The 106164-nt window shown below is 49.9% G+C and overlaps 1 protein-coding gene across 6 annotated transcripts; it reads right to left on the bottom strand.

Annotated features, from left to right (window-relative positions):
* Positions 1-216: 216 nt before the first annotated feature.
* On the bottom strand, positions 217-79502 carry BCORL1 (BCL6 corepressor like 1). 6 transcript variants are annotated; one of them, XM_030934465.1, is made up of 15 exons: positions 79475-79502; positions 78112-78191; positions 54323-54452; positions 46890-46980; positions 43343-46606; positions 38092-38257; positions 35871-35951; positions 33473-33862; positions 29998-30224; positions 24202-24423; positions 21309-21475; positions 19066-19211; positions 7148-7225; positions 5927-6083; positions 217-2013 (listed from the first exon to the last, which is right to left on the bottom strand). In XM_030934465.1, the coding sequence occupies exons 3-15, from the start codon at positions 54406-54408 to the stop codon at positions 1731-1733; spliced, it is 5358 nt and encodes a 1785-aa protein (XP_030790325.1). In that variant the 5' UTR covers positions 54409-54452; positions 78112-78191; positions 79475-79502; the 3' UTR covers positions 217-1730. The 6 variants fall into 6 exon arrangements, with proteins under 6 accessions (XP_030790325.1, XP_030790328.1, XP_030790327.1 ...); XM_030934468.1 differs by lacking the exons at positions 78112-78191; positions 79475-79502 and adding exons at positions 48901-49056; positions 77107-77273; XM_030934467.1 differs by lacking the exons at positions 78112-78191; positions 79475-79502 and adding an exon at positions 77107-77275 and having other exon boundaries at positions 30004-30224.
* Positions 79503-106164: the final 26662 nt, after the last annotated feature.

The raw sequence follows: 106164 nt of genomic DNA, 5'->3' as shown, positions 1-106164 counted from the left end.
GGGCAGTACGGTGGGGGTGGGGAGCAGTCCTAGAGAAGGGGCTGAGAACTTCTCCCCCAGGAACAAAGAACAAACACAATACAAAGAAAATAGCCACCAATGCTCCCGCACAGCTCAGGAGCCTCTAGAGAACAGATTGTCCCATCCTCAAACTGGCTTTTTTTTTCCTTTTTTTTTTAATCTTTTTTTTTTTTCCATTTTCTTTTTTGTTGTTGTTGTTTTAGCACCTGTACAATAAAACTGTACCATTTCCAACCAGAGCCGGCCACGGCGAGGCCCTCCTGCCTTTGGATGGTACATACTCTACAAGGATTGTTCGGAAAAATAGCAATTGGTAGAAAAATAAGAAGAGTGGGAGGGACAACGCCACAGAGGGGTTGGGGACAGGGAAGCAACCCAAGCTCCTCTCTCTCTCTCACTCGACAAACCCAGCGCTGGAGGCCCGGAGGCCAGGGGGAGGCCCGGAGGCCAGGGGGAAGCCAGGGGGAGGCCAGGGGGAGGCCGGGCGGGGCCACCACTCAGCCCCAGGCCCCCAGGCAGGAGTGGAACAAGGGCTGGAGACCACTTTCCTGCCCTTGCCTAGGAAACAGCTGACACCTGGATTTCACATCTGGCAGTCAGTCCCAGAGCCCTCTGCAGATTCCCAAGGAGAATGGGGGGCTGAGGGAGGAGGAAGGAGGAGAGGAAGGAAACGGGTGCTATGAGTCTGAAAAGGGGCAGGGATGGGGGTGCTGAGGGCTGGGAGGTGAGAGGCTCAGTATCTTGAGACAGGGAGGCCAGAACGGGGTGGGGGAGTGGAGGCAGGAACAAACTCGTATTGTGCACTCTGGGGGGGAGGCAGTGAAGAAGGCATGAGGAGGGGGCACCCTCACCCCTCAGATCCCTTCTCCACGCTCCTTTATTAGAGTAATTTATTAACCCCGCACCTCACAATCCTCCCCTCCCCGTCAACACTAATCTCAAGATAGCAGGGCTGCTGCGAAAGGCGGGAGGGGGCGGGTGGGGGAGCACCAAAGCCTCAGGATTTACCCCCAAGCCCCCAGCCCTGGGCCAGCAGCAGCCAGCTTCCTTAATCACAAGTCCATGTCCCCCCACCCCATTCCACCCCACCCCCTCCCCAGTGGGGGAAAAAAACACCTGGGAACAGCTTTGTCAGAGCTCATCCACAAAGAAAAAGAAAAGGAGGTACAGAAAGTCCCTCAATACAACAAGTTGTCTCAAATCGTCACAGTGATACAGACTTATCAGAAACCAATGAAACAATACAAATTAAATACTAATAAAATAAATACTACAGAAGACAGAAGAACACAGGGGAATGGAGTTGGGGGGCGCTCAGAGATCTGGGATTTTCTCATTTCTCCTCAGGACAGGCCAAGGCCACCCAGGGCCCAGGTTTGGTCTTGGTCATAAACAAGGAGGCCAGTCCAAGGGACCCCAGCGCCACCTCCCACCACCCCTGGGACCTCTTGTCCTCAGACGTGGAGTTCAACTTTCCACCCCCATCACCAACCACGATAACAATGACGACGACAGGGAGATGAGAACTAATTGTAACCAAAAAAACAAAAACAGTCCAGTCGCTAATGCTGGCATTGATAAGGCGGCTTCTTGTTGGTCCATATTATTGCCTCATTCTGCAGTCTGGTGCTCGGTGGGGGAAAGACAAGGAGGTGGGGGAAGGGCGAACTCGGAAGGAGAAAGAAGAAGAGGAGGGGCTGTTTTCCCGGTCAACTGTTGCAAGACTGGAATTCCACCTCGGACCCTAGGAGCCGAAGTAGGTCTGGCTCGTACCGCACCAGCTCCACAGTCTCAGAGGAGCCTGGGGGGCATCTGTCGTCCAAGCCTCCAGGCCTCTCAGCAGGGGTCAGCAGCTGACTGGAGGCCACCTGCCTGTAGAACTCAGCCTTGGGCATGGTGGTGATTTCAAAGTGCGGGAACCGGGCCTGAAAGATCCTCGAGGAAAGCTTCAGCCTCTTCAAGACATCGGAAAAGAGGAACCAGTTGCAGGGCCTGCAAAGGCAAGGATGGGAGTTATGGAAGGAGCTGGAGGAAGCGGTGGGGGCACTGACCCGGAACACTCTGCAAAGTCCACGAAGGCTGTGTGACCACCAGTGTTCCCCATTATAACTCACTGCCAGTCTGGCTCCCCTGTCTCCTGCTAAACCACAGGCTCCTTTGGTATAGCTGAGGCAAATGTCTTCTGTCCCCTGCAGTGCCTGGACCAGCTTTCAGCTAAATGGCGAGCACGCAGTTGGTGACCACCTCTTCCAAAATAACACAAGCAGGAGGGAAAGGGGCCTTTTAGAACCTAAAACTCTTAGCAGGCTTCTTGGGGACTTAGCCTGTACCCCTGTGACCTGGCATTTGCCATCTATTGGGACCAGTCTTTCTCCCAACTCCCGCCCCTGCCAACCCTGGCTGGCTTCCCTCTCCTGTTCTCACTCTAGCTTCCCTGGCCTCCTTGCTCTCCAAGATCTTCCCCAGCAGAGGGGGAGCCGTGGAGAAAGGCCTAAACTGCGGGTAATCCAAAAGGCATTTCTCTTTGGCTCTGGAATGCATTAGACAAGTTTTTTCTCCGGCAGCAGCACCATCGTTTCTGCAGGGCCAGAGCTCACATTACAGAGAGTCGGAGTCTGACTTTGCTGAGCACACCCGACTGGGTGGCAGCCTAGGGACAGCTGGGAGGGGTGCTGGAGACGCTGATCCCGGGCCAAATGCTCACATTGACTAATGCGGGAAGAAGTGCTACCTCCCCACATGAGTGGTCCCGCTTCACAGGGTTTTCCCTCCTCACTATTCCACTATCCCAGTTCCAGCCTTTGCCACTTCTGGCCTGGGCTCGGTCTTGTCAGCCTCCCAACCAGTTTCCCTTTGCCAAGAGTCACTCTTCTGCACTGCCATCCACCCTCATTGGATCTTCTGTTACCATTACGGTTTTCTTTTTTTTTTTTTTTTTTTTTCCCAAGACACAGTCTCTAGGCTGGAGTGCAGTGGGGTAATCTCGGCTCACTGCAACCTCCATCTCCCAGGTTCAAGCGATTCTCCTGCCTCAGCCTCCTGAGTAGCTGGGATTACAGGTGCACACCACCACGCCTGGCTAATTTTTGTATTTTCAGTAGAGACGGGGTTTCACCATATTGGCCAGGTTGGTCTCAAACTCCTGACGTCCAGTGATCCACCCGCCTCAGCCTCCCAAAGTGCTGGGATTACAGGCATGAGCCACCATGCCCAGCCACTAGCATATTATATAAGACCTTCTAACCTCTTCAGCCCAATGTCTACCCAATCTCTCTCTTTCTCTGTCTCTCTTTCTCTCTCTCTCACTCACACACACACATACACACCACATGGTATCCCCCACCCCACCAAGCATCAGCCACATGATAAAGGACTCCCCCTACTTTCTGAACTTGTATGTTTCAGTGCCTTGCTCTCCATCCTTCTCTCCTTCCGGCCCAGCTCAGGTAGATACTGTATCACCTGTGAAAACTTCCCCTGGTGTAACTCATTGTTCCTCCATCTCCCATGGTCTCCTGGCATTTGATTCACATCCCTATTGTAATATTACTAACAAAGCCCATTTCTGAAAGGATTGCAAAAGAACCTTAAACTGTGGTTCACTCTGCAGCATAGCAATGGGGGTTCAGGGTGGACTGGAACTTTTTGCATTTGGCACCCTTCTGAAACTACTGGAGGTTTTTTTGTTTGTTTTTTTGTTTACAATAAATCTGCTTAGGATATTTTGTCTTTTATTAGAGTTAATTATATACTTGTCTGTCTACTGCACTAGATGGTGGATTCTTTGAAGGCCAGAGCTGAGTTCTGGTCCCCAGGGTTTGACCTGGTGCAGCTGTTTAAGACATGTTTATAGAATCAAATGTTCTGTTCCAGTGCCTTAAACATCTAACCAGACCCACAGTCCTCATCCCTAAAATGGAACATTTCTCCCAAATGACAGCAGGCTCTTATCTCACATGATTAGGAAATGGAGTGCTCTGGGTTAAGAAAAGGAGACTACAGATATCATACACTTGGACCATCACTTCCAAAGAATGAGAAAAAAGCCCTGAGAACATTCACACTAGTGATGAGAATTCAGTCTTGCTTTCGTGATTCAGAAGGCCCTTCTGCACCTCATAGGGCCTCAGAGGCATCATTCTACACTAGCACCCCCACCCTCAACTTCTTGAAGAACAGACATTTTCACAGTGTGCTGCAGCTTTGGGGAAAGGCAGCTCTAGAGTGAGCGTTAGAGGATGTCACATCAGGAAAACCAGCTTTGCTGGTACCGGGCTCTGGGCTAACCACATGCCTGCCACTCGGCTCGCTGAGGGGCACACAGCCCTCTGTGGCCCGTGTTCTGTCCGCACCTAATGCAGACTACCCTGGTCCTTTTACTGCCTGAAGCCCAAGATCCTGTTTCAGAGAGGGAGGTGCTGAATACATCGGAGGAATTAATTAACCGTGCAATACTATATCCCAGAGGCCCCGCCCTGCCCTCAGGGATCAGCTTATGTCCAGAAGAATAAGGACCAAAAGCCCCTGAAACTTGATCCCTACTAGTGCCATCATATATGCTATTTTTATTCTGATCAGGCCATGTGTGTGGGGCAGTGGGGGGGTGGGGGGAGGGCAGGGGATGCAAAGAAACTGTGGTCTAATGATTAGAGCCCTAAACAGAGGCTCTCACTTAAAGACCTCCTCATCCATCGTCTACCCAGCTCCCTATCCTGTGTACATCATGCTGGTTCACTGGCTTATTTTATTATTTTATTTTGTTTTGAGATGGAGTCTCACTCTGTCGCCCAGGCTGGAGTGCAGTGGGCAATCTCAGCTCACTGCAAGCCCCGCCTCACAGGTTCAGGCGATTCTCCTGCCTCAGCTTCCGATATAACTGGGATGACAGGTGCCCGCCACCACGTCCGGCTCATTTTTATATGTTTAGTAGAAACGAGGTTTCACCATGTTGGCCAGACTGGTCTCAAACTCCTGGCCTCAAGTGATCCAGCTGCCTTGGCCTCCCAAACTGCTGGAATTACACCGGCCATGCCCGGCCACTGGTTCACAGGTTTTTAACACAGAGTTGACATTTAAAAAATAGATATCAAAGAAAAATTATCCTTACAATTGTTTGGAAAGGTATTTGAAATACATGAAGACACCAATCAGAGGGAAAAAAATCATGGAGACTAAGAACAAAAGGGCAGTTGAGCCTGCATTCTCCTTCTCTCAACCAGCACTTCCACACACTGACATGTGGGGAAACCCAACAAGAACCATGGCCCTGCCGGCTGTCGAACTCCCTCCAGAACCATCAAATAAATATTAAATTGGGTTCAGTCTAATGTTATGTGTCAGGCATATTCTATATTCTAGTCTCCTTAAATAAATGGGTGATCCCCAACATAATATGCACAGTCATCTAGGCTGACAATGTTGGCACCACCGCGCTACTAACATTATGGCATTGAGAAACTAGTAATCTACAGATTACTGAAGGACCCCAGTGGCCCCATGGCTATGGCAACCACATGTCCTGGCTTTTCCAACAATCTCAATTTCAAATATTCTATCTGTTTACCCCCAGAAACTACAAAAATGTTCCAAAGATTCTAGCAGTTCATCGGCCCAAGTTATCTCTCAGATTATCTTTTATACCCAGTAACAGTGCAAAAAAGCCTTCCGAGAGAGAATTTAGATTAAGGTTCAGGAAATGCAGATAGTCAATGTCCATGGAGCCTGTAGCCTCTAGTTTGAACATGACTACTCTGGGCTAAAAGGGCAGGTTAGCCTTTGTCATGTGTAATGACACTTGTTGGCCAGGTCTTCACTTCCTCCTGGAGAACTCCACTTTCCCAGTGACGTGGTCCACTGTTGCCAGGATCCTGGCACTCAGTCGCCATTGGATCTCTCAGACACTTACCCACGGGACACTGACACTTGGAGGTTGTAGCAAGGGAGAAGAGGCTTGTCTGAGAGTTCGAACATGAAATCATCCTCCTCTATCGGATCATCTCCTTCTTGATCAGAGCTCCCAGGAGGATTATGTAGGAGGTCACAGGCAAACCCGTCTTTTTCCTCTGTAAGGGGAGCATATAGGGGATTAGGACTCAGATACATGTACAAAACCGAAGAAAAGAAATGAGCCAAGCAGATAAAGGGGCATGGGGGGTAGTAGTTGGGAGGTAAATGACAAGGCCACAGGCCCCTAGTCAGGGACGAGGTTTGCCGGTCCCATGGCTCACATCCTTCAGAGGGCACATGAAAGTTCTAGTCCTGAAAGAAATCATTGTGTGGCCAGAGATTTATTATATTCTTCCCCCCTCCAACCGGCAAAAGCAAGGTGACATCAAGGATGAGCTGCCCAGCTGTTGGGAGATGGAAGCCTGAAGATACTATCAGCAGACAAGGGCAAGGTAAAAACACCTGTCCTTCTCTAGCTGCAGCTTTCCCAAGCCATCTCACTGCCTGCAGGGCTCCCACGAAGCCCAGAGGGGGCTCGGCGGGTTCCTTTCCCCAGCCCACATTCTGGGTGTGGCCGGTTGCATTCCATCCTGACTTTCTCCCCTCCAGCTTCCCCCAAGGGTAGGAGTGGGCGTTTCCTTTCATCTTCAGCCCCTAGCCCAAAGGACAAATGCTAGATGACCACCATGGATAAAGACGTGCTAGTCTTCCAAGAGAAGAAAGCTGCGGCCAGAAGGCTAAGGGCTTCCGAAGACAGTAGCTATTTCGAAAACTGCATGTGCATCATGGGGGCAGGGTAGGGAGGGAATGGTAGCTGTCAGGTGATGGGTGGGGTCCCTCTTGAGTGTCAGCAATACTGGAATAGGTGACAATGCTCATAGGGGCTTCTGGCAGGGTTAAGACAAAGCCAGGGAGAAGAAAGGGACCTCAGAAGAAAGATAATTTTTTAAATGCCCCGGGTGGGGAGTGGTAGAGGGCTAGTGAGGGATGGCTGTGTCCAAATCAGTGCTGCATTTCCTGGTTTCGACAAATGACTTCTGAGTCTGCAGGGAAGGATGGGTTCGGGTTTGGGTTCGGTCTGAAAGGGTCTGTAAGCCACTAAAAGGTGAAGAAGGGATACCACCACACGGCTACTCCTGTCCTTGAGAAGAGGGTGGGAAGAATCCCACTTAAAACTTACCCAACACAGAACTGCTGTAAAAATCCCAGGATACACCGGGATCACCCTCTGCCCGGCCCTGAAGATCCGAGAGGTGATCTGATGAAAGAAGAGCAGGCAGTGAGACAAGGAGGTTAGGCTGGGGAAGGAATGTCCAAGTGAAGTCCATGCATATGGGGCTAAGGGAATGGGAAAAGGGAAGGAAGGACCACAAGAGAGGCCAGGAGTGATGAGAGAGACACACACTTCCTGTTCTCAGTCAGAGACTGCAAACAAGGGGACAGCAGACCAATCTAACCCACTGACTGCCTGGTGTTTGACCCAGTACTTTAAAAGAAAAGGAAAAAAAATCCCAATTTGCTTCCAACATTTTAATTTTTTTTTTTTTTTTAAGAGTCAGGGTCTTGCTCTGCCACCCAGACTGGAGTGCAGTGGCATGATCATAGCTCACGGCACCTTGAACGCCTAGGCTCAAGTGATCCTCCCACCTCAGCCTCCCGAGTAACTGAGATTGCAGGTATGCACCACCACACCTGGCTAATACTTTTTTTACATTTTTTGTAGAGGATGGGGTTTCCCCATGTTGCCCAGGTTGATCACAAACCCCCGAGCTCAAGCGATCCTCCCACCTCGGCCTCCCAAAGTGCTGGGATTACAGGCATAAGCCACCCCGCCTGGCCCCACTTCCAACATTTTTTAATTGGGCATTTTCACTTAAAAATCCAGATTTCCCAATATTTCTGTGAAAAAAAAAAAATCTGATCTGGCAACATTGTGTCCAAATTCCTGCATGTCAACAGCTGGCTGGAGGGAATAGCAACAGATGCGGGCTCCAATTCGCCACTCCCCACCCAGCCTGCTTCTCCCTTTTAAGCCCGAAGGCATTCAGGTTTGGGACCTCCACTTTACATGGTGTAGAGCTTTAACCCTGCAAGCAGAATCTTAGACCTATCCCAGGATTTTAATTCCCTGCTGGTCACAATGTTCATTTATCGAATCACAATCTCTCCAATTTATAGTAATATAAATAAGCATAAGTCCTTCTGGTTCATCTTTGAAGAACATGGGGAAATGTCCAGGTTTATCCTCATAAAATCCTTTTGCTTCCACTCCTAGGTATATATATCCTGAAGAACTGAAATCAGGTGTTCAAACAAAAACTTACACATGAAGCAGGGCACAGTGGCACACGCCTGTAATCCCAACACCCTGGGAGGCTGAGGTGGGTGGATCATCTGAGGTCAGGAGGTTGAGACCAGCCATGGCCAACATGGCAAAACCCAGTCTCTACTAAAAATATAAAAATTAGCCAGGCGTGGTGGCACACACCTGTAGTCCCAGCTACTCAGGAGGCTGAGGCACAAGAATCCCTTGAACCTGGGAGGCGGAGGGTGCAGTGAGCCAAGATCATGCCATTGTACTCCAGCCTGGGCAACAGAGCAAGACTCTGTCTCAAAACAAACAAACAAGGATGTGGAGAAATAGGAACACTTTTACACTGTTGGTGGGATTGTAAACTAGTTCAACCATATGGAAAACAGTATGGCAATTCCTCAAGGATCTAGAACTAAATGTACCATATGACCCAGCCATCCCACTACTGGGTATATACCCAAAGGATTATAAATTATTCTACTACAAAGACACATGCACACGTATGTTTATTGCGGCACTATTCACAATAGCAAAGACTTGGAATCAACCCAAATGTCCATCTGTGATAGACTGGATTAAGAAAATGTGGCACATATACACCATGGAATACTATGCGGCCATAAAAAAGGATGAGTTTGCGTCCTTTGTAGGGACATGGATGCAGCTGGAAACCATCATTCTTAGCAAACTATCACAAGAAGAGAAAACCAAACACTGCATGTTCTCACTCATAGGTGGGAACTGAACAATGAGATCACTTGGACTCGGGAAGGGGAACATCACACACTGGGGCCTATCATGGGGAGGGGGGAGGAGGGAGGGATTGCACTGGGGAGTTATACATGATATAAATGATGAATTGATGGGTGCTGACGAGTTGATGGGTGCAGCACACCAACATGGCATAAGTATACATATGTAACAAACCTGCACGTTATGCACATGTACCCTAGAACTTAAAGTATAATTAAAAAATTTAAAAAAAAAAAACAAAAAAAAAAACACAAACCCTTACACATGAATGTTCACAGCAACTCCACTTACAAAAACCAAAAGGTGGAAACAATCCAAATGCCCATCAACTGATGAAATTTGTGATGGAAATATACAATGGTTCAGCTGCTGTGGAAAAGTTTGGTCATTCCTCAAAAGGTAAAACACGGCATTACCATATGACCTAGCAATTCCACTCCCAAAAGAACTAAAAACAGGTTGTCAGACAAGTACCTGCCTGTGTGCATGTTCATAGCAATTCTATTCATGGCAGCCAAAAGGTGGACACAGTCCAAACATCCATGAATGGATGAATGGATAAACAGACAAAAATGTGGTATATCCATACAGTAGAATATTATTCAGCCTTTAAGAGGAGATTCTGACACATGCTACCCACATGGATGCTATGTGACAGAAGCCAGACACCAAAGGTCCCATATGTATAATTCCACTGAGATGAAATGTCCAGAAGAGGCAAACCCATAGAGACAGAAGAAAGCAGATTGGTGGTTGCCAGGGCCTGGGGGGTGGGGGGAGAGGGAGGGAATGCTTAATGGGGACGAGATTTTCCTTTAAAATTATGGCAAAGTTTCAAAACTAGATACTGGTGGCAGTTGCACAACATTGTGAATGTACTTACTATCACTTAATTGTACACTTTAAAATGGTTAAAATAGTAAACTTTGGGTTCTACGTATTTGACCACAATAAAAGTTTTAACAATCTTTTGCTTACTTGCTCTACAGACAAGGCAAGACAAATGAGGAGGCTAAGGCCACCCCTTAGCCTCCTCATTTCCTAGCTAGGCACTATCTAGTGGAATTGTTTCACCTCTTAGTCCTACCTGGACAAAAAGCAGGTCCATTGGCTTTCACGACAAACCCAACTGTATCATCTCTGGGTACGTGGCTCAGCCAATATGCCACACCCTGTACAACTGGCAAGCTGACTTAGTTGTGTATGACTGCCACCAGCCCTCAGGTGACACCTGGGCAACCAGACAGGAGACAGTCCAAAGGGCACAGGTGAGGTGAGGGTGCCCCCCGAAAAGCAAATCCCAGGAGGAAGTTGGCAGCCAACTTAAAGAAGCAGAGCTGGTTTCCCCCAATGGGAAGCACCACCATGACCCAATATCCTTTTGGGATCATCCTATCAACATGAACACCTATGAGCATTGTGAGCTACTGAAATGATTCATTTCTTTAGCAACCTTCTAGGTGATGCAGGGTTTCCCCAGTAGGAAAAGACAGCCAGAGAGAAGCTTTCAGAGTCATGGCTGAGCAACCAGAGTGGGACACCTCTAGTCATGCACATTAGATCTTCTGTGCACTCCCTGTAAAACAACTGCAGTCCCTCTGTCGGCTCAGGTGCTCCTCTGTGCCCCATGTCACTTGAGGGTTGGAAGTAGTTTCTTCCAGAAACATTTGTCAGTTAAGTAGGTGTCTCTTCTGTGCTAGCCCTGTGTAAGGCGTCATGGGAGATTATGGAGTGAGAGCATAAGTTCTAAAAAGACAGCGACCATGCCTGTCCTGTTCACCATTGTCTCTGCCATACCTAAGCCCAGTGCCTGGCACATAGTAAGAGCTTAATAAATATATGGAGAGGAAAGGAGGGAGGAATTCCTACAAGGCGAGACTAGAAAGTGCTTGCTTAACCAACATGCCAAAACATATGCATTCAAATGACTGCTGTCCCCCTCCCCCACAAGAGGTCACACAAGGATTCCATCAGAGCAGCCCTAGCTCACCACATTCCTGGGGCTCCTCTCTGGGAACTTCCTTCAAAGCCTCCGGCACATTCCTCTAATTCTCTTCACTGACTACCAATCTTTGTCATTTGCAGGTGAATTTGCCTTTTTGAGACAGCCAAAAGTTAACTGGCATGAGCAAAGATGCTAAAGCTCAAACAGGCCCATGAGTGGCACACAGGAGGAGCTCCAAGATTTGGTCAGTGGTGCGGCTTCCATTCCCATTTCCTCATGGACGTTCACATACAGTCCAGATGAAGAGGGACCTTCCTTTCCCTTGATTCCCCCCACCCCAGCCACGCTTCCAGCCCTTTTCTCTTATCCCTTCCTTGAAAAAGTACCCTAAGTCCAGTAATTCCACTCCTAGGTATATGCCCAAAAGAACTGAAAATGGATACTCAAACAAGTATTTGTACATGCATGCTCACAGCAGCACCATTCAAAGCAGCCAAAAGGGGAACACAGCCCAAATGTCCATCAATGGTGTATATATCCACGTAAGAGAATATTAGTCAGCCATAAAAAGGAATGAAGAATTGAAACCTGCTAACACACGGCTAGACCTTGAAAACAGTATTCTACCTGAAAGAAACCAGACACAAAAGGCCCCATACTGTATGATTCCATTGATATGAAATGTCTAGAATAGGGAAATCCATAGAGACAGAAGGATTAGTGGCTGGGCGGGGGGCAGGGAGGAAGGGGGAATGGGGAGCAGCTGCTTAATGGGTGTCGGGTTTTATTTTGGGGCGATGAAAATGTTTGGGAGGCTGGGTGCGGTGGCTCAAGCCTGTAATCCCAGCACTTTGGGAGGCTGAAGCAGGCAGATCACGAGGTCAGGAGATCGAGACCATCCTGGCTAACACGGTGAAACCCCATCTCTACTAAAAATACAAAAAATTAGCCGGGCGTGGTGGTGGGCACCTGTAGTCCCAGCTACTCGGGAGGCTGAGGGAGGAGAATGGTGTGGCGTGAACCCGGGAGGTGGAGGCTGCAGTGAGCCGAGATCGCGCCACTGCACTCCAGCCTGGGCAACAAAGCGAGGCTCCATCTCAAAAAAAAAAAAAAAAAAAAAAATTAGCTGGGCATGGTGGTGCACGTCTATAATCCCAGCTACTCAGGAGGCTGAGGCACGAGAATCGCTTAAATCTAGGAGGCGGAGGCGGAGGTGTCAGTGAGCCAAGATCGCGCCACTGCACCACTCCAGCCTGGGTGACAGAGTGAGACTCTGTCTCAAAAAGAAAAAAAAAAAGAAAATGTTTTGGAACTAGATAGAGGTGGTTGCACAAGGTACTGAATATACTAAATGTCACTGAATTGTTTGCTTTATTTTTTTGAGACAGGGTCTTGCTCTGTCACCTAGGCTGGAGTGCAGTGGCATGAATACGACTCACTGAACCTCGACCTCCTGGGCTCAAGCGATCCTCTTGCCTCAGTCTCCCAAGTATTGGGGACCACAGGTATGTGCCAATATGCCCAGCTAATTTTTGTTGTTGTTGTTGTTGTAAAGATGAGGAATCACTTTGTTGCCCATGATGGTCTCGAACTCCTGGGCTCAAGTGATCTACCTGCCTCGGCCTCCCAAAGTGCTGGGATTATAGGTGTGAGCCAGTGTGACCAGACTAATTATTTCCTTTTAAATTGTTAATTTCATGTTGCATGAATTTCATCTCGATAAATTCTTTTTTAAAAAAGCACCCGTAGGAGCTGGGTGCAATGGCTCACACTTGTAATCCTAGTGCTTTGGGAGGCCAGGGCAGGCAGATCCCCTGAGCCCAGGAGTTCAAAACCAGCCTGGGTAACATGGTGAAACCCGCCTCTACAAAAAATGCAAAAATTATTTTGGTGTGGTAATGTGTGCCTGTAATCCCAGCTATTCGGGAGGCTGAGGCAGGAGGATTGCTTGAACCTGGGAGGTCGAGGCTTCAGTGAGCCCAGATTGTGCCACTGCACTCCAGCCTGGGTAACAAAATGAGACCCTGTCTATAAATAAATAAGTAAATAAATAAATTTAAAAAATAAAAATCATCCTAAGGCCTCATGGTAAGAATAGAGCCTCTCACCTCAATTCAAGAGGCTACGCCAGCACTTTGTCTATTTCTCAGGGTCTGATCATACCCCTCCCCATCTCCTCTAACTAACTTATCAGCTGAGGGACATGAAAGGCTAGAAAAACAAAAAACAAGTAGTCTTCAACATAGGGTCATATGGCAGAGAAAAACAATAACCTGTGATTCAGTGACCTCGAGTGGTAAACTGCTAACCCTTTCATAGGTGGAAGGCAGAGTGTCCTGATACTTCCAAACCAAATCAACTCCGGGTAAGCCCTACATTCTTTCCGACAGATGAGGAAAAACAAGTCTATTTTCCTTCAGCCAGCTTGGATATTGCTCTTTTCTTCAAAGGGACAAAGGTAAATCAGTCACATACCTCCCTGTAATTTGGCCAGAGGGGGAGGCCTTCCAGAGGCCTCTCAGGGAGTTTGGATGGTGTGGCACTCCAAGCCCAAGCATGAGATAGAAAGGGTTCACTGTCTGGCCTCCTGTACTCAGGACAGCACCTGAAATCTAATAGGTGCTCACTAAATGGACAGATGAATGAATGAATAAAGGAGTGCCACTCCATCCTTCATGATCTCAGGAGAAATGGGCCTCACTTTAAGCCAATCCAATATAAGAAAATCTACATTTACAACCCAGATGAATTATCTACCTTCTGCTTTACAAAAGGACTCACTTCAGGATACCGGAACATAGTGATATTTCTTTGTACTTAGAAAAGGATTTACTGCCGGGCGCGGTGGCTCATGACTGTAATCCCAGCACTTTGGGAGGCCAAGGCGGGTGGATCACCTGAGGTCAGGAGTTCGAGACCAGCCTGACCAACACTGTGAAACCCCATCTCTACTGAAAAAAACAAGATTAGCCGTGCATGGTGGTGGGCGTCTGTACTCCCAGCTACTTGGGAGACTGAGACAGGAGAATCGCTTGAACCCAGGAGGTGGAGGTTGCAGTGAGCCAAGATCGCGCCATTGCACTCCAGCCTGGGCAACAAGATTGAGACTCCATCTCAAAAAAAAAAAAAAAAAAAAGAAAAGAAAAAATGAAAAGATTTGATTCCCCCGACAACTTTTCCAGAACAGGGGCCTTTGCACACAGCCAGGGAAGTGCTATATGAGGCATAACCCTGACGCTAATGCTCACCTTTTCCTCCTACCAAAAATGGAGCCCTGTGCACCCTAAGGGATTCTTCTTCATTTTCTGCCCAGTTGGACTCCACTAGGGGAGAATGAAGACAATTAATCGACAGAGGGTCTAGTCAAGCAAATGCTTGGGGACAAAAAGCCAAAAGCATTTTAAATACCTCGGCCAGACAGCAAAGTAAAAAAATTAAAATCAGGCAGGGCATGGTGGCTCACGCCTGTAATCCCAGCACTTTGGGAGGCTGAGGCGGGTATATCACGAGGGTCAAGAGATCAAGACCATCCTGGCCAACATGGTGAAACCCCGTCTCTACTAAAAATACAACAGATTAGCTGGGCATGATGGTGGGCGCCTATAATCCCAGCTAGTTGGGAGGCCGAGGCAGGAGAATCACTTGAACCTAGGAGGCGGAGGTTGCAGTGAGCCAAGATTGTGCCATTTCACTCCAGCCTGGCGACAGAGCAAGACTCCATCTCAGAAATAAATAAATATATACATACATACATCAGAAGTCCATGTAAATGTATCTAGGTGTAGGGGCTGAGGAGGTAGAACAGTGGAGGAAAAAGTTTCCCCAGCCTCCAGTCTCCATGCTCAGGTGCTCCCTGCAGCCACTCTACCAGCCTACCCAGTGGTTCCTGGAGATTTGGCAGGGAGGCACACAGGCATGAGAAATGAGAGCCAAACACTCAGTTTAAGGCGTCCAAACAGCCCCTGAGGTTGGCTGCACAACATTAGGAATGTACTAAATGGGCCGGGAGCTGTAGCTCACGCCTGTAATCCCAGCACTTTGGGAGGTCAAGGCGGATGAATCACTTGAGGTCAGGAGTTGGAGACCAGCCTGGCCAATACAGTGAAACCTACCTCTACTAAAAATATAAAATTAGCCAGGCATGGTGGCGTACACCTATAGTCATAGCTACTCAGGAGGTTGAGGCAGGAGAATCACTTGAACCTGGGAGGCAGAGGTTGTAGTGAGCTGAGATCATACCACCGCACTCCAGCCTGGGTAACAGTGAGATTTATCTCAGAAAAAAAAAAAAAAAAGTACTAAATCCCACTGAATTGTTCACTTTATTTTTTTTTAATTAATTAAGTTTTTTTTGAGACGGAGTCTCGCTCTGTCACCCAGGCTGGAGTGCAGTGGTGTGATCTCGGCTCACTGCAAACTCTACCTCCTGGGTTCAAGCAATTCTCCTGCCTCAGCCTCCCAAGTAGCTGGGATTACAGGCGTGCACCACCACGGTCCAGCCAACTTTTGTATTTTTAGTAGAGACGGGGTTTCACCATGTTGGTCAGGCTGGTCTCCAATTCCTGACCTCAAGTGATCCACCCGCCTTGGCCTCCCAAAGTGCTGGGATTACAGGCATGAACCACCACACTCGGCCTGAATTGTTCACTTTAAAATGATTATGCTAGGTAAATTTTATCTCAATTTTTAAAAAAGTCCCTGAGTGTTGTCCTCTCACACAACCTACAAACAGCCTTTGGGCCTAAGTGCCCCTGCTTCTTGAGAGCCTGCTGACTCCTGCCAGTGCCTGCCTCCCTGGGGTGGTAGGCCAAGGTCCCAGGCTGCCTTTGCATGGAAAAGAGCTGGTGCACTTTATAGCAACCCATTGGCTCCTGATTCCCATTATTAAGCCAGTTCCATGCCCATAAATTGAGTAAAAAGTCTAAATGAAGACTGGGCGTGGTGGCTCACACTTGTAATCCCAGCACTTTGGGAGGCCAAGGCGGGAGGGAGGATGGCTTGAGCCCAGGAGTTCCAGACCAGCCTGGGCAACATAGCAACACCCCGTATCTCGACAAAAAGATAAAATACAAAATTAGCTGGGACCGGTGGCACACACCTGTTGGTCCTAGCCACTTGGGAGGCTGAGGCAGGAGGATTGCTTGAGCCCAGGAGTTTGAAACTGCACTGAGCTATGATCATACCACTGCACTCCAGCCTGGGTGATACAGCGAGACCCTGTCTCTAGTAATTTTTAACAGATCTAAATAAAGGTGCTCAGCCAGGATAAGTTAGGAAGTGCTGGAGTCTCTAGCCTTGGCAACACAGCAAGACTCTGTCTCAAATATATATAGACACATGTACATACATACACACACACACATCACACATATCTGAAATACTAGAGTTAAGGAAAGTCTTCTCTGGGGCTGGGCGCGGTGGCTCACGCCTATAATCCCAGTACTTTGGGAGGCCGAGGTGGGCAGATCACGAGGTCAGGAGATCGAGATCATCCTGGCTAACATGGTGAAACCCCGTCTCTATTAAAAATACAAAAAAATTAGCCAGGCGTGGTGGCGGGCACCTGTAGTCCCAGGTACTTGGGAGGCTGAGGTAGCAGAATGGCGTGAACCCAGAAGGCGGAGGTTGCAGTGAGCTGAGATTGCGTCACTGCACTCCAGCCTGGGCAACACAGGCAGACTCCATCTCAAAAAAAAAAAAAAAAACAAAAAAAAGTCTTCTCTGAATTCTGCAACATAGACTGGCATTCAAGTTAGTTTCAGGAGGTGTCAAAAAGCTGGCTAGCAGAAGTTCAAGACGAGCCTGGCCAACATGGCAAAACCCTGTCTCTACTAAAAATTCAAAAATTAGCCGGGCGTGGTGGCGAATGCCTGTAATCCCAGCTACTCAGGAGGCTAAGGAATGAGAATCGCTTAACCCAGGAGGTGGAGGTTGCAGTGAGCCAAGATCACGCCACTGCATTCCAGCCTGGGAGACAGAGTAAGACTCCATCTCCAAAAACAAAACAAAACCAAAAGATAGCTAGTAGTTGGGATGAGGAGACAGAAAGATAAGAGAAACATGTTTATTTCTCTCTCTCTCTTTTTTTTTTTTTTTTTTTTGGAGACACTGTCTCACTCTGTTGCCCAGGCTGGAGTGCAGTCACCATACCTGGCTAATTTTTTAATTTCTTTTTTGTAGAGACAAGGTCTCCGTATGTTGCCCAGGCTGGTCTCAAACTCCTGGCCTCAAGCAATTCTCCCACCTCAGCCTCCCAAAGTGCTGGGACCACAGGCATAAGCCACTGCACCCGGCCTATTTCTCATTTTTTAACTGCTTAAAATGTTCTCCACATTCCAACTCCTTTGGGGTTTTGGAGAAGGGATTGGGGAAGCAAAGAGTTCATCTGCTTACTAAGGTGGTCAGAGTGTTATTTAGATCTAGGAGCCCCGAGAACCTCAGGACAGCAGTTTCTAGCCTCAGGAGGCCTTGGGACTAGACCAGTTTCTCAAAGACAGAGTTGCGTGTGGTGCCTTTGTCATATCAAGATGCTCTGGATGCTTGCTGGTCTCAGATTTTCCTGGGAATCTAGTGGAGTGCAGATAGCACGTGTATGTGTCTAAGAGAGAGTGCATGTGTACACAGTATGTGGGAGGGAGCCACCAATGGTGGCTTGCCCCGAGCCCTGCACCCCTAGGGATGGTTCAGCTAAGGGGAGCAACAGTCACCACTGGCCCAGGACAAATGACTGAATGAACATTCCAAGGCTGCTCTGCCTCTCAAGGACAGGGGCTTGGGAACCCAGAGCTGGAGGGAGGGAAAACAGAAAAGGCAGCCATCCTGTCCCCGGCCTGGGAGAGGCTAGTCAGGCTGTACAGGCCTGAGGCCTGTGCTCCAAGGTTCAGTCAGCTCAACTGAGACCTGGGTGGAGGCTGGCTGAGCAGAAGTCAAGATCTCCCGCAACAGCCTCCCATTAGTCCCCCTCACCCCCATCTAGTCCTCGCCTTCCATAAGAGCCTTTAGTTAGGTCCTCTTTGTTTCTTCCTCCATCATCAACTACTTAACCTTTGTTGGATAAACAAATGAGCCCCTGGTTGGGAGCCTGGAACCATATATCTGGGGGTGTAGTGGTTCGGGACTAACTAGCGCCAAAGCCTGGGTGAGAAGAGGGAGCAGCCTTGGGCCAATCCTTAGTCCTGTTGGCTCCTGGCCAGAGAGGGGTTCTAACCATAATACAAACACTGCAGCCTCCAAGGAGGTTCAGAGATAAACTCCCAGCTGCTCTGCAGCTCAGGCAGTCTGAAGAAGTCACTGCTAGAGCAAGGGCCAAACTGTGATGTCAATAAGAGGCGGGGTTCCTTTATTCAGAGGTCAAGTCTGAGGAGATTCCTACTGAGCATGCCCAAGCTAGTCTCCCCTCCTTCCCTCCTCCCCCTGCCCAACTCAGTAGAGCTATCTAACTGCAGACAAACAGCTGCTATCCACTAATAAGAAAATAAATGCATGTTGGCTTGTGGTCCTTGCCATGGGCCTCAACACCAGACACTTTCCAGAAGGGGCAGGTGAGGGAGGAAAAGAAAGGAATGGAAGAAAGGGGGACCCTGGGATGCAGAGGGAACACCACAGTTCCCACAGGCAAGGGCTGTAAAGAATGAAGCTTCGGGAAGCGTCCCAGGGGTTCTACTTTGATCACAAGCAAGAAATTGCAAACACATAAGCAAAATGCTAAGTATCACTTCGTTGCAACTGACATCCCATTCAAAGCACAGGTCAACACATTCTGTCCCCCAGCTAGGTCTGCTAGTGGGGCTGCTGCCCCCACACAGAGGCCCACCCTAGATCCCTATCTACGAAATAGTTCCCTGTGGGCTCCCAGGGCCCTGAAGAGGACGCACACACTTGCAGTAAGGGGATAAGGGGAAGTAGCCTTTGGACTTTTTCCAGCAAACTGAGATTCTTGAGATCTTTGAAGGAAAGCAGGTGAAGAGTGCAGATGGCCCTCATGGGAGCTGTTCAAGGTGGAAGGAGATGAAGAGGATGTCCTCACAAGTTCAGGAATCAGAGGCTGGCCCCGAGGACAACAGTGTCAAGTCTGGACCACACTTACCACTGAGAAAGCGCTTCATGGTGTCGCTGCTGGCCAGCTTCATGGCTGTCTGACCCGAGTAGGTAGCCAGTGTGGGATCGGCCCCATAGGACAGCAGGAGCCAGATGGTCTCCAGGTTGTCGTTGACCACCGCGTCATGAACTGGCCTGTGGAGGTGATACAGGATGAGGATAACAGGGCCCAAGTGGGAACTGGGGTGTCTAGACTTAAGGCTACCGCACCAGGGGAAAAAACTGAGCTGATCCCAGGTAACCTTGGCGTAATATGGTTTAAGACTTAGGACAGGGGAACCGCCTTGCCACTCTCCACTACCATCTCCCCAACTCCTCCTCTCTCTGCACCCCCTTTTCCTCCCTGCCATTACTCTCTCTCTGACGTTCCCCCGACATCTTGGGACAGTTCCCATGGCACAGTGGAGCTCTATTGGTAGTTGTGGAGTTCACTAGAGAATGGGTCCTTGACCTATAATAGAGTTCAGGCAGCTGCAGGGAGCCGGGCGCGGTGGCTCACGCCTGTCATCCCAGCACTTCGGGAGGCCGAAGCGGGTGGATCACTTGAGGTCAAGAGTTTGAGACCAGCCTGGCCAAAATGGTGAAACCCCATTTCTACTAAAAATACAAAAATTAGCCGGGCGTCATGGTGGGCACCCATAGTCCCAGCTACTTGGAAGGCTGAGGCAGGAGAATCCCTTGAACCCGGGAGGCAGAGGTTACAGTGAGCCAAGAGTGTGCCACTGCATACCAGCCGGGGCAACAGAGCGAGACTCCATCTCAAAAAAAAAAAAAAAAAAAAAAAAACGGTGGGGGGCAGCTGTAGAGGAATACGAACTGAAGGCCCTGGGTGACTCCCTGAGAGCAGAGATGAGCAGAATGGTTCCACACGCCAGGCAGAACCCAAGTGGAGCCCCCTCCTGCATCTGCAGCTCCTGTCTCTAAGTTGCCCAGGAAGTAGGCTCTCTGGTAGAACAGAGGAGAATGGGTACAATTTCTCCAAGACACAGCAGGTATATTTTTCTTATAGTGTCTAGAGATCAAATTTTAAAAATCAAATCTGGATATTACCCTCAAGTCAACCTCCCAGATCCTATTCTGCCTGAGACAGGTCCCCCACCAGGATGAGTTGAGGGAAGGCCGAGTGGTCTTCCTGGTGACAGCTGCACATGATGGGATGATCCCTAGACAACCGCAGCCTCCCCTTAGTAACTGATGTGGTCTGGCCATCTGGGAACTAACTCATTGGCTCCTGCCCTAAACTGGTTCCCTCTTGAGCCTATAGAAGTCTTTCTGGGCCGGGCGCGGTGGCTCAAGCCTGTAATCCCAGCACTTTGGGAGGCCGAGATGGGCGGATCACGAGGTCAGGAGATAGAGACCATCCTGGCTAACACGGTGAAACCTCGTCTCTACTAAAAAATACAAAAAAACTAGCCAGGCGAGGTGGCGGGCGCCTGTAGTCCCAGCTACTCCGGAGGCTGAGGCAGGAGAATGGCGTGAACCCGGGAGGCGGAGCTTGCAGTGAGCTGAGATCCGGCCACTGCACTCCAGCCTGGGCGACAGAGCAAGACTCCGTCTCAAAAAAAAAAAAAAAAAAAAAAACTGGCAGGGCGAGGTGGCGGGCGCCTGTAGTCCCAGCTACTCGGGAGGCTGAGGCAGGAGAATGGCATAAACCCGGGAGGCGGAGCTTGCAGTGAGCTGAGATCCGGCCACTGCACTCCAGCCTGGGCGACAGAGCGAGACTCCCGTCTCAAAAAAAAAAAAAAAAAAAAAGAAGAAGTCTTTCCAAAACTCCTCCTGTCAAGACCTCTCTGCAACTTGCAGTCTGGTGTGCTACGAAGGTTCAGGTTGAGGCAAGGTCTTTATTTTTTTTATTTTTTTATTTTTTATTTTTTGAGACGGAGTCTCACTCTGTCACCTAGGCTGGAGTGCAATGGTGTGGTCTTGGCTCACTGCAACCTCCGCCTACTGGGTTCAAGCAATTCTCCTGCCTCAGCCTCCTGAGTAGCTGGGACTACAGGCGCGTGCCACCACACCCAACTAATTTTTGTATTTTTAGTAAAGATGGGATTTCATTATGTTGGCCAGGCTGGTCTCGAACTGCAGACCTCATGATCCGCCCGCCTTGGCCTCCCAAAGTGCTGGGATTACAGGCGTGAGCCACCATGCCCTGACAGCAACAGGCAAGGTCTTTTGAGCGAGAGGCTGAGCTGGGAGTGAGGGCGGGACTCGGGGGAGATGTAGCCCTCTTGCCTCGTGCCGTCTTGCGCGCTGCAGTTCACGTTGGCCCCGTGCTCCAGCAGGATGTTCAGGATGTCAGTCCAACCCCGGGAACAAGCCTCATGCAGGGCTGTGTAGCCAGCATTGTCACGGTGATTCACGTCCTCACTGTCTTTCTGGAGGCAGTAGAGAACAACATCCTGTGGGGACAGGGACAACTCCATGAGCAAAGAGAGGGCTAATTCTTGAACTTATATAACCCTGAGACTCAAAGCTCCCCAAATATCTGAGGAGTCTCAGAGCCTGCTCTTTATAGCAGGGACACACTTCAAAATCTTTCATTAACAACATCAGTCCTGAGCCAACATTGCCAGCACCCCAGTTCTGGGCTGTTTCCTTGGCAGCAGAGAGACTTCTTTTTTTTTTTTTTTTTTTTTTTTTTCCGAGACACAGTCTCACTCTGTTGCCCAGGCTGGAGTGCAGTGGTACGATCTCTGCTCACTGCAGACTCTGCCTCCCGGGTTTGAGTGATTCTCTTGCCTCAGCCTCCCAAGTAGCTGGGACTACAGGTGCACACCACCATGCCTGGCTAATTTTTGTATTTTTAATAGAGATGGGGTTTTACTATGTTGGCCAGGCTGGTCTCGAGCTCCTGACCTCAGACGATCCACCCACCTTGGCCTCCCAAAGTGCTAGGATTACAGGCGTGAGCCACCGTGCCTGGCCTGGAAAGACATTTTTTTATGGCCAAGGACACTCATCTGGGTGGTGGTATTTGAGGTGAGGTCCTCAGAGAGGCTGACCTACCCACCCAGAGCTCAAGCACTCAGATCTCGACTCCTTGAGCTTGGCAAGCCAGCCCCAGACCAGGGAAATGAGATGCGGTGGACAGCACAGTTTCTGGTGGCAATTCAAGAATAAGGAAGACAATTGTTTTAAGGACTATCCCTGGGTGTGGGTCTCGGCAGGACCAGTGTTCAAGCCAGGACAGTCAGTTCTAGCCCTCCCCTCAAATCAGGGTAATCCAATAGGCCAGGTGCAGTGGCTCATGCCTGTAATCCCAGCACTTTGGGAGGCCGAGGCGGGCAGATCACCTGAGGTCAGGAGTTTGAGACCAGCCTAGCTAACATGGCGAAACCCCCTCTCTACTAAAAATACAAAAACTAGCCCGGTGTGATGGCAGGTGCCTGTAATCCCAACTACTCAGGAGGCTGAGGCAGGAGAATCCCTTGAATCCAGGAGGCGGAGGTTGCAGTGAGCTGAGATCGCGCCATTGCACTCTAGCCTAGGCGACAGAGCAAGACTCCATCTCAGAAAAAAAAAAAAAAAAAAAAAAAAAAAGGATAATCCAATACTGCCATTCACCCACACTTTAATGACTGCCTTCCTTGGGTTGAGATGATGACAGGACTACAAGTGGGACCCCAGGGACTTGCAGCACCCTAGCTAGCATGGGCTGAAGCTGGGTGAATGAGGTGAGGAGGGGAGAGGCCGGCAGCATTAATGGCTGCCTGGCTTTCCAAACAACGGACCCCACAGCTACACCATTGTCAGTCCTCTCTGGGGCACTGGGGAGATGGGCCACTCCACCTTTCTGCCTGACAGCTTACAGGCTAGCTGGCTAGAGTGACTGTGTGTGCAGCCTGTGTCGGGGGTGCTGCTGCCTGTATATAGAAACTGTCAAGCTCCTTTACCTGGGAGAAAGTGTAAGGCTTCCCACCCTCCTCACCAGTGCAGATGTTTGCCTTTTCCCCAAGGCCTAAGAGGGCTCCTTCCACCCTCCCTGACAGGCTGCCTTAGTGCTCCAGCCCTGTCCCATTGGCCCCTCCGATGGTTTCCTGTTTGCTGGTTTTGCCCAGGGTACAAGACAATTAAATTAACCTTGACGGCAGGGATTGGTCTTCATTTTTGTTTTAGGTCTCCCTTGGCAGCTATCCAGGCACCCACACTAGGTGCTTATGAAAGATGGGCTGCTTGCCAGTGAGACACTGTCACGTCAGCTCCCCAGGGCTGACCAGTCTGGCTGGGAGTGTGGCTGGTGTGAAACAAGTCAGGTATAGGGATGGAAAGCCTTAAAACCAAAGGCACACTCTGTAACTAACCCAGCAACTCCACTGCTAGGAGCAAACCCTGAGGAAAAATCCATATGGGAGGCAAAGATACACACTCAACAAAAAGTGGGGAACAATGGAAACGTCCAAGGTGTAACTGAATTATGGTGAATGAGTCAGTCTTCCACCTACCCTGGCACTTGGGAATCAAAAGACCTTGGTTTGAATTCAGACTCATATACGTAGTAGTTGAGTGATCTTGGACATATCATTGAACGCTGCAAAGCCTTGCTTTTCTCACCTATAAAATGGGGATAATAAATCTACTCTCTCGGCTTACTGTGAAGATTAAATAATATAAAGTAATCAGGCTCTTAACATGACAAAAGAAGTGCTCAATAAATGCCAGCTTCCTTTCTTGCCTTCTTTCTAATCTATAGGGAAGTAGTATAAGGTGGGGTTAGCTCAGCCTCACCCCTCAGACATGATCCTGGCCCCTCTGAGAGGCAGAAATGAGGGGAAGCTGGAGGAGGAGATGAAGACTGAGCAATAAATCACCCCTTGTTCCTTTCTGAGTTGGGAAACCACCATACAGAGAAATTCAAGACAACGTGGATATCCAAAAATTGCGTTCCTGGTCTAGGAATATACTGCATGATACTGTTTCAATTGCATTTATCCCAAATTGACATTCAAACAAGTTTGCATTCTCACACACTGAGATCCGAGTGATGAGGGGTAAGGCAGTCCCAGGGCAATCTGGGGTGTAGACGAAGGACAGCCTGGGTTCAAGCACCAGAAGAGCCCATGGAGAAAAGCTTCTTCATAGATGCTCAGACCAACGGCGCCCTGTGGTCGGTCAAGAATTCCCTTACCTTATAGCCAAGACGTGCCGCCCTCTGCAGGAGGGTCTCACCAGCATTTTTGTTCACTATGAGCCGACGTGCCTCTGGGGGGATCTGCCGGGCTGTAGGTGACTCCGAGGCCTCCTCTGAGCTGGCACTTCGGGACTTAGAGGGTGTACATGGTTCTGTGGGTTTCACTGGGGTGGGAGATTTGGGAGATCGTGTCTTCTGCTGGTTCCAACGACCTTTGCCCTGGAAAGCAGAGATACAGTCCTAGGTCAGGTCAGGCCAGGCAGCTTATCCATCCACCAGGGTCATCACTGCCTTCAGCGGCCAAGGCCATCTCACCTTATCTGTGTCCATGCTGTACTTTGCTTACACTAACCCAAATGGCCGAGACTACTGTCAGGTTTGAGGCCAGAGGCTGGGCCAGGCGCTAACCATGTGAAGTCTCTCCAGGATCAACACAGGTTCCCGTGAGTTTCTAGCCGGTGGGGAGATATGAAGAGGCTCAAATGCTCAACCCCATAAACCAAGGAATGCCACGGGGATTGTAAATCAGAGATTGAGGGGATATCCCAGCTTCTCTCAAGACTCTGCATGCCTTCTTTACCTGCCTCAATCACCATTTATTGAGGCTTTTACAAGTCCTGTCTGTAAATAGGCAGAAGCAAACTCTGAGAGTAAAGAGAAATGAGACAGCTATCTTTTTTTTTTTTTTTTTTGAGACCGAGTCTCACGTTGTCACTGAGGCTGGAGTGCAGTGGTATGATCTCTGTTCACTGTAACCTCTGCCTCCCAGGTTCAAGGGATTCTCCTCCCTCAGCCTCCTGAGTAGCTGGGATTACAGGCATGTGCCACCACGCCCAGCTAATTTTTGCATTTTTAGTAGAGACGGGGTTTCGCCATATTGGCCAGGCTGGTCTCGAACTCCTGACTGCAAGTGATCCGCCTGTCTTGGCCTCCCAAAGTGCTGGGATTACAGGCATGAGCCACCATGCCAGGCCAGCTATCTTTGACTAGTCACAGCTGCTAAAGCTTCATGCTTATAGCAAAAACCTTCCTTCCACATCCAGCCCTCACAGAATGTTCCCATCTTCCATCACACTGTGTCCCCATATCATACTCAGACCCCCCTGGGGTGGCAGAAAGATCTAAGGCAGACCTAGGTTTGAACCTTGTCTCTGCCATCCCCTAGCTACAAGATCTGGGGTAAGGCCCTCCCTCTCTGAGCCCCATTTTCTTCCTTGCAGGGTCTTTGAGATAATGAACAGTGAACAGGGTAGGTGCTCACAAAACACTAGGAGAGGCTGGGAGTGGTGGCTCATGCCTGTAATCCCAGCAGTTTGGGAGGCTAAGGCAGGCAGATCAGTTGAGGACAGGAGTTCAAGACCAGCCTGGCCAACACAGTGAAACTCAGTCTCTACTAAAAATACAAAAAATGAGCTGGGCGTGGTGGTGCACGCCTGTAGTCCCAGCTACTCGGGAGGCTGAAACATGAGAATCGCTTCAGCCCGGGAGGGAGAGGTTGCAGTAAGCCAAGATTGCAGCACTGCACTCCAGCCTGGGTGACGGAGTGAGACTCTGTTTCAAAAAAAAAAAAGAAAGAAAAGAAAAGAAAGAAAGAAAAAAATGCCAGGCATGGTGGCTCACACCTGTAATCCCAGCAATTTGGGAGGTTGAAGCGGGTGGATAACCTGATGTCAGGAGTTCGAGTCTAGCCTGGCCAACATGGTGAAACCCCATCTCTACTAAAAGTACAAAAAATTAGTCGGGAGTGGTGGCAGGTACCTGTAATCCCAGCTATTCCGGAGACTAAGGCAGGAGAATTACTTGAACCTGGGAGGCGGAGGTTGCAGTGAGCCCAGATAGAGCCATTACATTCCAGCCTGGGCAACAAGAGTGAAACTCCATCTCAAAAAATAATAATAAATAAATAAATAAAAGAGATTCTCAACCTGGAGTTGATGCTATAATTGGATGAAGCTTTGGGGGGCACTGGGAGAGGTGGCATACTTTGCATGTGGGAGAGACAGGAATCACTGGGGAAGGCCAGAGGGTAGACTGTGGGAGTCAGCCTCTAAGATGGCCCCAATGATCCCCTGATCTTCATGCTCTTATGTACCCTCCTCCTACAGTAAGTAGGGCTGACCCGTGTAACCAACAGGAGACTGCAGAAATGACAGTAGGTGCCTTCTGAGGCTAGGGTCTAAAAGACACTGTGGTTTCTGCCTTGCTGTCTTTTGGATCACTCGCTGTGGGGAAAGCCAGCTGCTGTGTCCTGGGGACCCTTGAGCAGCCCATTGGAGAGATCCATGGGGCAGGGAGAGGAGGCCTCCTGCCAACAACCAGCATCAATATGCCAGCCATTCGAGCAAGCTACCCCAGCAGTAGATCCTCCAGTCATGCCCTCAGAGGAATACTGCCCTGGCTGACACCTGACTGCAACCTCACGAGAGATCCCAAGCCAGGTCTAGCTAAGCCCCTGAATCCCTGACCCCAAGAAACTGTGTGAGATAACATATGCTTATTGTTGTGTAAAGCTGCTAAGTTGTGTAGTCATTTGTTATACCCCAATAGATAACTAGTATTTCCGACTTATCCAAACCCCTCAGAACATCAAGGTCTCACTTCAATCCTCTGTCTTCTACCATATTCCACAACACTCTAGGCCCTCTTCCTTTGTGTAGCCAGAATACCAAGTCTAAACCACGTAATCTGATGCCTCACTTTCTTCTTTCCATCCAGTTTCATGCATAAGTCTCACCTCTCCTGCTAGATTTTAAGCTCCTTGGGGATAGGGTTCATATTGTCATCATTTTTCTGTTCCTTACAGCACTTAACTCAGGGCTGGACACATTATTATTATTATTTTATTTATTTATTTTTTGAGACAGAGTCTCGCTCTGTCACCCGGGCTGGAGTGTAATGGCGCAATCTCGGCTCACTGCCTTCAAGCAATTCTCCTGCCTCAGCCTCCCAAGTAGCTGGGACTAAAGGCACCCACCACCACGCCCGGTTAATTTTTGTACTTTTAGTAGAGACGAGGTTTCACCATGTTGCCCAGGCTGCTCTCAAACTCCTGATCTCAAGTGATCCACCTGCTTCAGCCTCCCAAAGTGCTGGGATTATAGGCATGAGCCACCACACCTGGCCACATTATTACAACAAATATTTGTTGACCTGTTTCAAGCCAGCTGTATACAGAGCCCTGGATGGCCAGAACAGTTGCCTAAAAAGATATCGAGTCAGGGAAGGAGCAGTAGAGAAGAGAAGATGAGGGCTCGGGGCATTTGTTTCCTCTGGTCAATCCCAAGACAGCGAGAAGCCATGATCAGTCCCCATCCTGAAAGGGCAGAGAGGTACAAGCCCTAGCAGGAAGGTACTAGCTATGAGGGTACAATGCTGCTTTATCTCCAGGAGGATAGAGTGTACAATGGCAGGACTGGAGGATGCTGGGTAAAGTACCAGGGTTTCGCTAAGCCAAGCCAGGAACCAAAGGGTGACTCTCCTTTCTGGGGGCCAAAGTTACCAGAGAGCAGCAGCGAGGCAAGTTGCCTGGGAAGGGGAGGAGCAAGAACAAGTGGGGGGACCCCTCCCCCCCTCTCCTTCCCCCTGGCTCTGAGCCCCTGTGGGAAGAAGCCCTTGGCCAATGCCCCGCTTTTAGTGTTGCAGGAGCGTTCCCCACCCTCCCCCACCCTTGCTTCCTGCTACAAAGCCCCATGCCATGGGGGCAACCGGAGCAGGTGGTGGTGGCTGGGAGAGAAAGGAAGGTGGGAGGGGGAAAGGAAGGTCATGGGGAGGGGCAACAACCTCTCCAGGAGAACACTGCAGCAGACACACTGCCAGGCAGAATAACCAGACAGAAGCATGTGAGTGTGCTGCTGAATCTTGGGCACTGGTTACCTTTGTGTGGGCTGGGGCCATCCATCTGAGTGTCTGGGGAGGAACGGGGAAAGGGGAGGGGAAGCAGGAGCCTGTGACGCCCACCTTTTCCCAGTGCTGTTTGTGGTGGTGGCATTTTCTGTCCAACTGCCCCCCTCCCCCAGTGTCTCCCGGATACAAACAGAAGCCACCCATTCAGAGCCTGAGAGACATATGGAACGAGCCAGGGCTCCAGAGGCAGACAGGCCTATTTCACATCCCAACTGCATCACTCAGGACCACCCAGTAACCTCGCACCAGTCCCTTAACCTCCTTGAGCCTCAGTTTCCTCACTACAAAATGAGTATAATAAAGGTGCCTACCTCCCAAGTGCCACTGTGGGAATTAAGAGCGATAATGTGAATGAACTGCTTGGCACAGACCAGAGTTCCCTGCTCTTTCCCTGGGCCCCTGTCCTCCCACTCTGGGGGGTCAAGGGAATGAACACTGCTACCCTGCCATGCCATGCTTCTATTCCCTCATTCTTGCTTCCGCCCGAAGCACAATGATGCACAGCAACCCTTGGAGAGTACTTTATGGTTATCAAAGCCTGTCACAGACATTGCTTCCTTTGTTCCCCCAAGCACCCTTGTGAGACAGAAAGGGCAAGAAGCAGCAGCTCCATTCTTCAAGATGAGGAAATAAGCTTGAGTCTTGTCTGAGCTGGAAAGAGGTTCTGGGAGGGGGAAGGGGAAAGGAGGGGAGACGAGCACCTGGGGCTCCCATCTCTTGCCAGTGCCATTCAGGGATCCCAGTAAGAATCATGACCACCAAAGCACTAGGCGTGATGGCTCACAGCTGTAATTCCAGCACTTTGGGAGGCCAAGTCAGGCGGATTACTCGAGCTCAGGAGTTCGAGATCAGCCTGGCCAAAATGGTGATTTTTTGTATTTTTGTCCTAAAAATACAAAAAATAGCCGGGCGTGGTGGCGGGCGCCTGTAATCCCAGCTACTCACAAGGCTGAGGCACAAGAATCGCTTGAACCCGGGAGGTGCAGGTTGCAGTGAGCCGAGATCGTGCCACTGCACTCCAACCTGGGTGACATCGCATGACTCTCTCTCAAAAAAGAGTGAGAGAGAGAAAAAAAAAAGAAGGATCACGACCACCAAAACAAGCTGAAGATGGGCTTTTGTTTTTGGCTGTGAATGACAAATACATATTTGTATACATTTGAGTATACAATTTGAGTATACATTTGAACCTGGACCCTCACTTCTCTCAAATGTAAAGTTCACCCAGGTTGAGGACTGACTTTTTCTAAGGTTACAACATGCATCCTAACACCAATGGCATGAACATCAGACCCAAAAGAGATGTTCATTTGGGATGAGGGTTTTAGGAATGCTTGCCTGGCTGTTGACTGGTAACTGCCCACTCACTGGCTCCTATGCTTCCATGAGAAGCTAACGAACTGGGGAGCAGGGGAGGGGAGGAGTAGCTAGAACCTGGGCCCCAGTGGAATTCCTTCAGCCTCACCCTCAATCAACCTTTGTCTGGACCTTACAATCCTTCCTCCTACAACTTGTTTTCTACCTTGATTGACTCAGAATGTCCCATGATTGGTTTCCAGTAAGTTAAACCCAGACAAAAGCTTCTTGATTGGATGTTAACAAGCTACTCACGCTAACATCCTGCCATATTCTTTAATTCTTCCTTAACTCAAAGAAGATCTAAAGATTGTAGAGGAAAAGCCATCATGGGCCAGAAATTATAGTTAACTATAACTTTAGTTCCCATTCTTCAAAACCACCCCCAACCCTTCGATAACTAGTTTGAGAATGCCTTACTAAATATGGGTTAATTTGATCCTCCCCAAAGCCCCCCATCCCTCCCTCCCTCCTGCCTCCTCTGCCCACCTCCCACACACACACCTTATACAATACCCCTTGATGGCTACGCACCTTTACCTCTTCTGAGACGGTTGCCATGTGCTTGGTCTTGCACTTTCGTTTTCCCGATGGCTTTTCTGAATTTTCAAGGCAGGCTGGCTCCTCCAGGTTATTTGGGAGGAAACCATTTGGTGAATCCGAGATCCCCTGGGCTTTGCTGGGCAAGAGAAGGTTCCTGTTCCTGAGGCGGTGCTCCAAACTTTGGGAGGAGGAAGCCTTCTGCTTACGGGCCTTTAAATCTGAAGGCAAGAAACAGGAAAAGAACGGACGTCAAAGAAATGGAACACAGAAAAGCAACGCCTTCCTCTAAGATGAATCAGAGGACTTTGGGGATTAGAACTGCAGTGCAAAGTTGTATAACTATCAGCTATCGATATCTAGTGCAGTGCTGACTATTCCACTAAATGCTTCTTGAATGAACACACCATACCTCAACATCAAAGTCCCTCCTCTACAAGCAGGAGACAGCTCCCAGCCCTACCAGCAAGGGGCGGCCCATCTGGCTAGCCCTAAGATGAGGGTAATTTTAACAGGATTTTACCCAGAGCAAATCAGAATTTCTTTTCACTTTTTTCCCCATTCCCTTTGTCTCTTTCTCCAGTTCCATATGAAAGCAAATCTGGCGGTCCTGCTGACATTAAGTATCAAGTACATGGGGAACAGGGAGGAAAAGGTAGAAGGCTGCCTTCATGGCCTCAGCTCTACTCACCTGACTGCCCCATTTGTCACTCTCCGAGGACACAAAAATCAAAGCTACAGGAACTCCCTGAAACTAGAAGGCACCATGAGCCTACTTAGCTGGCAGTCAAGGGCAGAAACCTGCTGCCCTTTCTGGGTGAAAATCAAGTCACTGGTGTCACTAGAACACACCAGTAACATCTCTAATTTAGCCACAGCTTGCTGAACAAAGCACATTCTAATTTCAAAAAGGCCTGCCGGGAACTCCATTATCAAGAGCTTCATCCCACAGGGTCTGTCCTAACCCTGTGTGTAGGGGCGACTGATTGTGTGTTTAGCCTCGTCTCTCAAGATTAGTGCTGCTTGGCTTGGCCGTCAATTGCGTGATTGGCTGGGCTCAAGTCCTAATTGCTCTGAGCCTCAGTTGCCATATCTGTAAAATGGGGAGAATATAATCTACATCACAAGAGTGGTATGAGAATGAAATAAGGTAATACATGCAAAATCCCTTTCAAAAAGTGTTACAACAAGTAAGGCATCATTATTCTGTTATTTAAGCACAAGCTCTTGAGGTGGACCCATGCCCGTGTGTTTTCCTCCCCACAAAATGAACACCATGCCTAGCAATTGGTGAAATGAAGGGACTGAGATTGAAGAGTTCTCAACTCTCCTCCCCCAACCCTGACATGGGCTCTCACATGTGACACTGCCAAAGGCAGATCCAGATGTGGGAGCCATCATTCCAGCATAAGGAGTTGGCTGCAGCTTATGCACAGTTCCTAGAAGGCCAGCTGTCATGCCAGCCCTTTCTCCCAACTAGCCTCAGCCCACTAGTGGGGCCTCATAGCCTGTCCAGGAATTGCTGTACTACACAGTCTCTAATAGCACTTCCAATCAGAATGTTCTAAACTCGGGCTTTTGATGCAACACATGTGGGCTGAGGCAAAAGAGGAAGGAATAGAACCATGCCTTGTGAGGACTCCAGGAAATATGAAGAAGTCATATTACAGTGTTCAATGCTACAGGCAAAGAAACAGCCCACCTTGTTTATCCAGGGCAGGGCAGGCTCGGGTGTTTATTCAATTGCAGAGAAGTGAAGGCTTTATAGTAGCCTACAAAGGACCAGAGAGCGGAGGTGGCAGGTGTGTGAGTGGAAGCGGCTCTGCCTACCTGCTCCGCAGGTCAAGACGGGACATAACCAAAATCAGGATGAAAAGAAAGTCAGGAGGCTCAGACAGAAGTGTATCCTGCCTCATTTTGGCCTTTGCCAAATTCCTGCACGAAGATGCCATCATCAGATCTGGAGGAAAGTGACCAGACCACGTGCCAAATCCAGCTGTCTCAATGCAAAACCCTTAGACACATCCATGGAGGAAGAATGACCTACTTTCCAACAACTGGAGCTCCCCCCAAATCAAGTAGGATGCCTTCATTGGTGGTGTTCTCTGCATTACTGGAGGTGTGTTCATGAAAAGGCTGGCTGGCTACCTGTCAAGAATGCTGTGGAGATCTCTATCTCTGCATTGGGTGGCAAACTGGACCAGGCAACCTTGAAGGTCCTTCTGGTTCCAAGTGCCAATATGTTCCACAGGAAGCTTCCATGCTAGGAAACCAGGTGCCATTAGAGAAGATTAGGTGATACACAAAAGCTCCTCTTCATCCTAACACAAGTGGCTGAGGCCAACAGCTTGACAACTTATTCCTGACCAATCTATTATTGCTCTAGCAGAAGAAAGAGAAAATTGTTCCCACTCTGTCACATAGTTGATGAAAATTAACTCAATTACTCTCTTGAATGTAGAGATGGGTATCATATATATCTCCACTTAAACAGAGCCGGAAATGAGGTTAAGCCGTCTTTGCATTATAGCAAACCTGGAATCTACTACCCACTCAATATGAGGTTATTCAGTTTTAGCTAAAAAGGAGACAGCGGATGTTTACTGTCAGCTCAGGATGAATACATTGTAGGAGGCAATCAATTGCTGCTTCCAGGGTAGAGGTCAGAGAACGAGAGTGAGAGACAGAGGTGTTCTTATAAAACCCAGAGATGTGCTTTTTGCTCATTTAGAAATCCACTATAGGAATGGGCCTGAACAGTACTCAGTGGAACATACTGATACTAGTGTCTTGTGACAGTCTGTGCCTCCAGGATGGTATATCACAGCATTTGATGTGATCAGAGAAAGCCTGGTTTTCTCTTTGGGCTGCCTGCCTTCTTAACTCAGGTCCAACAAAAATGATGCCACTTTGGGTCACCTAAAAGCTTCACTCCGTCTCTGAATAATCACTGTGGCTTTAACGGATAAAGCAATGCTGTGCCCGTTTCTACTTGAAGTTCTTCTGTTGGTTTGAAGAACCCACTGGACTTCTTTTTAGCTTAGAGGCTGCAAGTATCCCAGGAAAGGCAGCCGATGCCCTCTGTCTTCTTGAACCCAAGATTCTAGGAGAGAGAACCCGTCCTCCCAAAAGACTCGACTCCCTCAAGCCAACCAGAGAACTCCCTGGTATCCAGTTGTCCCATGCCAAGGATGTCACCGCAGCCTTGCCCACAGGTTCAGACTTCTATAAGAAACTGGAGGGCTTGGGCCTTCATGTCCTCCGCTCACCTGCAGGCCAATCCGAACTCATTCAATGTCAACCCAAAGCCAAAGGCTGGGAGCTGGAGTTGAGTGACCCCCTCTGGCAGCTGGAGATCATAGCACCGGGTTTCTCTGGGTCCCGAAGCCTTTGGCTGGCGTAGAGATGCCCGAGGGTTCCCAGAAGCCAAACAGGCTGCGGCGACAGCAGAGCCCCTGGCCAGCCTTACCTGCTCTCCCTTTCCGCCGCTGCTCATCTTCTTGCTCCGTCAGGTACTCCCCAGTCTGATATTTTCGGCTCTTCTGCCGTCTTCGTTTCTTCCTCTTCAGCAGGCCCTCCTCCTCCTCTTCCTCCTCCTCCTCATTGGTGTCCCACATTTGCCGGGCAGCCTCTGTCCTCCAGGGCATTTCTCGGGCTCGCCACAGGTGCCTTCGACCCTGGCTCAGCAGAGACTTGTCCTGGGCATGATGGCTGCGATACTGGGTGTCCCGTTGGGTCTTTCTCACCTTTCGACGCTTAGCTGGGGTGGGGGTTACCTCTTCTTCTTCTTCTGTGGGGAAGACTTCCTGGCTTCCCATGTCACTGTCTGCCATGCCAGCAAAGGAGCTACAGATGCTTCCTGTGGACGGGATGTACAGAGGATGGTCAGGTACTTCTTCAAAGGACAAAGCATGGTGTCGAAGTGAATGCCCTGGACTAGGAGTTTGAAGGTCTGGGTTCAAGTTCAGGCTCTGCCAGTAATAAGCTGTACCCTTCGGGAAAGTTCCTTCAGTGCAGTCTCCTCATCTATAAAATGGGGATACTGTTCTCCCCTTACTGACCTCACAGGGCTGTTTTGAGGCTCAAATAAGATCTTTCACGCATATGTGCTTTACAGAGTCCAATATACCAGACAACATCAAGTATTAAAAACACACGCCTTTACTCATCCACGTTACAGTGTTACCTGAATTCACACCCAAAACGCTTGCTTAGCTCTTATAAGGTGCCAAGTATTTTGTGAAGGGCAGGAGAGGGCCACGGGTCCCTGGGAAATCAGGGGCTAGGAGAGGGCAATTGGGGTCTCAGACAGGGCAAGGGAAGACATACTCCTTTTGTGGCACCGCCAATCTTGGGGACAGAGCCACCTAGGCCAAGCAGAATCATCACAAGAGAAGAGTCTCAAGAAAAGCAAAGCAAGAAGGAGTCCCTTTCCTGTGATCTGTGAGAGTCTGGTTGGGTCACACCCAAATGCACCCAGGCACGCCCACTTCCCTTAAATTGACCCCACCTCCTCCTGACTTGCCAAGAGTTCAGGGGTGGAGCTTCCTCCCAGGCGCCTCCCTCCACCGGGTTGTAGCTGTTCCTCACTGCTGGGCAAGCGCTTCCCCCTCCTCCTCCACCACCCCAGGATGGATGATACCTTTCCTGCCTTCCTCAGCCACCTTGCCAAGAGGCCATTTTCTCTCTCCACTCTTTCCTTCAACTCTGCTAACAACAAAAGTACATCCTAAATTGGCCTGGTTTCACACTACAAGAGATTTGACACCTTCCTCCTCGGAAGCAGCTGTGAGATACCACCATCTTTCTCCCAAGGCCCAGCTATTAACTCAACAGTCCCCAGACCCAAGCAAGGTAAGCAGAAGAAAGAAATGGTTTGAGGTAAATAGAGTAAGTAGCCCTTGACCAAAGCTTCAAGTTAGTCAGACTGCTAAAAGACAGCAAATAACAGCACACTTTCCGTTATATAGGCCAGGCAAAACAAAGTGTTCTGGTTAATCTAATATTCTGGTTAATACAGAATCATCATAGAGATCACAAAGGAATCACCAATTTCCAAAGAATCAAATACAGTACAATGTGTTTAACACTAAAATGGAACTGGCTGTAATGTAATCGCTCTTTGATAATTCAGAGGACACTTCAGGATTTTGCAAGGCCTCCAGGCCATCATTATGAGCCCCAATTACCACCTCACTTGCCATGTGCTAAGGTGCTAGTTAATAGAATGTCAGATAACTGAGTTTACACTATACCTTGCTTCTCCATTCTATCCAATTTGCATGGAAATTGGGTGAACGGGGCAACCATCTCCAGCCCTGGATACCAGTGTGGAGGCTAGCAGAAGGTAGTGGTGGCTAGAAAGGGCTAGCTTCTTTTAGTCCCTGGAGGTTGACCAATACAAATTCAGGGAGCCAAATGTGATTCTGCCAGCCCTGACAATTCAATGACTTTTCCAATTTTGAGGATGCCTGTCACACAGGGCATTAAGACCAAGGTCAAAAGTTAAAAGTCTGTGCCTGAGATTGGCCCCAGTAATGACGAGGTGCCAAAGCTTGGAGTTGAACAGGCTTTCCTGAGTGGCACAGGCCTTACCTCTTTCCACCATCAGCTCCCAACAAGAGATGTCAAATTCCTGCTCTGAAAAGTTGAACAAATAGTCCTCAAACAGTGGGCAATATTTGAGGACTATTTGTCCCCTGCCCCCACCCAGGGCTCTCTTATCTCTGCAAGGAGCTGGGCATTGTGGCACAGCGAATCAAATTCCCAACTCGACACCTGGGCCCATGGTCAAACTGCTCAACCAGATTTCGATCTCTCTTTTCACAGAAGATGCCTAGAGGGGTCATCACCTTAGTCTCACTCACCAGACTGACTGCGCGTGCGGGTGCTCAGAACCACAGGAATAAAGTCACGGAAACTGCTCTTTGCTTTCTTTTCCAAGGAACCTGGAGTGATGTGTGGTTTGGGGACAGAAGGCAGCAATGTTACAATCAAAGCCTAAAGACCAGAAAGCCCACCTATAAGGCTCAGGGGAAAAGATTGAGAAAGAGTTTGTGTTTACCCTGTGGTTACTCTGGGTTACATTTATTTGGTCCCCTTACATGATCATCACATATGTGTCTCTTGCAGACAATGCATGTTTCCAGGTGGTTTTTAAAAACTGGGCGTTTGGGCCGGGCGCGGTGGCTCAAGCCTGTAATCCCAGCACTTTGGGAGGCCGAGATGGGCGGATCACGAGGTCAGCAGATCGAGACCATCCTGGCTAACACGGTGAAACCCCGTCTCTACTAAAAAAAAATACAAAAAAACTAGCCGGGCGAGGTGGCGGGCGCCTGTAGTCCCAGTTACTCGGGAGGCTGAGGCAGGAGAATGGCGTAAACCCGGGAGGCGGAGCTTGCAGGGAGGCTGAGGCAGGAGAATGGGGTAAACCTGGGAGGCGGAGCTTGCAGTGAGCTGAGATCCGGCCACTGCACTCCAGCCTGGGCGACAGAGCGAGACTCCATCTCAAAAAACAAAAAAACAAAAACGAAAACAAACAAACAAAAAAAAAACTGGGAGTTTGGTCACTTTTGCTGATACCAGAAAAGGCAGTGCACAGTATCAATTTGATGGTTTGCCAGAAAGTAGGAAAGTAGGAGGCCCCACTGCCCTTAGGACTCTGAGGTTGCTGCACCTCAACAAAGTTCTGCTGGGCATGGTAGCTCATGCCTGTAATCCCAGCACTTTGGGAGGCCGAGATGGGTGGATCACCTGAGGTCAGGAGATCGAGACCAGCACGACCAACATGGTGAAACCCTGTCTCTACTAAAAATACAAAAATTCGCCGGGCATGGTGGCACTCACCTACATGTAGTCCCAGATACTCGGGAGGCTGAGGAAGGAGAATCACTTGAACCTGGGATGCAGAGTTTGCAGTGAGCCGAGATTGCGCTACTGCACTCCAGCCTGGGTGACAGAGTGAGACTCCATCTCAAAAAAAAAAAAAAAAGAAAAAGTTCTAACTGAGCTGGAGCAGGTCACAGAGGAGGGCAACCTCAGTGAATCTTGGAGGATTGAGTGAGGCGGGAAGATGGGAACAAGGAGACAATGAATAGAGAAAAACGGCTAAGAACAGATCATGCCGGATGCGGTGGCTGATGCCTGTAATCCCAACACTTTGGGAGGCTGAGGCAGGGACATAGCTTGAGCCCAGGAGTTCAAGACCAGCCTGGGAAACGTGGTGAAACCCCATCTCTTCAAAAACTACAAACATCAGCCAGATGTTTGTGAGTAGCTAGCACATGCCTGTGGTCCCAGCTACTCAGGAGGCTGAGGTAGGAGGATCACTTGAGCTCAGGAGGTTGAGGCTGCAGTGAGCCGAGATTGTGCCACTGAACTCCCTCTAGCCTGGGAAACAAAGCGAGACTCTGTCTCAAAACAAAAAAACAAAACAAAACAAAACAAAATAGACCAGAAGAGGGAGGTCATAGTCATGTCAGATGGGCAAGACCATGAACCTGGACTCCTATGCTCAGGAATGCTGGGGATTCTCTCCCTGATAAGGGTGCCCAGAAACTATTAGTGGCAAAACCGACAGGTTAGGGATACATACCAGCCCCTTCATCCCAAACATTCTGTGTGTCCCTAAGTGACAATAAACGTTTAAGATTTCTCTAAACTCTCCTAGCTAACTAGCTAACTATTGATTTTCATCTTTTCAGAATGGCAGTTTTCCAGTATACCCAAAGAAGACAGCATAATGAACCCCCATTCTGTGGTTTTTGTCTAAATTCTCCTTAAACTTGTTTCTTTGAGCCTAGACCCATCGCGGGGAAATGGGTCGGCTACTGTGTTGTGGGCCTGGTGTTTGTGTCTGAAAACCACTTCCTTCAGCCTTATTCTAGCACCCAGGGGGAGCAGAAGGGGCCCCGATCCTTGCTCGCTCACCTTAGACTTCAGAGGGGTCAATCATATCTTCTTTCCACACTGAAGAAGTCTCACTTTTCCAGAGTGAAGGAGTCAGCGCCTGAGCCCCTCTGCCCTCACCACCGTGCCCTGGGGATCCCTCTGCAGCCCAGCCCAGAGGGCCAGGGCCTTGGGGCCTACCTTCCTCGTGGCCGTCAGCTCGTTTTCCTGGAGACTGGGACTCCGGCTTTGTCGGCTTCCGGTGCTTGTGCTTTCCCCTGACTCCATTGTGCTCTTTTCCTGAATCTGAAGCCCCCCTGGGGCTTTTCTTGGTGGATTCCTGGGGGTCACTGGGCAGCTTCCGGCACTGTGGAGAGGTAGAGGGTCAGGTCTGAGATCAGTTTCGCTTCTTAAGAAAGCTCTCCCGAGGTTGAGCTGTGTGTCCTGTTTCTGACCTAGAGGCATGAGCTGCCCAGAGTAGGGGACCAGGGGCAAGGGGCTGTGCGCTGCCTTCCACAGTGGGCGACGGGGGTTCTTTTGGACTGAGTCCAGGGCCCCAGCTAATCCCCGTAGGCATCCACACCCCATCACTTTAAAGAGGTCTACAGAGTCTGCATTCACAAGCCAGTGAATAAACACCCAAAGTCATTTTAAAAGGTGCAAAGTCAGGCCCCATACTCTCTGTACCCAAACACCAATGGAGAGACCGGCATTAAACAAAATGCCTCTTCTGCAAGTTGGGAGACTACATTGTTCAAATAACTTCACTGTGAATGGTATTGCACCAACAACTGAAAATAATTCTCAGTACAGGCCAACTCAAGAAAAATTGTCTCTTTTCACGTGTAAATTAATACCAGAAAATAGATTCAACTAAGGCAAGAAGAAAAACATGACACCAGAGCAATTCAAATATCCTCATACTTATAAAACCCAGTGAAAAGGCCCAGGCATTATTCATAATGCCACTTTATACTCTGCAGCACTTTCAACTTGTCCAAATGCTCTCATCTCTATTATTGGATTTTTTTTTTTTTTTTTTTGAGACGGAGTCTCGCCCTGTCGCCCAGGCTGGAGTGCAGTGGCCGGATCTCAGCTCACTGCAAGCTCCGCCTCCTGGGTTTACGCCATTCTCCTGCCTCAGCCTCCCGAGTAGCTGGGACTACAGGCGCCCGCCACCTCACCCGGCTAGTTTTTTGTATTTTTTTAGTAGAGATGGGGTTTCACCATGTTAGCCAGGATGGTCTCGATCTCCTGACCTCGTGATCCGCCCGCCTCGGCCTCCCAAAGTGCTGGGATTACAGGCTTGAGCCACCGCGCCCGGCTATTATTGGATTTTATCCTCCCCACAACCCTGGGAGGAGAAGCTAATATTATCCCCACTGACCAGATAAGAAAACGGAGGCTCCAAGACAAAGGGTTGAATGACTTGTCCAGAGTAACACACAACCCCATGTGTCCACTGGCTCAGGGACTGCCACTTACCAGGCCAACCCGCAAGTTAGCACATTTGTGCTTGCAGTGAGAAAGACCCAGGACTGGGACTGGGACCCAAGGCTCCTGGCCCCCAGCCCAGGCCTCTGGGCATCAGCTCTCACTACCTATCTTCACCGAATCACTTCCTCGGCTGCTTCAGCTCAGCTTCTCCCACGCCCACTGCCTGGCACATCTAAGAGGCACAATGGCTGTGCTCACACACTGCAAGGACACTCTCAGCCTAACAGTCATGTATTCTCATGAGCTTTGAGGTCTCTCTGTGCCACTAAACAAGAAATAGGGCAATGTAGGGATTTCCAGTATTCTAGTATGCAGGGAGTGCAGAATAAGCAAAACGTTGGAACAATAAAAGCAGGTCTGAGGAGGAAAGGAAGGGTTAAACTTGCTTGAGTTGTTTTTTCCCTAAGCTGACCCATGCCTCGCCTGCTAGAAGGTTATCGTGGTGTACCTCCAGCTAAGGGGATGGCACATACCTTACTGATGGAACATTTTCGGGGGCTGGGGCCTCCTAATTCTCTAGGGACAGGGAATCACTGCTACCCATCCAATTCCAGGACTCCTCCTATCCCATGAACTCCTCCTGCTTCTTATTTTCAGCAGAGGCCTGAACTAAAAATTCAAGTTCAGTTTCCCCCTTGGCTCGCTGCCAGTTCCTACAAACCAAAGTGTTAGGAGGAGGAAAGCATTGGTTGCAAAGAGGAAGATGAGGAACTGCTGCTTAAAAACTGACCTTCAAGTATGGCTGGAGAAAAACTATTTTAAGTCAGGGGGAATAAAGTCAAATGCACATACATTTGAACATGTCCTATTTATTTCTGAATATCATTCTTAGCTGGCTCTTTCAAATACAGATCATTAACTTTTACTTCCTAAGACAAAAACAAGTAAAACAGAACATCTAGCAGGGTGCGGTGGCTCAAGCCTGCAATCCCAGCACCTCGGGAAGCTGAGGCGAGCAGATCACCTGAGGTCAGGAATAAAAATATTTCGCATACTCCAACTTATGCATGAAGTTGGGAGGATGGGGAGACTGTGTGAGACAAATGTTCTGGTTAACAGAGTTTTGAAATAGTTTCCAAAGAATTTTCCAAGGAATGAGAAGACAATAAAATACATCCAACACCAAATGAAGCAGAACTTTCTCTCTGCTGGTGATGCAGAAGGCCCTTTAGGATCCCGAGAGGCCTTGGGCAGGTGGTATTGGCAACGGGAGACTATTTTCATTCTTGGCCAAGCCCTGAAAGGGGCTGTTTCAAACAAACCCCTGATCTTAGTTTGCTGATCAACAGTTTCCTTCTCAGGAAGGTGGCATGTAAAAAAGAATGAAGTGATTTGCACTTCCAAAAAATAGACATTTACTAAATCCTTACAGGCAGTTGTGAAGAGCTGCTTCCAGGCCCCTGATCTTGTAATTTTATTCTCTGCCCTCTGCATTTGACAGTGGGCCCACTGAACTGTTCATCTAATATAGGATGGAGTAGTGCCCACCTGTCACTCAGTCATCTGTAAGACATAAGCTTCATGAGAGGCGGGGCCACATCTATTTTGTTTGTAATGCTAACAACAACAGCAACCACTAACGCTAACTGAACACCTACTATGTGCCAGGTACTACTCTACACACTTATGTATATTGCATTCTTTAATCGTTTTTAAAATGACAGCTTTACTGAGATATAATTTATTGAGACATACCATGCAATTCACTTAAGTGTAAAATTCAATTGTTTTTAGTATAGTCATAGAGCTATGTAACCATCCCTACCTATCTAGCTCCAGAACTTTTTCATCACCCTGAATAGAAACCCAATACCCATTAAACAATCACTCCCCAATTCTTCCATCCTCCCCAGCCCTAGGCAACCACTAGTCTACTTTCTGTCTCCATGGATTTGCCTATTGTGGACATTTTATATCATCATCTCATTTAATCTTCACAACAACTCTATGAGTAGGTACTATTATTGTCTTGTGTATAGATTAAGACACTGAAGGCCATAGAGATTAAGTAGCTTGACTAATAGCACACAGCTAGGAAGAGGTGGGGCCAAAATTCAAACCCAGGCTCTATGTCTGGCTCCAGGGAGCATACTCCTCATCAATCTATGATACCACCCTCCTGAAGATGTATTCCCATTGCCTGGGAAGGACTGGCATACAGTAGCCATGCAACAAAAACTTGCAAAACATTCAGTGAAACAGTTCCATGGGCAGAGAGTAGAAGATAGTCAGGTGCAGTGGCTCACACCTGTAATCCCGGCACTTTGGGAGACTGAAGCAGGAGGATCGCTTCAGCCCAGGAGTTCGAGACTAGCTTGGCTAACATAGTGAGACCTTGTCTCTACAAAAAATAATTAGCCAGGTATAGTGGTACACACCTGTGGTCCCAGCTACTCGGGAGGCTGAAGTGGGAGACTGCTTAAGCCCAGAAGGTGAAGGCTGCGATGAGCTGTCATCGAGCCACTGCACTCCAGCCTGGGTGACAGAGCAAGACTCTGACTCAAAAAAAAAAAAAAAAGAAAGCGAGTGGAAGATAATATGGTATAGCTGGCTGAAGAAGAACATGGACTTTGGAACCAGAGACCAGAGTCTGAGTTCTAGTTCTGCCATTTAGTAGCTGTGTAACTGGGTAGTGTATCCTCTCTGAGCCTCTGTTTCATTTATTTTCTCACCTGTAGATTGGTGTAGCATTCACCTCATAGGGTTACTGTAAGGATTAGATAACATATGTAGAAATACAACTCTAACGACATGAATTATTATTCTTATTACCACCGAGTACAGATGGCAGTTACCTGCCAAATGTTATATGCTCTACTGCGTCATGACCCACGTTCCTACTTCATGTGTCTCTGACATACCAGGGTGGTTGTGAGGTTTGTGAGTTAAAAGCCACCCAAACACCTATCCCAGGGGTTCTTAACCTGGAGTCCCTGGGTGGGCTTTGGGCGATGGGGCAGAGGTCAGGTCCATGAACCCCCTGAAATTATTGGCAAAATTCTGAGGTCACGTTTCTGGGGACAGGGTCCATAGCTCTCATTAGCTTTTTGAAATGGTCTATGGTCCAGAAAAGACCATAAACTTTTGCCACAGACAAATTCACAGCGCTCTAGCCAGAAATTTGTCCCTTAGTGTACATCAACATCCAACTTGAAAGCTTGCTAACAGAACTTCAAGCTGTTCTAGATTTTCAATAAACCCTATCCTCAAATGTTTCAAGATTCTCCTTGGATCACCAGTGGCCTCTGGTCCCTTCCGGGGGACCAGGGGATTCTCATCAAGTGTTCCTGGCCCACCTTTTTGCCTAGAACTCTGCCACCATCCATAGCCTGTTAAGACCAACACCCAGACACCCAACCTTCCTTGCCCATCCAATCCCCAATGGGCCAAAACCCAAATCTGCTGCCTCAAGCATTTGAGCGGGTAGGAAACTGATGGATTAGCACAGACGTCAAATTGGCTCTGACCCCACAAGGCTCCCAGCAATTCCCAAGTAGGCCCCCCACCAGCGGTGCAAGGAACAACCCCGTCAGAGGCCCCTGCTCTCCCCATCCCTAAGTTCTCAAGGCCAGTGTTCTCTCAGTATAGGAAAAGGAAGAATGGTTATTCAAGGAAGAGCCTGTTATTCATTGATTTCCCTCACCAATACCTTCTTCCGCTTTCCGACCTCATCTGGGACAATGGCTTCCCTACCCCAGGGACGGAATCATTTCCCACATCCTACAAACTACAAGCCAGCCTCTCCCCATGCTGAGACACCGTATATGGAAAATGTGACCTAGGGAGGGGACAGCAGGTCATTATTCCTTTTACAAAAGCCTTCCAATCCATTCAGTTCACACAGCTGCCCAGCAGCACTGTGTCACAGGGTAGGGGTCACAGGAGGTTGCCATCCACAGCACGAAGTAGACCAGCAGTGTCTCGGCCCCACCCTGGACCTTAGCTCGGCACTCACCTTGGGTCTGTGGGAACTCCGGACCATGGCCTTGGCTTGGGGCTGCAGCTGCTGCTCTTCGCCGTCCTTCTCTTTGCCGCACTTCATCTTCTTGGGCGGCAGAGATTCCGTCACATCATCTGGCTGCCACTTGTTCTTGCAAGCAAAGACCCCTACACTTTCTTGTTTCACTCGAGCCTGCCCGGCCTTACCCCGAACTTCAGCTTGGCCCCTTTGGGGAGCCGCTGGGAGGCCATCAGCCCGGAAGCAGGTGGCTAAATTGAAGACCACATCACCATCCACCTTCTCCATTTTCACTCGCCCCAGATCCACCTGGCTTCCAAGCTGTGGGCGCTCGGTACTGGAGCCCCTCCTGCTGCTCGGAACCACGTCCAAGATAAGTTCCTTGGGGTGGCTGTCGTGAGGTAGCAAAGGCAGCTCAGGCATCTTAGGCAGGTTCTGGGGGGTGGCCAGGACCAGCTCATGGGACATGTAGGTGGCCAGCACTTGGTTCTTAGGCTTCGTGTCTCCTGCCAGCTTCAGGCCACAAGCCCCCTGGGGGCCTTCCATCTTAGGAGTGCTGTCAGAGCAGAGGTGGCTCTCTGATTCCTCAGACCCCTGATTCATTCGAATGTCCCCACCGCTAGGCTGAACAGACAGTGCCAGGGTCCCGGTCTGAGGGCTGAGGGTCAAGAGGACAGGATTGACTTGTTCTTCGTAAGGCTTGGCAGCAATCCGGCAAGTTTTGTTCTTTGTAGCAGTGTCCTGCTCTGGAACAAAGGTGCCCCCAGGCCGTGGCTGCCCCTCGGGAAGTCCGTGCACGGCTTCGCTGGAGCTGAGAGATGGCACACCAGAAAACTCCGAAACAACGCTGGTGGGCCTGATGGGCGCCCCCTGACTGGGGGTCAGCTGCCCAGCACTGGAAATGCCAATGGAAAGCAGAGACGCCTGGTGGTACGGGGACCAGCCAACAGGCAGGACCTGGGTGCTGGTAGGTTTCCCATTGACTGAACACCGGGGATAAATATTTGCCGGCCCCGTGGGTTTCCACAAAGAGAGTTCCTTGGTTTGGCACCCTGGCAGCCCAGGGGCAATGCGGGCTGGGGTGTATCGTTTCACTGTGCTTGGCTGTCCCTCAGTACCAGCCTGGCTGCCCTTTTTGCCACACGTGGCACCAGCGCCCTTCGGCTCTCCTTGATCAATGATGGAGATGGGCTCCTGCTTGGGGAGATGGCGGGGGTCACGGTTGATGCCAAGGTTGGGGTCTTTGTTCAGCAGCAGGGATGCAGGCACTGGGTTGGCCACTCCCACGTAGGTGCCAGGAATGGTGCTAATCAGCGCGGTTGAGTTCTTCACCCAGGTGCTTGGGTCCCCATTCCTCACGATCTCAGGAAATATGACAAAGGGTGAGGAAGTGGAGCCCAGGCAGGAGGTGACGTTGCTGCCGGCAGCCTGGGTCGTGCGCTGAGACCTAGACAGGACTGTGGAGAGGAGGGCCTTGCTGCTGGTGTGCACGGGAGTCAACACAGGCATGGGGGGTGTCTTGCGCTGGTTCGGCAATGGAAGCTTCTGGCGGTTGGACTTGGAGGACAGATCAAGGGGCATCTCGCTGCACTCAGGTGGAGAGGCCATCTCTCGTTCCAGCTGTGGCGGTGACTTAAGAGGAGAGAAGGTAACGGAGGTCCCTTCTGTTTGCTGCTCGGTGCCAGTGGGCATCTTGGAGGGGTGTGGTGGGGCTGAGCTCCCACTGGGGGCTGGTAGCAGAGGCTGTGGAGTTGGAAGCACCTTGGCAGAAGCAGTGACGAGGGAGGTATCTGCCAAAGGCCCAGGGACCCCGTCGGGTGCAGGCTGGGTGGTGGTGCTACCGGATGGGGAAGTGCAAGGCAGCCTGTTCACCTCCAGAGACACCAGCTTGGAATCCGAAGTCAGAGGCCGGGCCACAGAAAATGCGTACGGGTAAGAACGGAGCTCTGGGGAGGCTAGCACGCCTGGGAGACACCTGTCCTGCAGGTAGGACGGCAGGACAGGGAGCGTAAGAGTGGAGGAAACCCCTAGAGTGGTTGGCAGTGTGGCCACACTGAGCGGCTGCCCACAGCTTGGAGGTGGGATATATACCAGTGGCTGGCTCGGGGTCAGCACTGTCCCTGGCTGAAAGGACAGGGGGACTTTTTGCATAGCTGGTGCCTGAGCTGCAGGAAAGCACACTCGACTCAAACTGAAGGAGGCCGGGATGGGTGCAGAGGTGGGAATGGCAGCTGGCGTGGCAGCAGGCATGGGTGTGGGGGCTGGAGTAAAAATGGGGGCTGGGGTGGGTGCAGGCACCGGCGTAGGAGCAAAGGCGGGGATGAGGGTGGGGGTAGAAGGCGGGCCGGAAGACGGGGTTGGAGTGGGCATGGGCACAGACGGAGGGGCAGGGGCCGCTGGAGGTGTGGATGCTGGCATGGGAGCCAGAACCGGAGTGGGGACGGGAGCGAGAACCAAGGTCGGAGCTGAAGGGGGCACAGGAGCCTGGATGAGAGCCAAGGGAGGAGCTGAAACTGGGACTGAAAGTGGGGCAGGAGCTGAAGCAGACAGGGGAACCGGGCCCGAAGGGGGAGCAGAAGCTGGCACAGGCACCAAGACTGAGGCCGAAACGGAAAGGGGGTTCGAGTCAGAGATGAGCGTGGGCACCGACGGTGGCGCCGGAGCCAGAGCCGGGACAGGTGCTAAGGGAGGGGAAGGAGCTGGAACTGAAGTGGCAACTTGGACTGGAACAAGCCCTGAATGGGGGACTGGGGCAGGGACGGAGAGGGGAACCTGGAATGCATCTGGAACAGAGGGGGGGACAGAGGCTGAACCGGGAGCAGGGGGACAGATAGGGGCTGGCAGAGGGCTAAAGTTAGTGGTAACCAGAGGCAGGGTCCCCTCCACAGGGACTCCGGTTCCCAGAGTTGCCAAAATGAAAGTATTCTTCTCTCCAACACCTTGCCGAGAGTCCAAAGCCTTTACTCCAGCAGGCGAGCAGTCAACCTGTTTGCTCATTTGGGTGTTGAGTGGAGTCCAGGAGCAGTCGGCCCTGCTGTTGCTGGCCTCGGCGCTGTCAGATGAGGGAAGCTTGAGCCCGTCTCCTGGGCTGCTCAGGGGCACCAAGAGGCCCTCGGCCTCTGCCACATTCCCAGCATAGTCCATTTTTGGCTGGGGATCGTCAGGCTTGTCTTCTGACTTGTGCCCAAGTTTTTCTGTAGCACTGCCATCTGGGTCTGCCCCCCGGGCATTGCTGCCACTTCCAACTGCCGTGAGCTCCACCTGCAACGACAGGATAGCATGCACATTTCAGCCAGCTCGCTGAAGATGGTGCAAGTGTTCTGAGAGCCCTGAGAGGCAACTGCTGGTCTTCTCTGCAACTCAACCAACCAGGTCTCGGAAGACGCAGATGGCAGCCAGCCAATTTGTGTCCCACCAACACCAACTCCTAGGAGAGACCCTGTCCCTTTCTGCCTACTTCTTGGGATGGCAGGCTGGGCACACCTTCTGGGCAGCTCAGCTCCATCCTTTGGTGGACAGCACATGGCTCCATAAAGCCTCTTACCTTGGAAAAACTGCTGCTGACACAAAACTCCTGAGATCCAAAGTGCTGGCAGTCACCTGTCGTTGACTCCTCATCAGAAAGAGGTGCTCTTCTAGCATGGAAGATACAACCAGAGAAGGGACATGAGGCCCAGGATTAGAGCCACCACCACCTTCCCCAGAATGCCTCTTGCCTTCCTGGGTCCCCATAAAACCTTCCTGTTTCACTTCCTGTGAGGTGAGATTGCAAGGAGGATTACAAGGAACTGGGGGTTCTTGGTTACAAAGTGGAGGCTCCACACCTAGCGTTGGAAGTCCCTGCCAGAGCCCAGTCTGACTAGACTCCCTTCTTTGGACTGTTTACCCTGTTTTCTAGGGCTCTTGCCAGGAGTGTGGACACCCTAGCACTTTTACCTTTTCCTTGTAGCTTACCTGCCAAAATGACCACCCAGGATGTACAGGGCGTTGCTCAAAGGGGAGAGACATGAGAACCACTGAATGCCTCAAAAGGTATGCAAAACCCTTTTTTCTTTTAAATACAACCTTATTTTAAGTCTCTAAGGGCAGCTGGTTAAAAGTGTCATATGGGTAATCTTCTTCTAAAACAAATAAACCCCTGTTGTGTTTTCAGGTCTAAATCTGAATCATCACCTATTCACCTCCTGGCTTGCCTAGAGCAGAGACACGTTTATTAGCACTAGTAATAATACCACTTGGAGGCCACCAGGTCACTGGGTGCTGAGAGGCATTATTTTAAGAATACTCCTTTTTTCCCTCCAGGAGACACTGCCCCCTTTTCTAGAGTTCTAGGCAACACCCTCCCTTCTACCCTCCTTCTATCTTTGCCTACATCCTATCTCCGGCCAGTGGCCCCCCACCCCCCCATCAGTCTCCCAGCATCACTTTGTTCTCTCCCGTCCGAAAGGCCTCAGACCCCAAATTCAGGTTCATATGCCCCAGAGAAAAAAGACTCAAGGCCAGACAGTTGGGTCCCAAAGGAGGAAAACTCAACTGCATCTCCCCCTGCTCAAAAAGTCTTCTCCAAATTTCAGGTAAGCATCATAGAAAACGGTACATCCTGAACAAAAAAAAAAAAAAAAAAAAAAGGAGGGGGTGGTATTAGACTGGAAGGGTGAAGTTACCCACTGAAAGTCTGGTATTTTAAGTACAGCAAGAACTATTAGGCCAGGCACGATGGCTCACACCTATAATCCCAGCACTTTGGGAGGCCAACCAAGGTGGGTACATCACCTGAGGTCAGGAGTTCCATATCAGCCTGGCCAACATGGTAAAACCTCAACTCTACTAAAAAATACAAACATTAGCTGGGTGTGGTGGCAGGCACCTGTAATCCCAGCTACTTGGGAGGCTGAGGCAGGAGAATCGCTTGAGTCTGGGAGGCAGAGGTTGCAGTGAGCCAAGATCCCACCACTGCACTTCAGCCTGGGCGACACAGTGAGACCCTGTCTCAAAACAACAACAACAACAGAAAAAAACTATTGCCCCCTGCCCTTGGGAGCTGTGGGTGGGAGTGGCCAAGGAGGAGGTTGAGGTTAAAGAATAAAACCCCAACATAGATGCTGCAGTGCGTTTCCTGGGTGGGCAAGGCACAGGACTGCTCTGTGTGCCCCTGGGGAAATACACTGTGCCTGAAATCACCTCCCTTCTTTCTCTCCTTTTTTTTTTTTTTTTTGAGATTGAATCTCGCTCTGTCGCCCAGGCTGGAGTGCAGTGGCGCAATCTCGATCTCGGCTCACTGCAACCTCCGCCTCCTGGGATCAGGCAATTCTCCTGCCTCAGCCTCCTGCGTAGCCAGAATTATAGGCATACGCCACCACGCCTGGCTAATTTTTGCCTCCCTTCTTTAGAGCCTCACCCCAAGCTCCTGAAGACAGCCCTGAAGAAGCCAGCTCCTGCCTCCCCAGTCACCCTAGCCAAAGGGCAGTCAGGGTGCTGGAGCCAACCCCAACAAGAAGGGGGAGGGCGCTGCTAACTCCCTCCCTCCCACTGAAACAGGGACTCCAAAATTGTACCTGGGGCAAGAGAAGCAAAAAAGGCAAGGGGGATCACCACGGGCCTCTCCCCATCTTTTCAGGGATCCAGAAGGGGCTAACCGAGGGGGAAAGGCTTGTTCCCTTTAAAAGGCAGTTAGGCTGGCAGAAGTGGGAGGGCTCCACTGCTGGAAGTGACTGTTGGTGACAAACAGAAATGACTGTAAGGAGAGGCAAGGGCTTTAGATGCAGTCAGGGTGGTCTCGGGAAGGGGAGGGAGGGAGGGCCTGAGGGAAAGGGAAAACACACTTTCACATCAACTCCTAAGAGACCACAAAAGCGAGACCTATGCCCAGCCTTGGGCCAGGGGGAAGCGTGTTCCCACTAAAATTGCCAGGGATGGTTTTGGGGGGAATACTCCAGGGAAAACAAGCAGCACTTCCCCCAAGCAACCCCACATGGGAAGGTGCTATTTATTTACATTCTTTCCCCTCCTGGTCATACAAAAGGCAGTGGGCTGCATCCTCACTCCCCCCTTGCAAGCTCCCACCCTGCCTGAAATCACACCTTGAAAGCAGAATCCCTGCTCTCGAAGGCAGCTGCCAGAGAACCACAGAACCAGGCCAAGCAACAGCAGTCCTGGCTACTCCAGCCATACCCACGCCTGAGTGCCAGCCCCAAAGGCGCTGCAAAATGTCATGCAGCCGTGTTTCAAATCCTCTGAGAAGAGGGGTGGGCAGAGCTAAGCAAACATTAACTTGCTCCATTGAGAGAAGAGCCTGGGACAGGAGTAACTTGGAGGGGAGGGGGCCCGGGAAGAGCTGGGTCAACCAGGCAAGGTTATGACGGTGCAGCTGGCGGGGGCAGGGGCGGCAGGAGGGTACAGAGGTCATAGCAGGCTTCAGTTAGGACTGAAAATCAATCCTGCTGTTTCTTCCCACCACAGAGGAGGCAGAGCTGTTATGTTCAAGGTTTTGTGGAACTTAAACCAGAAACGGCCATGACCCCTCAGGGCTGTTTCCTTAATTATTAAGGGCTAGCACCACTGTCAAACCAGACCCTCTTCAGTTCCTGCTGGGCCCAGACTACCCATAAGAGAAATATACCACCCAGCACACACCAGGCTCCTTACCTTCCAGTTCTGGGAGATTTTCCCTGGTTCGAGTCCCACAGTACCCCAAGACTGCCTTCATTCCAACTCGGACCTTCCCCAAACACACTGTGCTTTTTTATTTTTATTTATTTATTTTTTTTGAGACAGAGTTTCTGTCTTGTTGCCCAGGCTGGAGGAGCGCAATGGTACGATCTCAGCTCACTGCAACCTCCGTCTCCTGGGTTCAAGCGATTCTCTTGCCTGAGCCTCCCGAGTAGCTGGGATTACAGGCATGCGCTACCACACCAAGCTAATTTTTGAATTTTTAGTAGAGACGGGGTTTCTCCATGTTGGTCAGGCTGATCTCGAACTCCCGACCTCAGGTGATCCACTTGCCTCGGCCTCCCAAAGTGCCGGGATTACAGGCGTGAGCCACTGTGCGCCGCCACACTGTGCTCTTATTGTCCCAGGGAAATACCAGCTCTCACCTCAAACTCCTACTCATTCCTCAAGCCTGGGCTCAAATGCCACTGCCTCTGGGAAGCCTTCCGTTATTCTCCCACCAGGAGGTTTGTCAATCTTGCATCTGGACTCCCACCGGACCCAGACATGCTACTCTAGGGCACTCACCACCAATGTACTAGGACTATTGGTTTGCTCTCATTATGTTAAATAAATGTTTGTTGAATGAAGGCATGAATTAATCCTAGAAGGGATGCAAGCAGGCAAGCAGACACATTTAGCTGTGGGTTTGCCTAGAGACAGCCACCTGGGGCTAGCTGCAAGCCCATGCCTCCTGTTCTGCAGTCCTCAATCGCAGCTACCAAAGCTGGCAGGCCTCTAAAATATCACTTTAAGAGTTGAACCCCAGGCACAGCTTTGTACCCCAAATTCCTAAATTCTACAAGTTGTAAAAGGCCAAGGAAAAGGATTTTTAAATAAGGTGAGATTACATTTTGGAAACCAGTGATAACATGGCCTAGACTGTAGCAAGAGAAGCAAAAAAGGCAAGGGGGATCACCACGGGCACCACGGGTGATAATAAAGGGTGGATGAGATGAAAAGTGACAACACTTAAAAAGTCATCTTAGGCCGGGCGTGGTGGCTCACATCTGTAATCCCAACACTTTGGGAGGCCGAGGCGGGCGGATCACCTGAGGTCGGGAGCTCGAGACCAGCGGGACCAACGTGGAGAAAACCCGTCTCTATTAAAAATACAAAATTAGCCGGGTGTGGTGGCACATGACTCTAATCCCAGCTACTCAGGAGGCTGAGGCAGGAGAATCGTTTGAACCCGGGAGGCACAGGTTGTGGTGAGCCAAGATCACACCATTGCACTCCAGCCTGGGCAACGAGAGCTAAACTCCGTCTCAAAAAAAAAAAAAAAAGGGGGGGTCATCTTAAGCACTAGGCACAGGTTTAGAAGGAGGGAAAATCTGGCCAGGCGTGGTGGCTCACACCTGTAATTCCAGCATTTTGGGAGGCCAAGGTGGACAGATTGAGATAAGGAGTCTGAGACCAGCCTTGGTGACATGGTGAAACCCTGTCTCTACTAAAAATACAAAAATTAGCCAGGCATGGTGGTGCACGCCTGTAATCCTAGTTACTCAGGAGGCTGATGCACAAGAATCACTTAAACCCAGGTGGCGGAGGTTGCAGTGAGCCAAGATCGTGCCACTGCACTCCAGACTGAGCAACCGAGCAAGACTGCATCTCAAAAACAAAAAACAAGATGGAGGGAAAATCAGATTTTGAGTCTACTTCCTGCTCCCTTCTTGGCAGGGATTTATAGTAGATGGTGAACTAAGGTAACTTGTCTGTTGGTCTTTTTTTATTACTATATAATTTTATTGTTTTTGAGACAGAGTCCTGCTCTGTCACCCTGGCTGGAGTGCAGTGGTGCAATCTCGGCTTACTGCAACCTTCACCTCCCGGGTTCAAGTGATTCTCTTGCCTCAGTCTCTTCAGTAGCTGGGATTACAGGCATACACCACCATGCCTGGCTAATTTTTTTGTATTTTTAGTAGAGACGGGGCTTCGCCATGTTGGCCAGGCTGGTCTTGAACTCCTGACCTCAGGTGATCCACTCGCCTTGGCCTCCCAAAGTGCTGGGATTACAAGCATGAGCCACAGCGCCCGGTCCTGCTGGTCTTTTGAAGGCTGTAGTCCAGATTTCTGCATCAAAGTCTCAACTACTTATAACTAGGTCAACATGACCTGCCAATGAATACTTACGCAAATCATTATTATCACCCTGCCTTTCCCTAGATCATCTCCTAGTGATCATCTGAGGACATGCTTCATATGTAAAGGAAAACACTTTTCTTCCTGAGCACCTGAGAATTTCATCTCATTTTCCATGATCTTGACTCTTATATCCTAAAATTAAATTCCTTTTAAGCCCATCTCTAACTTGTTCCTCAGTACAGAGAACATTAAGCTATCAGGCACTAATGGCTTAAGAAAATAAAAACGTCTATTCTGCTAACCTTGACCTCATACAAGTATATACTTCTTCGATTAGGAACAGAAGAAGAAAGTAGATAAATAAAGACTTCCATTCCTTTTCCCCTCAAAATCACCAATATTCCCCCATATGCACACACACATTTCTAAGGTTTACCCAAGAAACGTCAGATCTTGAATCCCAGGGAAAGCCATATTGTTCTGTGTCTTGGTGATTTATCTGATGTATATTTGAATTTAAACAGTCAGTGGGTTGAAACAACAGAAAAACACCAGCAAGCATGAAAGAGCAGTGCCTTCTCTAAAAATGGGAGAGGCGGCTGAGTGCAGTGGCTCATGCCTGTAATCCCAGCACTTTAGAAGGCCGAGGTGAGTGGATCATGAGGTCTGGAGTTCGAGACCAGCCTGGTCAACACAGTAAAACTCCGTCTCTACTAAAAATACAGAAATTGGCCAGGTGTGGTGGCATGCGCCTGTAGCCCCAGACTCTGTCTCAAAAAAAAAAAAAAAAAAAAAAAAAAAAAAAAAAAAAAAAAAAGGCCAGGCGTGCTGGCTCATGCCTGCAATCCCAGCACTCTGGGAGGCCGAGGCGGGTAGATCACGAGGTCAGGAGATCGAGACCATCCTGGTTAACATGGTGAAACCCTGTCTCTACTAAAAATACAAAAAATTAGCCAGGCATGGTGGCGGGTGCCTATAGTCCCAGCTACGTGGAAGGCTGAGGCAGGAGAATGGCATGAACCCAGGAGGTGGAGCTTGCAGTGAGCCCGAGATTGCACCACTGCACTCCAGCCTGGGAGTGACAGAGCGAGACTCTGTCTCAAAAAAATAAAAAAAATGAGAGAGGCACTGCAGTTATCACACACAGCTCTTTGATCAAGGGTTATGAAAGTCAAATATAAATTCTGAAGGCCATTTTGAGTGCTTTGGGTATGGGCATGACCAGGAAATGGCACATCTTGGTCAACCAAATATTCTGGGGAACAGATAACTGAAAACACACACACGTCAGGCAGATGTCACCAACTCTCAAGACTATGCTAGGCAGTCTCAACATCCTTTGATACTTCATAAGGATCTCACTTCAAATTGGAATTAGCCTCATGAGGTGGGAAAGCGCTGACCACCAGAATGCCCACTGCCAGTTCCCAGCAGAAATCTGAACAATAAAACCATCTTTCTTCCAGACCTAGATCAAGGACTGAAAATACCTTATATATATCCTTGAGCACCAAACTTGGAGGCGGCAAATAAAAACTGCAATCACTGACCAGGCATGGGCAGTGGCTCATGCCTATAATCCCAGCATTTGGGGAGGCTGAGGCAGGCAGATCACTTGAGCTCAGGGGTTTGAGACCAGCCCGGGCCACATGGTGAAACCCCCGTCTCTACAAAAACTACAAAAAAAAAAAAAAAAAATAGCCAGGTGTGGTGTTGCTCGCATGTGGTCCCAGCTACTGGTGGGGCTGAGGTGGGAGAATCACTTGAGCCCAGGAGACAGAGGTTGCAGTGAGCCAAGACTGTGCTGCTGCCCTCCAGCCTGTGTGACAGAGTGAGGCCCTGTCAAAAAAAAAAAAAAAAAAAAAAAAAAAAAAAAAAAAAAAAAAAAATTGCTATTGCCTGAGCTTCCCCTTACTCCCCAGTCTGACAGTTGTTAATGAGTAGACAAGTGCTAGCTGGCAAAAGGTCATTTTTTGGCCTCCTCACCTTCGTCTGAAAAGAGATAGCATGGCCGATCAGGCCACTCACACAGCCCCATCCCCATCCCACCACAGGAAAATTAGAAACAACTAAGAGTCTCCTCCCCAGGGTCCCTCCCCAGGCCCTATTGTGTGCAGCTATCCCTCTGGTGATGAGGTACCACTCACTGGAGGCCAGCAGCGGCCACCTTTCCGGACTCCTCACCTCTCCTCGTTGATGCCACACATGCGAATCCGGTCAGAACTGGTCCAGTTGTGCACGCCGCTGTAGAGCGGTGCTGTAGAGATCATGACAGCCACTCACCACCAGATAGGACCTGCTGTGGCCACTCCCCCTGGGGAAAAGAATTCCAGAAAATCAAAACTCGTAACAGGGACAGCTGCTTCAATCACCTTTTACACAGCAATGTTTCAATAAAGGTAATTACAGCATCAAAATGTTAAAGCAGCCAGCCTGCTATGGAAAATTAAGGTCTAAACCGGGAAGAGGGAGCACTAGCTTTCTAGGAATCCATAGGTTTCAGGATAGAGATGAGGACATTGTTAATCACCTAGAGTGAGTTTTAAATTATCTTAAAAGACAGATATGCTTGAGTGTTCGAGGAAATTCAATCTATTTCAGACAAATGAGATGACAGTATATTTTTCTACACACATTTAGCCTAACCAACTACAATTAGAGAGTCATACCCATATATGAATGGTGCACTGAAACACTACTGGTGACCTTTTTCTCTTCTACTCTCTAATCCATAGGTACTGAAGTATTTGAGTGACGTTGCCAATTTACACTCTTCAGAGGAAGCACATGCTGTTTTTTATAAGTCCTTCAAAAATACTCCATTGACTTTGACTTGGACATAACACATGTATCTAACCTGGTTTCAAGCTCCCTCCAAATCAGGTGTGGTATTCCTTGCACACTGACCACCAAGAAGCAAACAAACAGAAAACAATGTTCCATCAAGAACCACACGTGGCCGGACGCGGTGGCTCAAGCCTGTAATCCCAGCACTTTGGGAGGCTGAGACGGGTGGATCACGAGGTCAGGAGATCGAGACCATCCTGGCGAACACGGTGAAACCCCGTCTCTACTAAAAAAATACAAAAAAACTAGCCGGGCGAGGTGGCGGGCGCCTGTAATCCCAGCTACTCGGGAGGCTGAGGCAGGAGAATGGCGTAAACCCGGGAGGCGGAGCTGGCAGTGAGCTGAGATTCAGCCACTGCACTCCAGCCTGGGCGACAGAGCGAGACTCCGTCTCAAAAAAAAAAAAAAAAAAAAAAAAGAAAGAACCACGTTTCGGCAAGGCGCGGTGGCTCACGCCCGTAATCCCAACATTTTGGGAGGCCAGGGCGGGTGGATCACCTGAGGTCAGGGGTTCAAGGCCAGCCTGGACAACATGGTAAAACCCCGTTTCTACTAAAAATTTAAAAAATTAGCCTGGCATGGCAGTGCGCACCTGTAATCCCAGCTACTCGGGAGGTTGAGGCACAAGAATTGCTTGAACCCAAGATGCGGAGGTTGCAGTGAGCTGAGATCGTGCCAGCACACTCCAGCCTGGGCCACAGAGCAAGACTTCATCTCAAAAACACAAAACAAAACAAAACAAAAAACCACGTTTCCGTCCTTGTCCCTTCCTATCAGTCTGTTGTCTCCATGCTCCAACACTCTCTTCACCAGCCAATGTCCCTCTCTTGCTTTGACAAGCAGGGCACAGTCAATTTACCTTCTAGAAAAAATGAGCCACCAAGAAAAAGCTTTATCCAATGAGCTTGTCTTGAGACCCTTAAGCTCTCGAGTTAGCTTATTAACTAAAATCCTTATTCATTGAAGTTCAACTGAACAGAACCCTACAGTTACCAGAATTGTATGTTGTTCTCCACTTTCCAAAGAAGTAAATCACAGTAAGATATAGTTGTATGAGGGATTTGTTTCATGTATCCGTTTTTCAATTTTCAGAGTTGTCCACATTCAACACAGTATCACAATTTATTGCATTCCTACTATGAGCCAGCACCATCCTATGTACTGAGGATTCAACGATTAACAAAACAGAACAAAATCCCTGCCCATGTGGAGCTTACATCTCAGGGGGGATGACATGGACAATAAACATGTTAAATACTTCTATGTCACAGCATGTTAAATAATTCTATGTCACGGCATGTTAGAAGATAGTACAACAGGTTAGGTGCAGTGGCTCATGCCTGTAATCCCAGCACTTTGGGAAGCCGAGGCAGGTGGATCACCTGAGGTCGGGAGTTCAAGATCAGCCTGACCAACATGGAGAAACCCTGTCTCTACTAAAAATACAAAATTAGCCAGGCGTGGTAGTGCATGCCTGTAATCCCAGATACTCGGGAGGCTGAGGCAGGAGAATTGCTTGAACCCAGGAGGCGGAGGTTGCGGTGAGCCGATATTGCGCCATTGCACTCCAACCTGGGCAACAAGAGTGAAACTGTCTCAAAAAAAAAAAAAAAAAAAAAGAGGAGGAAGAGGAGATAGTACAATACAGACTAAGGGGCAAGGACACAGTCTAGGGTGGGGAGGGCTACTATCTGAAATAGGGTGAGCAGGGTAGGCCTTGCTGTAAAGGAGACATTTAAACCATCGGAATGAGGTGAAGGAGTAGCCATGCAGATACTTGGGAGAAAAGCATTCCAGGCTGAGGGAAGAGTGTACGAGAAAGTCCTAAGGCGGGAGGTTGCCCACAAAGATCAAGGGAGAGCCAGGAGGCCAGTGTGGAGGTGGTAGGAGAAGAGAGAGGGGCATCCACCCTACCTGGGCTTCCTCCTCCTCCTCATCTCTGCAGAGCAGCATACCGTTGCCCTTGCCCCTTCTCTTTATTCTCTCCCTTCTCTTGTCTTTCCTGATCCACTGTCTGATGGCTTCTCCGGGGCCCTTCTCTTCCACTGCCCACCCCAAAGACTTGGGCATTCACTGGGGCCTGGCCTTTCCCTTGATCTCTGTCTCTCTTCACCTCTGCCACCCTCTCCCACTTCCTCCCCTTCCTATCTTTCAAGGCTCCTTCCCTCTTTCTCGTCATCCCCCTACCCAGCTCTCTCTCTTTACTCTTCCTCCTCCTCACCTTTCTCTCTCCCTATTATTCTCCCAGCTGTTCACCTTTTGCCTTTCTCCTCTCTCTCACACACACACACACAATCCCTTCTCCTCCAACTTTCTCCCCGTTCCCACCTCTCTCCTTCCCTTTCTTTTTCTTGCTTATTTCACCTTCCCCATTTCCCTCAGTCTCCCATTCATTCTCTCCTCCCTCTCCCCCTCCTTCCCCTTCTCCCTCTCCTGTGCCTCCCCCTCCCCTCTACTCTTTGGCCTTCAGTCTCCCTCTTCTGGTCCCTCCCTGGTCTCCCTCTGTCTCTTTTCCTCCTAGTCTGCCTTTTGCCGGCTCTCCCTGGCTTCCCCGGCCCATCTCTCTCCCTCTGTGCCAGTTGTCAGCCCTGCCCCGCCTTCTCTCTCAGCTCATGAGCTTCCACAGTTTCAGCTCGCCCCTTGATGCGCTGATGACTCCCAAATCTGTATCTCTAGCCTTGACCTCTCTCCTTAAGCCCAGACCAGAATTTCCAGCTGCCAGCAACTCGCTGTTAATTGGATGACCACCAAGCCCCTCAAACTCAACGTGTCTCAAACCATACTCATTATCTGTTCTCATAAACCTGCTCCCCACCCCCTATGCCCAGTAGCAGCGTGTTTCCTAGCTTACTTAACAGCACTACTGTCCCCTAGCCTGGAAATTTCCGCCTTGTCGTCTTCAACTCCTTCTCTCCCCTGCTGCCCATATTCAATCAGAAGTCATGCCTTAATAATGCCATCTCCAGCCTTGCCTTCTACCCTTCTTGCCACTACCCTGGTGCAGGCCCTCATCAGCTCTCACCCAGAATATTATAATCACCTCTTAACTGCTCCCTCTGCCTTCAATTTCTTGATTCTACAATAAATTCATCTTCTAAAGCTCCAGGTCGATCATGTCACCCCCTCCTTCCTCAAAAGCTTTCAATAGCTTTCCCCGGCCTCTAGGATCCAGCCAGCCATTCTCAGCACAGCCTTCAGGGCCCTCATGACCTGGCCTCAAACCTCCTCTCCAGCCTCCTCTTCCACCACATCCTGCCATTTCCCCACCACTCTCACCACCCCCAGCTCCCAACCCTTCCTAAACACACCATCCAGTTTCAGGACTCTTCTCCCTCCTCACCCTGAAATGGCCTCTCCTGCTTCCCCCTCTTCCTCTCCCTGTCTTCTCTCAAGACCCAGCTTAAATGTCATCACGTCATCCCCCTAGCCCTGGCCCTAGAGTTCAGTTAACCCCTCCCTCTCTGGTTATCCTCAAGCATTTAATCCCTACCTCTTCCACAGCACTGGTTCTTATTCTCCTCTCTAGCTTGGTTAGTTGGGGGCAAGGCATGTTTATCTCCCCCACCAGACAATCAGCTACCTAAGGTAAGAAATAGCATCCTTGGCCAGGCACAGTGGCTTACGCCTGTAATCCCAGCACTGTGGGAGGCCAAGGCAGGCACATCACCTGAGGTCAGGGGTTTGAGACCAGCAGAGCCAACATGGGGAAACTCCATCTCTACTAAAATACCAAATTAGCCGGGCATGGTGGCACATGCCTATAATCCCAGCTACTTGGGAGGCTGAGGCAGGAGAATCGCTTGAACCTGGGAGGCGGAGGTTGAGGTGAGCTGAGATTGCGCCATTGCACTCCAGCCTAGGCAACAAGAGTGGAACTCCATCTCAAAAAAAAAAAAAAAAAAGAAAGAAAGAAAAAGAAATAGCATCCTTTTTTGTCTTTGGTTCCTCCACGACACCTTACATATAGTAACTACTCAGTAAATGCATGTTATATGGAACTGAATTCTGGATAAGAACTGAAGTGACGGCCCTGAGAAATCACAAGAAGCAAAATCAACACCCACCCCCCGACACACACACAAAGCATCCACCATGTTTACTACAGAAAAACCTTTGTACTCTAATGAAAAAACTATGCACTGTCTATAGTATAACCTTCTGGGCTATCTGATTTTAGCTCAGGTTATTGTCTTCAAGCTATTCTGCATCTCTGTAAATTGCAGGTAACTGATGTATATGCAAAATCTGTCTTGTCCCATAGAGTTTGGATTGACTTTCCTCCCCACTGTAGAAAAACTACTTTTGCCTCTGTTTGCAATTTAGTTCCTTTACTCCACATAAATTTGTGCTTTTTGACTTTTTGTTTGAACCAGCTATAACATCTTTCTGGTTCTCTTGTTGATTAATGAGTAAAATAAAATCTTTAACACGTGTTCATTTTTATATCTGTACGAGAGTCATGATTTTTTACCTTTTTTCTGACAATTATCTTTTAACATTACAAAGACAGTTATGTGGGTTAGCATAATTTTAGAAACATTTTTAACAGGGACCCCGTTCCCTGAACATCCTGGTTAATCAAGTTTTGACTGTTTCTCAGAATATCTTGGAATATCCCCATTTTAACAAACAACACTGGCTGGGCACAGTGGCTCACACCTGTAATCCCAGAACTCTGGGAGGTTGAGGTGGGAGGGCTGCTTGAGTCCTAGAGTTCAAGACCAGCCTGGGCAACATGGCAAAACCCCATCTCTACAAAAAATTAGCCGGGCATGGTGGCGGGTGCCTGTAGTCTCAGCTACTTGGGAGGCTGAGGTGGGAGGATCACCTGAGCATAGGAAGTCAAGGCTGCAGTGAGTTGAGATTGTGCCACTGCATTCCAACCTGGGTGACAGCGAAACCCTGTCTAAAACAAAAATAAAAACAAAAACAAAACCAGCTCAGCCTATTGGCTGATACCCCAGGTACTCATTTCATCTTTTCTCTCTACTAAGCATTACAGGACTCGGCCAGGCATGGTGGCTCACATCTGTAATCCCAGCACTTTGGGAGGCCAAGATGGGTAGATCACCTGACGTCAGGAGTTCAAGACCAGCCTGGCCAACATGGTGAAACCCCATCCTCTACTAAAAATACAAAAAATAGCCGGGCATGGTGGTAGGCACCTGTAATCTCAGCTACTCTGGAGGCTGAGGTAGGAAAATTGCTTGAACCCGGGAGGCAGAGATTGCAGTGAGCCGAGACTGTGCCACTGCACTCCAGCCTAGGCGACAGAGTAAGACTCCGTCTGGGGGGGAAAAAAAGAATTAGAGGACTCAAGCAATGGAAGGGGCTGTTCTTGCCATAAAATGCATTTCAGGCTGGGGTAAGTGGCCTGTAATCCTACTGTGATCACGCCTGTAATCCCAGCACCTTGGGAGGCTGAGGCAGGTGGATCACTTGAGCTCAGGAGTTCAAGATCAGTCTGGGCAACACGGCAAAGCCCCATCTCTACTAAAAATACAAAAAATAGCCGAGTGTGGCTGTGCACACCTGTGGTCCCTGCTACTTGGGAGGCTGAGGTGGGAGAACTGCTTGAGCCCGGGAGGCAGAGGTCGCAGTGAGCCGAGATTGGGCCACTGCACTCTAGCCTGGGCAACAGAGGGAGACCCTATCTCAAAAAAAAAAAAAAAAAAAAAAAAGATGTGTTTCAACACAAAGTACAAGTTTTAGTTGCTACTAAATATCTATAGGCAGCAGGTATTAGTGACACTGGATTTTTCACTCTCAGGTTTCCTATTGTTCTATTCAGAGAGGATTAGGATTAGTAGTATGTAGGGTCTGGGACAGAAATCAGAGGAGGAACACAGGCATTTGGAAACAGAACATCATACAACATCACCTAGATAAAGAGCTTTTAGGCCAAAAAAACAAAAAACAAAAAAAAAAAAAAAAAAAACCACACACACACAAAAAATAAAACCAAGTTAAAATATCAAAATAATTACTATATAATACACATGTTATGACCACATAGAGAACAACACTGATTCTGGATACCCCCATTTTCACAAGGTCCTCAAGATGGAGCATCCACTTAAATCATTGCCTCCCAATTTTCTATCATGATTTCGTCCCAGATAGCTTCCTGTCTGAAGCCCACTGTTGCTAATTAACAGTAGCCTTTGCAGATGAGAGGAGAGAAGGGGAGGGATAAAACACCGGCAGGAGAACACTGACGCTGAGCTACATGGTCTATACAAGAAGGCAAGATTGGTCTTCCCCAGCCAGAGGGAAAGTAAAGGGAACCTCTAAAGCAGCCCTAGAGAACGGGCTCCTGCCTGCGCGAATGCTCACAGAAGGGAGGAGTCAGGACGGTCAGTGTCAACCAATGTTTTCCCAGCCAGAATCACCGAGGAGCTTGTTCAAAATACAGATTCCTAGGTCTCAGTCCTGGAGATTCTGATTCAGTAGGCCTAGGGGCTTGTTTTATTATATTATAGCCAATCAAATTAGTATCCCAGGAGAGGTGAGCAAAAAGGAAAAGCCTTGCAGGCATGCCACACTTGGTAGGTGCCGCTGGTTTACACACTTGTATGCTGGCTTTTGCTTGAAGCACCGGTACTCATGTGTTCTCCCTTCCCACCTCCCCCCACCACCCCGCCCACTCTCCCTCTCTCTGATGGAAATCATCACATCAAAAGCAAAGTTCCAAAAAGGAACTTGGAAGAAACCTGGTAATCCCAAATGACCCAGGAAGCACAGGCACAAGGATATGAAATACCTCAAAGGATTTTCCCAGATGTCACAACCATGTAATTGTTAAAGAAATGAACAGCTGCATGGCCCAAGAATCAACGCTGGTCACTGCCTGGAAGGCAGAGGAACTACTGTGAGCTATCCCTACTTTGGGGGGAAAAACTCAAAAGATATATCCAACTCATGGTGAGGACAAAGGAGAGCACGTGCTCTGCCAACCCAAAGCCATAAGTGTGGCTGAAAAAAAATATATTTATATATGTAAAACTTCAATTTAGGAGGCACATGCACAGAGAAGTAAAAGGCCTGCCCAAGATCCCAGGAAATGAATCCAACAAGTGGGCAGCCAAGAGAAGGTAGCCAGAGACAATCACCACACTACAGAACAGGGGAAACCAAAAAAAAAAAAAAAAAAAAAAAAAAAAAAAAAAAGAACTAATGGGAAAGCAGTAACTTTTTTTTTGTGTGTGTGTGTGAGACAGAGTCTCACTCTGTCACCCAGGCTGGAGTGCAATGGCACGATGTTGGCTCACTGTAACCTCCGCCTCCTGGATTCAAGTGATTCTCCTGTCTCAGCCTCCTGAGTAGCTGGGATTACAGGCATGGGCCACCATGCCTGGCTTATTTTTGTATTTTTAGTAGAGACGGGGTTTCACCATGTTGGCCAGGCTCATCTCGAACTCCTGACCTTGTGACTCACCCATCTCGGCCTCTCAAAGTACTGGGATTGCAGGCGTGAGCCACCGCGCCTGGCCACAATAACTTTAAAATGGTGAAAAATAGCAGCTAAGCTGAGGGCGAGCGGGTAGTGGAAGAGAACCCATAATGAAGCAGAGATCTTTAAAACAAATCCAAACAGAACACACTACAAGACAAGGGTAGGTATGATAGGCATAAAAGAAAAGCCCATCACATGTAACAACCAAAAGGAAAAAAAATGAAATAGGGGAACCTGAAATATTTCACCATCATGGGCCAAACTGAAACACTGTGGGGAAGCACTGAAGACAGACATTTTAGAAAAGTTTAGAGAGAATGTGTTCTCAAAAGGGGAAGAATAACATCAAATTATAGCCTATGTCAGGGCTGGGGGAGTTAGTAATAGGGGATAGGCAGCACTAAAATCTCAAAGGAGATTTTACAGATGGGGTAGGATTTTTTTTGTTTTGTTTTGAAATGAAGATGCCAAAACATGCAGATTTCACAATAATTACAAGCGAAAGCATGGTTGTCATCATGCATAAGAGGAAGAGAAGGACATTAAAGGAGGTAACAGAAAGAGCATCTATCTGACAAATGTTTTTGACTGAGGTAGGCACTGTTTACGAGGTTTTTAACCTTAAACAGGACGAGGCCACGCATGGGCTCACGTCTATAACCCCAGCACTTTGGGAGGCTGAGGCAGGAGGATTCCTTGAACCCAGGAGTTTGAGACCAGCCTGGGCAACATAGTGAGACCTCATCTCTATACAAAATAAAAAAAAAAAAAATAGCTGGGTATGATGGTGCACACCTGTGGTCCCAGCTACTCAGCAGCCTGCGGCGGAAGGGATCCCTTGAGCCCAGGATGTCAAGCCCGCAGTGAGCTAAGATCATGCCACCGCACTCCAGCCTGGGTGACAAAGAGAGATCCTGTCTCAAAAAAATAAATAAATAAAAGAAAATGATCAGACAGGGTGTTCATGCAGCTGACAAATACTTCAGGATCATGTAGTTCCCTTTGTGGCCAAAGACCCCTTAAGTGCAGAACACTCAGAGCTGGCAACATGTGGAACACAACTCGGTCTTCTACACATAGCATGAAACCTACCCATTTATTCATGCTCGGACTCTACCATCAAGACAGTAAACTAGAAACCCAAGCTTAAGAAGCTCTCAGTAAAACGAAATGTGGTCCTGCTCCCCCAGGCTCCTTTTGGTTCATAGTGCCTGGTGACCTGGAAGCAATTATGACTTTAAAAAAATGAAAGAGCCGGAAAATATTCATCTTGAAGCCTGGCCCTGGATCTGTCCTCGAGAGGATAGGCGTGGCCAGTAGACAGTTTAAGGAGGAGGGCTGGGTCAGTGATGACTAATAAGTAAAGAAAACCAACTTTGGGACCTACTCCTCCAATAGAGACCCAGAGCTCTTGGTAAAGCTCCCGTAAGACAGAGGCAAACTTTAGAGCAGCAAAAGGAGAGGCCACCTCATCATTCCACTTGGGAAAAACAGCATCCAAGACACCCCTGAAGAGATCCAAAAGACCACTGACACTGAGATCTCAGGGCTAGAGGGAAAAGGCCGTGATTTCTGCCCAGAAGTCTTTTAGAGTGAAGGCAAATCTGCTCATTGTTTTTCACAGGAAAATGTATACACACCCAGCAAGGACAACTTTACCCGGCTTTAGATGTGGAACTCCTACTACAGAGCTTGCCCTCCTGATTACTCTGCCTTCTTCCGTGTGTATTCAACAGAATGTGTTAGGAGACTAACATTTCTGTTTTCCCTACTTGATTACATACCGCAACCCGTGCCCCCAGTGAGGAAGTTACCCCAATTTAAACCGTTCTGGCCGGGTGCAGTGGCTCATGCCTGTAATCCCAGCATTTTGAGAGGCGGAGGCAGGTGGATCACTAGAGGTCAGGAGTTCTAGACTAGCCTGGCCAACATGCCGAAACCCCGTCTCTACTAAAAATACAAAATTAGCTGGGCATGGTGGTGTGTGCCTGTAATCCCAGCTACTCAGAAGGCTGAGGCAGAATTGCTTGAATCTGGGAGGCAAAGGTTGCAGTGAGCCAAGATCAGGCCACTACACTCCAGCCTGGGTGACAGAGCTAGACTCCGTGTCAAAAAATAAAAATAAAAATAAACTGTTCTTTAATGATCTAATACATATAAGGGTATTCTAAAATTCTCCTCAGTCTTTCCCCCCAATATCTATATTCCCTCATCTTTCCCTACCATTAACCAAATATCATTCCCTGAAACTCAAGAGTCCCATAGACCAGCCAGACGTGGTGGCTCATGCCTGTAATCCCAGCACTTTGGGAGGCTGGGGTGGGTGGATCACTTGAGACCAGGAGTTCGAGACCATCCTGGTCTACATGGTGAAACCCCATCTCTACTAAAAATACAAAAATTAATCAGGCTTGGTGGTGGGTACCTGTAATCCCAGCTACTCAGGAGACTGAGGCGGGAGAATCGCTTGAACCTGGGAGGCAGAGGTTGCAGTGAGCCAAGTTCATGCCACTGCAGTCTAACCTAAACAACAGAGTGAGACTCTGTCTCGAAAAAAAAAAAAAAAAAAGTCCCATAGACATGCCCCCAAACACTTTACTTTGCTTCCCTTCATGCCAAGTTGGTCCCTCTACTACCGCACACACAAAATCAACTAGAAATAATCTCTCAGGCAATTTAAAGGAGGAAGAAGGGCCTTTGTGCTGTTCATCCCAAACTTTTGCCTGACTAAAAATCTATTCTAACACTTTCTACTTCCCCTGGATTTTGTTTTCCTATCCAAATATTGCCACAGGTATCTACCCCAAGGGATCAGTCTTATAAGGCATATTGTATCTTTTGCCCAGATACATTAATTCTGGTATTCAGTGGGAAGGCTAACTAGTTGCCAGCACACAGGTCTAGCACAGACACCTTCATAGACTCTTTGGGTACTTCCATGTCTAAAACCTTACCTATAAACATTTATGAGACTGGATACAAAGGAATGTTAACTGCCTGTTAAATGCATGAGTGTTTACTCATTCAAATGAATGTAGTTACCCCAAAGTAGTCACCTCAGAAGGCTGGACAGTCATCTCAGCTGAGCGGCCAGGGCTTGCAATCTCCCTGGAGTTCCTCTGTGAGCATTAGCATCCAGACCCATGCTACGCCCTTTTCACGCTCCTCACTAGTGCTGGATCCCATCTTTTCAGGGTCAATCTGATGTTTAGGAACATCCAAAATCCATTTAGAACCATCTACTCAAACAGCAGCAATATTAAACAGAACCATCTAATCTAGTAATGCCTTGAAAAGTGATACACTCTAGGACCCATAGCCTACACTGTGGTGGGAAAACTTGGAGAACACTCCCAGTCCCCAATTCTCAGCCATCTCAGACTATCTCTCTATGTCCATTTACCATGTCACCTGCAAAATGGGAATGAACTACTAGTCCCTACTAAAAATTTGGAATAACATGAAAGCACTTAAAAAAGGACCACAGGCTGGCCGGGCGTGGTGGCTCACGCCTGTAATCCCAGCACTTTGGGAGGCCAAGGTGGGCGGATCACCTGAGATCAGGAGTTCAAGACCAGACTGGCCAACATGGTGAAACCCTGTCTCCACTAAAAATACAAAAAATTAGCTGGGCATGGTGGCGGGCATCTGTAATCCCAGCTACTCAGGAGGCTGAGGCAGCAGAATCACTTGAACCCAGGGGGTCAGAGCTGAGATTGTGCCATTGCACACCAACCTGAGCTACAAAAGCAAGACTCTGTCTCAAAAAAATAAATAAATAAAATTAAAATTAAAAAATAAAAAAGGACCATAGGTAATCTATTCCAAGAATGAAGTAGTCAAATGCAAAAGTTTTAATCTTTTGCTTACATTTTGTTTCTTTCTTTGAGACAGGTCTTGCTCTGTAACCCAGGCTGGAGTATAATGGCATGATCATAGCTCACTGCAACCTTGACCTCTCAGGCTCAAACGATCCTCCCACCTCAGCCTCTCAAGCAGCTGGGACTACAGGTGTGTGCCACCACACCTGGCTAATTTAAAAATTTTTTCAGTACAGTCAGGGTCTCCCTATGTTGCCTAGACTAGAATCAAACTCCTGGCCTCAAGCAGTCCTCCCACCTCAGCCTCTCAAGCAGCTGGGACTACAGGTGTGCGCCACCACACCTGACTAATTTAAAATTTTTTTCAGTACAGTCAGGGTCTCCCTATGTTGCCTAGGCTAGAATCAAACTCCTGGCCTCAAGCAGTCCTCCTGCCTTTGCCTCCCAAAGTGCTGAGATTATAGGCGTGAGCCAGTGTGCCTGGCCTCACTTACATTTTCATACCGCCAGATTCTTTTTGCTTTCTACCCATTGCTATGATACTTTTTTCCTATTATTCAAACAGTACTCACTTCCATTTCCTGCTGTAAGAAAATTACTTTACTCCATTTAACAAAAACACCTCATCATAGCTTTATAATAAGACCTAGGCTCTGGATACAAGATTTTATACAACTTCCAGATGTCACACAAAACTTAAGTGATCATTGTGAAATTAATCAGTCCTTTCAAAATGCAAAGCAACCTCAAAATGTCACCCTAAATAGCTAGGGTCATTTTTTGAGTACTTCTAATTTCTGCTAGACCAAAAACACAAATTGGCTTTCCTCAATCTTGGTCTTCAGCAGGATTATATAAATATTTAGTGTGTTTTTCACACTCTAAAGTTGAATCACTGTAATATGAGACATTCTGAATCCCTTTTGAGATGCTTCTGGGTCCTCCCTGCCATAGACTGTGACAGTGGCCCTCTGGTGTCTCCATTTCGGTATACCATATTCATGATATACATTTTTTCACCTAAAGACAATTCCTGGCCAGGCACACTGGCTCACGCCTATAATCCCAACACTGAGAAGCCAAGGCAGATGGATCGCTTAAGCCCAGGAGTTCCAGACCAGCTTTGGCAACATGGTGAAACCCCATCTCTACAAAAAATACAAAAACTAGCCAGTCTCATAACCCGGTCTCTAAAAATATATATATATATATACATACACACACACATACACATACACACACACACATATATATATATATAGTTTTTAAAAATACAATTCTTCCTCACCCAACTTATGCTTTTATAAAGGTCTCCTGGACTACATACACAGATATTTGGAGAGACCATTATCAGGTTATTCTTTCTATTTTCTCACAACAGAACAGACTCAGCTATGGGTTCAACTAACTTTATATATGTTACTCATTCAAAGGTGTATCTATACAGCATTCATTAAACAGTATTAGCTCAAAGAGTTTGTTGTTGTTGTTGTTGTTGTTGTTATTTTGAGACTGGGTCTCAACTGTCGCCCAGGCTGAAGTGCTGTGGCATGATCATAGCTCACTGTAGCGGCACTCCCGGGCTCAAGTGGCCCTCCCACCTCAGCTTCCCAAGTAGCTGGGACTATAGACACACGCCACCATGCCTGGTGCCACCAAGCCCAGGTAATTTTTGTATTATTTTGTAGAGACAGGGTCTTGCTACATTGCCCAGGCTGGTCTTGAATTCCTGGGCTCAAGTGATCGGCCAGCCTCGACCTCCCAAAGTGGTGGGATTACAGGAGTGAGCCACTGTGCCTGGTCCAAAACTTTTTTTAAAAAATCAGCTATGCCTGGTGGTATGGGCCTGTAGTCCTAGCTACTTGGGAGGACGAAGTGGGAAGATCACTTGAGCCTGGGAGGTCGAAGATGCAGTGAGCCGAGTTTGCACCACTCTACTTCAGCCTGGGCAATAGAGCAAGACTCTATCTCAGAAACAAAAATAAAATAAAAAGAATATTTTCTGCTAGGCACAGTGGCTCATGCCTGTAATCTCAGCACTTTGGGAAGTTAAGACAGGAGGAATGCTGGAGCTCAGGAGTTTGAGAGCAGCCTGGGCAACACAGGGAGACCCTGTCTCTACTAAAAATAAAAATAAAAACAATTGTGGTGGCCTGTCCCAGCTACTCGAGAGGCTGAGGCAACAGAGCCAGACCCTGTCTCAAAAATAAATAAATAGGCTGGGCATGGTGGCTCACACTTTGGGAGGCCAAGGCGGACAGATCACTTGAGGTCAGGAGTTCGAGACCAGCCAGGCCAACATGGCAAAACCCCATCTCTACTAGAAAAAATACAAAAATCAGCCGGGCGTGGTGGTGGGTGCCTGTAATCCCAGCTACTCAGAAGGCTGAGGCAGGAGAATCGCTTGAAACCAGAAGGCAGAGGTTGCAGTGAGCCAAGACTGCACCATTGCACTCCAGCCTAGGCAACAAGAATGAAACTCACTCCCAAAAAATAAATAAAAAATATAAATACGAAAATTAGCCGGGCGTGGTGGCTCACGCCTGTAGTCCCAGCTACACGGGAGGCTGAGGCAGAAGAATCACTTGAACCTGGGAGGTGGAGGTTGCAGTAAGCCGAGATCACACTACTGCACACTTGCAAATAAATAAATAAATAAAATAAACACAGCAACCCTTTTCCGAAAGCAATGGTTTTTAAAAATGTCACCCATGGCCTGAAATGTTCCCTAAAGTTTCAACTGGATATACACTCCTCAGTTCCTGTCCTGAACTATTGAGCAGTGTTACAGCATAGCTGTTAAAGAAGCTGCCACTTCCATCTCAAAGGTGGATGCAGTGATGAGTCAAGCTCTTTCTTCCTAGGACGTTGTAAATGCTAAATGTGTACTAATACAACAGGAATATGAAGAAAGAGGACAGAGAATCAAAATATAAGGGGACCACCAAGAAGCTGCTGATAGTTTTCATGCTGCCACCATGTTTACTATAATATAATAGGATACAACTGAACAAGAAAAATTAGGTAATAATATAATAATAGATCCCATTTATTGAGCACCTACTATGGGCCTGGGATGATTCTGTGTAATCCTCACAGCCCTGTGAAATTAGTATTATCATCTCCATTGTATAGATGAGAAAACTGAGGCTCAACAAAGTTAAGTGGGCCGGGCACAATGGCTCACGCCTGTAATACCAGCACTTTGGGAGGCTGAGGCAGGAGGATCACCTAAGGTCAGGAGTTCGAGACCAGCCTGGCCAACATGGCAAAACCCCATCTCTACTAAAAATACAAAGATTAGCTGGGCGTGGTGCTGGGTGCTTGTAATCCCAGCTACTCAAGAGGCTGAGGCACAAGAATCACTTGAACCCGGGAGGCGGAGGTTGCAGTGAGCCAAGATAGCACCACTGCACTTCAGCCTGGGTGACAGAGCAAGACTCCATCTCCAAAAAAAAAAGAAAGAAAGAAAGAAAGAAAGTTAAGTGAAGACCTGGTACAGTGGCTCATGCCTGTAATCCCAACATATTCTGGGAGGTTGAGGTGGGCAGATCACTTCAGGTCAGGAGTTCGAGACCGGCCTGGCCAACATGGTGAAACCCCATCTCTACTAAAAATACAAAAACTAGCTGAGCATGGTGGTGGGCACGTTTAATCCCAGCTACTCGGGAGGCTGAGGTGGGAGAATAGCTTGAACCCAGGAGACGGAGGTTGCAGTGAGCTGAGATCGCACCACTGTACTCCAGCCTGGATGACAGAGCTAGACTGTCTCAAAGAAAAAAAAAAAAAAGGGCCGGGCGCGGTGGCTCACACCTGTAATCCCAGCACTTTGGGAGGTCGAGGCGGGTAGATCACGAGCTCAGGAGATCGAGGCCATCCTGGCTAACACGGTGAAACTCCGTCTCTACCAAAAAAATAATAATAATAATACAAAAAATTAGCTGGGTGTGGTGGCCAGCGCCTGTAGTCCCAGCTACTCGCCAGGCTGAGGCAGGAGAATGGCTTGAACCTGGGAGGTAGAGCTTGCAGTGAGCCGACATCGTGCCACTGCACTCTAGCCTGGGCGACAGAGCGAGACTCTGCCAAAAAAAAAAGACAGACAGACAGAAATAAAGAAAGAAAGTTAGTTAAGTGACTTGCCTCCTGCCACACAGCTGGGAAGTAGAAGAGCAAGCACTCTAACCTGAGGTTGTCTGTCTCTAAAGCCCACCCCCCACCCCGCCCCAGGCAATTCTGAGGAGCTCAAGTCTGAGAACCACTGTACTATACTAACTGGGGTGTGGTACAACCAAGTTAAACTGAGTAAAGCCTCATTATCAGAAGATAATCATCTCATGGATTCAGGTATAGAGCGTATCAACTTACCTCTGTGATCATAGTCATATACGGTGCACTTCTCTACAAAACTTGGAAAAGCAAAAATCTGCTTGTTCTCCTTGTCCCTGGACATCAGCATTATAACAAAATTCAACAGTACCCTTAAATGGCACTAACACTATGATTTCTAGGCATACCTTAGTAATGAGGTAACCAAATTTTGTTTCTTAGCAGACCGACGGTAAAGAAGCTCAAAACACAAAGCTTTCCCTGCTTCTTGGTACTCTGGATTCCTCATGGACCTTTAGCTTAAGGTTTTCTTAAAATACAAAGAAGAGGTATCCTGCCTCACATACTGTGATGACTAAATCTGAAAATTACCACATTTTACAAATAATACATCAGCTGTATTCAAATTCATCACAATTCATTGACCAGGGAAAATATGACCTTGACATGCAGCCTGCAGTTACTTTTTTTTTTTTTTAAGATCCTTTTTAGGCCGGGCGCGGTGGCTCAAGCCTGTAATCCCAGCACTTTGGGAGGCCGAGACGGGCGGATCACGAGGTCAGGAGATCGAGACCATCCTGGCTAACACGGTGAAACCCCATCTCTACTAAAAAATACAAAAAAAAAAAAAAAAAACTAGCCGGGCGAGGTGGCGGGCGCCTGTAGTCCCAGCTACTCTGGAGGCTGAGGCAGGAGAATAGCGTGAACCCAGGAGGCGGAGCTTGCAGTGAGCTGAGATCCGGCCACTGCACTCCAGCCTGGGTGACAGAGCAAGACTCCGTCTCAAAAAAAAAAAAAAAAAAAAAAAAAAAGATCCTTTTTATGTTTTATGGGGAAAGGGAAAGGGTGGCTTCTGCTTAGAATAAAAAAGAAGAAAATTAGAACAGCATATTTGAATTACGGGGATAGAAACACAGAGTTAAATTTTACTCTTGACCAGAATGAAACTTCAGTTCGCCAAAGAAAGTTCTCATCATAAAAGATTGCTTTTAAGTTATGAACAGTGGGAAAGGGAATGATTTAATTTAGAAAAAGAACCATTTCTACATTATTTTAAGGATAACCATTCAAAAATGGGCATTAATAAAGCCTAGTTCATATGTAAAATTCTATAAAATACTGTACTAGCATCCTAGTGGCCAAAAAGTAGATATTACCTCCCTCTTTGGCCATCCTGACACTAAACACTCTGGCAAGCATGGACTCACACCTAATTCAAACTCCAGCATTAAGAAACTTCCCTTCTCTTTGAAAACCCAAAGGCCTAGGGTCTTCCCTCCGGGTTATGTAATCATCAGTGGCTTCTCCCTTTTCCTATTCTACCCCAACTATTGTGTCACTTTCTCCAGTGCCCTCTCCGTTCCACTCTGGTGTTCACTTTCCCACCCAAACTTGACCTCGAATTTCTTCACTCTGATTCTGATGCTGATGGGCCCTGAAGAACAGCTCTCTACTCTCTTTGGCTGTTCTATTTCATCCCAAGCTTAGCTCAGCCTAGAATCAATGAATTACTCTATATGGCCTCCAGTCCAAGCCCTGATTAGAGCCTCTCTTCCATGTCCCTAACCCCACCCTCCAATTCTGGCCCACAGGCTCTCATGTCACTCACTGTTCTTTATCCAGTTTCACCCTGGAATTTCCATCACTCATCTCCTCATACCTAGGATCCTTCCCATCTGCAGACTGGAAACACTGGTGGATCCCTACTTTTTCCTTCTTTCAAGTCCACTCTGTTTAGGACAGTGAATCCCTCCCCCCGTTCGGTATCCTTACTTTAGTCTAAATTTTCTAATTAATGTTTAGATGTGTAAGGCCTGGATCCCAGCTAACCTCTGCTTCCTGGGCCCTCCCAGGGCAGTGGCTGTCAAAGGCAAGCTTTTCCGCTCCCTAACACCAGCTCCAAAAGACATCTGAGTGAATATCTTCCTCCTTTGGCTCTTAATTCCTCTCTTTTTCTCTCACATTCTGCATTTTAACCTGTATATAATCTCTAAATTCCCTATTTCCTTATGGATAAATATGCTTGTATTTCTCTCTAAAAGCCAGTTTCTCCCCAACCCTACTTTTACTCCGTATCTTCCTTCTCTCTTGCCCCAACCTTAGTGATTCCAGCATGAAATTGTAAAGAGCTTTAAGAGTTCTTCAAAGTTTACTTTGGAAAACATTGTCCTGGCGATTTCAAGGTTTGACTTTTTCCTTAGTTGGCCCTTACGTGGGACCAGTGATGATCACCTTCCTTTTCCCTTCATTGCTCAACCAGCCCTCTTCCTGACTTCTTCTTGCCTTCCTTCTATCTAGTGTCCAAGTCCTTTTTTCCCATAATTGTGTTTCTCTCAAAGAAGCCCTTCTCTACAACCCATAATCCAACTAATAGTGTCCTGAGATCTTCCAATCCCTGTACTAAACATTTATTTCTTTTTCTTTCTTTCTTTTTTTTTTTTTTTTTTTTTTTTTTTTGAGATGGACTCTCGCTCTGTTGCCCAGGCTGGAGTGCAGTGGCGCGATCTTGGTGCACTGCAACCTCCACCTCCCGGGTTCAAGCAATTCTTGTGCCTCCACCTCCCAAGTAGCTGGGATTACAGGAACGCCCCACCACACCTGGCTAATTTTTGTGATTTTAGTAGAAACGAGTTTCACCATGTTGGCCAGGCTGCTCTTGAACTCCTGACCTCAAGTGATCTGCCTGCCTCAGCCTCCCAAACTGCTGGGGTTACAGGCCTGAGCCACGGCACCCAGTCCATTTTTTTCTGTTTCATGAACTGCATCACAAATGAAGCAGAGCCCTCTGGAGGACCCCTTTTTTCTTCCCAAGAATGTCTATGTCACTGAGAAAGGGATCCTCCCTCTTTATGTACACTTTCCTGACAAATCAAAATAGCCAGACCCACATGAGTGTTCTTGGTGCAGCCATCATGTCTTGTGGAACTCCCTCCACTCTGCCCAATGCAGACTCCAGCAGCAGAGCTTGCCGGGGCCTTAGCTTTTCTCTGCCCTATGCCAATGATTTGATTTGCTGTCCCTTCCTTATTGGCCTATTCTAAAAAAATAAAAAATAAAAAAAATAAAATAAAACCAAAAACTAGTCCTCCTGAACTCAGACATCAGTGTCCCCTCTCCTTCCTCATCAATGACTTACAGCCAGGACAAAAATAAACCAGGCAGGCAGATCACCTGAGGTCAGGAGTTCAAGACTAGCCTGGCCAACATGGCGAAACCCTGTCTCTACTAAAAATACAAAAAATTAGCCAGGCGTGGTGGCGGGCGCCTGTAGTCCCAGCTACTCTGGAGGGTAAGGCAGGAGAATCACTTGAACCCAGGAGGCGGAGGTTACAGTGAGCTGAGATTGTGGCACTGCACTCCAGCCTGGGCAACAGAGTGAGACTCCATCTCAAAAAAAAAAAAAAAAAAGAAAAGAAAGAAAGAAAAGAAAAGAAATCTACCCACCCTTCTTGCAAAGCTGGTATCAGGATCAGCCCTCTTAAGGTCAATTTTACTCAGGCTGTGTGCCCCAAGGCCTGTACCTTTCATCCCTCACATCTGCCCCAAGGGCAGTTGCCTAAGTTGCCCTGTCAAAAGATGTCCGCCTAACAACATCCTCATGACTTAGTCAAGATGGCCATATCCCTAAACTCTACTATCAACCTTCAGATTCTCTTAACTTGACTCACCAAGCCCCTTGCTCCTCCCAGCTCCCTCGGTCTTTGCTACTAACTTTTCGCCTCCATCGAAATTGTACAGGCTCCTCCCCAGCCTTTTGCTTCTATTTGGAGCCCCGGGATGATTCTTAAAATTAGGTTATCCCATTTAATCCCCAATGGAATCCCCCAAATTTCTCTCCTACATACTGTCATCTTTAGTACCACATGGTGACATCACCATCCAATTAAAGTACCCTAAACTCTGCACCAGATATCCTCCACTGTGCCATCTACCATCTTCCCCATAATAAAGCTCCCTCAATTCCAACATTCAAGGACAGGACATATCAACAGAAAAGTAAATAACCTTAAAACTCCCTTCCAACCTTGAAATTTTATTATCAACCTAATCCACTCCCAACCCCAAATACATCCACATTTATTTTCCCATGTAACTCAACGGCATGCTTTTGAGAAAGAGCCTTCTAAGTTGAAAGAACCACAGGGCTAACCACTGTAACGCTAACCTACAACTCATCTCCAGAAGTCTCACTGAAGATTTTTGCAATTGTACTCCACCTCTGTACCACAGGGACGACCTCCAAACTGCCTTAACAGTAGTCAAGCTGTGGCACAAAGTTACCGGGCCCCCTTCCCACACTAACGTAAAGAGCCTCTAAACCCTGGGCTAGATGCTTGCTCACCAAATGATGCCTGTGCTTACTGTCTACTCCAGGAGACATCAAGAATGAATATCACCCCATCGACAGTTTCGATCAGCCAACATTGAAAATTTCAAAACAATGAAACAAAAACATAGTGCTTCCACTCAGGGAGGGAGGAGGTGCGAGCGGAATAGAAGGGCACCCCCACGGGCCTGTGCTGTTGGCCTCCCGGGTTTGCAGTGTTTCCCTCCCACCTTTCCCCTCGACCACGTCTTCCCCTACAACAATTTCTCGCACCTCCATGACGCGAAATCCCCAGCCGAGGTGCGGCCGGCTCCTCCCAGCCTTGCCCCGGACGTCCCTCTGGCCCAGCCTTCCTCTCGGCGGGACCCCGGCGAGGAGGGCCCCCTCCACCGACCCGTTCACCTCCCTATCCCTTCCCCGGCCTCTTGGCGCCCCTGCAGGGCTCTGTCCCGAAGCCGAACCTCGAGAAGCCAAGCCCACGAGGCCCGTCGCGGGACTCACACCCCCCCTTCCTTCTCCCAGCACCTCGTCCTCCATGCACCCGGCCCCCGGGGCTCCTCGTCGTCGTCGTCCCGGCTCGTACCGCCCCCCGTCGGGGGCTCCACCCCCCCGCCTGCCCCCGCCCCCAGGACGGCCCCCTCCCCACCGCGCACCGCCTGCGCCCTCTGCTCCGGCACGGGACTCTCTTTGGCCTCCGTTCCCCGCCCAGAAGCGGCGGCGGCGGCGGCGGCAACGGCTGCGGCGGCCCCAGCAGGAGCAGCAGCGGCGGCGGCGGCAGCGGCGGCGGCAGCAGCGCCGCCCCGGCCCCGCCCCGCCGCCCGCCGGAGCCCCACGCCCCGCCCGCCCGCCCCGCCGCCGGACTGCTCCCCCCGAAGCCCACCACTAAGCCCTCCCACTCCCCGGCCGCGATCCGCTCGAATCCAGCTCCGCTGGGCCTGCTGTCCGTTCCTCACGCCCCTTAAGACCCAGGGTGGGGGAGCCCTGGGGTTCGCGGCCATCCCTCTCCCTCCTTCTCCAAGGGCCAGGGGATTGCCCCTGATCCCGAAACCCGGCCCCGTAACCGGAGCCTCCCTCCTTCCAGCCCTCGGCTTCGCTCGCCGACCCCTTGCCTCCAGGCCTGGCGCGAAGCGGGTGGAGGGCTTGCACGCCGGATCTCCCCTCTGGCTTGCCGGTGCTAGTGTGAATTGCCCCCGATCTCATCTTCCTTCAATTTAAGCCCCCTCCCCGCCGCGCCCGGCCCGGCGGCCCCCGCCCCTAGAGCGAGGGCAGCGGAGCCAGGGCGCTCCGAAGTCATCCCCCGCCTTTTTTCCAGGGACTCGGATAATTGCCCCTGCCCCCATCACAGCACTCCCACTCCCGAACCCAGGCCCCGCCGCCACCTAGGGGTACCCCTTACCCTACGGTTCCCGCACCCCAGCGCCGGGAAGAAAGCAGCCCTGAAGAGCACCCGTCGCACCTCCCCTCTGAGGTTGGAGGGTATTTTCTCCCGGTCTCTTCAAGACTTCATCACGGACACCCCCCCCCCCCAAAAAAAAAAGCCTTTTCTCGCCCTGCCCTGCTAGCCAGCCTCCCTTCGGATCGTCGGATCCCTGGATCGGGGGTTGGGGTCAGGTAGTTAACAAGACCATAGCCTCCACCTCCTTTTCCGAGGAGTGGGGTAATTCCTATGGTTTCCCCCCCAGGATCAACCGACCCCCGTTTCCATGGAGACCCCCGCCCAGCCGGGAAGAAGACTCTCGGATCGTGGCGAACGAGTCTCACCTGGCTAAGAGAGAAGGGGGTCGAGGAGGGGGTAGGGCAAGTCAGGGGATGGGGTACGAAGGTGGGAAGTGGAGGGGAGCTGTCCCGAAGGGAGGGGCAAAGACAGAGCCAGCTCCAGGGAGCGCTACGTCCGGGGACACGAAGAGGACGGCGCCCCCGGGGGGCAAGCCGAGCGGCCGCAGGGAGAAGAAGGAACAGGGTTGGAGAAAGGCTTAAGATAGAAAGAAGCGGGTGGGGGGATACGAAAAAGCCGGGGAGTCAAAAGGGGTGGAGGGGTTGGGGGAGAGAGAAAAAAGACGCACCTGTTCCCGGGTCGGCTCCGCGGGGAGGCTCAGGCCGCCACCCGGGCTCCCTCTTACTCCCTCTTAACCGCCACCCGCCTAATACTGCCCCGATCTGATGCCGCCCTCCGCCCCTTATCGCCACCGACCTCCTTCTCCTCTCTCTCGGCGGCGGCGGCGGTCGGACTCTAGGAACTGAGAGGAAGAAGGGAGGGCTCAGCAAAGCGGAGGAGAGACAGAGCCACACACTGGCAGCAGCCGCGGCGAGCGAAAGAGTGAGGGGGAGAGCGGTGTGTGTGTGTGTCTGTGTGCGAGCGAAGCCTGGTGGAGTGGGTGCCGGTCGCAGAGCTCGACGGGAAGTGGAGTCCGGCTGGGTCCGCGGGCGGCGCCAACCCCCGCGCCACCGGACTACAACTCCCAGAATGCCGCCTACGCGGGTGGGGGGAATGGGGAGGAGGAGGCGAAGGGAGGGAGCAAGAGAGGGAGGGACGAAAGCAGGGAGCAAGCGGCGGCGAAGGGGGCAGAGCCAAGCAGCCCCGGTGACACTGGGAGGGGAGGAGAGGAGGAGGGGATCGCTGAGAGGACCGAGCGGATTCCGGAGAGGGAGGCAGCAGTGGCTGCAGCAAGCCGGGCAAAAAGCTAGACTCCCGGGAGAGGCGGAGGCGCTCAATCTGCGGGGCTGCAGGAGCCCCACGTCCCCCCCCGCGCCTCGACGCCCCTCGAAGGGGGAGGTTGAGGAAGGGAGAGGGTCAGTGAGCCGCGGCCAATGGGTTCCCTCTCTTTCTTCCAACGCTCTCCACCTTATACCCCGACCTGACTTTCTCAGGCCACTGGTGCTGATCCAGTGTGCAAATCTCGAGACCCCAGATCTCCTCTGCTGGGCAGCAGAGAACAGACGCATTCAGTCCCCTTCTCCCAGGGGCCTGAGGGAGGCTCCCCTTGCAGGCAGGGCGTGACTCCCCCTTCTTCCCGCCCCCCTCTACCGTCGTCGCCACCCCCCCATCTCCCTCCCCGGAACCCCTCCCCTGAAGCCGGGGCTCGCCTCTCTGTCTCCCCGCCAAGACACGGAGTCCCTCTGGGGACAACTATCCAGCCCCCTCCCTTATACTGGGCCCCTACCCACCAGTATCCCCTTCTTAGCGTTGCCCCCTCACCTAAATAATGGTGGGGGTGACCCGAGTTGGACTGGTGGCCACTTTCCCTCCAAGGCTAGCCGTCCTTCCTCACGACGACCCTGTGTAGAAATAGAGAAGCATATTAATACTCCCGTCCCCCCTCCCCCCCAGGTTTGGATACCCGTGGAAGTGGCTCACAAGAAAGAGGGGTTGGTAGTGGAAGTGAGCTGGGGTTGAATCCCAATCTTCAAACCTCATCCCTGCCATGGAATCCAGGTATTCGCCTTTTGCTTAACAGCCATTAAATCGCTTGGGTGGGGGGTAAATTATCTAAACCCCAATGTCCACGCGACTCGAAGCGACGCTACCTTGTAGGAATAAGATACGAACTAGGTTGCCGCCGCGGGAAGGAAAGTATCCCCCACCCCCGTCGCCGTCCACCCCCAAAAACACATACCCCTGGGAGAGTCAGATGGCTGAAGAAGGGGAAAGGAGGTGAGAGTGCTGGAGAGTAAAAAGACTGTGGCGGGGAGGGTCCGCGGCCCCCACTATGAGAGCAGAATCCAGATGCTAAGAGGTGGGTGGGGGGTGCGGCATAATCGCAGACGGTGTCTTCCTCGCTTTTCCCGGAATCGCCGCTCGATCACCGTCTAACACTCGGAGTTGCTTACCACTCAGTCCCCTAGCCCCATTTGTGCGCGTGAGGCGGCCAGAGCCCGGGAAGCCCGGGCACAAACTCCGCGGAAGCTGGCCTTCGCTGCCGCCGCGCTGCCGCGGGCCTCCCTCCCTCCGCTCGCGGCCCCGCCGATCTACCTTCGCCCCCGGCCGAGGCCAGACCCCGCTCCACAACTCCACGCCCCTACTCCACCCCCGGCTCTCCCTCCCCTCGCCCTCTCCCAGCGGGTCCGGCCCAGCCCCTAACGCCGCCCCGCCCTACCGCTCGGTCCAGAGCCCAGCAAGTGCCCCGAACTCGCCCCCCGCCCCCACGCCCAGGCCAGTCCGGCCAGGCCTGGTTTCCCCCTCCTGCCGCGCCCCGCCCCCGAATCCACGTCCTACTTCGCCACCCAACTCGGCCCGGTCCGGGTTCGGCCTGCGCCCACGCCACCGGAGTCCCCGATTCGGTCCGGTGTACGGCCACCTACCCCGCCCTTGCCTGGGTGCTGGCCTGGCCCGCTGCCTGCGCCCGCCGAGCCGGCCCAAGCGCGCGGTCCGGGTCCGGGTCCAGGTGTCGGCCTCGGTCCCGGCAGTGTTGCCGCGACTCGCCACGAGGGCTCGTTCCACGCAAGATCGGAACCCACGCGGGGTGGGGGCCGCGGGAAGCAAGTTTCTTTATCCTCCCCCCGCCCCCGCCGCAGGGCCGCACCGTTCCCCCACCACCCCCGCCTCACGGCGCCCCCTTTACCTGGGCAGAGCCCCCAGCCGCTGTCGCAACTTTGCTCTTCTCCACGCCGCCGGGGAAGCGGGCGAAGCGGGAGGAGGGAGGTGGCGGGGGGTGCTGGGATCAGGCCGCTGGGCTCCGGGAGGACACGTGGGGGAGGAGGGGAAGGAGGAGGAGGAAGGGGGGGCGGGCCTGCAGTTCTCGGGGCTCCCCCTGCCAGCCCCGGGGAAGCCGGAACCTCGCCGGGCAGCCGCAGACCCCGCACTGGCCACGGGGGAAGAACGGAGCCACCTTCCTCGGCCAGCCCCCGGCTCCAGGAAGGGGGGGTCGAGCAACGCGCTGTTCAGGTCGGAGAGCGAGCGATTTCGCTCGTGCTCTGTGTGACTCTCTTCCCCCTGTTTTAGCCTCAGTGTATGTTGTGGGGGCGCAAAGGGTCTTGCATGCGGTGGGGAAGACGTCCCCGCCGGATGCCCCGCCCCTCCCCCGGCCCCCCACTTCCCCACCCTGGGCGACCTCAGTGCGTGGTTCTGGCGCTCAGGCTTCGAGGCCGCCCGCGGGCGCAGCCCCAGCCCCGGCGCCGAAGTGGGACAGGTGCTGGGGAGAGGAAAATGCCGGGGCTCACAGCCTCGCCTCTCGTCTCCGGGGCGGCCCACCCTTGGTGGCAACCTCCGCGGCTGCAAACCCCCTGGGCCACCCTCAGTGGGCAACACCACCTGGGCGTGGAGGCATCTGGGGATGGAGGCGGGGTGGGGGGCGGGTGGCGAGAGACCCGAGGGAGGAAGAAGGAGGAAGGGGATGAAAGGTCTGTGTAAAGTGGGAAGCCTGCACGATTCGGAGCCAAAAGCCCAGCTCTAAGAGGACTCGGCTTCTGCCGGCTTTCCTTGGGCTCCGCAGTCACCAATCCGAGCCCCCTTGACCCTTACCCTTTACCCTAAAGACTCTCTGCCTGGCCAAAGGAATAAACCCTCGTGTGTGTTTACATCCCAGATCATCCCTGGGACTGAAGGGCTGAGAAGCTTGCGGTCCACATTCGAACTCTGATGACTTTACATTGACTCCGAGGAGAGCAGCTAGCAGCTTGCGAAGAAGCTGAAGCTGCCGGCCGATTTGCTTTCAGTCTTAGGGTGTTTCTTAGCAGCTCCAGCCCTGAGCCCGTGATAGGGACTTCAAAGGCATCGCCTCAGCCTAGAGGGTATTAGGGGAGGTGCCCAGCAGTTCCTGGAGGATTCAGTGCTTTGTAAACGGAATTTGAAATGAATAGCAGGAATTCGAAAAAAGTCTTTATGTGCAGATATATTGATATTATTTGTTATATATTTATCCATGCTGAGGAAGTCAGAGGGTCATTTGGACTAGAAGGAAGCCCTGCCAGATTAATGTCTTCCTCCTCCTCCTCCCCACCCCACCTCCCTCCTGCTAGGCCCAGAGGTTCCATCTCTTAGCTTGGATATGTCTTCTCCCCTTTGGAAGTACTTTAGAGATGGCAGTTGAGCCTTGCCTGGTATGTCTCCCTCACCTGGTGTGAGGGATGTGGGTGAGCATTGGAGCAAGCTGTCTAAGGCTGCAGTGGCTTTGCTGTTGCCCGAGGCCTGGTGTTCTAGGACCCCTCTTGCTTGTCCTCACCACCGTCAAAAGCTGTTGCCAGCAACGTGGACATGGCGCTGGCCATTTTATTTTGCTTTGGGAACCTCTCCTCAAGACATTCTACTTGGCCACTCCTAACCTCTCATGCACCCCACCCCTACTCCTGCACACCGCATACACACACACACACACACACACACACACACACACCTTAAAAAATATTTGGCCTAAGTTGCATCAAGGGGAACGTGAAGATTTGGAAATGATCTGTTTAAGCCAATCAATATGTGAACTCAAAATGCATTATTAAGGAGGAAATCGCCTCCGTGGGGCCTGATGATGCAGACCCCACCAATTCTGCTTTGATTTGAGTTTACTGTCATCGCTGATTTTAATTAACCCAGAAATTACTAAATCTCCATTTCTTGAAAGCCCTTAGGGCTTTAGGGCTACTTTGCTCCTTGGTTTGAGGCCGAAACAGATCCTGAACACCTCGATTCGCACTAGTCTGTGTCTCACCATTTGGCTGCCTCATTTATCTGGCGAAACGAAGGTTGGGGCAAGATGATTATTTCCTGGCTGAAGCTCTAGCTCCTCTGAGCCCTTTCCTGTTGGGGGCCAGGCTTCCTGCCCTACAGGAGATGATGGGAAACCAAGGAGCAGGGTGGGGAGAGCTGTGGGAAACCTTGTGAAGAATGTAGATATTAATGATTATTTTATTTGAGGCTAGAACCACAACATAACCATAATAATAATAATACCTACCTTTGTACAGCATTGGAGTGTTTACAAAACTCTTTCACTTGTGTTATTTCATTTGTTTCTCACTATAACTCTCCATGTTGTAATTGAGGAAACTGAGTCTATGAGCATCTGTGAGTGGCTTGCTCAAGATCACATGGCTGGTGAGTTCCTGAGCCAGGACTCAACCCCAGTAGTCCTAACTCTACATCCAGGGTTCTTTTCAGTATGGTATAGCGCCTCCATGTAATGCCAAAATAGTCTTTTTCAGGAAGATTGCTTTTCTTAATTATTTCTCCCATCAGTAACATCTACTGAGCAAGGCCTGGACTCTCAGAGAGGCAGCTTGGTGTAACGGAAAGAGGGTTGTTTGGGAAAGTGCTAAGAACCAGGTCCTAGTCCTTCCTTACCCATAGCTAGCAATGGGACCTCAAGCAATCCCTGACATTTGACTGAGTAGTGCCAGCCTGATACCACGGACTGTATTTTGGGTCTTCTCTTTACCTCTTAAATATGGTTATCAATGTACCTGCCCTACCTCCCTCACAGGAACATCCCGTGAGCAATGAGGTACGGATGGGAAAGAGTTTTGTATACCGTAAACTACTGGATTCATGCTGGAGTTTTTTTGTTTTTGGTTTTTGGGGATTTTTTTTTCTTTTGAGACAGGGTCTCACTCTGTTGCCCAGACTGGAGTGCAGTGGTGCAATCATGGCTCACGTCAACTTCAAACTCCTGGACTCAAGCGATCCTCCTGCCTCAGCCTCCCAAGTAGCTGGGGCTACAGCATGCACCACCACCACCACCACCACACCCAGCTAATTTTTTTTTTTTTTCCATTTTTAGTAGAGACAAGGTCTTGCTATGTTACCCAGCTGGTCTTGAACTGCTGGACTGAAGTGATCCTCCAGTCTCGGGCTTTCAAAGTGCTGGGGTTACAGGTGTGAGCCACTGCACCCGACCATGCAGGAGTTATCAGCATCACCAACCTCCCTAGGTGTAGCACAGAGGCCTAAGGGTGACACGGGCCTGGGCTCTGCCCTCCTGAAACTTACTAGATAAAGCAGGACATTTCGGGGGTCACAGGGTAATTTAGGCCCCAAACCAACCTCTAACTAAATCCATAGGGTAATTAGTTTAATCCTCTGCTTTGTTCTGTGATCAGAGCCCTTGTCTCGCTGGTAAAACAGCCCAGCCCTATGCCCCCACCCCGCCCCCCACCCCCCCCAAAAAAATTCCAGTGGTTTAGATCTTTAGAGTTATCAGAATGAAGCAAATTTGAAGCTTCTAGTTGTCCCTTTGTTCCCTGCACCTCAATCAATTGAAGGTGAAGTTAGTTTTGGAACTTAGGATCTCAGGACTGCCAAAGGGCTCATTCTAAGTTACCTGTCTTGAAAGGGAACGGGTTAGGGGGGCGGGACGGGGGAACAGAAAGAGCTGTGCAAACTACAGGAAAGAGTGACCATGTGTTACACTGTGAGCTCTCTAGTGTTTCACTTATGTTTCAGGGCACAAGCGGGGTAGGGGAGGAGTCCTTGCCCCTATTTGTTATTGGTAAATTTCAAAGGCATGAGCCTTTTTTGCAAGAAGGATTGCTAAGGTAGATATATTCCAGCTGCCTACAGAGTACTGGATACTAAGTACTGGCTCCCAGAGAACAAATGGCCTGGTCTCTGCCCTCTGAGAGCCCCAGGTGTGGATGGGGAGACAGCATGTCCGGATAAACTGAACTCTGTAAACAACCAACAACCTTTTTGGATTTTATAGCCAAGGGAGTGAAAATGAGGAAAGGGGCTGAAATCACCCCAGAGGCCTCACCAGGTCAAGCTCTTCAACTTGCTGACCACTCACCTCTTCCCTGAGACTCCTAGGCTCTAAACAAAGTTCTTTCTTAAAAATTAATTTTTTTTTAACATTAGAGATGGGGGGCAGGGGGTCTTGCAATGTTGCCCAGGCTGGTCTGGAACTCCTGGGCTCAAGTGATCCTCCAGCCTTGGCCTTCCAAAATGCTGGGATTATAGGTGTGTGAGCCACCATGCCCAGCCAACAAAGTTCTTAATTAAACATGCAGTGCTAGAAGTGGAAGGGACTCTAAGAAATCTGCCCTCCTGAAAAACTGGTTATGGTTGGCCACTGCCAACAAAATCAAGTCCATGAGCCTTCATCTAGTCTTTAGGGCCCTCCCTGATCTAGTTCTAGCCTCCTTTCATTCCATATCCCTCACAAACCCTCTTTTCTGACCTGACTGGCCCCCTCGGCATTCCTTGGATAACGCATCCATTTTGTCAGCTCTGCTTCCTTACCCTCTTTTTTTTTTTTTTTTTTTAACACTTAAAAAAATTGTACAGATGAGGCCGGGCGTGGTGGCTCACACCTGTAATCCCAGCACTTTGGGAGGCCAAGGCGGGTGGATCACCTGAGGTCAGAAGTTCAAGACCAGCCTGGTCAACATGGTGAAACCCCGTCTCTACCAAATATACAAAAATTAGCCAGGTGTGGTGGCGGATGCCTGTAATCCCAGCTACTGAGGAGGCTGAGGCAGGAGAATCACTTGAACCCGGGAGGCAGAGGTTGCAGTGAGCCGATATCGCGCCATTGGGCTCCAGCTTGGGCAACAAGAGTGAAACTTCATTCAAAAAAACAAATTGTACAGATGAGTTCTTGAGTTCTCTTTGTGTTGCCCAGGCTGGTCTTGAACTCCTAGCCGCAAACGATCCTTCCCTCTTCGCCTCCCAAAGTGCTGGGATTACAGGTGTGAACCACCATAGTGGCCTCACACACTTTTTGTTGTTGGGTTTTTTGTTTTTTGTTTTTTGTTTTTTCGAGACGGAGTTTTGCTCTTGTCGCCCAGCCTGGAGTGCGATGGCGTGATCTTGGCTCACTGCAACCTCCCTCTCCTGGGTTCAAGTGATTCTCCTGCCTCAGCCTCCCGAGTAGCTGGGATTACAGGCACGTGCCACCACACCCAGCTAATGTATTTTTAGTAGAGACAAGGTTTCACCATGTTGGCCAGGCTGGTCTTGAACTCCTGATTTCATGTGATCCACCCACCTTGACTTCTCAAAGTGCTGGGATTACAGGCGTGAGCCATCGCACCTGGCCCCTCCCACAGCTTTTTACATGTCCTTCTCAGCTTATTGAAATCTCACTCAACTGTTACTCAAGACAGCTCTCTCAACCGGGTGCGATGGCTCACGCCTGTAATCCCAGCACTTTGAGAAGTCAAGGTGGGTGGATCACTTGAGGTCAGGAGTTCGATACCAGCCTGGGCAACATGGCAAAACCCTGTCTCTACTTAAAATACAAAACTTAGCCAGGTGTAATGGCATGCGCCTGTAATCCCAGCTACTTGAGAGGCTGAGGCAGGAGAATCGCTTGAACCTGGGAGGCAGAGGTTGCAGTGAGCTGAGATCCTGCCACTGCACTCCAGCCTGGGTGACAGAGCGAGACTCTGTCTCAAACAACAAACAAACAAACCAACAAAAGACCATTCTCTCATGCCCCTTTCCCTGACACCCACACCCTCCCTATGGAAGTTGACTGCTCCTCTGGGGTACCCCCACAGTTTTTAGCTTGTCCCTTTAGTTAGCACTTCTACACTCTGCCTATCTATCTCTCCGATTAGATTTTAAGTTCCTTGGATAAAAGGACTCAGTACTTCTCATCTGTGTATCACAGCCTCCTTCATCTCCCCCCAAGACCTCCCACCTTGGCACAGAGTAGGACTTGTTTTACAGTGGAGAAGCTGAGGCCCAGACTTGACTTCCCTTCTTGCCAAATACTCATTTTAAAGTCTGGGTCTCTTTTAGTCTTTCTCTTCCCACTCAGTGGTTAAGCACACAATCTCTGAAGTTAGACAGACATGGTTTGAATACTGGCTCCACCACTTCCTAGTGCTATTGCCTTGCATACTTTTCTGTGAGCCTCAATTCCCTCATTTGTGAAATGGGGGCTAATAAGTACCTCCTGAAAACATTATAAGGGCAGGGCGCAGTGGCTCATGCCTGTAATCCCAACACTTTGGGTAGCCAAGGCGGGTGGATCAGTTGAGGTCAGGAGTTCGAGATCAACCTGGGCAATACGGTGAAACCCCGTCTCTGTATATAGAAAAGAAGAAGAAGAAGCAAATGTTATAAGGATCACATGAGTTCTTGTATGTTAAGCACTTAGAACAGTGCCTGGCACCCAGTAGATGCTCCATAGTAGTTTAAAAAATAATAATAAGGAATTTTTAGAGTTCAGAACTTGAGAGCACCTGCTTCATTTAAGCCTAGGAATAAAACTCACAACCTGAACATAAAGAAAAAGAGAGGTATTTTTTGGAAGGAGAATAGAATAAAATTTAGCAAGAACTTTCAGCAAAATTATTACCTCTTGCCCCAAAGAGGCTAAAGAATATTGAAGAACAGCACCCATTTCAGTGGCCCACATTAGTGGGTACTCAACAAATTCCACTGAATTCGGGGTACTGCTTTTCTCTTGCCATGGTGGTGATTCTGTACAGGCTTAGGGATGTTAGCAGGGACTGAGGTGCCTTGCAGAACCCACTTACATCATTCTTGATCCATTTAATGTACCTACACCTGAGCTCCCCTCCACCTGGCCAAATCCTTTGAGCCCCACCTACATGAAGCTTTTGGGTAATGCCTTTGCCTCTGAGAAGTCCTCTCGTCCCTGAACTCTTGGCCCTGTAGGTAAATACTGCACAGTTTAGCACTCTTCTGTGCCTGTTCCTTAGTTAGACAGCCCCATCTGAGAGCAGGCATCTTGTCATAGAAGTCAGCATTCCCCATAATGCCTGGCAGCATTTGTGCAGACCACACTCCATGAATACTTTGGGATTGACTGACAAGTAGGCATTCACGAGGAGCAGTAGGGGCATGGGTCCCCTCAAGTCCTGCCCACCATGCCTTCTATCAATCCTCTGTCCCCACACACACCACACTTCTCAAACCAACCACCTACAGACACCCCAGTGTAGCCATCTTGTCTCTTAAAATTTGTAAATATCTGGACAGCAAGGGCCACGTTTTCCTGTGTCCTCCACGCAGCACAGCATAGAGCTTCTAGCATTAACAGCAGAGAGTAAGCACATAGTGTCACGAGCTATAGATAACTCAGTAAAGATACCATTCTTAGTTCGGCTCTCTCTCTCTCTCTCTCTCTCTCTCTCTCTCTCTCTCTCTGTGTGTGTGTGTGTGTGTGTGGTGTATGTGTGTGTGTGTGTGCTGTGTATTCTTGTGTGCCTGTTCTTGCTCATTAAACTGCAAGAGCTCCACGGGAATTGTCCATTTTGTGATGAAAGTTAGAAGATGATTTAAAAACAAGTTAAAACCTGGGATTTTGATTTTTTTTTTTCTTTACAATCTAGGGAATGAATGTTCTGCCTTTAGTACACATTCAGTTTATACTCTTACCAAATTTTCTCAAACTTTAATGTACATCAGAATCACCTGGGACAGCTCCCTAAAATTTAGATTCCAAGGCACCATCCCACTTAGGGTTTTATTGAATAGGTTGGGGTGGTGCCTCGTACTTTGCATTTCAAACAATCTCTACAGTAAATTATAGAACCAGTGGGTTCTGGGACTACATCTTGAAGGACATTAAGCACTTTTTTCCTTTTCATCTTTACCATAGATCCCCAAACATTTCACTACCAAGGGTTTTTTTATTATTTCTTTCCCTTCATGGACCCCATTTGACACACAGTTATGTTATGTGCCAGACACTGATTGAAGGACTTTACAAATATTAGCTTATTTAATACTCATAACAAACCCATAATGTAGATACTATATCTTTCCCCTTCTATAAATGAAGAAATTCAGGTACAGAGAGATTCAGTGATGACTTGCCAAAGCTTGTCCAACTAGTACATTTTTAGTCAGTTGAAGTCAAATTCATATGAAATTAACTGCCAGGCGCAGTGGTTCACACCTATAATCCCAGCACTTTGGGAGGCCGAGGCGGGCAGATCACAAGGTTAGCAGTTTGAGACCAGCCTGGCCAATATGGTGAAACCCTGTCCCTACTAAAAATACAAAAATTAGCCAGGTGTGGCAGTGGGTGCGGCAGTGGGTGCCTGTAGTCCCAGCTACTACTCGGGAGGCTGAGGTAGGAGAATCACTTGAACCCAGGAGGCGGAGATTGCAGTGAGCCGAGATCGTGCCACTGCACTCCAGCTTGGGTGAGAGATTGAGACTCCGTCTCAAACAAACAAACAAACAAAAACACTTTAAGGTGTAAAATTCACTGGTATTTAGTACATTCCCAGTGCTGTACAACCACTACCTCTCTAGTTCCAAATTGTTTTCATCACCCCAAAATGAAACTCCTTACCTGTCAAGCAGTTGCTCCTTGTTTCTCCCTCCCCTCAACCTCTGGCAATTACCTATCTTCTTTCTGTTTCTGTGGATTTGCCTATTCTGGATATTTCATTTACATGGAATCATAGACCAGGCACAGTGGCTCAAGCCTGTAATGCCAGCATTTTGGGAAGCCAAGACAGGAGGATCACTTCAGGCCAGGAGTCCAACACCAGCTTGGGCCATATAGCAAGACTCCAACTCTTTCCTTAAAGAACTAAAAGTAGAACTACCTTTTGAACCAGCAATCCCACTACTGAATATCTATCCAGAGGAAAATAAGTCATACTAGCCGGGCCCAGTGGCTCATGCCTGTAATCCCAGCACTCTGGGAGGCTGAGGCGGGTGGATCATGAGGTAAGGAGTTCAAGACCAGCCTGGCAACATAGTGAAACCCCCATCTCTATTAAAAATACAAAAGTTAGCTGAGCATGGTGACACATGCCTGTAATCTCAGATATTCAGGAGGCTGAGGCAGGAGAATCGCTTGAACCCAGGTGGCGGAGCTTGCAGGGAGCGGAGATCATGCCAGTGCACTCCAGCCTGGGTGACAGAGACTCCATCTCAAAACAACAACAACAACAACAACCTGGGTGCGGTGGCTCACACCTGTAATCCCACCACTTTGGGAGGCCAAGGCGGGAGGATCACGAGGTCGGGAGATCAAGACTATCCTGGCTAACACGGTGAAACCCCGTCTTTACTAAAAATACAAAAAAAAAAAAAAAAAAAAAATTAACCAGGTGTGGCGGCAGGCACCTGTAGTCCCAGCTACTCAGGAGGCTGAGGCAGGAGAATGGCGTGAACCCGGGAGGTGGAGTTGGAGTGAGCCCAGACTGTGCCACTGCACTCTAGCCTGGGAGACAGAGCAAGACTCCGTCTCAAAAAAACAAAAGGCCGGGCGCGGTGGCTCACACCTGTAATCCCAGCACTTTGGGAGGCCGAGGCAGGCGGATCACGAGGTCAGGAGATTGAGACCATCCTGACGAACACGGTGAAACCCCGTCTCTACTAAAAATACAAAAAATTAGCCGGGCGTGGCGGCGGGTGCCTGTAGTCCCAGCTACTTGGGAGGCTGAGGCAGGAGAATGGCGTGAACCCGGGAGGCGGAGCTTGCAGTGAGCTGAGATCCGGCCACTGCACTCCAGCCTGGGTGACAGAGCAAGACTCCGCCTCAAAAAAAAAAAAAAAAAAAAAAAAAAGAAGTCGTACGTAAAAGATACTTGCACAGGCATGTTTATAGCAACACAATTCAAAATTGCAAAAATATAGAACCAGCCCAAATGCCCTTCAATCAATGAGTAGATAAGGAAATTGTGTGTGTGTGTGTGTGTGTGTGAGAGAGAGAGAGAGAGAGATGGATAGATGCCGGGTATGGGGGGTGGCTCATGCCTATAATCCCAGCACTTTGGGAGGCCAAGGCAGGCGGATCACTTGAGGCCAGGAGTTCGAGACCAGCCTGGCCAACATGGCAAAACCCCGTCTCTACTAAAAATACAAAATTTAGCCGGACGTGGTGGCACATGCCTGTAATCCCAGCTACTCAGGAGGCTAGGTCATAAGAATTGCTTGATCCATGGAGGCAGAGCTTGCAGTGAGCCAAGATCGCACCATGCACTCCAGCCTGGGTGACAGAGCAAGACTGTCTAAAAAAAAAGAAAAAATTGTGAATGTGTATACATATATATATACACACACACAATGGAATACTACTCAGCCATAAAAAGGAACAAAATAATGGCATTTGCAGCAACCTGGATGGAACTGGAGACCATTATTCTAAGTGAAGTAACTCAGGAATGGAAACCCAAACATCATATGTTCTCACTCATAAGTGGGAGCTAAGCTATGAGGATGCAAAGGCATAAGAATGATACAAAGGACTTTTGGGTCTCAGGGGAAAGGGTGGGAGGGAGGTGAGGGATAAAAGCCTACACGTTGGCGGGTGTAGTGGCTTATGCCTGTAATCCCAGCACTTTGGGAGGCCGAGGTGGGCAGATCACTTGAGATCAAGAGTTCGAGACCAGCCTGGGCAACATGGTGAAACCCTGTCTCTACTAAAAATACAAAAATTAGCTGGATGTGATGGCGCATGCCTGTAGTCCTAGCTACTAGGGAGGCTAAGACAGGAGAATCACTTTCGAGACTCTGTCTCAAAAAAGAAAGAAAGAAAAGAAAATTCCAAAATCTGATATGTCATTCTGCCTGAGTATTCTAACTAACTAGAATTTCACCACTAAACCTGGGCACAGTGGCTCAAGCCTGTAATCCCAGGACTTTGGGAGGCTGAGGCGGGTGGATTGCCTGAATTCAGGAGTTTGAGACCAGCCTGGGCAACATGGCGAAACCCCGTCTCTACTAACAATACAAAAAATTAGCTGGGCATTGTGGCGGGCACCTGTAATCCCAGCTAATCGAGACGCTGAGGCACAAGAATTGCTTGAACCCAGGAGGCAGAGGTTGCAGTGAGCAGAGGTTGCAGAGAGCCGAGATCACGCCACTACACTCCAGCCCGGGCAACAGAGCAAAACTCTGTCTCAAAAAAAAAAAAAACAATAATAATAATTTCGCCACTAAGGATGCACATGGCTATGTCTTGGGGGCCAAATATAGAGCCCCTTAACTGCCCCCCAAAAATGTGACAGCCTGTGCTGGACTTACCAGAGAGGCCTTCCAGACCTGAAGCTGAGGTGAGAATGCTGTCTCAACACAAGGCCGATCACATGATTTTATCTCCTGAATTTTCAAGGGTGTGGACAAAAAGCAACCCAAACAGGCTTGCATCTCCTCTGGAGTTTTGTGATACCCACTGCTCACGGCTGAGAGCCCCATTTGATGTTCTAAGTGTTGCCCTCTCCGTATTCGGTCCCTTGTTGCTCCGAGACCGAATAACCAGGCTGGCTTCAAAACCATTAGCCCCGCCTTTGCTTAGCAGAATAAAATGAACATCAAGGCGAGCCTTGAAGGGGGAAGATGCCATGAAACCTGTGCTGGAGAGGTGAGGGGTGAATGAGGAGCAGTGAAGGCTTCTTCATCTCTGTAGTGCCAGGACCTAGCAGAAAGCCTGGCACCAATAGGAAAGCATTCAATGTGTGTTTGTTGACTGAATGTCTGACTGAAAGAGAGCCTTCTTCTTGGTCTGGAGGTCATCATGGAGGCGTTATAGAGCTGCTCTGTGGGGACAGAGAATGGAAGGAAGTTGGTACAGGTCTGGAGTGTCCTGCCAGGACCTACACAGACCATGTTTTTCTCTGCCTGAAAATTTCTCCCAGGCAAAGTTCTCAGCGCCTGCAAGCCTCAAAAGTAGATTCCTCCAAGCTCACTGTGTACTTTATTGAACTAAACTCAACTCAGGGAAACTTAACAGTGGCATAGTGTTGTGAGGAGAATCCAATGAGAGCACCTATATAAAAGCATATTGAGGCCTGGCGCGGTGGCTCATGCCTGTAATCCCAACACTTTGGGAGGCCAAGGTGGGCAGATCAAGAGGTCAGGAGTTCGAGACCAGCCTGGCCAATATGGTGAAACCCCGTCTCCACTGAAAAAAATTCAAAAATTAGCCGGGCGTGGTGGTATGTGCCTGTAGTCCCAGCTACTCAGGAGACTGAGGCAGAAGAATCGCTTGAACCCAGAGGCAGAGGTTGCAGTGAGCTGAGATTGTGCCACTGCACTCCAGCCTGGGAGACAGAGCGAGAGTCCATTTCAGGAAAAAAAAAAAAAAAAAAAAAAAAAAAAGCATATTGAAAAAGAGAGAGGGGCAGGGAATTCTTGATAACTCACCAATATCAACTTTGTGTGGTCTAAGTGACCCTTTGTATGTGCTATTTGGCCAGGTAGGTTTCTATGTACAGATCCTAACCCTGAACATGCACACGCACGACAGGCACTCCCACACATACACATTTTATAATGCAGTAGACTCCTGTGTGCCAAAACCCAAATAACTACAATCCTCAAAGAATCGGAATGCTTTTTTTGCAATACAATGCAATAATCCCTTACATTTGTATGGGGCTTTGCGGGTCACAAAGTGCTTCCCCATCCATGACCCCATTTGTTTGCTGATTGATGTTCAGAACGGTTCCAAGGCTTTGCAGGATCCTGAAGGCCCTTGAAAAGACTCAAATAGCAATAACCTGTGGTGTGAATGGCCTTGGCTGTGTGCTGAGCCTCTGAACACCAAGCCTCTTGTTGTGACAGAGACATCCAGGGGTTCAGCAACTTGCTGCCACAGACTTGCAGGGACTCAGCAGCACTTGGGAGACTGGGTTTGTAGGACATGATTCCTGCAGCTGAAAGGAGCTGAGACCCATCTGTACAAAATCAGCACTATACTAGCAACAGAGGAGGCCAAAGGGTTGGCGCACCCCTCCCTGATTTCATTCCATCAGCCATTCAATGGGCAGACAGTGAGCACTTGAGCTCCTTTCTCTGGCTTGTTCTGGGTATTGAGGGTACAGACATAGCAAGACATGTTTCTCTCTTTCTCTCTCTCTCTCTCACACACAGACACACACACAAGGCTTCACCTGGAGCTCCAAACCCCCAGGGCTAACCTGCCTCTGCCATGCTCCTGTATTAAGAAGAATATTGGGGGCCAGGCATGGTAGCTCACGCCTGTAATCCCAGCACTTTGGGAGGCTGAGGAGGGCAGATCATGAGGTCAGGAGATTGAGACCATCCTGGCTAACACGGTGAAACCCTGTCTCTACTAAAAATACAAAAAATTAGCCAGACGTGGTGGTGGGTGCCTGTAGTCCCAGCTACTCAGGAGGCTGAGGCAGGAGAATGCCGTGAACTGGAAGGCGGAGCTTGCAGTGAGCCAAGATTGCGCCACTGCACTCCAGCCTGGGCGACAGAGCGAGACTCAAGCTCAAAAAAAAAAAAAAAAAAAAAGAAAAAGAAAAAATAGGAGAAGAAGAATACTGGAGGCCAGTGTGTAATCCCAGCGCCTGTAATCCCAGCGCTTTGGGAGGCCGAGGCGGGTGGGTCACGAGGTCAGGAGATCAAGACCATCCTGGCTAACATGGTGAAACCCTGTCTCTACTGAAAATACAAAAAATTAGCCGGGTGTGGTGGCAGGCGCCTGTAGTCCCAACTACTCGGGAGGCTGAGGCAGGAGAATGGCGTGAACGCGGGAGGTAGAGTTTGCAGTGAGCCAAGATCGCGCTACTGCACTCCAGCCTGGGCGACAGAGCGAGACCCAGTCTCAAAAAAACAAAACAAACAAACAAACAAACAAACAAACAAACAAAAAAACAATAATATTGGATAAACCAGATCCATGGGAGAAAAATGAAATTTTATAATGCATATTAATAATAATAGTAATCCCTCACATCTGTACACAACTTAATAGTTTACAACACTTCCATCCCTATTCCTTTATTTGATCCTGGGTCCTGTCGTCGCCCTTCATATTCAAAGACAATCTTCTGATTGTGATCTCTATCTCCAGTGCGAGTGAAGCAAGGCAAAGGCAGGACCAGGAGGCCCTCCTGCACTCTGCTAACAGACAAACATGGTGGGCTTTCTTCTCTTTCTCTTTCTCCCTCTCCTCCCCTCCCCTCCCCTCTCTTTCTCGCTTTCTCTTTTTCTCTCTTTCTGGAGTCTCTCTCATTCTGTCGCCCAGGTTGGAGTGCAGTGGCACGATCTCAGCTCACTGCAACCTCGACTCCTGGGTTCAGCTGATTCTCCTGCCTCAGCCTCCAGAGTAGCTGGGATTACAGGCACGCATCACCACACGGAGCTAATTTTTGTATTTTTATTAGAGACGGGTTTTGGCCGTGTTGGCCAGGTTGGTCTCGAACTCCTGGCCTCAACTAATCCACGCCTCCCCTCCACCTCCCAAAGTGCTGGGATTACAGGCGTGAACAACTGTGCCCGACCGGCTATTTTTTTTCACCCTTTTCTTTTTCTTCCTCCTTCTTTCTCTTGCTGTGCTGTCTGTGGAGCCTGAAGTTGCCTATGACTCAGCTTCCCAGCCTCCAGGGAGCCTGGCACCCTGGGGAAAAGAGCTGCTGGCCAGCTAGCCCCCCAAGCTGGGATGCCAAGTCTTTAACTCCTGCAGAGTGAGGAAGGGAGATCCTCCTCTTTAGGCAGCCCTAAAGTGAGCCCCAGCCCACTTCAGCAAATTGGGCAGGCCTGCCATGGGAGAAAGGGAGCAATTTCAATAGAACAAGGAAAGGAGGGTTCCCTGAAGCTATTAGGAGGATGTGAAATGGGGCTCTGAAGCTGGGGAGGCAAGCGCTAAGTTCATGCTTCACAAAGTGCAGACATAGGAACCTAGGCTTGCAGGAGAAGATGCTGGGGAAGGGAAAAGAGGAGTCCCCACTATGGTGGCTCACGCCTGTAATCCCAGCATTTTGAGAGGCCAAGGCAGGCAGACCACTTGAGGTCAGGAGTTCAAGACCAGCCTGGCCAACATGATGAAATCTTGTCTCTAATAAAAATACTAAAATTTGGGCCAGGCACAGTGGCTCACACCTCTAATCCCAGCACTTTGGGAGGCTGAGGTGGGTGGATCACTTGGGGTCAGGAGTTCCAGACCAGCCTGGCCAACATGATGAAACCCTGTCTCTACTAAAAATACAAAAATTAGCTGGGCGTGGTGGTACCTGTAGTCCCAGCTACTTGAGAGGCTGAGGCAGGAGAATCACTTGAACCCGGGAAGCAGAGGTTACAGCGAGCTGAGATAGTGCCGTTGCACTCCAGCCTGGGTGACAAGAGCGAAACTCCGTCTCAAAAAAAAACAACAAAAAACCAAAAATTTGCAGTGAGCTGAGATGACCCCACAGCAGTCCAGTCTGGGCAACAGAGTGAGACTCCATCTCAAAAAAAAAAAAAAAAAAAGAAAGAAAAAGAAAAAGAAAAAGAAAAAGAAAAAAAGAGTCCCCCACTGTATCTACTGGGTTTCTGGGCCTTTTAAGAAACCTGCTTCACTCATGCATCCCCATTCCCTCACATACTCAAGTTTTTTTTTTTTTTTCTTTCTTTTTTTTATGTTTGTTTGTTTGTTTTTTGAGACAGAGTTTTGCTCTTGTTGCCCAGGCTGGAGTGCAATGGCACAATCTTGGCTCACTGCAAACTCCACCTCCCAGGTTCAAGAGATTCTCCTGCCTCAGCCTCCCAAGTAGCTGGGATTACAGGCGCACGCCACCACTCCTGGCTATTTTTTTTTTTTTTAAATTTAATAGAGACGGGGCTTCATCATGTTGGCCAGGCTGGTCTTGAACTCCCGACCTCAGGTGATAGATCTGGCTAGGCCCCCCAAAGTGCTGGGTTTATAGGCGTGAGCCACGGCACCCCACCTAAAGTATCTTCTTTCATTTGTCCAGTCTATTCGCTGAGCCCCCTTCTACCTCCATTCCTCTAATGTAGCCCCAAGTTTTTGAGCTAACGATGCTTTCAGTGAAAGGCCAACCCAGAGAGTTCTGAAGTCATCCCACCCAAACATTCTCAAATTCCCCCATCCATCCCTCTCTCTACATGGTTCTCAGCCCATAGCTGTGGCCATACCATTCATGCCTTCCACCTGGCCCAGAGCCGCCCCAGATGGGAATGCCTAAGAAACGAGGGAGGAGTAGGGGATATAAAAAACACGGTGCTGTGGTGGTTTGCAGTAGTAGAGGATCAAAGCCCATTTTCTCCTGGTGGGAGGGATCAGAGCTGTCTGTCTTGGCAGTTGCGCGCAGGGGGCCCAAGCAGCTGGGAAAGCTGCTGTCAGCTAGTGGCCAGGTTAAAAAGAGATGACGGTGTGAGTGACTGCCATGTCGGGGTGGGGAAAGAGACCCACGACCCCCTCCCTTCATCCCTGGACGTGACCAGCAATCCGTTGAGGCTTCCAACCTAGCCTAACGTCGGAAACTCCCTTCTCTCAGGAAAAGAGCTTCGTTCCAGCCCAGGAGCTTCCCTGGTTGAGCCCTCTTCTAGCCCTTGCCCTGACGTTTGGGGCCGGCCGAATTAGCATTGTCACTCTGGCAGTGGCAGCCAGTGTGGGGCGGGAGTGTGTAATTGCAACCACTTCCTGCCCCAGCTTGCCCTCGGGCTGGCCCCGCCCCTGAGGACAGTTGGGGCGGGGCCCAGGTATAGTGAGGGAGTCCAGTAGCGGATGGGGGGCGCTGGCTAGTGGGGCCGCCCTCCAGGGAAATCAGCTGAGACTCATAAAAGGGCGAGGGAGGGGGACGCCTTAGTTCCAGCCAACCATCACGAGAGGGCTGGGGCCTCGGGGCATTCTATTGGCACAACCCGTCCCTGCAAGGGAGGATCTAGACAACAGCCCCTCTCCGACTAGTATACGACTAGTTCCAATATTAGCTTTATTCATGAGCTCCGGACACGCTGAAGCCCCAGAGGAGAGGGGGAGGGAAGAGCTGGGGTCTACATGGAGGGATGCTCTCCTCTCTGCCTTGGCACTGCTCTCTGCCCCAGCAACTTAAGTCAGATAGAAGGGCCGGGAGCTGCGGAAGACTCTGGTGGTGCACACCACCATTAGCCTGCAAGTGTCTCCTGTCCTGGAGTTTCCGGGATTCCCTGGCAGGTTGTATCGTGGGTCTGTCTGGCTACCCTGGCCTGGGAATGCCCAGCATGTACAGAGCCAGTCCTATATCAGGTGCTCTGGAGGTATAAAAGAAGCAGAAAAACGAGTTCGAGGCTGCACTGTGCTACGACTGCACCTGTGAATAGTCACTGCCCTCCAGCCTGGGCAGCATAGCAAGACCCTGTCTCTAAAATAAAAATAATAATTTTACTTTTTTTTTTTTTTTTTGAGACAGAGTCTCTCTCTGTCGTCCAGGCTGGAGTGTGGTGGCACAATCTCGGCTAACTGCAACCTCCGCCTCCTCAAGCGATTCTCCTGCCTCAGCCTCCCGAGTAGCTGGGACTACAGGCCTGGGCCACCACGCCTGGCTAATTTTTGTATTTTTGTAGAGACGGAGTTTCACCATGTTGGCCAGGCTGATCTCGAACTCCTGACCTCAAGTGATCCCCCTGCCTCGGCCTCCCAAAGTGCTGGGATTACAGGCATGAGCCATTGTGCCTGGTCAGAAAATAATAATTTTTAAAAGAAAAAAGGAAGCAGAATGATAGCCCCCTCCTTTTGAAGAGCTGGATATCAACTGGACATTAGGGTGGCAGAGTGGACAGAGTGTGCTTTGTAGTCAAAGACGGAGATTGTAGACCTGCCCTACTCCAATGCATCAACTGTGTGACCTTGGGCAGCTTGCTTATCTTCTCTGAGCTTCAGCCTCCTGGTGTCTAAAGTGAAGCTACTAATACTTGCCTTATGAAGTGTGGTAAGAGTGAAATAAGACATGCATGGGAGAGTGCTTTGAAAGCTGTGAAGCACTATACAAAGACAGGGATGACAGTATTAAATGGGGTGGAGGTGGGAGACAGGACCCTAATGGGAAATATGAGCAGGCACCCATGATTAGGGTTCATACTCTCCACTGGAGTGTTACAAGAGTGTGTTGTAGTGAGGCTATCTGAGGCAGGCGGGGGGTTAACTCTGCGTAGATTTCCAGTTGGAGGTGGGTCTGAGAGAGGAGATTCCCTAGGAAAAGGCGGTCAGGCGAGGTGGAGAAAAAGCCATAATTTCTCTCCTTTTGAGAAGGGCTTGCTACGGTCCTGGTTGCCTTAATCATGCCCGTGTGAAGAGAGGCCAGTGGTGGGTGAGGGCGGCCCCACTACACAGTTTTGTTTAGGGGGAGGGGGTGGCCTGTCAGCCCTCAAAGTATAAGGCAGCAGCTGGAAGCGCGCCGCTTACTCACATACCACGCCTGCAGCGTGCACACGGCTCGCTGGAATGAGCCGGGAATGTCTCCTCTCCTCGCCCTCTGCAGACCGAGAGACGGAGAAGAACCGAGGGGAGCTGGGTGAGCCGAGCACATTCAATGACAGCTGCAAACCTATGGGCTTCTCGGTCCCCTTCACTCTCTGGCAAGGGCTGCCCAGCCCAGGTGACCCCTGCCTTCCCTTCTCTGATCAGCAACAGCCAGCCCTGCCTTCCCCTAAGCTGGGATAGGGCCATCTTCACTTGCTTGGTAAGTTTTGGGGGAAGGGTGTACCCCTGTGTCGTGGTGGCACACGTGGTTGGGGATGCAACCATGTTTATGCATGTCAGCAGCCATGTGTGCAGGTTCAGGCAGGTGTCTGCATACAAACGTGTCACACATGTGCAAGCTCTGAGTGTCAAGAATTACAGGACTGACATTTCTGCTCCTGTCTGACTTTGGACCAGGGACCTTCTCATCTGTAAAATGAAAAGACTTGTACCAGAGCATCTCAGGGCCCTTTCAAGCTCAGATGTTCACTGTTTCTACTATGTAGGGCTGTGGCTGCTTAAAAAGTCAGGGCAGTGAAACAAAATCAGCCCAACCAGTTATGACGTTGCCTGTCGACACCTCAGATGTTTAGGTTTGGAGATTCAACTTTCAAAAGGCCATTTACTTGGCATCATGTAACATCTGTTCACTTTCCAAGGAGTGACACCCCGACTGTGGCATGATGGTATTTTGTGTATTTGCTTTGTTTGTGTGTTTACGTGAACGTGAGAACATCTGTGGGCGCATGTTTAAGTTGCATCACAGGATATTAGTGCTGAACAAGATCTGAAGGTCATCCCGTTGGATCCCCTTCCATTTCTAGTACGTTTATTCAATATCTCTTTTGTAAGCAAGGATCTGTGCAGGGAGCTCTGGAGATAAATAAGGCATAGTCTCTGCCCTCCAGGAGCTCCCCATCTATGGGGGAGAGAAACATGTCAACAAATAATTACAATACAATGTTATAATAGAGGTATAAATTCTAATCTATGGGAGCACAGGGGAAAGCCCAATTAATTCTGCCTGGGAATGTCTGTAATGGAAACTCGGCCGTGACAGTCTCACTTTACAATCATTCTACAGTCAATGAGTTTTCATCTTCAGTTTTCCACCTCCAAAATATTCTTCCTAGTTCTTCACTCTCCACCACCTCCTCTCAGCAAATCTAGGAAGATGCAATGAGTCGATGGCATCAAGGAGAACTTGGAAACCTCTAGTGAGCGGGAAGGGAGAAGTCCCTGGCTGACAGTGTGAAGCTATAGAATGAGTATGTCCACACAAACGACTAGTCTGCACAAGCCGAAAAAGATTGGCCAGATGGCATACTGATATCAAAATGGCCCACTGGGATCAACTGTGACCCACACTCCTTTCAGCTACAGGCCAGCGAGAGGCTCATGTGGGGACAGTTGAGGTTGCCTGGGTCAGTGGTTTAGCTAACGCTGAGGTAGGGTGGGGATTGAGAGGGAAGCCAAGGGAAGTGAGAGTCCAGTCCTTCCTGCCTGGCCAAAGGGGTGTGCAAATGGAGATCACTTTCAACAGGCATGCCCTTTGTGTTCTCTGCACTAGGAATGGGGCTGCCTTGCCCGGTGCCCCTGGTGAGCAGCAGCGCAGGTCTGTGAGATGGTGCTGAGGTCTGTGAGATGATGCTGAGGATAATGGGGCAGCCTAAGTCAATGTGGAGGGCAGATTAGAGCAAAGCTAACTGGCAGTGGGAAGGAGGGCCAATTAAGTCCGGATTCCGCCGCAGGTTCTAACCACTGCCCTATCCGCTCAGGAATTGACCATGGGAGACAAATCTCCAGCCCCCCAACCTCCACCCCAATCTAGCGTCCTTCCCCCTCTCGGCGGGCAGAAGACAACGCCCCTTCGGGGACTACCACCCCACCAGGGCGGGAGCACTCCCTCCTCCTCCCACCCCTCGATCCATAAAGCCAGGAGATGCTACCGCGAAGGGAACCCTGGGAGTGTGCCTTGAATGACCCCCAAACACATCTGGATTTTCGGAGTTCAGGCCAGCCCCCGAAACGGACCCCAGGGAAGTCAGCCAGAGGGAGGGAGCGGGGGAAGGGAGAGGCAGCACGGAGTTCAGGGCCTGCCTTTTAGGACTCCCGGCCCCACAACTAGGACCGTCCCAAACTTCCTGTTTCTTCCGGCCGCTCTGACCCCGGGGCTGCGGCTCCGAGATAGCTCAGGGCCTGGAAGTGCATGCTGGGTAAGCGCAGACGGACGGAGTAGGCGAGCTGCTCGCTGTCGCCGCGGCGCAGGGCCGGTGTGGGCGCGCGCGCTCGGCTTCCTTCCCCGGCGGTCACGCTTTGCATGTGGGATGGGCAGCGGGCAGGTGGCAAGGAGGCCCCCACGCCTAGGGCTCGGGGAGGAGCCGGGGCCTGGGCGGGGGCGGAGGGGGAGGGGGAGAGGGAGGAGGCGGCCCGAGGGGCGGGGGCCGGGAGTTGCTGCATTTTAAAGGGAAGCGGAGTTGCCTTCGTCGGAGGCCGAAGTTCGAGCCGGCCTCGCCGCGTCGAGTGCAGGAAATCCTGGAGGGGCAGCGCAGCCTGCTCGGCCCCCGACTCAGAGCCGAGCTCTCGGGCCCCGGCTGAAGCCCCAGGGGGTAGTTGAGGACGAGTTGAAGGAAGTCCTTCTTTACTCAGACTAGAGAAAACTTAAGGAAACTGTTAACCCCCTCCCCAAAGGGGGTCCAGGTTTGGGATTTTTTTTTTTTTTAAGTGCAGGCAAATGCTCGACTCCAGGGAGAAACTAAGGCGATCCCAATCGTTGAGGGGTGGAGGTCGGAAACGACAGCCCATTCCTCAGTACTTGGTCCTTAATATCGGCTGCTTAAGGTTGCGGGGATGGGGTGGGAGGGGGGGTGGGGAGGGAACCTATTGCTGCTACTAAGCTCCCGCTTCAACGTTAGAGAGAGGAGGAGCTTTGGAAAGATGGTTAAATCCATGAAGGTGGTTAAATCCGAATAGAGGTTTAACCCCTACCTTTTCCCGCACCTTCCTTTGGGGCCACACCCCTTGCGCGAAACCCCATCTCGCTTCCACTCTTTCCATCTCTCATTATTCCGTACTCTCCAGCTCTGCCACATGTTTGCGTTGTATCTTAAGGGAATTGGTCTTATGCCCTCGCACAGGGGTTGATGTTGGACATACGACCAGGCGAGATGGGAGATAAGAGCACACGGCACACTCGGGCCCACTTCAGAGATTACTGCCCCCATTCTGAAGATGAGAGGCTGCCCAGAGAGCCCAATCTTTTGCTGAGCTCACACAGGGAATTAGGAATAGAGGTTTAAAACACAGCTTGAGGCCGGGCGCGGTGGCTCACGCCTGTAATCACAACACTTTGGCAGGCGGAGGCGAGAGGATTGCTTGAGGCCAGGAGTTCGAGACTGCCCTGGCCAACATAGCAAGACCCTATATAAAAAAAATTGTAACAAAACGCAGCTTGGGAATGGGAGCAGGTTTGATGCTTAAGACTCAATTAAGCAACCGTATCCCTCACCAAGTCTCTTCAGACACCCACCCCACTAGCTGAGTGCTACTTTAGCAAGCCTCGATTATTCTCTCTGATGGCACACTGCCCTAGGGCTATTTGAGTGTGTTTTCATCACCTGTGCTAGATTAGGAGTACCTCAATGATGGATATAGGGTCTCAATATTTATCATCTCACCTCAGTGTCTACTAAAGTGCCTGGCACATAGAAGACAATAAATGTTTCTTTGTTGAATGATAGAAATTAGGAATCCAGACTTCAGCCATTTTCTCCCTCCCTCCTTCCTTCCTTCCTTCCTTCCTTCCTTCCTTCCTTCCTTCCTTCCTTCCTTCCTTCCTTCCTTCTTTCCTTCCTTCCTTCCTTCCTTCCTTCCTTTCCCTCCCTTCCTTCCTTCTGTCCTTCCTTCCTTTCTTTTCTTCTCTTTCTTTCTTTCTTTCTCTTTCTCTCTCTCTCTCTTCCTTTCTTTCTGTCTGTCTGTCTGTCTGACAGGGTCTCTTGCTCTGTTGCTCATGCTACAGTGCACTGGAGTGATCATGGCTTACTGCAACCTTGACCTCCTGGGCTCAAGCGATCCCTCCACCTCAACCTCCTAAGTACCTGGGACCATAGGTGCACGCCACCATGTCCAGCTAATTCTCAAAAACATGTTTTTGTAGAGACAAGTTCTCTCTGTGTTGTCCAGGCTGGTCTCAAGCTCCTAGGCTCAAGTGATCCTCACGCCTCAGGTCTCCCCAAAATGCTGGGATTACAGGTGTGAGCCACCATGCCCGTTCATCCCTTTTTCAAGTCAAGTGCTGCCTTATCTACCCATCCACCTACACACCTGGCTTAGAAGCACCCCATTCGGGGCAAGGTCTTTCTATTACCACACATCCCTGGTGCTGGGCTTTGCACTTAAGAGGGGCTTTCAAAAATAGGCACAAAGAGTGAGGGGCCACCTTTGGCTTGCCTGGCCAGGGGCAGGATCAAGCCGCCCAGTTACAAATCTGTTTTGTATGTTCTGTGCCCTGGTGCCCTTCTTCCAAACCAAAATATAGCAGGCAGTGCAAACATGTATGCAAATGAGCCAGGAGCCCTGCTGCTTTCAAAAATAAATGATGGAGCCCGTATCAGTAGTTGCAGTGTGTCTTGGCAGGGTTTAGAAGGGGCCCTGCCCACCCCTTGCTAGTTCTCTTGGGAAGTGCAGCACAGTGAGAAGCAGTGTCTCCTACCCACCTCGTTTCCCCCTCCCCTCCAAAACTACAAACAGCCACAAACCACATGGCCCACAAGCAACTGAGATTTGTGGCCTTTGGAACCTCCCAGGGCAGGGGTCAGTCAGCAGGTCAAAGGGGGTGTAGGCATCACACAGTCCAGAGTCATTACTCTAATGCCCTCTGGGAGAGTTTCGAATCAATGGGCCTATTTGTCCTCCCTCCAGGGAGGACTGGGGGTAGGGCAGCGGGGGTCCATTATCAAGCTCACCCCCACAACACTGCGTTCAAGAAGCTCACCCTTGGCCTGGCATCCTGCAAACCTTACTGCTACCCAGAAGACAGAAACCGGAAGTGGGATGATGTCTGTGGGGATGGGCAGATAGCATGTCTCCTTTGCATTCTAGGTTAGGAATCTAGGAGTCTGGACTTTTCTGTGGGAGTCTCTGTGGCATTTACAAAGCCAGCCGGGTGACTTTGGGCCCCTGTTGACCTCTCTACATTTTGGCAAATAGCCAGTTTCCAGCAAGACCATGCCCAGACCCAATTGTCTCTGTTATTTCTGGGAGAGTTTTAGAATCACTCCTTGTGGGAAAGAGGTTGGATAGTATAGTGATTAGAGGCCTGGACTTGGGCGTTGGCCAGACCTGGATTCCAAACCCAGCTCTGCTACTAACCAGCTGTGTGACCTCTTCAAGTTACCTTCTCTGAACCATGGTTGCCTTATCTGTTGAACAGGGATAATAATAGTACCTACCATATGAGACTGTTATTGGGATTAGTGTGCTATGTACTTGGCAGTTTGTGAGGGTTCAATAAATAGTAGTTGTGGTGGCCATTCTTACTAGGTTTGGTTGCAAGCGAGTGCTATTCTGCCTGGTCCCCGTCAAGCCTGAGGCCCTTCTCTGCTCAAGTTCCTCCCTAAGATACTGGAGATGGAATTCTTTCTGTCACCCCTCCCCTCCCAGCATTTGGGTCTTTTGTTCTGGGATTGGCCAGGGCCATGCCTAAGGTGCAGCAAGTGTGGCTCTGGCCACAGGCATATCCCCTGAGGGCACTTAGCCTTATTGACTAAAATGGTATTAAGTGGTCAGAGGGGGGCTGCGGGGGGCGGGGGAGGACTAAGGGAAACAGTACCTCCGAAGACTCTAAAATGCATGCACATGGTTTCTAGGGCCAGACTAGTGCCACCTAGCTAAGAGTGCATTTACACTGAGGCTGCTTTGAGAATGTTTTGTCTGATTTGCTGGATAACCTTGATCTTCAATGGCCTTTTTAAAATTTTACCCCGGTATGGAATGGGAAGGAGCTCACTTTTCATTCCAACTTTTGGTGGCAGGAGTTGGTAGGATGGGAAGGGCCCCTCACTAAGTGCTGGGCAACATGGCCCAGAAACAATCTGGTTCAGCCAGAAGTTCATGAACACATAGGCCAGCTCTGCTTTTGTAGGGCACCTTCATCCCACTTTTGGATTCATCCTTACTGTTGAGTTTGAACTGCTAAAGGGAGAGAGACTGGGTTTCTCCTATCAGACCTGGAGCTCCCTGAGGTTGGAGATCTTGTCGACCCCACTGTACCGGGAACCTTCCGACGGCAGGGGCCGAGTCTCTTCCCTTAGGCTGGCCGTTCTCCAGCCTGGGAACCGAGAAAGCTGCCTCCGCCCCCGGAGCGTGTCCCCCACCCGTGACCGGTGTATTCCTTGGTATTCGAAGCACCCGGAGGCTCAGCACCCGCGGCGGAGCGATTGGCGCGAACAAGGCCCGGAAGGATGCTTCGGGGCCCGAACTCCCCAGACCTCTGGCTGGACAGGGGAGGGGGAAGCTGCCGGCTGCCGGAGGAGGGAGAGGGAGGGGCCACGTGGTGGTGGGGAGCTGCAGAGGGGTGCCCCTGGGTCCGTCCAGGCCCTTTTGTCTGTCCCCCGCGCCGAAGCCCCCTCCCCAGAGTGGGCTGGCTGCGGGTGAGGAGGGAGGCCCCGGCGTTGGCGGGGGTGGGGTGGGGGGGGGCGGTGCGGAGGGGAAGGGGAGAGGGAACGAGCACTATGGGGGCTGGGAGAGGCTGGAGGGGTGGAGGGCCAGAGGCCGCGTCAGAGAGAAGCGGCTGGAACTGCCCGAGAAGGCCAGGAGGAAAAAGCGGAGGAAGGAAACCCATCCTGCCCCCAACACCCCAGTGTCTCCTGTTACCGACCGAAAGGTGCTGCCTCAGGAAGAGGTGATCGGAGCCGTTGAGAGCAGGCGGTCACGTGAGCCGAAGAGGCAGAGAGAGAGAGAGAGAGAGAGAGAGAGAGAGAGAGAGAGAGGAGGGAGAGAAGAGAGAGGAGAGCGAGTGAGCGAACGCGCAGAGAGCCAGCACGAGAGAAAGCCGACGGACAGACCGACAGACAAAGAGCCCAAGAGGGAGGCCAGCGTGGACCGCGAGAGAAGGGAGGAGCGCAAGGGAGGAGGGGAGGGCGGCCCCGGCTCTCCTCTTCCCTTTCCTTATTTTCCCCAGCCTCAACTCTCTGGCCTCACACTTGGGGGGGCCCAGTGACCGAATGGGGGCCAGAGAGCCCGTCCTCCGGCAGAAGGAGCCCTTTATTCTCGCTATCTCACTCTGCCCAGGCAGCTAGTTTTGAGGCTTCCCCACTCCTGGAACTACCAATGGGGCTGTAATTGAGCCTGGTTAATACCCCTTTTTAGCTTGCAAAATACAAGCAATTCCCTGTTATCCACAGGCGGCTTCCCCAGGGCCTCTGGACTCTGGAATCTCCAGGACCCTACAGTACCCCACCCCAAGCCTTCTGGGAGTTGGGGCCCTGGGTAGGCCCCATTCCATTCTGTCCATTTCACTGGGCAACAACAAATGAGGCTGGGGGAGGAGTCCACTGTGCCAAGCATGGTACTAGGTCCAAGAGGCTGCTGAGATGGGCCAAACGGCTGAGCTACCTTCTGGAAGCTTTTACTCTAGAGGGAGAGGAGGTCACAGACAGACAGAAAAGGCTGACAGTGGAAGGGTCTGTGCCCTGTGCTAGCAAAGTGCCAGAGGGAGTATGGAGAAAGGAGAAATGACAGGAACTAGAAGACTTCTTGGAGGAAGTAGGATTTGGGCAGGCCTTGAAGGCTGAGAGCTCTGGAACCCAAGGGCTGCAGGGGCAGGTGGAGGGATTATTCCGGGGGAGAAAGACTGGAACAAAGGCTGGCTCCTAACAGGAACCTGGACTGGTTCTTAATTATAAAGGTAAATCTGTTGTTTTAAAACAAACTGGGGGCCGGGTGCCAGTGGCTCATGCCTGTAATCCCAACACTTTGGGAGGCCAAGGTGAGTGGATCACCTGAAGTCAGGAGTTCAAGACCAGCCTGGCAAAACCCCATTTCTACTAAAAATACAAAAATTAGCCGGGCGTGGTGGCACACGCCTGCAGTCCCAGTTAGTCGGGAGGCTGAGGCAGGAGAATTTCTTGAACCCAGGAGGCAGAGGCTGTAGTGAGCTGAGATCGCCCCAGCACTCCAGCCTGGGTGACAGAGCAAGA

Source organism: Rhinopithecus roxellana, chromosome 7 (assembly GCF_007565055.1).
Source record: "Rhinopithecus roxellana isolate Shanxi Qingling chromosome 7, ASM756505v1, whole genome shotgun sequence".
Lineage (NCBI taxonomy): Eukaryota > Metazoa > Chordata > Mammalia > Primates > Cercopithecidae > Rhinopithecus > Rhinopithecus roxellana.
This window is presented reverse-complemented; position numbering and strand designations above follow the sequence as displayed.

Coding starts and splice junctions, on each gene's coding strand:
- BCORL1 (XM_030934465.1), bottom strand. CDS start 54,408: ATGATCTCTACAGCACCGCTCTACAGCGGCGTGCACAACTGGACCAGT. Junction 21,476..24,201: donor CGGCACGTCTTGGCTATAAG/GTAAGGGAATTC, acceptor CTGTCCCCACAG/GATGTTGTTCTCTACTGCCT. Junction 2,014..5,926: donor CAAGTGTCAGTGTCCCGTGG/GTAAGTGTCTGA, acceptor TTGCCTTTGCAG/GCCCTGCAACTGGTTCCTCT.